Raw genomic sequence first — 144,179 nt, 5'->3', positions numbered from 1 at the left:
TTTAACGTAAACAAACATTTTTGGGTTGCTATCGACAATCTCCAGTTTCCTGACAAAGAATAGTATTTATAATATAAAACTGCATGTAGGACACTGGACAAACCACTAGGGACAAAGGGGATGTGTAATTATTTGACAAAGTACTGTAATCTGTAAGATTACAGTATACTGTATCTATACTGTGTTTTTTACTTTTTGAATTTGGTGCCGAACTCCGTCCCTGTGCGTCACATCACTCACAGGGAACGCAGCCCGGCACTGTGAAAGATCGAGCGAGACACGGCGGCTCGCAGATCACAGCGGGGAGACATCGCAGGATCCGGGGGACAAGGTAATTAACCACTACATGGATCCTGCGATGCAATCCCGAGTCTGGCTTGGGAATACCGCTTTTGGTACTGAAATCTCACTCGGGAATACCACCAGGGAGGTTAATAAAAAAATATGTTTAAATCACTGCATGTATGTAGATAGTAATTAATACACCATTACATGTATTTTCTTAATGCACCTGCAAATGTAGGCACCTGAATTTGACTTGGTAATAGCATTTTACATTCCACTATACAGCAGCACAGAAAAACAGGCAACCAATCAAGAACGCTACATGCAAATACTGTATGCTCTCAAGGAACAAGCCGATTGGACAAGAGAACAGAGTATGCAAAGGGGTGACATCATTGGTCTACTGCCTTTAGGCTCCATTTACACCTTATCATGGGCAGAATTGACATGATTCCGCCCATGATTTCAAATCACTGCAAAATGCGGGAAGTGTTTGTGATGCCATTACTTCTTATGGCACCCCAATTGTGCCACAATTTTGCAACAATTGTCTTGTTGTAAATCGCAACGTGCAGAGCTGTCACCCAAAAGAAGCATATGTTCTTTTGAGCGTCAAGCATAGCGCATTGCGAATGCAGCGCAATTTACCGTGCAACAATCGTGGCATGATTGGGGTGCCATTAAGAAGAATTGGCATTGCAAACGCATTTGGCAGTTTGGCAGCGATTTGTTTTTGCGATCAGGTATGAATGGAGCCTTATGCCCCGTACACACGATTGGACTTTCCGCCAAAAAAACTGTGGAATTTCGTTCAAAGGTTGTTGGCTCCAACTTGTCATCACATGGTCACACAAATGTTGGCCAACAATTATGAATGTGGAAACGTGGCGACATACAAGACGTACAATGAGCCGAGAAAAAGGAAGTTCAATAGCCAGTGCAGCTCCTTCTGCTTGATTCCGGGCATGCGTGGACTTTTGTCGGACTTGTGTACACACAATCGAAAATTCCAACAACAGAGTTTGGTTTGGCGGAAAATTTGAGAACCTGCTAGCCAACATTTGTTGGCGGAAAGTCCATCAACAAATGTTTAATGGAGCATACACACGGTCGAACTTTCAGCCAACAAGCTTGCATCCTACATTTACCGTCGGAAACTCTGATCGTGTGTACGGGGCATTATAGTTCACTCAACGAGCCGTGGGAAAGGTTGGTGTCAGCAGTGTAATCCTTAAAGGAGTTATAAAGTCAGAAGGTTTTTAATCTTAAAGGATATCTAAAGGTTTGTTTATTTTGTTTTGTTTTTTTAAAAGAAGCATGTCCTAATTACCTCCTCTGTGCAGTTGATTTTGCACAGACTGGCCCCAATCCTTCTCTTATGGGGTCCCTCAGTGGCGCTCCTGGCTCCTCCTCTTCTTGGGTGCCCCGTTGGAGAGCCGCTCCATCGGGGCACCCATACAGGCGCACTTCCGTGTCCTGCTGATGTGTCTATGGACACAGACAGCAAGACTTGGCCCCGTCCCCGGCTCCTGCATCGTTGGCTTTCGGCCCTCCCTCCTGATTGGCTCAGACATAGAAGCGGCGCCATTGGTTCCCATGACTGTCAATCAAAGTCAGTTAGCCAATCAGGAAAGAGAGGGGGCAGGGCTGAAAGGCAGTTCTGTGTCTAAATGGACACATGGAGCTGCAGCTCAGCTTGGGTGCCCCCATAGCAAGCTTCTCGACTAGAGGGGGGGCCAGGAGCAGTGAAGAGGGACCAGAGAAGTGGAGGATTTGGGCTGCCCCTCACAAATGGGGGCACTAGTTCTGGTGACACTCCAGGATTCCTTCACTTTGGAGGAATTTCCTCTCACTTCCTGTTTTGGCTATGGGACAGGAAGCGTTAAAGATCTGCCCTTTCTAAACTGCGCATGCACCATAGACATCGGCATGCAGCTTTATTGTAAATATCTCCTAAGCCACGTAAGTTTAGGAGATATTTCCAGCACCTACAGGTAAGCCTCAATATAGGCTTACCTGTAGGTAAAAGTGATTGTACAGGGTGTACAACCACTTTAAAGCAATATTAAAGTTTTGTTTTCTTTTTCTTAAATAACAAATATGTTATACTTACCTGCTCTGTGCAGTGGTTTTGCACAGAGCAGCTCTGATCCTCTTCTGTTCGGGTCCCCTGCCGGAGCTCCTGGCTTCTCCCCCTCGAGCAGTGCCCCCAGAGAAAGCTGCTTGCTCTGGGGCACCACTGCATGCCCGCTTCATAAGACACATGCCTTGCCACCCCACTCTCTCCTCATTGGCTCACTGGCTGTGATTGACAGCAGCGGGAGCCAATAGGCTCTCGCTGCTGTCTCAGCCAATGAGGAGAGAGAGTCCCTATACAGCTGAGGCTAAAGTGAACATCCCTAGTTTGGAGGGGGCACAGATAAGGATTCGGGTCCTCTGCACACAGAAGTTTTTTCTTACCTTCATGCATAAAGGTAAAAATACCTCAGCCTTTAGAACCACTTTAATAAATAAACTTACTGTTTATGCCCATGTCACATTCGGCTACCCATCACATTTTGCTACCCGCTGGAGTGCGCATGTGCGACACCGCCATATGCGTTTCAACACTGTTGTAAGACCACTTTGCCACGCTTCATTCTGCATAATTATAATCTAACTCTATGTCCACCTGGATGGTGGGGTTTGAATCTGGACTCAGGAGTGTGGCCACAAAATTCTGCGCAAGAGCAGATCGCCACAGTGTTGGAACGCATATGGCGACGTCGCGCATGTGCAGTCCAGCGCGTAGCCAAATCTGATGGCTTAACATACAAGTTTATCTCAAAGGAGGGGGCAAAGAAGAAGAGGAAATAGTTGTTTAGAAGAGACTCTGGACGGACAATAGCGGAACAAGTTTTCTAACCCCTGTCATCATTTTATCCCCAAAAATGAGTTGATGAGTGCCGTCTGCATGCACCTACTGACATGGGATTGAGCTCTAATCATTTCATATCTGTTGCTATCTCAACAAAATAACAATTTCAAACTGGCTGTTGAAGTGAACTCTTGAATTGTGAGCTCAACACACAAGATACCAAAGCAGACAATAGACAGGATACAGGATACTGCTTAATTTGGAGCAAATTACAAAAATTTTAATTGTCTTGAGGACACTTATGTCTAGTACCGCCATAATATTCTTTGTAATTGTTGCTCTCCACAACCTTGAGAAAGAGAGGCCTACTTCACAGTGTCCCCAATAAACACTCTTTGACCATGGATGATGTAGTTCTATGCTCGTGATGTGAACACAGATTGATCCTGTGATGATATATTTTTTATTAATGTCCTTTTAATGCAATGGATCCTGAGGAGTCTATTGAATTAGAAAGATAAAATTAAAAAGCAGCAGGACATAAGGATTGGTCTCATTGAGCAGTGCTTTTCCGTATATGTCCTGAAGCCAAAGCTATTGATGGAGACATTATTTTTCCATTTCCTCCACAAGTGGTCGAGGAGCACAACGTCAGCGAACATCCTAATGATATTTACGCTAATGACCTTATTAATTAATCAATGAGTATCAATAATAATTTCCATGACAATCAATACATCAACTTTGCTTTTTTATGTAATAATAATTTCTCTAAATGACTGTGTATTTAAACATAAAAATGCAGCTGCACAAAGTGGGGATTTTATTTCTTGTTAAACAATTAGAATGTTAGGTTGGGTAATTACATATATTGGCAAAAATCTAGAAGTTTTATTAAACCCCATATCAAAATGTATTTTATTGCAGCTTACCGATTCTTACATGTGGTGGCTGCATTTATTTATTTTTTGACTTTTTTTTTTCTTTACAACATTGTATTTTCACCTGCTGAGCTGGGCAGTAAGTCTTTTGTTTTTCAACTTCTTTTAACAGGCCAAGCTGCCTGGAAAAAGTTAGAGGGTTGAAACAAACCATTTAATACTGGGGTGCTTACAATGTTCAGCTTTTATTTTATTTTTTGTTTGAAACCTTTATTCCCAAAAATGCAAAAACTATTTATAAAGTGCTGTAGTTCAGCTTCAATTTGTTAGTTAAAGTGTCACTAAACCCACATCATAAAAAAAATATCAATGAATGGTGTATTACATGTTGTGCATACTCAGTCACTATGAGATTCGTTTTTTGTATTCTGCAAAAAAAACTGGTTGATCCTGCTGTTCTCTATCTCCACCTTCTGCTCATGACCCCAATTCAGCTAGCGGTTTTACAGCTGTGGTGAAAACTCTACACATGCTTAGTTTTCAGAACAGCCCATGTGTCTATAAAGTCACACATGTCACTTGACTTTGTCACAAATGCACATTTGTGAGGTCAGGCACTGGTGTGGACAAGAGGGTCTGGCTTGCAGTCTCCGCTGCAAGGTCCATAAAGACATGGATGAGAGATTTGGGGTGGAGGAACTTGACTGGCTTGCTCAGAGTCCTGATCTCAACCTGATAGAACACCTTTGGGATGAATTAGAACAGAGACTGGGAGCCAGGCCTCGTCCAACATCAGTGCCTGACCTCACAAATGTGCTTCTTGGAGAATGGTCAAACATTACCATAGACACACTCCTAGACCTTGGGGACAGCCTTCCCAGAAGAGTTTAAGCTGTTATAGCTGTAAAGAGTGGGCCAAAGCAATATTAAACCTTATGGACTAAGAGTGGGATACCATTAAAGTTCATGTGCGTATAAAGGCAAGCGTACCAATACTTTTGGTAATATAGTGTATCTCTAATATATACACCTCATGCACATGGACGTTTCCAAGCTGAAAAGTTCTATAACATAAGACTCCTGGCACATTACTACACCCAGGGAGCCATCAATACAAATGAATGGATGTACGTGACCATCCTCATGTAAACACATATGCAACATACAGTATACCCACCCACCCACGTTTGCTATATTTCCCCGCTTGCAAATGGTTCCCAAATAAGTGAGGAGTTATCAAAGACAGCCCTTGCTGTCAATTAGCAGCAAGCATGTAGATGTACTTACAGATTGAAATACACTAAGCCCTTTTACACACGGTCGGACATTCTGACAACCAAATCCGTTGGATTTTGTCCGACGGATTTTGTCCGAAACTGTTGCATACACATGGTCGGACAAAGTTGTTGGAAAATCCGATTGTACATAACGTGATGACGTTATTTCGTTACGACGGGACTACGTTCAGGCTAGTAGCCAATAGCTTTGTCTAGGAATTTGATCTGAGCATGCGTGGCCCTTTGTCCGTCGGAGTAGGCTACACATGATCGGAGTATGTCCAATTGGAGCATTTTGTCGGAAAATTTTATAGACAAGTTGGAAAACTTGGTCCGTCGGATATTCCGATGGAAACAGTCTGATGGAGACCACACACAGTCGGATTATCCGACAATACGGTCCGATCGGACACATTCCGTCGGAATCTCTGTGAAGGTGCGTGCTATTCGCCAATAAATATGGTATGTACATGCCCGAGCTCATCTCTTTACTCACACACAGCCACAAAGGCAAGAGAATTCTTGTTTGGCATTGTATTAGTGCTTGAACGAACACAATTAGACTGAATTTTAATGGTTCAAAGAATGTTAGGCAAAATGATCGGCCCTCACGCATGTTCGCTTCATCAAATCTGGCCCTCTTTGAAAAAAGTTTGGACACCCCTGCAATAGACTATCATACAGATTTTAGTTTCATTCTGCACTAATTATCATTTCAACCTTTGTGTAGCAAGAGATATAAGTCTGGGAAGCAGTATATTACCCAACAGCCCAGGAAGGATAGATAGAGAGAGAGAGAGAGATTTTTGCATGGCATTGCACAAGCTTGGGAGAGCAACATTTCCAAGTATATTCTGCTGAGCTGTGGATTGGGAAATAAGATTATTTTCAAGAGCACTGCTGAGCTAACCATGGGAATAAATCCAGACCCTACAATTTTAGATATTCAGAGACATATTTCAGCAAGAGAGGGGATAGGCTGTGGTGTGCTTAGAAAGAATATTTCCAGGGATATTGCATTGTTGAGTCTAGAATGGGGATGTGGAACATCTCCAGGATGCTGGTGCTGGGTTGGAGATGCGAGGGGCACTGATGAATTTGACATGTGGAACTAAACAGGAAAAATGCAATAGCTTACATTACTGTAAAACTAACAGCTACATGTTTTCTAGGTAAAGTTTTTAAGGTAAGTCAAGCTACATTTTCAACCTAACTTACTGTATATAAGTACAGAGATGTGTTCTTGGTACATGGGGAAATGAAAGGAAACATCTGTTTGGTTGCTCTGGGGAACATAATTAGATATTTTATTCACTTTGATAAATAAGACATATCTTACTCTCAGCATTCATTATTAAACATTGATTTTTTTTTGAAGTAGAAGGCAATAAAACTTAGGTTAAATTGGAACTTTAGTTTGAAAATGAAGTCCTGCTCAATCCCTTCAGGCTGGCCCCTTTGGCAGGTATAGCTATGTAAAACATTAAAAAGAAGTGCCAATACTGTTTAAAATCCAATAATACACCCTGCTCTGCACATGCTCAGTTGCTCTCTATTTTTAGGTATCGCCAAATTTGTAGAGGCCAATCTGCTGACAGCCTAAAATTTAACTGCTGTTCATGGTCTCTAGGCGTTAGCAAAATGGTAGCCTCCAGCAAAAAGAAATAGGAGCAATGCTGGAGCACACACACCGATCTTGGTAGCATAGTTATTAATGTGGAATGTATGTTTCTTGCCAAAGAACATTATTTTTATCAAGTTGGTATGGGTAAAGTTCTACATTATATAATCACATAAAAAGATTTCAACAAGTATTTTTGCTGCCGAGTTCAGCCACATTATACTGTATGTATTGTTCTATACGCACCCATATAGTGCCATTTGCCAGGGATAAAGAGTGTTATCCTAGTTATGCCTAGTTATGCCATAACTCCTTACTCATTTGTTTACATTTCAAGGGGTTGTAAAGGTAAAAAAATGTTTCACCTTAATGCATTCTATGCATTAAGGTGAAAAAACATCAGACAATGCCGTCACCCCCAGCCCCCCTATTTTACTTATCTGACCCCTCGAAAATCACGTGCTCACCCCTGACATCCTCGTCGCCGCTCAGCCTGGCCTTTGAGTGATTAAAGTGGATGGATTGAAAGCATTGCAGCCATTTGCTCACGCTGCTGTCAATCACATCCAATGGCGCGGCGCACCGGGGGCGGGGCCGAGTGATACAGCGAGTGGCTATGGCACCAGCTGTATCATGGGAGCGTGCCCGCAAGCACTCCTCACCATGGGAGGGAGCTTGCATGAACATGAGAAGTACTTGTGGGGGGAAGCCGCCGAGGGACCCCAGAAGACCAGGTTCGGGGCCACTCTGTGCAAAACGAGCTGCACAGTGGAGGTAAGTATAACATGTTTGTTATTTAAAAAAAATACCTTTATAACCCCTTTCAGCTTTCATTTGGCAATGTGCAGCAACAAGATCGGACATGTTGGTGTGTTTTTTGTTTCAGCAGGCATTGATGAGGCCCTGCATGACCAGGTGACATGACTGACAATGGATTTACACTGTGGAACAGTTTAAAAAGAGTGTATTTATATGCTTTTCGTGAAACAGTACCCTTTAAGCATTCATTTGTAAGGTGTGGGGGGAATTGCTGAGGGCTCCCTTATTTTAAAGGGGGTTTCCAGTTTTCTGTAAGCCCCCTTGCAGACCCCCATAACCACCAGATCAGGATTGTGGGAAAGGGGCCTTTATCCGCATCAACCCTGGGAAGTTACCCTCCCCATGTTGAGGGCATGTGACCTGATATGTCAAACAAAGGAAAATGACCAGCGCAACTTACCAGCCAGCCTGCGACAAACAGAATTGTCCTGTCTAACAGTTTGTGTGCAAAACGAAACCTCTGTTTTTAAACGTGAACTCTTGTTTTTAACGTGAACTGTTAGGCAGGACAATTGGGTTTGTTGCAGGCTGGCTGGAATTTTTCTTTGTTGTTATTTGATATGTGTCACCCTTCCATGCGCTCCTTGCTGTTTAGGCCAGTTATAGGTTGGGACAGTTGCCATTTGTTTAGTACATATGGCCTGGTATGGCTCAGGAGGGGGGGCTCTTATCTTTACTGGCTAGCCAGGCTGCATGCATGCATAACAGTTTGGTATAGATTGCAGGGGGCTCCACGTTTTTTGTTTTTTTTTAAATCCTAAGAGTTTCCTCTTAGGATTTTTCCAAGAGATATGCAATTTATCAGAAAGAAACTGGCAGGCAAGCTGGCAGGAAAATGTCATTTACCAGCAATTTTAATTTAATTGAATCAATTTATTTGTATACATTGTGATTGTATAAATCATACAGATGCACCACTTTACAGGTAGGTTCAGGACCCCCACCATGCAGGTTCAGGTTATCCCTTAACCCCCCTGGCGGTGTTCCCGAGTCTGGCTTGGGGTGGAAGTTTTGTACCAAAAGCGGTAACCCCGAGCCAGACTCAGGACCGCATCGCTGAATGCAGGAGGAGATTACTTACCTTCTCCCCTGGATCCAGCGATTTACCCCCGCTGTACGAGCAGCTCGTCCTCCACCGGATCTATCACGGAGCCGATCTCCGTTCCCTGCGAGCGTTGCGGCGCACGAGGATAGAGATCGGCGCCAAATTCAAAAAGTAAAACACACAGTATACATACAGTATAATGTAATCTTATAGATTACATTGCTGTATGTAATTATTTCACATCCCCTTTGTCCCTAGTGGTTTCTCCAGTGCCCTGCATGCAGTTTTATATTATAAAAACTGTTCTTTATGCCTGGAAACTGGAGATTGTCCATAGCAACCAAAACTGTCCCTTTACATCAAAAATGATTTTAGACCAGCTAGAAAACAGTGATAATAAATTAGAATCACTCGCACAATTGAGGGATAGCGATTTGTGGGGAGATCCGTCATCAAATACTGAAAAGTAATGACAGTGACAATTCTGCAACTGAGCAAATTTCAGTGTTTTTGATTTGATTACATTATTGAATAATTTTTATTATTGTTATATTATTATTTGGTATAATTATTTATAGTTATTTTTTATATTATAATTTATGATTTCATTTTTCAAACTTTATCATACCCGGGATGTCTGCTAGACTCTGGTTTGGACAGATTTAAGTGAGTTATTCCTAAGAATTGCAGGACTACAATATAAACGCCAAATTTTCATGCAAAATAATTGTACTGCTTTTAGCACCTAAAATCCGAAATAATCATACCGCCAGGGAGGTTAAACAGGTTTTTTTTAATACATTTTTCATTTATTGCTTTAAGCATTTTTTTTTTAAATCGCTGCTCCCTGCTAAATGGCCACTACTGATTGATTTCCATGGGGTTCAGATACAGCATCAGAACGTCAGAAAAGTTTTCAGAGCCGAACCTGGATTTATTCAGGTTATCATTACTTGGCACAAGGAAATAAGCCCTATCTGAAAGACATTCATAATGGAATAAGGACTCCTATAGATTATTATCATTATGCAGGATTTATATAACGCCAACAGTTTATGCAGCGCTGGTAGATAGACATTGTTTTCCTGCGTTTGACGTACACATCATACTCAGGTCAGCAGACTCCTTATTACATCAATGATGCAGTGTGAATGACAGTTATGTGGCTGTGTTTGACCTGCTTTTCTTTATGTTGCTTTTTTTTCCAGAAGCAGCAGATCCATTACATTACAAGCAAAGCAGGTCAAATACAGACTTTTGCTGCACTTTATGTTTGCAACAATACCTATTTACACAAACCTTAAAAATGTCCTGTCACCAACTTAAAAGAAAATAGGATAAAATCACAGAAAATCAAGCATCTTTAATGCAGGGTTTTTCTTACCATCATTTTTTTTTATAATTCACTTGCAATTTTATGAACCAGAAAATGTGTCTACTTCAGAAAGAGTCAATTCTGTGGCACAACACTCTCCCTCTTTGCATGTCAAAGCCCTCTCCTCTATTGGGAGTGTCTATTTAATGTCTGTGCTGGCCGAGCTCCTCTACCCCTACTTGCACCTCCCTACATACTGTAACATTTGATAAAACTGCCAGGAAAGGAGTGAAGAGAAATACTTTAGAGTGTCACAAATTATACACAAAAAAAAATCATGTCTTTATGGACCTTGTTTGTGCACTGGTCTAAATTATTTGGTGGAGGGGGGATTATGGTGTGGTGTTGTTTTTCAGGGGTTGGGCTTGGCCCCTTAATTCCAGTGAAGAGAACTCTTAAGGTGTCAGCATAACAAGACATTTTGGACAATCTCATGCTCTAAACTTTATGGGAACAGTTTGAGGGTGGCCCTTTCCTGTTCCAACATGACTGGGCACCGGTCCATAAAGACAGGGATAAGTGAGTTTGTGGTGGAGGAACTTGACTGGCCTGCACAAAGTCCTGACCTCAACGTAATAGAACACCTATGGGATGAATTAGTGTGGAGACTGCAATCCAGGCCTGACCTCACAAATGCTCTTCTGGAAGAATGGTCAAAGATTCCCATAGACACACTCCTAAACCTTGTGGACAGTCTTCCCAGAAGAGTTGAAGCTGTTATAGCTGCAAAGGGTGGGCCAACTCAATATTGAACCCTACAGACTAAGACTGGGATGCCAGTAAAGTTAATGTGCGTGTAAAGGCAGGTGTCCCAATACTTTTGATAATGTATTATTTATATCCACTGCATGTTTGACATTAACCTCCCTAGCGGTAACCCTGAGTCTGGCTCGGATTAAAATTTTACTATCATAAACAGACTCAGACTCAGGATCGCATCACTGGATACAGGGAGAAGTTACTTACCTTGTCCCCTGAATCCAGCGATGTCCTCTGCGCTGTGTGATCGAGCTGTCCTCCGCTCGATTCACACAGTGCCCGAATGCCGCCGATCTCCATTCCCTGCGATGTTACAGCGCATGGAAGCAGAGATCGGCGCAAAAAAAAAAATCAAAAAAGTAAAAACACAGAAAACACACACAGTACTGTAATCTTACAGATTACAGTACTGTATAAAAAAAAATACACACCCCCTTTGTCCCTAGTGGTCTGTGCAGTGCCCTGCATGTACTTTTATGTTATAAATACTGTTTTTCTGCCTGGAATTTGGAGTTTGTCCATAGCAACCAAAACGTGTCCCTTTATGTCAAAAGTAATTTTAGAGCAACTAGAAAACAGTGATAATAAATTAGAATCACTTGCAGAATTGAGCGATAGCGATTTGTGGGGAAATTCATCATCAAACACTAAATCTAATGACAGCGACAATTCTGCAAATGAGCAAATTTCAGTGTTTTTGCATTTGATTACATTATTGAATAATTTGTATTATTATTTATTATATTATAAACTTTATCATACCCGGGATGTCTGCTAGACTCTGGTTTGAACAGATTTAAGAGAGTTATTCCTAAGAATTAGAGGACTACAATATAAAACTCCAAATTTCCATGCAAAATAAGTGTACCGCTTTCAGCACCTAAAACCAGAACGAATCATACCGCCAGGGAGGTTAAAAAAAAATATCATGCATGACAGAAGATTTCCAGAGAACTATGGGATAGCTCATGACACTGAAGAGCAGCTTGCTTTGCAGCACCGTTTGTCTAAATGAAACCTCATGCTTGGATAAAAATGAGTCAATGCTCCGTTTACTCAATGAGTTCTGTAAGCAAAGTTATTATGCTAATGGTGTAAAATAAAGTCTAAAACTCTACCACTTGGCTGAATTGAATTAGTAATAGCATTAATATGCAATATTTAATATTTACTTAAAAAAAATCTTTATACAGTACATGATTTTTAAACTTAACCCTAATAAACAAAAAAAAAAAAAAACACTATATCATTTCAGTAAGCGCCATAATACTCCTCTGTCTTTGTTTGAAAGGCTTGAGAATGATTAAAATTAGCAAAATGGACACTTACATGTTGCAATGTTTCAGCTGGGACCTTACTTATGTCTCCGTAAACAAGCCATAACTATAAGCAATGAAGGAGATGATAAATCATTCCATTAGGGGAAAGGTTCCGTATTCACTATTCAAGTCAGTACAAATTACAGACTACCACTAATAGATCTTTAGGAATTATCCCCATGGCATTGTATAGAATCCACAGCCTGCAGTTTTGCTATATATAGACTTAATATATAATTTAATGAAGTGCAGGGTAATGTAAAGAGTCTGCAGTCATCACACACATAATTCGTGATTTGAAAAGACTAATTGGATATTCATTAGTTTGCTAGTATCAGTTGATACCTACAACTCTATCCACTATAAAGCATAAACTGACTTTCAGCAGCTAATCAAATTACATTGAGTTAAATGACTTCACTGCTAATGCAGATTATCTGAGTAATGTAAAGATTCATCTGGATATTTAAGATTACGGTTTAAATTTGGGTCTGGATCAGGTAAACCCAAACTCAGCCTGTTCGTGGTTAGGCAAACAGCCTAACAAACTGTCCATATTTGGCCAGTTCACCTACCCAAGTATTAGTCAACGTTGTTAGCCAAATACGATTCTGTCATTTGCAGTGAGACTGCAGTGAGGAAGCATTGTTGTAGAGGGAGAGGGTGCCAGCAAAGGCTTATATATCACTTATGTGCCTACCCATGAAGATGGAGGTGAAGGTTGTTGCACTGTCCCTGGTTAGCTGGTTTAAGGGGTCCTTTCAATGGTAAGTAGCAGAAAGAAACAAAGGGGGTTATTTACTAAAGGAAAATCCACTTTGCACCGAAAGTGCACTTGGAATTAAAGTCGCTGTAGATCCGAGAGGGACATGCAAGGAAAATAAAAAACATAATTTTAGCTTGCGCATGATTGGATGATAAAATCAGCAGAGCTTCCCCTCATTTCAGATCTACCTCTCAGATTTAGAGCGACTGCACTTCCAAGTGCATTTTCAGTACAAAGTGGAGGGGGGCCATGCCATATTATTTTTCTAATAAAAAAATGAACCATGGACCATGAACCAGATTTGAAAATTGCTGTTCACAGACGCTGTCCAGCCAATCTGACAGAGCTTGAACTATTTTGCAAAGAAGAATGGGCAAAAATGTTGCTGTCTAGATGTGCAAAAAGACTTTCAGCTATAGATGCCACTTTGTGTTGGTCTATCACATAAAATCCCAATAAAATACATTTATGTTTTTCTTGTAACATGACGAAATGTGAAAAATGTCAAGGGGTATAAATACCTTTTCAAAACACTGTATAGATCATAATACATTAGTGTGATGGCCAATGGGGGAATGATGCTTACATTTGGGGCCATGATTAAGGCCTGATGGCTGAAACACATTGGCTTTTTACATGACTATACTACATGAACTTTAATAAAGCGTATTTGATTATAGCTTTTGCACTGGAGCGCCAGCTTTCTCTATATACTAAATGGGAAGAATCCCCCCATTACAGATAACTAAAAGGGTCATTAGTGTCAGTGGTTACTTATCTGAGAGGGCAGAAATTGCTTATTACTCAAGGAACCACTAGAGATCTTTGGAGGAACCCTAGTTGAGAATTGCTGTTTTAGTTGGTCATGTTTGCTTTAATAAAAGTTTACAAACTATATATGTTTGTATTATAAACCCACAATCATAACATTTACCCATCACTAAAAAAACAAAAACCTGTTATTCTATGTGTGTGGTGTTTGCTATACTCCTTCTGGAAGCCTTATTTCCTGCCATAATTATCACCTTTCCTTTGTTGAACAGGATGCAGTAGGCTAAAAATGCTATACATGTCTGTGTGTATATATATATATATATATATATATATATATAGAGAGAGAGAGAGAGAGAGAGAGAGAGAGAGAGAGAGAGAGAGAGAGAGAGAGAGAAAGATATATAGATAGATAGATAGATAGATAGATAGATAGATTAGATAGACACACACATGGTCTTTAGGAAGTAGCACTTCCTTCCTTAACCTGTTATGCCGTACACACTGGACTTTCCGGCAGACTAAGTCTGACGATCTTCCCGACGGACTTTCGGCAGAGTTCCGACGAACTTTCCGAATGAACAGACTTGGCCACACACGAACGGTAAGTTCGTTCGAAAGTCCGTTCATTTTGAACGTGATGATGTAAGACGGGACTTAAACAGGAGGTTCAATATCCAGTAGCCAATAGTTTCCCTTGTGTCGTATTTGGACAGATTTGAAACGTTCTATTTCTAGGTCCGTCTGATTTTTTTTAATGAAAAAGGATCGGATTAGCCCACACATGATCAGATTGTCCGACAGACTGATTCCATCAGACCTAGTCTGACGGAAAGTCCGGTCGTATGTAAGGGTTATTATGTGATAATGCAAATGAAGAATAACACACAATTTTACCTCCAATGCATAGAAATACAGTCAAGCAGTTGTAGCTCACATCAATTCTTTATTCAATCCACATAGGATACAAAGTAACAGCAACAGTTTCAGTCATACCATGCTCATGTATTTCTCTTAAAAGATAATACAACAACACATTTATATAGATGCTTACCCATGTACATAATCCAGTAAATAAATTGAAATGGGGCAGAGATCACATAGGAAACACGGCAGTTTATGCTGCCACCAATATCCTTGATGAATCTAGAGAAAGTACACATCCCGTAATGAGTCGTCACCAACTTCTACATTGGTTATAGGTTATCTAAATTGATGGGATTCTTAGAGGAATTCCTATGACCATGCAATCATTTTGCAATTTGTAAAACGCTTTCTAAGCATTGTAATCACAAATGACTTGCGGAAAAGACCCGATAAAAGGTGTTACACATCTTTACCAACCATTCTGTAAATGTTTTGGAGTATTTACGAAAGAACAATTCAGGCAACAAGTGAAAGCAATCACTGCGCTCCTAATGTAGTTTCGCTAAAATAAGAAGGTTTTCTCAATTTAGGCTTATCTGATTTATTTTTGGTTTACTGCAGCCAGAATATAGAGAGTGGAGTATAACTTTTGAAACCAGCTCTGCATGTTTTTTGACTCTCACAGGGCGGGGGGAGAAGGGGTTTGGGGGGTATCTCCCTCTCTTGACCAGACTCTTCCTTCTACTTCTTTTCTTTCTACCCATTTTCTTTCCTTTTTTCTCTCAATCTTCACTTATTCCCTTTCCGCTTTCTTTCAATGGTCAAGCTATTAGTTCCAACCAAGGCTGTCAGTTGGGCTGTCAGCCTTCTAGACACATGTATTCATCAATGAGGTTATGTCCCCATTTGTGAACCACTCTTTCCTTAGCTTCTAGGCTTCTCCCTGCCATCTCCCTCTTGTTTTAAGATGTCAGTTCAACATGCTTTTTCTATGGTTATGTAGCAACACCCTCGTGAGGGCTGCTGAGGGTTGTAGTCCACCTGTCACCCTGCCCAGCCAGGCACACAATTTCCAGTCACTCTTTACACAGAAAACAGTCCATGCACTTTGTTTTTTTACTGAGGGGAATTAACTTGGATGGGATAAGGGATTATAGGATGCCCACTGAATTGCAGAATATTTACATGGGACCAACTATATACATCTCAGTCTTCACTCCAGCACAACACTTGCTTGCAGACTATTCCGACTCAACACCTGCAGCAAATCACTTACTTGTACTTTCAAGACCAACAAGCACAGATTTAGGCCAGACACTGGTTCAGCCAGGCCTTGAAAGATCCCTTTGCGGGTAGGGACTTAGGATCCCTATGGTGTAGAAAAAATATGACAGTCCTTGGTGCTAGTTGTCCTACACGAGGCTACTGCTCCCAGTACCACCTCTTCAGGCCCTGCCAACCTACACTTTTGCAGCTGCCTCTCTCTCTCCTAGCCATTCTTCCGCAGTACACTTTTCTGGTTCTGCACCCATCCCAGATTGCTCTCCCCCAGTCTTCTCAGGCGTGCCTTCCCAGTCCTTCTGACTGTGCATCACTCCCGTCTGAGACCTGTTGTTCCTTCCTGGAGACTTGTTTGGCAGTGCTCTCTCCTACTGTCCTCTCTTTGCTCCCATGCCTTCAGTCCAGGACACTTTGATGTGTTCTTGGAAGGTCCCATCCACACCCGACCCCAGGCCCAAGGTCACCCCCCCCAGACTGGGGAGCTCCCTCAAAAGTCACCGGCAGCCTAGCACTCCATCTCCAGCTTCCTCACTAACAAGTCCTCCCCAGCTGAGCTGACCTTAGGTATTTAAGGAGGCCTGCCCCCGAAAATTCAAGTTGGGGATTGGTCAGGGCTCCTTAGAATACCCCAAGCAGCTCCACCTCACCTCTCCATCTCTCCTTCCAAAAAATACCAGAGCATTCTGGAAAGAAGTGGGAGGTCCTGTTGATGCTTCTTGTGAATCACCCAGCTCTACCCTGAGTCGAGTCGCTCCCAGACCCAGATCAAAACAGACCCAGACTTGGCTGGCAGCCTAGCCTGGAAATTGACTTACTCAACCAAAACACAGTACTACACTTCTAGCACACTAGAGGGTGCTACAGTTTTTAACTAGTTTTGACTCTCTCAATGGCCTTAAAAATCCTGGCCACAGAGATAAAGCATCCATCCCTGTTGAGGTATTTGAAATCGATTGGACTTCACATGCTCTTATTATGGTGAGTCATTTTTTTGAAAATAGATGTTACTGATGATTGTAGTTACTGCACCTGTATATACTCTCAGGCCTTTGGGCTAAGTAAAAGTTTTTTTTTGTTCATTTATTTTTGTTTGTGAGAAAGAGGGAGGAGTATACAGTGGGTGTGTTTGGTATAACAGGGGTTTTCAGGTCATCAGATTACTAAGGGAGTATGGTGGGCTAGTTACTGCAAGCATGTCTAACAACCAAAGTGCTGAGTAGGTATTTAAAGCGGAGGTCCACCCTAAAGTGGACCTTCCGCTCATTGGAATCCTCCCCCCCTCCAGCGCCACAATTGGCACCTTTCAGGGGGGAGGAGGGTGCAGGTACCTGTACAGTACAGGTATCTGCACCCACTTCCGGCATAGCTATCTGCGGAAAGGGGTGTAGATTCTGCAGAATCTACGCCCCTTTCTGAAAGTCCCCCGCTGCCTGCTGGGAAACACACGGATCCCAGAGACAGCGGGACCATCCTTATTGCGCAGTGCGACTCGCGCATGCGCAGTAGGGAACCGGGAAATGAAGCCGAAAGGCTCCACTTCCTGATTCCCATACCCAAGATGGCGGCGTCAGCACCCGAGAGACGATCGAGAGATCAGCTTCGGGTACCCACATCGCGGGCGCGCTGGGCGGGTAAGTGTCCTTATTTTAAAAGTCAGCAGCTGCAGTATTTGTAGCTGCTGGCTTTTAAAAAAAAAAACGGCGGAACTCCCGGCGGACTCCCGCTTTAAGATCCGTATATGTTTTTATATTTTGTAACAAAGTAAAGTGTATGTATAGCCAAAACCTTTTTTTATACATTTTTGGTAATAGTAGGGTAGAGTTAAAACCCCTGTCATGTTTTTTATTTATTAATGTACAGTATTTATTTATTTGTTTGTTTATTTTTGCTGTCTGTGTATCATCAGGAAATTTTCCCTTCATTTCCCATCCCAGAGACACAAACAGGAAGTTAGAGGAAATATCCAAAAGAGAACAGATGACTTCTCCTTCTATAAACCTGGCCCTGAAACAGGTGCCCCCACAGAAGATTTTCCCTTATCTCTTTTTCAGGGGATGATTCTAAAATTTTAGATCCCCCCCCTTTTCAGTGACAGTTGTGACTGGTGTGGATCTCTCCAATGTGGACTCAAGCAACAATAAATATTTAAGAGAATATCTAAACCCTTTCCATTCTATGCAAAAAAAAAAAAAAAAAAGTTTTGCCTAGAGATCAACTTAATATGTTATTGATCACGAAACCCCCAATTCTCTAACAATTACTTTACCAAGAAAGAATAGGGCGGCGCAGTGGTGTAGTGGTTAGCACTCTCACCTAGAAGTAAAAAGGGTCACTGGTTCAAATCCCAACCATGACACTACCTGCCTGGAGTTTGCATGTTCTCCCTCTGCCTGTTTTGGTTTCCTCCCACACTCCAAAGACAGGCTGGTAGGTTAATTGGCTTCTGTCCAAAATTGGCCCTAGTATATGAATGGGGATCTTGGATTGTGGACTCCTTGAGGGTAGGGACCGATGTGAGTGTGCAATATACAGGGATAGGGACAATTGTAGACACTCACTCAAGTTGAACTGCATGGGCTGGTGTCTTTATTCAACCGTACTAACTATGTAAGATTTAAAAAATAGATGTTGCATGTGGTCTCTCTTCCTCAACAGGTCATAATGGCAATGGTTGGGGTGGGTCAAGTCCCCCATCTTTCTGAGCAAGCCAGGAATGGTGAAACGCATCAAGGAACACTAGTTTTGGGTTGAAAGCATTACTATATGCAGTCAATGCCAGCACCCAGGTTGTCCATGTGTAGGAGAGGCCAATCTTAAGTGGAGCTGTGGATCTGTGTGTGTTATCGTAGATGTAAACAATTGCGCTTTTATGAAAACAAAATCGTAATTCAGGTTTACTTGCCCCTTTAAACTTGAAAAACAGAATGGATCACATACCAACAAAATAGCTCTTATCTATTATCAGCGAGCATGCTCCAATAAAAAGGAAAAAGAATAGGAGATCAGATCAGCTATTTTCTATGCATTGGAGTTGTTGTATAAGCATACAGCTCTCCCAGGATTCTACTTCAGATAAGCAAGTCAGACGTAATTTATAATACAATGTTTATTAGAGAGGTTACAAGGGCAATATTGAGCCTTGCATCAAAAAAAGAGAATACAATGAAAAGATTGCCACTTGTTTTATAATAATGGCATATTCAAAGCAAAGATACAAAGAAATGTCATGTGCCAACAAAATAGTGATAGTTTTTTATTTATATACATATATAAATATAAAATCATATGAAAAATGTAAGGTTGTTGATTTTTTCAACATATTTGAAACATTAGATCCTTATTCGTATGCCACCATAGCAAGCCATGTAGAATAAAGACACATGTAGGGGCATGATCCCAATCCAGGCTGTGTGTGTCCAGAGACACACACAGAGCAGCTCAGCCTCACCTCCTATTTCCCTCTTCTAAAGCCCCATACAAACTATCAGATTTTAAGCTGAATATGAGGTCAAACCTTAGGAGTTTCAATTTGTATGCAATCAGGCATGCCCTTATACTACATGGTTTTGGTAAATCTGAAGACAAAAATCAGCAGAAAATCTGATAGGGTGTATGGAGCTTAAGGATTTGACTGACAGCAGCGGGAGCCATAGGCTGCTTTTGACACCCCTGAGAAGAGGGAGAGACAGCAGAGGCACTGCAGCTAGGGACAACGCTGGATCGAGAAGTGTTTAGAGAATAAAGGGAGAGGAACAAGTAGTGGGATATTGTTTATTTTAATGAAGGGAATGTATTAGGGTAAAAAATGTAGTTTTGACTTTAGAACCACTTTAACAGCGAATCACGTGGCTTAAATTCACAATATAAAGCATGCAGAAATAGTCTAAAGGTCCAGCTTTTATTTAAAGCAGACTTCAAGGCAACATTTTTTTATTTGGAACAATCCATCCTGCTAGTCAATGTAACTTACTTTTTAGTTAATTGTTTTGCAGTCACTGTTTTGTTTACTGCAAAAATCATGGATTGCTTAACCAGTTCCCACCCGGCCTATTTTCAAATGACTGCAGGATATTTACTGTTCTGGGTGGACATCATATTACTCCTCCTGGAACGTGCCTTGCACACGCCCCATGGGCCGTGCTGCAGCATGATCACCGGACACAGTGGATGGCTGATCAGTGTACCAGCTGCTGTCGGTACCATATGATGATCGCTATGAACATTTACAGTAGATCACAAGACAATTGTACACAATGAATGACTTTGATTTAATGCCATCCATTGTGCACTATCATGTTGATCTCTGATCACTGTGACTGTCACAGTGATTACATGGTACAGACAGGGCCAATCACAGCTCATCTGTACCATGTGATTAGCTGTGGCCAATCAAAGCTAACCACAATTGTAAACACTGTATGAGTCAATGTCATTCAGTAAAAATGGAATAAGCAATCATAATATGTAGAAAAATATTCTGATCACTTCATCAGAGTAGTACAGTGTTACTATGGTAACACTGTATTACTCTGGTCACAGTGTGTTAAAACAAAAAAAAAGATAAAAATTGTGTAGCGGCCATAACCCTTTTTAGGGCGGCCTTGACTTATTGGGCTTACCGGTTACCTCCGCTTGGCTTATTCACTCTCGTCTAGGGGTTCCCAGGGTTGATACCCAACAACTTGGATGCTGACACCAATAAAGTCCTTTTGAAAGGTTTTATTTTGCAGGGGTAACATCCAACAACACAGTCAGAGGGCAAGGGTGAAGAACTCAGGCACCTTGAACTGCAGACATAACAAAGTCTCTAATACCACCCAGAGAGTAGCCACTCGCAGCTGGGCACTTTAAGGCTGAACAGATCTCTAGCCAGAGGTCATGGCAGTCAGCATGTTGACTCAAAACTTGAACAATCAACTGAAGATGAACAGGAACCTGTTTCCAACCGTACCTGGAACGTTTCCCGCTTCCTTTGAGGTACTGGAAAAGTGTGGACTCGCCAATGTCCTTCCCAACTCAGTAACCAGGCACTTCTCAGAATGCCACTTGTCGGCCCTCTGAAGAGTCCTCCCCCCGTCACTTTCACGAGCTGTGGCGCCCCTCCAAGCCAAGAGCACACCCGGACACTTTTAATCCTCCCTCAGTTACTGCGCCTCGGACCAGCCGTTTTTTTTTCCTGTTCTTCCCCTTCCGGTGTCACGTCCTGTGTTCCCGACTTGATTGCTTGGAATACATGGACGTGCGCCGGACAATATGTTGTGCATAGTGGTCCTGTGCTAGGCACTGCCTTATTTGCGGTGCCTGTGGCTAGCGCCTTTTTTGTTGTTTTTGTTGTGTTATGTCCTTTGTTGTTTTCTTGGTCCCTGGTTGGGTATATTGTATAGCCCCCATGACGCCATGTCTGAATTTGACGTCGTGAAGGATTTGACTTACATCACTTCCGACTTCCGTTACCACTTCCAATATCAAGACCTGGTGTCATCTCTTGCCGGAAGTGACGTCACTCCCATATTTGCCGCTTGCAATCCACGCCTCATTGGCAGGTGGAACGTGGGCGGAAGCTGACGTTAACTTCCTCACAGCCGCTTGTGTTTCATGCCTTATTGGTAGGTGGAACGCAGGTTGGCGCCGATCGATTATACCATGCCCCCCGTGGTGGCCTTGGCACGTCCCCCTTGATATGCGTCCGGATTGGATGACGGGTCGCCCGCCTCTTACCTACGTTCTAAGTTTATTATTGGGCAGTGGCATGCACTGATTGCGTTAGGACTTTTTTTTATTGTTGGCTTGTGATCGCCCCTTCAGATAAGTTTGTGTCCGATGTACATGGCCTTTTTTGATTGGATGAAATCAGTATATAGTCTGTGTATGGCGGATGTCCTCGGATGGGATTGGATGGCTACTAGCCGCTAATCATTGGTGCTAATTTTCACGGGCTCCCGCGGTAGTTTGTTACACACTTCCTTATTGGATATTAGTGGCCATTGTTGGGGTGTGACGCAGCTGATTATGTGGTTGCCTTCTTCCTATTGGCCATTATGCTCACTGATGATTCCGGAAGTGATGTCATTGGTACATAGAGCTAAGGTATGTGTATTTATAGTTGAGCAATATGGGGGAGCTGTTTGATGCCCCGGTAGAAGTACATTTCGGATGAAACGCATAAGGCCTGGTTTTTCCGCTCCCCATATTGCTTTTAAAGTCTTGTGATCACTATTTTATATTTTTTATTATTTTTCATTGTTGAAATTTTGTTAATTGCTGGTATTTTATGCAAATAAAAAGCCAAATTTTATTTTTTGACCTACACCATTGGGAGCTCGTTTTTTATGTTTTTCATAACACCCGCTCCATGAATGCATTGACCATCTTGGGAGATATACCAACATTGGACCTCCTTTCTACCCTGGTTTTGGCCTTACAAGAGTCTCCAGATGACGTACATCGATCGATGTTGGAGGAAGATCCTCAGTGACCTGCTATCCTGTCTCCAAGTGGCCTCTTGTTTTATGCTTTCTTGATCTGGTGTCGCTGACACACAGGTCCATCAACTCTGGTAAGAATATTTAATTATATCTACCTTCGTGGATGCCATTACCCTCTGAAGTACAGTGTGCTGTCGGTTTCTTCTGCTTTGGCTGGCTTTAGATCCATGGCGGTCTTGTTATCCCTCTGGATGGACTTCTAGTGGACTTATATATATTTAATATACCACTCGTTTATTCGTATTTTTTATTATTTAGATATTAGCGCTACATTTCTTTTTCCCCCAACCTACATAATTAACCCTCAGAACCCCTACTGTTCTGAGGCAAAAACTAAATTAACAAATGAATGACACTTTATCCAAAATGTCATCCGCTACAATTATTTTATAAAAATAAAAAAGTTATTTTGTTACATACAGTCACTAGTCATTGCCACACCAGCTATATGATGACTCTGTACTGCCAACTCTGTATCTTGGCCTAGGCCGACAAGACCCAAGCCTAGGGCAGGACTTTGCAGGGGGGCAGCACTGAAAGAGCCCCCACCAAATTGCGCTGTTAGTGTAGCGCCAGTCTTATGAGGCAGACTGGACTGAAAGACAAATTAGTCTAGCTCCCTTATATATCTGGAAGGGGGGACACCGCTTCTGACTTTGACTGTCCTGTCATTCTGGACCACAAACCTTCCTCGCTATGCTATATGTTTTCTGCTGCATGGTTATATCTTCTTACTCCTCTCCATAAAATTATCAGAAATTTGTGCTTAAATTAGAACTATAGGCAACGCTTTTTTTTCATTTTGGAAAGAGTAAGGGAGGGTTATAGCCCCTGTCAGTTTATTTTTTACCATCCCTGTCCCATTGCAGAGATTTCCGTTCACTTATTGACCCATAGCAAACCAGGAAGTGAGAGGAAATCTATGCAAATTAAGGGAAACAGGACAGGAAGGGGTGAATCATATTTAAATTAGGGGGTGCATGATTTTAGTCAGGCCTAGGGCAGCACAAAACCTAAATACACTACTATGTACTGCACTGGTGACAGCATATAAAGAATAAAACAATGACAGAAACTATTTTTCTAAATGTCTTAATGTTTCAAAAAATTGTGACAAAAAAATGTCAACTTAAAAAAAAAAAGGAGTCATTTGGGGCATATTTGTACTGTCCGGATATTTTCCTGCCTCAAGTAATGAGATCAGGTCAGTACATCAGGATTGATCGATTTTCAGATATACTGTATATACCATAGTTTGTGGACTATATAACTTTCCTACAGACTAAATAATATACATTTATTTGGGTTATTTTCACCAAAGAAATGTAGCAGAATATAGTTTGGCCTACAATTATGAAGAAGGATTACTTATTTGCAAAATTTTATAGTAGGAAACATGAAAAATGCAGGATTTTTTCCCCAAAACTTTTGGTCTTTTTTAATTTATTCATATATTCATGTATATGTATATGTATATATAAGATCATATCTTGCATGACCGTGCAGTTGTCATTCAAAGTGCAACAGCACCAAAAGCTGAAAATTGGCCTGGGCAGGAAGGGGAATGTGCCCAGTATTGAAGTGGTTAAAAGGTGTAGCAATTGAATTACAACTGCGCGAAACAAATAGCTCCCTTTGGATTAAGCTACAAAAGTAGCCACAGGAAGTAGCGATTAATCTGGCATGATTGCTCAGCACTGCATATGTGCAAATTATTGCTAGAATACGCTTTAAATGGCTTCTGAGGGCTAAGGAAATATATCAAGGAGAGGAAGCCTAACCACAACACTTTTGCTATCACAGACCATAACTCTATCCCTTAAGCCGGCCATATATGGATCGAAATTCAGGATGTTCTGCAGGGACCGGACGAATTTTGATTAAACACTTAGCGACCGCTCCACATACATTTACTACCTAGTACAAGATCTGACACTTCTGGGTATAGGCCGTGCACACGCGTCCCCAGCGACCCTCTCCCACTGTGATTGGACGCAATGGGAGCCAATCAGCTGGTCCAGAGGACTCGATATCTGCCGGGACCCATCGATCGTTTGGGACACAAGCAGAACGGCAGTCTGCCTATGTAGGCAGGTTGCCATTCTTTCAGCGGGGAAGGCTTTGATCCTGTGTTTCTGCGAAGCAGAAACATAGATCTTTGCCTCCCCCTAGTCAAAGCACCACCCCCACAGTAAGTAAGCACAATCTGGGCATACATCTAACCCAGAGATCTCCAAACTATGGCCCTCCAGCTGTTGCGGAACTACACATCCCTTGAGGCATAGCAAAACTCTTGACATTCACAGACATCATGCCCACAGACTAGGCATGATGGGAATTGTAGTTCCTGAACAACTGGAGGGCCATAGTTTGGAGACCCCTGATTTGATCGCCCCCGATGTTAACCCCTTCCCTGCCAGTGTCATCAGTACAATGAGAGTGCAGATTTTTTAGCACTGATCACTGTATTAGTGTCACTGGTCCCCAAAAGGTGTCAAAAGTGACAGTTAGGTGTACGATTTGTCTGCTGCAATATCGCAGTCCCACTACAAGTCGTTGATCGCCACCATTACTAATAACAAAAAAAAATCTCATAGTTTGTAGATGCTATAATGTGTGCGCAAACCAATCAATATACGCTTATTGGGATATTTTTTTTACCAAAAATATGTAGCAGAATACATATTGACCTAAACTGATGAAGAAATGTGATTATTTTTTTACATTTTTGTATTGGATATGTTTTATAGAAGAAAGTTAAAAATATTTTTTTTTTCTAAAAATTGTCTTTTTTTGTTTCTAGCTCAAAAAATAAAAAAGCAGAGGTGATCAAATACCACCCAAAGAAAGCTCTATTCAAGGGGAAAAATTGTATTTGGGTTTAGCATCGCACAACCGCGCAATTGTCAGTTAAAGTAACGCAGTGCTGTATCACAAAAAATGTCCTGGTCATGAAGGGAGGTAAATCTTCCAGAGCTCAAGTGGTTAATGTATGGGCAGGCTGGTTACCCTGTCAGATTTTTGCTATACCCGGCAGCACTGACTAGCATTCTGATAGCAAAGAGGATTTTCCCATCCACCTCAAATCTGTGGTTGGGGGAATTGGGTCAGTTTTTCTCATTAAACTGGTTGAAAATTGATTAATGTATGGGCTGCTCAACACTAAGCTTTTTTTTTTTTTTAACAAAGCTATGTGATCACTATGTCAGCACTACTGTATATCAGCACTGGAATGGCAATCACATGTCTGTGTTTATTATGTGATTTTTTTTTTTTTTTTTCAAATACCTTTTAAGAATGCAGTCCACATGGCAACATTTAAGGCTAGATTTAAGAATAGTTTGGCAAAAGACAAATATGGTAATTTCACAGCTAAATCAATTTTGGCATAATGACTCCACTCATCCTGATAGCTCACTCAATAGTGAACAATTTGTTCCATTGGTTTACTGATCAATTGCTACTCCCAGTGAGTAATTGTTACCATTTTTAGAAGCAAGACTCAGCAATTAAAATTATCCCGTGTAGTTCTAGCACGTGGTTAAAGTTGCCTATACACTAGTAGATTTTCGAATAAACATTTGTATGAAAACTCTTTGTACATTCGATGACTAGACAAAGGTTATTCGAAAGTACTTCAAAATTTCCTTCCTTTTTAACGTTCGATTTTGGAATGAATGTATCTGACTGAACGAAAACCGCACACACTGTTATTATATTACTGTTATTACTGTTAAATTAGTTTGTTTGAGAAAAATGTTCCATCCTGCTCCTTCACATTTTGTTGTCATTGCGGGCAAAAATGTTTGACCCCACTAATTATTAGAAAATCTAAATTTTCTTAAAACAAAAGATTTCAAACTTAATTCTACTAGCTAATGTAAATCATACATATAGCTTAGCCCTAAGAGGTTAATTAAAAAAAAGAGGATACATGTATGTCTAGAAAGCCCATACATGCTACCTGCGTGTCTAGATCATAATACATCAGATTTTAATACCAGAACTACAGCAAACCCTCTAAGGATGCAGCTCAGGAAATAGATACTCATTCTGTTGGTAGCGAATTGCAGGAAGGAAGATCCCAAGAATTGTTTGATACATGTTGTTTATGAGCACACAACAATGACAGGATTACGCTGGTGGAGGCTTGGAATTCAGGTCCAAGTGTTGTGGAATGTTGTGGAATGTACATGGCACTCAGCTGTGTCATTGTGTCAGCTCTGTTTCTACATGCTCTTGATCATGAACTGCTTGGTAGTTTGCCATCCACCAGCATTTATAGTTATGACCTCACATTGTTGTGCATTGTTGGAGGTCGCGTTTTGTAGCCTTTTTGATGGATTAGTTCAATAGGCCTGAAATATGGGTTTATAGTCTATCATGAGACCAGTAGGCTCATAGGAAAGAATGGCACACTCATTGTCATTCTCTAAGCCCTGGGCACAAAATTCCTTGATTCCCTATTAAACTTTTTATAAATTGTTATAAGGTTATATAGGAAGCAGTGGCGGCCCGTCCATTAGGGGTGCCGCCCCCTCTATCAACGACACCCCCTATATGAATAGATAGAGCTCAGGCTATGAATGTATCTAGCCACAGCCACCCCGGTTCATGCATCCGGCTCCTTTCAGGATGCCGGGCGCCTGTATTAAAGTGGCAGGGGTGTTTTTTTGAAGCACTTGATTAGAGCCATAGGCTCTAATAGGCTTCAAAATAGGGTGGGCTCGTGGTGCAGAGCATTGCATCATGAGCCCACCTAGGTGTCACAACAGTGAATGAATATTTGTTATCGTTATTATGGAAATTACTGTGCTATTATACAGTGAAAAGATACAATGAAAATGCATACAGCAGCTACATACGAATGTGACAAAAATTCATGTGATAAAGGAAAGGGGAAAATGTAGCGCTAAAAAATGTGAAATAAATCAATAGTGAAATAAGAAAAAGAGTCCACTAGAAGTCCACCTAGATGGATAATGGGCCACTAAGACTCGGAGATCAATCCTGCACAAGGGAAGCCAACAGTCGACTGTACTTCGAGGGATAGTAAAATCCAAACAGATGAATATGATTAAACACTCTTACCAGAGTTGGTGGACCTGTATGTCAGCGACACCAGATCTTACAAGCATGGGACAAAAGCCACTTGGAAGGCAGGCTGTATATGGTCTTTCATCGGCAATCGATCGTCTGGGAAGTCCAGCAGGCCCAAAACACAGGTACCAAAAAGGTCCGACTATATAAGGGTCAATGCATGCGTGGAGCAAGTATCATGTAGAAACATAAAAAAGACAAGCTCCCAATGGTGTAGATCCAAGAATAAGTGTTGGCGTTTTTATTTGCAAAAAAGTACCAGCAAATAAATAAGATTATAACAACAAACCATAAAAAATAAAATAAATAAAAATAGTGATCACATCTTTTTCAAAAGCAATATGGAAGCGTAAAAAGCGGCCCTACGCGTTTTCGTCCAAGTTGGACTTCTACTGGGGCATCAAACAGCTCCCCTGGCAGGCCCCACTTTTGGTTTTTCATGTTAGTGTCCCATAGACTTTAACAGGGTTCCACGGCTTTCAAACTTGCCACGAACACCACATAATGTTTGTTCTTTGCCGAATGTCTGAACAAACAAAGTTTGGCCCAAAATTTTCCTGGGGCCGAACCGTTCGCCCATCCCTACTGGTGGCATTAGATAAGATAAGAGAATTGCAAGGACAGATTAGGAGTATATGAGGTATCTCAGCCAATGGGCAGGGATGTTCTTGCATCCCTTGGCCTGCTGGGAGAGCCTATTTATTTAGGTGGAGTCAGGGGATTTGGGTTCTGTGCCACCTGGACGGCTGTCTGGGTGGACGTGTGTTGTACTGCCCCGGGCTGCTAGGCAATAAACCTAAGGCCTATCCCGGGGACATCTGGCTGCTAGACTGTCTGTGGACCTATCCAAAAGCAAGATAGCAGCGTAGGGTTGGGACTGCGGCTTGCAGTCCAACCAGAAGTGACGGTTCTACTGGCCAGAGAACCTGTCGCGGTCGGAGGTAGAGGGGAAGCTGTTGCCACTAAGGGACCATCCACCTTATTATCAGGGACCATTGTGAGTAGCTGAAGCAAGAACCAGAGCAGTGTTCTCACAAACCTGGGATGGTGAAGAATTGGGAAACTTCAGCAGGTGCCAAGCCAGGGACCCAACCTGTGGAGGTCACGCTTGCAGAGCAGTATTGTGTGTCAAGCCAGGGACGGAGCAGGCCAGGGCGGTGACACTGGAGGAGTATCTGTGAGTGCCAAGCTAGGGACCCAGCATGGACGTGAGGGTGACGCTTGAGGAAGATACTGAGTGAAAAGATTGGAAGAGCTCAGGGGATCCAGTGGCAGTTGGTCAGCAAGTCTAGTGAGAAAGACTGGGAGCTCAGTTGAGTGAAGATCTATAAGAGGAGATTGTAGAGGAAGTTAAGGAGTTGTTAAAATCACATTGATCCTACTCGTGCAGATGTGGTGTCTTGCTGGATGCCTTTCCCTGCATGGCTGTCTACCTGTAGAAGTCTCGGAGTCTGACAATTAACATTGCGACTACTAAAGGGTGTCCTGGCCCTAACCCTCTCTCCCATAGTTCTATTTAAGAGACAATAAATTGCATTCAAGAAGTATCTGGTGCCCATTAATCTACCTTGCATTGCACCCACCATGCTTTGGTAACCCACTGTACACAGAATGATGTCAGCTGTCCCTGACTCTGGAGGTCACCATTAGGCCTGGAGAGGCCCAAGGCTTGGCTACAAAGATTGTACAGTACATATCACTTTAAGCTGATGCACATGCATAAAAACATAGAACAGGGCATCGTTTTAGCTTTGATTAAAAAAATAAATAAAAAATACATATGAGAAAACACATTTTAGAAAAATATATAAAAAGGCTCCATTTCACAATTCATTTTAAGAACGTTCTAGGGTTATTTCTAAATATTAGATGTTGCTCACATCTACATCAATTCTGTTCAGCGATTACAGTATTAGGAAGCCACTTAAAATTTCCTAGAGAATGCTGGTTCCCAGTTGGTCCCTTGTTATTCCGATGCCTAATTACACAAAGGAAAATGAAGGAAAATACTTTTAATCCGTAAATTTTTCATGAAGTTTGACATGAAATATTTACAGTGTAAGTCTTTCACTGAGCAAAGTTAACACGCGGTTTTCCCTTTGCGAGTTGGAGCCTTGCGTCAGCTAGTTAGGAATTGATGGTCGTTTGCTTGAGCCTTGCTGTCAGGTCACCTAACCAAATAAAAAGTTTTCAAAGCCATAATCCTGATTTGCAAACAGATTATTTTATATTAGAGATAAACATTTAACAATCTAGGGCTGGATTATACAGAAAGATAGAATGTCCGCAGTGCCCTTTGCTTCATTATACTATAAATTAAGGACTTTGTGGTGATACCCCCACTAGGGTGAGCCCATGAAAAACAAAACCAAAGACAATTCCAAGCTCAACTTACCTACCAGCCTGCAACCAACCACATTTTACTGTATAATGGTTTGCATTAAAAACAGCGGTTTAGTTTTCACACATTTGCAAATATATGTGTAAACTGCACCCCAGTATTATCTGTATTATCTGCAGTCCTAACCCAATAAATTTGTGAAAGCCTCTATAGAAGAAGCACATGCATAATAATGGATAGGTAGAGGGCAGGTGAGCCTGAAGGGAGCCCACCCCTCCTTAAAGGCACAGGGGTGCACTGGACACCCAGTATATAGCAACAATGCCAGCAAAAGGTATACAGTGCACCCTTCACCAGTATTCCAACAATACAAACAATTGGTCAATGCTTCCACCTACAGTATAACTGCCCTTTGCAGCAAGGAACACATGGAAGGGCAACGCATGTCAAACAAAACCAAAAAAAATTCCCAGCTCAACTTACTGACCAGTTTGCAACCAACAGAATTATCCTAAGCCCCCTTACACACCGTGTTGTCGGATAATCCGACCGCGTGTGGGCTCCATCTGACTTTTTCCGTTGGAATGTCCGACCAACAAAGTTTGAGCACTGGATATAACATTTTCTGACAACATGATCCGATCGGACTTTGTCCGATCATTTGTAGAGAATTCCGATCGGACAAAGTGCCACGCATGCACAGATCAAATTACGAGACGAAAGCTATTGGCTACTAGCCTTAACGTAGTTCTGGTGTAACTGAAAAACGCCATAACTTTATGAACGATCGAATTTAACGACAACTTTGTCCGACCGTGTGTATGCAACACCAGTTTCGGACAAAATCCGTCTGAAAAAATCTGACGGATTTTGTGGTCGGAATGTCCGACCGTGTGTACGGGGGCTTACAGTTTAAGTTAAAAACAGGGGTTTTGTTTGCACACATTTGCAAATGGTGAAGGGACACACTGGGCACCTGTGCCTTTAACCACTTAAGGACCAAGCCTCTTTCTGAGATTTGTTGTTTACAAGTTAAAATTGCTAGAAAATTACTTAGATTACCCAAACATTATAAAAAAAAATTCTAACACCCTAGAGAATAAAATGGTGGTCGTTGCAATACTTTCTGTCGCACTGTATTTGTGCAGCGGTCTTACAAGCGCACTTTTTTGGAAAAAATTCACTTTTTTGAATAAAAAAATAAGACAACAGTAAAGTTAGCCCATTTTTTTTATATTGTAAAGATAATGTTACGCCGAGTAAATTGATACCCAACATGTCACGCTTCAAAATTGCACCCGCTCGTTGAATGGTGACAAACTTTTACCCTTAAAAATCTCCATAGGCAACGTTTAAAAAATTCTACAGGTTGCATGTTTTAAGTTAGAGAGGAGGTCTAGGGCTAGAATTATTGCTCTCTCTCTACCAATTGCGGCGATACCTCACATATGTGGTTTGAACTCTGTTTTCATATGTGGGTGCTATTCACGTATGCGTTTGCTTCTGCACGCAAGCTCGTTGGGACGGTGCGCGTTTAAAAAACAAAAAATCTTATTTATTTTATCTTTTATTTTTTATTTTTACACAGTTTTTTTTTAAAAAGAAATGTCACTTTTATTCCTATTACAATTAATGGAAACATCCCTTATAATAGAAAAAAAAGCATGACAGGACCTCAAATCTCATATTTATATATCAAAAAGACCTCAGATCTCATATTTACACTAAAATGGAATAATAATAAAAAAATTGTCATTTTAAAAAATAATTAAAAAAAAATTTCCCTTTAAGAGCTGTGGGTGGAAGTGACCTTTTGACGTCGCTTCCACCCTGCAATTGTAAGGAGACGGGTGGGGGCCATCTTCCCCTCACTCGTCTCCATACCTAACTAGTGACCTTCCGGCAGAAAAAATCCAAAGGAATCATTTCATCGGATATTCCGATCATGTGTGGACTTCAGACTTTTTTTTTCTAAAATTCTGACGGACCTAGAAATAGAACATGTTTTAAATCTTTCCGACGGAATCAATCCCTATCGGGAAAACCGTTTGTCTGTATGGTATTCTGACAGACCATAAACGACTCAAGGGCAGCTATTGGCTACTGGCTATTGAACTTCCTTTTTCTAGTCCCGTCGTAGTTGTACGTCACTGCTTTCTAAACGATCGGACTTTGGTGTGAGCGTGTGTAGGCATGTCCGTTTTTAGCCGAACTCCGTCGGAAAAACTGTGAGAGTTTATTCTCACTGAAAAAATGGTTGTGTGTACACCGCGGCATAAGACAGGTAGGCTGGTTGTTAAATTGAGCTGTGAATTATTTTTAGGTTTTGTTTGACATGCGTCGCCCTTCCATGTGCTTCTTGCTGCGAAAGCCAGTTATTGTTGGGGACAATGACTATTTGTTTGTACTGAGTGCACCCATGACACCCTGCTTACACAGTATTTCCTTAGTCTATTAAGTTTAAAGATGCTGAGTGCCATTCGAAGACTAAGCCCTTGTACACGGAGATTCCAACGGAATGTGTCCTATCAGACCGTTTTGTCGGATATTCCGACTGTGTGTGGTCTGCATCGGACTGTTTCCGTCAGAATATCCGACGGACCAACTTTTCCAACTTGCCGGTAAAATTTTCTGCCAAAATGCTCCTATCGGACATACTCCGATCATGCATAGCATACTCCGAGGGACAAAGTGCCACGCATGCTCAGATCAAATTCTTAGACCAAAGCTATTGGCTACTAGCCTGAACGTAGTCCCGTCGTAACGAAATAACGTCATCACGTTATGTACAATCGGATTTTCCGACAACTTAGTTCGACCGTGTGTATGCAACATCACTTCCGGACCTCTTCCGGAATTAATCCGTCGGAGTAATTCTGACGGATTAATTCCGGAAGAGGTCCAGAAGTTGTTTTTCTTTGTGCAACCCTCAGAGTTTCACGAAAAAAAACAGTTTTGTGTACTCAGCTTAAGTAAGAGGGAGAGGGCTGCTGATAAGGCAGTACAGCCTTAAAACTTTTAGGTACCGTAGTCTATTTTATTATTAAAAGAAATAACAATGCCTGAAATTGGAGTTTAACCACTTCAATACTGGTCACTTAGACACCTACCTGCCCAAGCCAATTTTCATTTTTCTGAGCTGTCGCAATTTGAATGACAATTGCACGGTCATACAACACTGTACCCAACCCAAACAATTTTTTTATCATTTTTTTCCCACAAATAGAGCTTTCTTTTGGTGGTATTTGATCACCTCTTCAATTTTTATTTTTTGCGCAACAAATAAAAAAAGACTGCAAATTTTGAAAAAAAACAAGTCTCTTTGTTTCTGTTACTTTTTTTGTAAATAAGTACGTTTTCTTCTTCAATAATGGGCACTGATATGGCTGCACTGACCGGCACTGATAAGGCGGCACTGATGGGCACCGATGAGGTGGCACCAATGAGGTGGCACTTATGAGGTGGCACTAATGGGCACTGATAGGTGGCACTGGTATTCGTCACTGATGGGCATTTGTAAGCGTCACTGATGGGCACTCGTAAGGGTCACTGATGGGCACTCATAGGTGGCACTGATGGGCACTTATGGGTGGCACTGATGGGTACAATGGGTGGCACTTATAGGTGGCACAGATGTGCACTGATGGACACTGATGGGGGCACTGATGACACTGATGGATGGCATTGCTGGGCATCCCTGTTTTGTAATTGGCCACAGAGGTGCCAGTCAGTGCCCATTTGTGGCCGTCATTCTGCTATAGGCCGGGCGGGAAGTGGTTAACCACTTCAGCCCCAAAAGATTTGGCTACTGAATAACCTGGGCCATTTTTTGCGATTCGGCACTGCATCGATTTAACTGACAATTGCGCAGACGTGCAACGCTGTAGCCAAACAAAATTGACGTCCTTTTTTTTCCACAAATAGAGCTTTCTTTTGGTGGTATTTGATCACCTTTGTGGTTTTTATTTTTTGTGCTATAAACAAAAAAAGAGCGACAATTTTGAAAAAAAACACAATATTTTGTACTTTTTGCTATAATAAATATCCCCAGTTTTAATTTTTTTTTAACCACTTCCCGACCAGCGCACGACGATGTACGTCGACAGAATGGCACGGGCAGGCATATTGGCGTACATGTACGTCCAATATTCGTTGCTGCTGTGCCATCGGGAGCGCGCCGCCGGCGGCGCGCTCCCACGCTGGTCGGGACCCCCGTGAGTCCGGTCGCGGGACCCGCGGACTCGATCGCCGCGGGCATCCCCGCGATCGTCTCACGGAGCGGCCGAATGGAGGAAATGCTGTATAAACAACATTTTTCCATTCTGCCTAGCAACTAGTGACGCTGATCTCTGCTCCATGTGATTGGAGCAGAGATCAGTGTACACTAAATGAAAGCCCAACCCCCCCACAGTTAGTAACACACCCCTAGGAACACTTAACCCCTACACTGCCACCCACTGGTTAACCCTTTCACTGCCAGTGTCATTTACACAGGAATCACTGCATTTATATAGCAGTGATTACTGTATAAATGACAATGGTCCCAAAAATGTGTCAAAAATGTCCGATGGGTCCCCCACAATGTCGCAGTCACAATAAAAATCGCAGATCGCCGCCATTACTAGTAAAAAAAAAAATAATAAAAAATTATTAATAAAAATGCTATAAAACTATCCCTATTTTGTAAACGCTATAACTTTTGCGCAAACCAATCAATAATCGCTTATTGCGATTTTTTTTTACCAGAAATATGTAGAAGAATACGTATCGGCTTAAACTGAGGGAAAAAAATGTTTTTTTATATATTTTTGGGGGATATTTATTATTACAAAAAGTAAAAAATAATGCGTTTTTTTCAAAATTATCGCTCTATTTTTGTTTATAGCGCAAAAAATAAAAACCGCAGGGGTGATCAAATACCACCAAAAGAAAGCTCTATTTGTGGGAAAAAAAGGACGTTAATTTTGTTTGGGAGCCACGTCGCACGACCGCGCAATTGTCAGTTAAAGCGACGCAGTGCCGAATCGCAAAAAGTGGTCTGGTCTTTGACCAGCAAATTGGTCCGGTCTAAAAGTGGTTAAAAAAGCTATTTTTTTCTCAGTTTAGGTGAATATGTATTCTTACATATTTTTGCTAAAAAATTTGCAATAAACGTATATTGATTGGTTTGCGCAAAAGTTATAGCGTCTACAATATAGGGGATAGATTTATAGCATTTGTATTATTATTATTCATGACTGCGGCATTATGGCGGACACATTGGACAATTTGGACACATTTTTAGGACCATTGTCATTTATACAGCGATCAGTGCTATAAAAATGCATTGATTACTGTAAAAAGTTCACTGGCAATGAAGGGGTTAACACTAGGGGCCGATCAAGGGATTAACTGTGTTCCCTGCTATGTATTCTAACAGAAGGGGGGATGGGACTTGCTAGGGGAAGAGATAGATCGGTGTTCATACTTTATATGAACACACGCTCTGTCTCTTCTCCCCTCAGAGAACCGGGATCTCTGTGTTTATACACAGAGATCCCGGTTCTCGCCGCGTCATGAGCAATCGCGGGAGCCCGGCAGTCACGATGGCACTCGCATCAGCTCCGGGCATGCGTGTACCCCTAGTGGCCACAAAAAGAAGTGACGTAACATGACGGCGATTCGCGCAAGCTAAGCCATGTTGCCTCAGTACCACTGCAGCAACTGGTTGGCAAGAGATTAAAGGACAAGTTCACCTTTGGGAACATGTTACAGGTTCCACCCAATTTTAGGGTATAAGATGTAACATGTTCCCAATGCTGCAGCATCTGCCCACTGCCCCCCCCTCCCCCCACTCTGTGGCAGCAGTACAGGCCGAAGTTCCCTGTACTAGCTGTGACTGTTTGAAAAAAATGTGCCCGAGCGGGGCTCCCCCTACACAGCCGCATCATTCAGACACACAGCTCTGTGTGTCTTAATGAACTACAAACCCAGGCATCCTTATCGGTTGTCGGCTTGCAGTTCTCAATGAATAAAAAGGGGTGGTATACTGCTCTAAAAATATATATAAACGTGAAATGAAAACTGAGGACTGCAGCGATAAAACCAAGTGATATAAACCAGGTAACATACATAAACAAAATAAATCGCGCTAGTCTGTGAATGTAAACACTCCTTATAATGCTATGACACACTAAACAGGTGAAACATCATAAAGTGCAATGTGCAAAAAAACAGATAATGAAATCATTAATAATACATGAGTCCTTAGAGTAAAAAGAAAAAAAGTCCAAGAATAGATATATATTCCACCACCAAGTAACTGGATGCAGGATTTTCAGTGGCACACCACAAACACCATATTACTGCCCCAGGAATTCATTACTCCTTATGTGCGCATGCAAATTGTTTGTACTAACCATGCAAGGTTAGTCCAGTGGCTCCTGACCAGAGCTGGCAGTCTTTTTGTGCAACCCGTGGAATTTAAAGAAAAAAAAAGTTTTGTGTACTGTGTACTCGGCTTAATTTAGAGTGACAGAGCCGCTGATAAGGCAGTACAGCTCAGGCCCTATCAGTTCAGACGGGGGGCTGAGCATGAGAAACGCTGTTCTGCCTTATTAAAGCCTGAAGAAGGGAACATGCATGTCCCGAATGAGAGCTCCTCCCTGCTAACCTGGAAGTGACGCCGATCCCCGCCAGTGCTGGTGCCTAGTGTTTGCGCTCCACAACCACCAGAAACATCGTATCCATTGGTGTTTCCGGGCCTGGGACCATCCACATCATCTATCCCTCTGCTGGATTTACAGCTGATGGCCTCTCCTCTCTGACGGCGACTAGCAGATGCTGAAATTATTACAATGACCATCTATGGACCACTTTTGTGAGTGTATTGATTTTTAACATATTTTTAAAATTTACCGTTTTACAGCACTTAGAAGGTGCCGTTCCTCTTCCATTTGTCTTTTTCAGAGCACTTTTTAAATTTCTATTCGAAACTGGCAGGACAGTTTCTTTTTAATTATTTTAACTATTTTAATTATTTTACCTTATACTTCATGGACATTACTGACTGTAACAGCCTATTGTGGTCATTAATACTATTTATACTCTACTTATTTATATGTTCTACTATACTACTATACTACTATTTATATGTTCATTCCCATTCAACACTATATGAGTTTGTTTGCTTGTCATATTCAGAGTGCGCCGTATTATCTTTTGTTTTTTATGTCTGCCTTATTGCCAACTCTTGTGGCTCCCTCTGCAGCTCTGCTGGCTTCTCCTCCTTGTTCTTCCTCTGGCTGCACTGCAGAGAGATTGGCATCTGCGTCCCCAACCCGCTGCTGTTCGGGCCTTCCTGTGTGCCCCCCCTCCCCTGTAGCATTGTCAACTTCCCTCCTCTCCTCTCCCACTAGCAGCTGCTGAGGACACACAGGGGGATGTTTCAGGATGGAGGGGGAGGTTGTGCAGTAAATATGTCCTTTCCTGAATGAACACAGTGAGCAATTGGCACCAATAATTCACTGTGTCCATTCATCACTGAAGCATTGTTAATTGTGTTTACTATGCTTCTATTTGTGAATGAACAGGTAGCCTCAGAGTGCTTTCCATTCATTCACTGTCCAGTGTAACTGAGGCTGCAGAGAAGGGGACTTGGTAATCTGTCCTCAGTCCCTTTTTCTGTCTCAAATGTGAGACATCAGGGGTCTGTTTAGACCCCTGATACCTTAACAAAGGCCCCCCATCAAGGCTGTTAAAATAATGTAAACAAAAGGAGGGGTGTCCTGTCAGGTATGCTGTATAGGGCCCCCTTATTTCTAACAGCAGCCCTGGAGAGGGACACACAGAGCGTGACTCGGCCCAGCCCCTGCTCCTTCCTTACTGGCTGTGAGTGGGAGACCCGAGAGAGTTGACGCTAGCATGCACAGCACTGGATTGGACTCAGGTAAGTATTAGGGGGGGCTGTGGGGGGGGAGGGGCAGCACACTAAAGTTTTTTCATGTATAGAAAAAACCTTCAGCCTTCACAACCACTTTTAAATACAGGCTGAATACGTTTTGCCTAAATACAAGGCCCCTGTGTAGCCATGTTTGAATGCCATTCTTCACGTATATCTTCCAGATCTGTGCAGTAATCCAGCATAAAACAACTCCTGCTCTTTGCCTCTGTGATTTAGTTTCCTGCAATAAAGACCAGTAACTGCAGTTCACCTTCCTTGAGCAGGGTGAGTGGTCTGTTATCCGCCTCCCTGTAGTCTCCTGCAGACAGCCTTTAGTGGCTCAACCTACTGGATTCCTCCCACAGCTTGGCTCTCTGCTCTCGGCTATATGTGGCCCACTGATGATGTCACTACTACTTTTACAAAGTATTATCTGGGTGCCCAAATGCATTGGGTGTACACATCATATACAGTATATCATTTGTGGCTATTAAGAAATATACTGTAGGTAAGATTTTTGGGCCTGACGTTCAGCTTTAATATATTTACCTATCCCTTGCTTCCATCCATGGCACATAGGTTATGTTTTTAAGATTTGGGCTACTCAGCATTCCTTCGGATCTCTCCAGAAGGATAGTAACATCAACCTTGTCTAAGTGTCTTAGTAATGGGGCGCGACAAACACTAAATAAACATTTGTTGCCCTGAGTTCAAGGTCTGCTTTAAGAATTGGGTTGACTTTGAAGGCCATGTTTGGGGAAACTGTGACCAGACCAGAGTGCCCTAAGAATAGATAAGCATACAGATATTTCTTCTACAGGGTAGTTAGTATAGATGTTAGGAAGGCGGTGGGAGCAGATTTAATGTTAAATAGTTTTAGCCCAGAAATCTTTGTTAACACCATGCAAGCAGCAAAATACCAGTTGCCAAATGATGTAGTATAAAATTTTAGCAAGACTAAAGTAACAATCAACAAAAATAACTGGGAGGCATACACATGTACAGAGCAACGAGGGCTGTTGTATTGATATTTCTATGCTGGCGAGTTCTCATTTCCTTCCCCCCCAAGGCAAATGATTTCTGTGGTGCATTGATGTATTCAGTGGAGATAATGCAAAGGCTTCCTGGGAACTTTAGTGATTACATGAGTACATTGCAGCACAGAAATCACCATTTATGGCTCCTGTCACTGAAGGTATTGGATTGAAGAGGTATGTGGATCAAGACCCTTCCCTATTCTCAGTCACTGCCCACAGCAAAGGCTTTTTTTTTTCATATGGATGTCAAGCTTTTAAGGTTTAGAGATAACAAAAATGGCTGAACAGCATCTGAACTGTTTTTCTAGCGGTTTTCCAGCACTATATATAAAGGTTTTAGCAGCAGCTTTCACCGGCAGGTCGGTGGTGGAAACGTAGATCCTCTGACAGGGGTTCAATCCCTACCTTACCCACACCTGAAAGGTTTTTAAGTGGGCCTCTTAGGTTTTTACTTTTGGAAAAACAATGCTTCTCAATTTATTTTGTAAATTATGTATTGCATTCATTATTTAGCTACATTTAAAAGTATTATACCGGGTTTCATTTGGAAGGCAGGAGTACCTGATGAACCTGTCAGGAGTTCCCTTCGGGGTAAACGTAACATTTAATAAGGAACACTGAAGTAGAGCACAACACCATGACAGATACATGTAGTCAGGGGATCTTTTTGCTGTACAGAATTCTGCATAATAAAGTCACAGGACTGAATTAGTAAAGATATTTCTCTTTTCTAAAGTCATGGGCAGTCCAGACAAAACTGTACTAGACTAATGAAGACGTTTAGAAGAAAAAGAGGAGCCCAGGGCCACATCATTGACATCTTTAACTGCTATTGAACGCTGTATGCACGTAAAGAAGATTTCAGTAGTAACGGAATTAAACAACATTTAACGCGTGGTCTTCTATTTAGGTAAACTGCCATTGGGGAAGGATTAAGGGACCAATTTATAAAGGGAGCAATGGCCTGTTTTTCTTTTCATAGCCGATATTGTTCACCGACGATTGTGAAACGTCTTCTGGAAATATCATTGTCAGTTTTTAAACATTCTTAAATACTTTCTGCATTTTTGCAAATAATTTACACCAAGTCATCACAAATAAACAGCAGATCTATCGATAAAATGGACAGAATTTAAATCTGCAGTCTGTATGGGAAGTAGCATTCACTCAGTCAGTAGGGAAAATACCAATGGGCACAAAAGTTGTGCATTTTTTAAAATCCTGTTAAACTTTCATTTTAGATTAGCTAAATACAAGTGAATCAAAACAAAAAGGTGTATAAAATCCTACAGTTTGTTAGAAAAAAAACTGTGTCCTGTGTTCTGTATAGAAGCAGTGGTCTCTCTGTAGAGATCTGCCACTCCCCCTGCTGAGTCAGAGCTAGAACTGTCTCCAATCAGTCAGGAGCATGGGCTTTGCTGATTGCAGAGCTATAGATCCTACTTGTAAATGCGTTGGACCTCTGCAATTACACCACTGCTTTTTGAAGAGTAAGGGCCACTTAAGTGATTTGGTAACTGGTTGTGGGCCACAATGAAATTAAATGGTTCAGAATTTCCAATGTCTGGGGGAGGGGGGGAAGAGGAGTAGAAGCCAGCTTTCAGCGGCTGCATGAAGAAAATGGAGAGGATTGGTTCTTGTATATGCGGCCCCCTTTCTCCTGTCAAAGTGTAAAACAGAATGTGCCAGGGGGGCCATACAAGCTCCCTGGTGCATGAGGCGGAGTCGCCCCGCCATTGCGACCCCTGCGACACTACACCAGTGGTTCAGGGGTTGGTAAAAACACATTTCAACTATGGAGTTTTATTGCCCCCCAAAACACAAATGTAAAAGAGTCCTTACTGTCCTGAGGGCCCTATAAGGCTGCTTTACACTGATGAGCTACGGTTTACCCGCATTGCGGGTGCAGCGCAGTGCACCTGCAGGTTAGCTGCAAGTTGCAATAGACTTCTGTTATATTTTGCGGGTGTGGTTCACTTTCTGAAAGCGCACTAAAACTCCCGCATTCAGGAGTTTTCGTGTGCTTTCAGAAAATGCTCCATACCCGCAGGATATGATAGAAGTCTATGACTCCGTGCAGCTAACCTGCAGGAGCATTGTACCCATGTATCAGTGTGAAAGCAGCCTAATAGTTGTATCCCTTTAATAGGTGCTAATATATCCATTGCAAAAGCGCTGTGTATGTGTTGTTTAATACTCTGACCTTTTTTTTCCCTGTTACAGCTTCTGCCGGCATCACTTTCCATCTCCAGGCTTCTAGAAAGGTCCCACTTGAAGTGCATGTGGTATCACTCTGCCTGGGACAGGAGCCGGCACTAAAGAGGAAGCATTGGCTTATGTGGCTCCTGCTCTCTCCACGGCCACCTGCGTCCTCTGCTGCCGGTGCTGGCTCCATGCACACTTATGCTCTGGGATGGCAAGTCGGCAAGCCCAGATTGTGATCAATGGTTTACTCATCTGGGACATGCACTTTCCTGGTTTTAGGTCAAGGGCCACATCAGAGGACCCAGAGGGCCACATGTAGCCCGCGGGCAAAGGGTTACGCACACCTATGTTAAAACCTTGCAACCTAAAGTTTATGTAAACCTTAAAAACCTATTTTAACCACTAGAGATCCGCGCTATAGCCAAATGATGGCTACAGCACGGACCTCCTTTGCCGGGACTACGTCTATTGACGTCGTCCCGTGCACGAGCGGCCTGTGCTCCCCCTGAGGGGCGCTCGCGGCGCGCTCTGTGATCGGCGAGTCTATGAGACTCGCCTGATCACGGATCCGAGCAAGGGGTCGATCCCGACCCGTTACCACGTGATCAGCTGTCAGCCAATGACAGCTGATCATGTGATACAACGGAGCCGGTAATCGGCTATTATTCCTCCTCGCGCTGATAGCGCGAGGAGAAAAAAAAGAGCCGATCACCGGCGGTCCCGATCACGGTCAGCTTACCAGTGCCCACCTGCCCACCTCAGGAATAAATAAGTGCCCCCTGTAAGTGCCACCCAGCAGTGCCCATAGTGCCACCCAGCAGTGCCCACAGTGCCATCCAGCAGTGCCCACAGTGCCACCCATCAGTGCCCACAGTGCCACCCAAAATCTGCCTCAACAACGGTGCTGCACCCCAGTGCCACATATCCGTGCCCATCAGTGTCATCTACCAGTGCCCATCAGTGCCGCCCATCAGTGCCCAGCAGTGCCACCTATCAGTGCCCATCAGTCCCATCTATCAGTGGTACCTATCAGTGCCCCTTAGTGCCACCCATCCGTGCCATCTTATCTGTGCCCATCTTTGCCCATCAGTGCCACCTTATCTGTGCCTATTGGTGCCGCCTTAACTATGCCTATCAGTGCCCACCAGTGCAGCCTATCAGTGCCCACCAGTGCAGCCTATCAGTGCAGCCTATCTGATCGCCTCATCAGCGCACTTCAATGAAGGAGAAAAATTACCTGTTTGCAAAATTTTATAACAAACTATTAAACATGAGTTTTTTTTTTTGTTTTTTTTTGCATCTTTTTTTGTTTGTTTAGCAAAAAATAAAACTCCCAGCTGTAATTAAATACCACCAAAAGAAAGCTCTATTTGTGGGAAAAAAATGATAAAAAATTTCATTTGGGTACAGTGTTGTATGACCGCGCAATTGTCATTCAAAGTGCATCAGCGCTGAAAGCTGAAAATTGGTCTGGGCAGGAGGGGGGTTTAAGTGCCCAGTAAGCAAGTGGTTAAAGTTTCTTTCCTGGATATCCTACTACTGTAGGATCAGCACCTCCCATCCCATGTTGACAGTGACTGTCTTGCAATTAACAGCAGCAGGAAATTGCAATACTAATAGGCAACCCAACAGCCCAAATGCCAGCCCAAAAGGAACATACATGGCAGAATGACATCCCTGCTGACATCGTCAAATCTCACTTCATATGGCAGACTGACATCCCTGCTGATGTTGCAAAATCTCACTCCATGATACCTGATGCCAAACATACTGAAAAATCGATTTAACTCTTATATACACCTTAAGATATTGAAGGAATTGGTCCTAAATAATATGTGACACCTCCTTTACGTGAATACGAGGAACCCTGCCACAACTGTGTGTTCAAACTGATAATAGCTTCCTTCCTTGTCAGAAACACTTAGGCAGAGGCAGCCATGCAGTACATTCTTTCACACAGAACCCACTCAGGCATAGCTTAAAGTGGTTGTAAACTCACTTTGAAAAAAAATTAAAAATAACACCTGCAAGACAAAGGCATAATGATCTAGTATGCATAGCATACTAGCTCATTATGTAATACTCACCTGAGGTCGAAGCCCTGTACACAGCACCAGCTGGCGACATCCCTCCTGGGGGTTACTTCCGGGTATCGTGGCTCTGGGTATCATGGCTCCTGCACGGTTGCCGCTGGTAATGGTACAGTCACTGACGCCAACGGCATATATGTGCCATTGCTTTAATTTGCTTCCGTGCGCATGTGCCGATGACATCGGCACATGCAAATACAGGGGATTTCTCCTAAACCGTGCAGATTTAGGATATATCCTGGGTAGCTACAGGTAAGCCTTATTATAGGTGATATTGAACCAGTGGCTATAGGTCCATAGGGGTCAGGAATTAAGTATTTTAGAGAGTTAATCTGCCATGTTTTGATGCGCCAAGGTGGACTGGAGGACCCCAACTCATTGTTTTTAAATTTAGGATAACGTAAAAGAAAAGATAACCAAATTTAAAAAAATGAAGCTAAAAATCACTGAAAAATCAAGTATTTTTAAATACTTGCTTGTGGTGTATACTTGCCGTAATTTTCCTTTCCTGGTGTCAATTCATGTCAATTCATGTCAGAAAACATGTGGTAGTATGCTGCCATCTTGGCCCCAGGAAAACAGAAAATTGAATTGAAAAACTTACTGTAATTTTTGTTTCCTGGTGTCAATCTATGGCCGCATGCTACCACATGTATGCTGCCACGTTGTCTATTTTCCTTTCCTGGTGCCAATCAGTACCATAAGTATGTTGCATGTTGGCTCCTGGAAAACCTTTTATGAAGCAGCTGTACTACAGAGTGTTACATAAGTAAACGCTTTCAATCAGGAGTAGGCAACCTGGGGCCCTCCAGCTTTTATGGAACTACTTTTCCCATGAGGCATTGCAAGGCTGGCAGTTATAATTACTCCCAGAGGCATGATGGGACTTGTAGTTAGGCAACAGCTGGAGGGCCCCAGGTTACCTACCCCTGCTCTAAATCTATTGGGGTACTGACTTCACATTCAATATTATGGGAGCAGAAAAACTGAATTGAATACTTACTGTCATTTTCCTTTCCTGGTGCCAATCTATGGCAGAATGCTACCATATGTAAACTGCCATGTTGGCTCCAGGAAAACCTTTTATGAAGCAGGGGAGGGAGGAATGAATGAGTGCTATAGAGTGCCACATAAATAACAGCTCTGAGTCTACTGGGGTGCTGACTTCACATCCAATATGATAGAGTTACCTAGAAAAGGTCTCCAGTCTAGTGGATGTCTACTCAAAGGAGGCTCTTACAAAGTACATAACCTATATAAAATACATTAAATGCACAAAAAATATTATGAGAAACATTTTATTGAACGGGATGGTCCAGTGACAGGGTTCTCTTAAACAAAACAAACATGAGCCTTCCACTTTTGGGGTGATAGTCAAGTATAATTACATTCAAAATCAGACATTGACTGTCTTTGATGTATCTTGTAGATGCCAATGGGTCTATGACTGCATTTTGTAGATGTGTACAGTACACAAGTCTGCTTTGACTGGCAAAGGTTGTTGAGTAATCACGATATATTAAAATGGTTGGAGCATCAGGAACTAAAGACAAAACAAGTGTGTTATGTTTATATAGCACCAGACCCAATGGCCCTGTTCAGCAGCTGTCTAGACTGGTTAAACAGGAGAAGTTCCTTCAGAGACACTGGCAGTGAGCAGTGTACTTTAGCAGCACTCATAACGGAAACATAGTACTGTACGCCATGAACACCTAATCCCGGAGACACTTGTTCTGTCTACAGCAGAGACACAATTCAGTTATGTTTTTTTTTTATATACTACATAAGAAATACTTTTTTTCTGCTAGTATCTTTAATATAACATACAAGATAAACAGTCTAGGGCTAAATCCCTGACAAATGATTGGAATCTGAACACTACAACATTTTTATGACAGATGTGATATTTACACTGATTTACTGACAGTTTATTTGTCGCGGCAAAAGAAGACAAAATAACAGCAATAGTCTATTTGAAAACTCAGTCTTATTATATAGGACCTTGATCTTATATATGGTACATAAGACCAGTCCCAAAAGTACCATGACTTCTCTAAATATAAAATTCACCCTTTCACAAAAATGAAAAGGTAAACTTATACAGTAGTGGTCCTAAAGTTAAAACATATTTTACCTTAATGTAGCCATTGGCTGCTGCTGCTGTCAGTCAAATCCTGTGAGCAGAGAGCAGGGCAGGGCCCGGTCATGCTGTGTGTGTCTACGGACGCACACATCCTGACTTGGGAACATGTCCACACGTTCACTTGCTATGGTGGAAGATGCGGTAGAGGAAAGGGGCTGCTCTGTGCAATACCATTGGACACAGCAGGTAAGAATAACATGTTTATTATTTATTTTTATTTTTTTAACAGAAGCATATTTATTATTTAATTAAAAAAAATATATATATTATTTAATTTACAAAAAAAAAAATACAATTGCTGGAAGAATTCCAGGTATGGCAATTTTTAGATTTAGACCAATGTAAGTAGGTACTTGCCATATTTGTGAAATGTTATTTAGGAGAATATATAAAAAAACATAAAGATTAACTGTAAGATCCTGCTAGGACTGACTGTAAATGGAACAATGCTACAAAATAAGAGTACCAGGATATTATTTCCTTTAATTGTGTAATTTTCAACTCATTTTCAAATATATACATTATCTCACAAAAATAAATACACTCCTCGTATTTTTGTAAATATTTTATTTTATCTTTTCATGTGACAACACTGAAGAAATGACACTTTGCTACAATTTAAAGTAGTGAGTGTACAGCTTGTATAACAGTGTAATGCTGTCCCCTCAAAATAATTCAACATACAGCCATTAAGGTCTAAACCACTGGCAATATAAGTGAGTACACCCCTAAGTGAAAATGTCCAATTTGGGCCCAATTAGCCATTTCCCTCAATGGTGTCACATGACTCATTAGTGTTACAAGGTCTCAGGTGTGAATGCGGAGCAGGTGTGTTAAATTTGGTGTTTTCGCTCTCACTCTCTCATAATGGCTGCTGGAAGTTTAACATGGCACCTCGTGGCAAAGAACTCTACATAAAGATGGTCTATGCTATGGAAAGATTGCCAAGACCCTGAAACTGAGCTTCAGCACAGTGGCCAAGACCATACAATGGTTTAACAGGACAGGTTACACTCAGAACAGGCCTTGTCATGGTCAACCAAAGTCGAGTGCACATGCTCAGCATCATATCCAGAGGTTGTCTTTGGGAAATAGACATTGCTGCAGAGGTTGAAGGAGTGGGGGGGTCAGTCTGTCAGTGCTCAGACCATACACAGTACACTGCATCAAATTGGTCTGCATGGCTGTCATCCCAGGTGGAAGCCTTTTCTGAGGATGATACACACAAAAAAACGCAGTTTGCTGAAGACAAGCAGACTAAGTACATGGATTACTGGAACCATGTCCTGTGGTCTGATGAGACCAAGATAAACTTATTTGGTTCAGATGGTGTCAAACGTGTAGCAGCAACCAGGTGAGGAGTACAAAGACAAGCGTGTCTTGCCTACAGTCAAGTATGGTGGTGGGAGTGTCATGGTCTGGAGCTGTATGAGTGCTGCTGACACTGGGGAGCTACAGTTCATTGAGGGAATCATGAATGCCAACATGTACTGTGACATACTGAAGCAGAGCATGATCTCCTCCTTTTCGGAAATAGGGCCGCAGGGCAGTATTCCAACATGATAATGGCCCCAAACACACCTCCAAGCCAACTGCCTTGCTAAAGAAGCTGAGGGTAAAGGTGATGGACTAGTCAAGCATGTCGTCAGACCTAAACCCTATTGAGCATCTGTGGAGCATCCTCAAATGGAAGGTGGAGGAGCGCAAGGTCTCTAACATCCACCAGCTCCGTGTTGTCATAGGAGAGTGGAAGAGCACTTCAGTGGCAACTTGTGAAGCTCTGGTGAACTCCATGCCCAAGAGGGTTAAGGCAGTGCTGGAAAATAATGGTGGCCACACAAAATATTGACACTTTGGGCCCAATTTGGACATTCTCACTTAGGGGTGTACTCAATTTTGTTGCCAGCGGTTTAGACATTAATGGCTGTGTGTTGAGTTATTTTGAGGGGACAGCAAGTTTACACTGTTATACAAGCTTTACACTCACTACTTTACATTGTAGCAAAGTGTAATTTCTTCAGTCTTGTCACATGAAAAGATAAAATAAAATATTTACAAAAATGTTGCCTTGCTTGTGTATTTTGGGTCATTGTCATGCTGGAATATCCGTCCGCTACCCATTTTCAATGCCCTGGCTGAGGGAAGGAGGTTCTCACCCAAGATCTCACAGTACATGGCCCCGTCCATCATCCCTTTGATGTGGTGAAGTTGTCCTGTCCCCTTAGCAGAAAAACACATTATGTTTCCACCTCCATGTTTGACAATGTGAATGGTGTTATTGGGGTCATAGGCAACATCCCTCCTACTTCAAACATAGCTAATTGAGTTGATGCCAAAGAGCTTGATTTTGGTCTCATCTGAGCACAACACTTTCACCTAGTTCTCCTCTGAATCATTCAGATGTTCATTAGCAAACTTCAGACAGGCCTGTACATGTGCTTTCTTGAGCAGGATGATCTTGCGTGCGCTGCAGGATTTCAGTCTTTTATGGCATAGTGTGTTACCAATTGTTTTTTTTTTTTGGTGTCTATGGTCCCAGCTGTCTTGAGATCATTGACAAGATTCTTCCGTGTAGTACTGGGCTGATTCCTCACCGCTCTCATGATCATTGAAACTCCCGGAGGCGAGATCTTGCATGGAGCCCCAGACCAAGGGAGATTGACAATCATTTTGTATTTCTTCCATTTGCTAATAATCGCCAGCAACTGTTGTCACCCTCTCACCAAGCTGCCTGGCAATGGTCTTGTAGCCCATTCCAGCCTTGTGTAGATTTACAATCTTGTCCCTGACATTCTTGGACAGCTCTTTGGTCTTGGTCATGGTGGAGAGATTGGAATCTGATTGATTTGCTTCTGTAGACAGGTATCTTTTATACAGGTAACAAACTGAGATTAGGAGCACTCCCTTTAGCACTACCTAATCTCAGCTCGTTACCTGTATAGAAGACACCAGGAAGACAAAAATCTTGCCTATTTATAGGGGATCAAATTCTTATCTCGCTCATTAAAAGGCAAATAATTTTACAACTTCTTGAAAAGTGTTTTTCTGGATATTTTTGTTGTTCTTCTGTCTCTCACTGTTAAAATAAACCTACCATTAAAATTATAGACTGATCATTTTAGTGTCCGTGGGCAAATGTACAAAATCAACAGGGAATCGAATACTTTTTCCCTCACTGTATGCTTTGATCTTTCACCTAGGGCAGAGGTTCACCTTTTGAAGGTGAACTTCCTCCCTAGTCTTAAGTCTTTTGCAAACAGGTTTTCTTCTAAGATTGCCCTGTATTTGGCTCCATCCATCTTCCCATCAGCTCTGACCAGCTTCCCTGTCCCTGCTGAAGAAAACCATCCCCAAAAGCATGAGGCTGCCACCATGGATGGAGTGTTCAGAGTGATGTGCAGTGTTAGTTTTCTGTCAAACATAGAATTTTGCTTTTAGGCCAAAAAGTAAAATTTTGGACTCATCTGACCAGAGTACCTTTTTCCACATGTTTGCTGTGTCCCCCCTCATTACTTCTTGCAAACTGCAAACAAGACTTCTTTTGGCTTTCTTATAGCAATGGCATTCTTCTTGCCACTCTTCCATAAAAGGCAGATTTGTGGAGTGCACGACTAATGCCCCGTACACACGATCGGATTTTCAAATGTTGGATGTGAGCTTGTTGGTGGAAAGACCGACCATGTGTATGCTCCATCGGACATTTGTTGGCGGACTTTCCACCAACAAATGTTGACTAGCAGGTTCTCAAATTTTCCGCCAACAAATGTTTGTTGTCAGACTTTCCAATCGTATGTACACAAGTCCGTCGGACAAAAGTCCACGCATGCTAGGAATCAAGTACAGTGCCCGTCTTGTAAAACTATCATTCGTAATGGAGATATCACGTACGTCTTGTATGTCACTACGTTCGTAATTGTTGGCCAACATTTGTGTGACCGTGTGTATGCAAGACAAGTTGGAGCCAACATCCTTTGAACAAAAATCCACGGTTTTGTTGTCAGAAAGTCAGATCGTGTGTACGGGGCATAATAGCTGTCCTATAGACAGATTCTCTCACCTGAGCTGCGGATCTCTGCAGCTCCTCCAGAGTTACCATGGGCCTCTTGGCTGCTTCTCTGATTAATGTCTCCTTGCCCGGCCTGGCAGTTTAGGTGGATGGCCATGTCTTGGTAGAATGGCATCATCCATTTTTGAATGATGGATTGAACAGTGCTCTGTGAGATGTTGAAAGCTTGGGATTTTTTTTATAACCTAACCCCGCTTTAAACTTCTCCACCACAACTTTATCCCTGACCTGTTTGGTGTGTTCCTTGGCCTTCAAGATGCTGCTTGTTCCCCAAAGTTCTCTAACACAGTTGTCATCCACCCTATCCTCAGGGCCCACTAACAGGCCAGGTATGCAAGATAACTGAAATACATCACAGGTGATATAATTTGTTGTTCAGTGATTTCAGATTCTAGTCTGCATCTCCCCAAGGTAATACATACAACCTGGCCTGTTAGTGGGCCCTGAAGACAGGGTTGATGACCACTGCTCTAACAAACCTCTGAGGGTGTCACAGAACAGCTGTATATATACTAGGACTGGGAAATTACACACAGGGGTACTCTATTTACTAATTAGGTGACTTCTGAAGGCAATTGGTTCCACTAGGTTGTAGTTAGGGGTATCAGGGTAAAGGGAGCTGAATACAAATGCATGCCACAGTTTTCAGATATTTCTTTTTAAACAATGTTATAATGTTTAATGTTATAATGTTTAAAATTCAAAGGGTATAAATACTTTTTCAAGGTCAAGGCAGGCACTGTTTATGTATGTGTATGTATATATATATATATATATATATATATATATATATATATATATATATAGAGTATATATACACACAGTATATAATGGGTAGGAGGTACCAGAATTTAAAATCAGAAGGCGTCAAGTACCGGTACTTAGCTCATAGCCAGTATAACACTGGTTCCCTATGCAAGATTGTAACAATAAAAATAAAATATATTCTCTGTGAGCGAGGAGCAGTAACAAAGCAAAAGCAAGCACTGTTCTTGCCACAGACATATTTCATTTATCATAATTCCACATGTCACGCAGTGGTAACCCTGCAGAACAGCATGCTGGGTAATGAATTATTCCACTTCTTCACAGACAAGTGCCATATTTTGTGAAGAGCAGCTGGAAGCATCTACGCACATTAGTTTAGTACGGACTAATGCCATTTCAAAACTAAAGGTCCCATCTTCTTAGCCGCAGAACGCAATCCTGTTAAACAAAATACCAATGCTCCGCGGACACCATCTTTTCTAAAGGTTTATGCTCTATTAATCCTACACAGAACACAGCCAAATCATACCCACAGGGAACAGTGAGGCATGGGTATAGTCAATAAAATTAGATGAATAGTTATGCTAACGTCCATTACACTCACACTAAATGAGCTTTGCCAAATTTTATTGTGACATTTATTTAAAAAACAAAACAAAAAAAAACAACAAATCAATAGAAATACAAAACTTTATTTATAATAATGATTTTATAGTAACGCAATGTTATATACTGCAAAATTCCAATTTAAAGAGAAAGTGGACCTCTGTATTAGGTCCATTCTCATAGGAAAGAAGCTCATGGGCAATTTTTAGTAGGTCAATAATGCTTCTAAAATTGCTAGCGATTAATAACCTAGTGTAGTGATCAGTCCTTTTACAAATTGAACAAATGGTCCCCTGTGGTTTAAGCCACCCAAGTAGCATGTAATAATAATTAATTGAACATTTGGAGAACTGTACAATCAGAACTGCATAATACTTATGAAATAGTTTACATCATAGTAAGTCACTTGTGCTATCTGTAAAGCGATTAATTAGCAATTAATTGCTGGTGATATTAGTAATGTGATTGAGCTACTAAAATTTCCTGGATGCTGCTGTCCATAAGCAAATAAAGGGGCCCCTCACCACTAATAAAGAGGTTTGTATTCTCTCCTACAAAGAATGGCAGGTGGAATTCTTGCCTTCAGTACCTGACCCCAGAGGTCCTAACATAACATTTGTTTTCTTCTTGATGGTGCAAAATTTGACTGCATGACTCCAAAGCATACACATTAAAAATATTGTTACCTTCTAAATAGAACCCAGACATTATTTATAGGTAAAAGATATTCATCCAACATGTTTTGGTGGATTAGAACTGCCTCTGCTTCTGGGTTTTAAGTGATAATATAGGGCAGGGATGTCAAACTCCTATTTCATTGTGGGCCACATCATCATCATGGTTGCTCTCAAATGGGCAGTTGTTTCTGTAAGACTAAATGTCCAGAGCAGACCCCCCCCCCCCCCACATCATATGTCAAGAGCACCCCCCCTCCACTGTCAGAAGAGTTCCCCTCCCTCCCTTATATTACAGTGCCCTCCCTTACCTTGTGCGGCTGCCAGGAAGAACTGGGGGTGAAGTTAGGAACTAGCCTGGAAGAGGACCAGAGGATGGCTGAAGTCAGCTGCCAAGGTCTATTCAATGCCCAAACCAGGGGAGGCAGAAAGGAGTGGCTGCCCAGAGGCCCAGGATGTGTAGAAGGAGTTCTGTCTTCCTCTTTGCTTCTGATTGCTGAAAAAATGTGAGGTCTGAGATGGGGGGGGGGGGTGCCATGGCTGCAGATGAGGGCGGGCAGATTTGGCACATTTCAGAGTCTGTGAATTTTCACAGTGTCAGTACTGCTTCAGCACAAACTTCCAACCTGAGGAATCAGCATTCTCTTGGGTGCTTCTGGCAGTAGAGTAGCTCAGGACCCTCACAAGATCCTACTAATCATCCATACTGGAGCCCTAACTCTGGACAAAAGAGGGATCTTATATCTGATCTAGCACTACCACACACCCAAAGATGAGAAAAAGAGATACACTGCTCATCAGTTACAAAGATTTTCAAAGATGTCTTAAAATATTATTAACAATAGCATTAACAAGCATCAACAATTATAGGTTTTACTTCTTTGTTTTTGTACATTTCAGTTTTCTATAATGTTCTACAAGTTATTAACAGGTTTATTTATTATTTAATGTGTTACAGCCTTGCTGTCCTTGTCTGATGTGGTTGCTTAAATAGGGGACAGCGCTTTGTCCCAGGCGTCGTGGGCGTGTGCCGGTGGTCGTGGAGCGCATGACTCTCCCCTATCCCTGGATGGGGCAGTACTGTGCATTCCATAGCCTGTTGGTCCCACTGGCTGCCGTCTCTGTGTCTGAGCGCCGGTTTTATTGGCGGTGCGCGTGCACAGGTGTTGGTCGCCATATTTAGATCCCAGGCTCATTCGCATCAGCTATGCAGAGCCTGGGATCACATACTTCACTTCACACATACTACACTGCAGAGTACATGAGCATCATGGGAAATGTAGTTCCAAAACATCTGGGGTGCCAAGGTTCACCTTCACTGCCCTATACTCATAGGTATCTTTTATTCCCCGCAGTACTTTGAAGGGACCACTGTGGGGTAGATATGGGGCTCTTGTCCTTGGCGTGCCGGCTGTCTCTAGTCTGTCAGGGCATCTCTATATTACATCTTCTGCAGTAGTGGCACATAACTGTAACTCAGGCATGTCCAAAGTCCGGCCAGTGGGCCAATCGCAGACAGAATTCAGGTTTAATACGGCCACCCTGGTGATTTGGATATGTACATCTTTTGTGACCCTGTATTTATCGACTTCGCCTCGGAGGGGACAGGGAGGGGGGCAAGACGAGTGCCATCAGATTACATACAGGAGAATCTCCTGTTTACTCTGCGCCATCTGTAATAGGAAGTCCTGTCTCCTGGGCTACCATTGGATGACTGTTCTATCTATCATAGGAGGCAAGACTTTGTATTAAAGAGGCCGCCGAGTAAACAGGAGATTCTCCTGTATGTAATCTGTTGGTGTTCGTCTCGTCCCCTCCCTGTCCCCTCTGAGGCTGCAGATGGGCATCGATCAGGCTACACTCATGGCAATGGTGAGGCTGCATTGATTGCAATAGTAAGGCTGCATTCATGGCAATGGTGAGGCTGCATTGATTGCAATGGTAAGGCTGCATTGAATGCAATGGTGAGGCGGCACTGATTGCAATGGTAAGGCTAAATTCATGGCAATGGTAAGGCTACATTGATTGCAATGGTGAGGCTGCATTGATTACTATGGTATGGCTGCATTCATGGCAATGGTAAGGCTGCATTCATGGCAATGGTAATGCTGAATTGATTGCGATGATAAGGCTGCATTCATGGCAATGGTGAGGTTGCATTCATGGCAATGGTGAGACTGCAGATGGGCACTGACACTTATTTTGCGTACAGGTACGTCCATTTGAAATTGCCAACGTGCCGGTCGGGACCCCCCATGAGTCTGGTCGCGGGTCCCGCAGACTCGATCGCTGTGGGGATACCCGCAATTGTCTCACAGGGAGGCTGAACAGGGAGATGCTGAAGTAAACAGCATCTCCCCGTTCTGCCTAGCAACAAGTGACACTGATCTCTGCTCCCTGTGATTGGAGCAGAGATCAGTGTTCACTAACACACAGCCACACCCCCCACAGTTAGTAACACGCCTCTAGGACACACTTAATCCCTACACGGCCACCCCCTGGTTAACCCATTCACTGCCAGTGTCATTTACACAGGAATCAGTGCATTTGTATAGCACTGATTGCTGCATAAATGACAATTGTGTCAAAAATGTCCGATGTGTCCGCCATAATGTCGCAGTCACAATAAAAATTGCCGATCGCCGCCATTACTAGTAAAAAAATAAAAATTAATAAAAATGCCATAAAACTATCGCCTATTTTGTAGACGCTATACATTTTGCATAAACCAATCAATAATCGCTTATTGTGATTTTTTTTACCAAATATATGTAGAAGAATACATATCGGCCTAAACTGAGGACATTTTTTTATATATATTTGTGGGGGATATTTATTATATCAAAAAGTAAAAAATAATGCGTTTTTCTCAAAATTGTCTCTCTTTTTTTGTTTATAGCGCAAAAAATAAAAACCGCAGGGGGGATCAAATACCACCAAAAGAAAGCTCTATTTCTGGAAAAAGAAGGATGTCAATTTTGTTTTGGAGCCATCTACGCAATTGTCAGTTAAAGCGACGCAGTGCCAAATTGCAAAAAGCGGTCTGGTCTTAAGCCAGCAAAATGGTCCGGTCTGAAAGTGGTTAAAGTGAAGGTGCGTTTTATAAGCCGATAAATACGGTATATCCAAATAAGAGGCCCAAGCTCATCTCTTCACCACACACAGCCACAAAGGCAATAGAATTCTTGTTGGGCAGTGTATTATTGCTTGAATGAACACACTTAGACCGAATTTTAATGGTTCAAAGAACGTCAGGTGGTATGGTTGGCCCTCACGCATGCTCATATGGCCCTCTTTGAAAAAAGTTTGGACACCCCTGCGGCATCTAATCACACATCTAAGGTGGTAGGTAATATGGTCACCATGTTAATAATTTTACGATATATTTTTCCTTGTATAAATAAATTAATGTAAATATCTCCTTCACAAATACCGCTGAAGAAAGTTTACATACTTGAAACATGTAAAGTTGAATGAAGAAACCATAATTTAAAAATTTACCATACACCTTAATGTTTGTATTAATAGCTGTGCTTTCTCTTTTCATGTAATTATCAATATTGTCTTGCATCGTGTCTTCTTACATGATTTTAACATGTTTCAATAAATTGTTATATTTTTGATAGAATTTGGTGTGTTGCTAGCTATTAAAATCCCAGACTCCATGACAGAGGATTTCCTTTTTTGCTAAAATCGGGCAGGGACTACTGATGGGGGAAATAAATAAATAAACACAATTTTAAAAATGCTAATGTTTTAATAGTATAAAAAATTAACTATAAAACAGTAGCGAAGGGTTGGAAAATGACTGGATCTGAAACAGCGTTTGGCTCTCAGCTTTCTGTACTTTCTATCTTGTTTAATCCCCTAATATTGCCTCCTGGTGGCCCTTTAGGTAAGCTTTAGGGCCCTTTCACACTGGGGCGGCAGGGCGGTGGTGCTAAAGTGCTGCTATTTTTAGTGGTGCTTTACCGTCATTTTGGTGGTTCTTCAGCTTCAGCGGTGCTGTCCATTGATTTCAATGGGCAGGGGCGCTTTAGGAGTGGTGTATACACCACTCCTAAAGCATCCCAAAGATGCTGCTTGCAGGACTTTTTAATGTCCCACAAGCACACCGCTCCAGTGTTAAAGCACTCACACTGGAGTGACAGGAGAGGCGCTTTACAGGTGCTATTTTTAGCGCTAAAATGCCAGTAAAGCGCCTCAGTGTGAAAGTAGTTTAAATGTCCAGAAGGTGATGTGGCTTCTGTATAATGTAATCATTGTGAGTGTTTATTTTCCACTTTTTTTTAATAACGCCTAATCTGTGTCATAGATCAACAGTAACACCCCATTCACACTGAGGCACATCTCAGACGCTTTTGCGTCAAAATAGCGATTGAAAACTGCTCAAATTAATTTCAATGGATGTTTTCACATTGGGGTGGTGTGCTGGCAGGGCGTTGCAAAAAGCCCTTCAAGCAGCATCTTTGGGGCATGTTTGGAGTGCTTTAAAAAGCACCTCAAATATGCCCCTGGCCAATTAAGTGAATGGGAAGTGCTTCAAAAGCTCTGCAAAAGCTCAGTAAAATGGCTCCCTTTACTTTTCTAAGGTTATGTTGTCATGTGACCTTAAAAGCACACCGCTAATGCCGCACAATCACCGCAAAAAACTGCAAACGTTTTATGGGCCATTTCTGAGCGCCTCGTGTGAAAGGGGTTTTAAGCAGATCTGCTACTTGTTGGTATAGTGGTCTCTCCTTCCTATAATGGGGGACATTATACACAGAAAAAGATGTTGAGTTCCCTATAAAAATAAATATCAGACCTTTTTCCCTGATGAAGGTTTGGTAAGAATTTTAGGGTGAACATCACAAAAAAAAAATAGTGTGAGGTCCTGCCGAACAAGCAGAACGTCTAATGTTCAAACGCCTGAACTGCTAAAATTCAGTCCAAACTTTTGCTCGGTCCGAACCTTGAGCTCATCCCTAGTGAAGATTAGACACTTAATTTTAAGGGTAACACACTTTCCAAAGTGCAGATAACAGAGCTGTCATATGCACTTTAGCAGGTGTTAGAAATGCTGTATACGGTATATCTCTACAAAATAGACAGTACACAGTCCACATGCGCATTGCAGCCTTACTGCAGACAGGAAACTGGAACTTTATTATACAGAGAAAAGACATAGAGTTTACCATAGAGCATCTACAAACTTATAAACATTGCCATCTACTGGTTAATATAGCACAAAATACATGAACATAGGGTGGTTGGTTGGAATCCCAACCATGGCATTAGCTGCCTGGAGTTTGCATGTTCTCCCTGTGACTGTGTGGGTTTCCTCCAGGGTACTCCAGTTTCCTTCAACACTCCAAAGACATGCAATTTTGTTAATAAGCTCCTGTCTAAATTGGCCCTAGTATGTGTAGGTATGAATGTGAGTTAGGGACCTTAGATGGCACTATATATATTACCTGTAATAAATAAATAATTAAACATTGTATTTCAACAGCAGGCCTAACAAAAACAGCTGCTATGAGCCCATGAAGAGAAGCGGAAGAAATTAGCAGCACTCTTAAATAATGTGGCTGACATTAGTCTTACAGAGGAAGACTATGGGGTTGATTTACCAAAACTGGAGAGTGCAAAATCGAGTGCAGCTATGCATAGAAACCAATCAGTTTCCAGGTTTTATTGTCAAAGCTTAATTAAACAAGCTGAAGTTAGAAGCTGATTGGCTACCATGCACAGCTGCACCAGATTTTGCACTCTCCAGCTTTAGGAAATCTACCCCTATGTGCCTTTTACTGCCCACTTGTCTCATTGAGATTTTGCTCCTACTGAGATCTTTAGTGCTTAATCAGCTTAAATGGCTGATACACTGTGGGCAGGACTGCAGACCACATTAAAATGGCTCATACTGCAGCACTCTTTCTATTTGCCACCTATTCAATTGCTCGTGCATATGCTAATGCTTGCCTATGTCTACCAGACACATTCCTTAAGTCTATATTTAGAATTTTTGTGAGAATAATTGGGGATACGGGGGCAACGCTTTCTCTGATTAGATGAGCTGGAGAGCGTGACGCCACCGCCCACCTCTCCACCTCCAATCAGAGAATGCTTTGCATTCATTTAGAAAGAAAAGCATTGAATGGAACCTGTGCCAAGCAGACAACCTCCTGTGTTCAGAATGCAGCAGGGCAGCAATTGACGATCACTGTGGTATCATTGTCTACTTCAGCGATTTACAGCTTTCAGGGGCATTGGCCAGGTATGGTATATGCATAGTAACATTGGTCCAAGCTGGACCAATGTAACTATGTATAAAATAATTATAACTAGAATAATCTTTAAAGTAGAACTATTGGCAAAACTTTTATTTTTATTTTGGATAGAGTGGTGGGGGGGGGGGGGGTTATAAACCCTATCACATTTTTTTTTTGCCAACTGTGTGCCATTGAGGAGATTTACCTTCACTTCCTGTTCCGTAGCTAAACAGGAAGTGAGAGAAAATCCCTGCAAATTAAGAGAATTCCTTTGGGCACCTCAGGTCACCAGGACTAGTGTCCCGATTGGAAGAATTCACCTTTATTACTTTTCTGGGGACAACTCAAAATGTAGGATTTTCTTTTACTTTCAATGATAATGGTAACCTGGATAAATGGAGAGGGTTATTCTCCTTAATGGGGGCACAGACAGCAATACAAACTGACAGGGGTTCCAATCCATCTTCACTCTATCCACAACTAGAAAAAAGGTTTGCCTTTAGTTATACTTTAAGAACATTTTGGGTCACTAAACTGGAAAACACGTTACATAGTTAGTAAGGTTGAATAAAGACACCAGTCCATCCAGTTCAACCTGAGTGTCCATAATTGTCCCCATCCCTGCACATTGCATCTCATCAAGATGCTCCTCCATTATATATATATTTTTTTAATTTAAGGTACCCTTATATAGCTGTCAATTTACACAGTGCAGCACACACACATTGGTCCTCAGACCCAAGGAGCCCACAATCCAAGGTCCCCAACTCATATTAATTTACTAGGGCCAATTTTGGACAGAAGGCAATTAACCTACCAGCATGTCTTTGGAGAGTGCTAGGAAACCAGAGTACCTGGAGGAAACACACACAGGCATAGGGAGAACATGCAAACTCCAGGCAGGTAGTGTCGTGGTTGGGATTTGAACCAGCGACCCTTTTTACTGCAAGGTGAGAGTGCTAACCACTACATCTAAAATTCAGATCAGAAAAGTCGCAGTCTTTTGTCCTTATCTGCATTCTTGTTCTAGGTCAAGATATTGAAATAAGAGGGTCAGTATGACAGCCAGGCAACTAGAATTGCCAAAAGGATAGGTCAACAATGGCAACCTCTGTGTCATGAGCGTCCTAAACAAGGAACTTAACACGTCGGGACCAATTTTTGACGGATGCTTGGGAATATTTTGAGACTACTTGAAGTAAAGAAATTGCGTGCTTTTTTATATAAAGGGGCTTTTTACCATACAGAAAATGACTGCAATTTACTGGAATATAGAAGAAGAAGTATTATTTAAAATGTATGAAAGCTTGTCAAAGTGGAACTAAAATCACTACTTAAAGAGTCCAGCAAAAAATGGTCAAAGACTGCCTGGGATTGACAAGTGAACACGTTATAAGGCTTTTTTCAATTTGTTTCACAGGAAACAGTGACGGCTCATTCATTAGAGGAGTTTGAGATTGAATTGGATAAATTCCTGCAGAAACGGTACAGATGTAGGTGATAAAATATACAGTTTACTATAAAGAGGAATTCACTTGTGAATCTAGCCGCTTGCAGCAAGCTGCAGATCAGACTCTCCTGGGCTCTCGAAGCACCAAGGTTAGGAACATTACAGAGAAAGTATAAAGTATTACATATTTTTAAGATGTGATTATAGTGTTTACTGTATGATTATTTTGGTGTGACTTTCAATGTGAACAAGTTTGGTTATACATACTTGTTATGTACTCGCATGTTTCGCCCGCTTCATTGCCAGGCCATTTTTCAGTATTGCCAGTATTGCAATACTTTGATTGTCACTTCGTCCAACCCAAATACGTTTTAGATTTTTTTTGAGACAGATAGAGCTTTTCTTTGGTGGTATTTAATCACAACTGGGTTTTTTTCTGCAATATAAACAAGAAAATACTAAACATTTTGAAAAAATAAATCCTTTTATAGTTTTGCAAATAAAACTGTGTTTTTACTTTTTATTATATAAATGAAAAAAAAAAATACCAGACAATTTGAAAAAAATAAAAGAAAGTATTTAATTTCCTTTCTGTTTTAAAACATAGCAATTAAAAATGTTAGGACAGTATGACATTACCCCATTTTGGAAAATAGAAATCCCAAGGTGATCTGATTTTTTGCCACAATTTTATGGAAATGAGGAAACATGACAGTAATGATGGGGTTACAAAATGTTTTTGATAATGGTGCACTAGATATATTAAAGTGGTTGTAAAGGCAGACGTTTTTTTTGTTTTACCTTACTGCATTCTATGCAGTAAGACAAAAAAACCTTTGCATGCAGCTCCCCCCCACAGCCCCCTAAATACATACCTGAGCCCGCTCTTGATCCAGCAATGTGCACAAGAGTTAACATTTTCTCAGCTCTCTCCCTCCTCGTTGGTTCAGATACAGCAGCGGGAGCCTCTGGGGGTGGGATCAGGGATACAGCAGGGGGATGAGGGCAGGGCCAAGCCCGGCTCTGTATGTCTTAGTTTGTTACAGGGGCCTGTCAGAGCGGGGGGGGGGCTGGTGTGCCAAAGGGCTGTAGAAGAGGAGGATCGGCACTGTTCTGTGCAAAATCATTGCATCATTGCACAGAGCAGGTAAGTATAAAGTGTGTGTTATTTTAATAAAAAAAAAAAAAGATTTACAATACCTTTAAGGCCTCATTCACCTACCATACACCCTTGCAAAGGACCATCTTTGCCTGCATACAGTAGGTGTCCTGTGCATATGGGTGTAGGCAGTCCCATTTAGGTCTAATGGGACTTAGCCACTGGTCCCAATTTAACAGCTAATTGGTTGCGTATCCCTAGACACAGACAGTACAATAATACAAGGACACATGCTTTCATGGCTGCCAAATTGTAACAAAAAGCTGTGTTTGTGCAGCCACTGTGTCCCAATAGACATGAATAGAACTGTCTGCATGTGGATGCATGGAAAAAACCTGTGCCTCCCATGCGAGCAAAGACAGCCCTTCACATGGATGTACAGATAGGCCCCATTTCCACTGGTGCATCTAAATGTACAGGTCATACACAGAGGGACCAGGAGGAGAAGGGGTAATGTTCAGATCATAAGGGGAGAATGGAGATGAATGGGGTTAATGTCCAGATGTGCAGGATAAGGGAGGTGAGGGGTTAATATACAGGTAACATAAGAAAGGTAATGGGGCTTACACATTTTCTAGAAAGGTTAATGACAGTGGGGGTGGCAATAATAATGTATGCACTGTACTGAATTGAACTGGCGCTGGCTGGTGGCTTACTCTTTCACTCACCAATCAGTGTATGAGATCAAACTGTACTTGTAATGTCTTCCGGTTGATATCCCGAGTCACTGGAATATTAACAAAACCTGACCCAGCCCTAGCTCTACTCCACCTAGGTATAGAACATTTCCCCATATACTATCGCATTGTTGTAATTATTATGATATCCACCATGTCACTTGTCCCCAAACTTTGGAGGTCCAACCTCTCTGAGCTTATAGCTCTGGTAAATTTAATCTACAACTATGAAAAATACATAGCCCTTAGAACTTCATCTATACATAAATTCAATCAATTGTGGCATGCATGGATACAAATTACTTTTCAAACCACTTCCTGACATCTCATTTATTGTTATCACCAAATGCTGTTATCTTTTTATATCTATGTAGAATTGTGACGACTATGTTGTAAAATGCTGGTTTGTTGTAGACCTTGTCTTTGTGTCCCTCACATTATGCACTTTATTTTCCATTGTACTGTTCTGAAACTTGCAATAAAAAATTTACTGATGAAAGGGTAACTATCACATATTTTCAGAAAGTATTCCTTGTTTTGTGTGAACTGTAAAATTTACTAATTTTCACACTTTTCATTTTTAATGCATCATATTTATATCAGACATCTTTGTCATGTCCCGTCGCACAGAGGACTGCTTTGAGATAATGATTTACAGGAAAATCATCGCTATAAGCAGGTAAATATTTAATCAATAATGTATAAATAGCCATGATTAAAGGGGAGCAACCTTTAAATGGAATTTTTGGTTCAAAGTTTGATTGATTTCTTTTTTCTGCACAGAATGTGAAAGGGTTAGAGCCTCTGTCTGCTTCTGGTCTTTTGGTTGAGTGTCAGACAAAACTGAAAGTGAGAAGTGATATCTCCCCAGTGGAGACACAGACAACAAAAAAATATTTTTTTAGTGTTGAGTACAGTAGAAAAATTTGGGTTAGGGTTTTTTTTTTTTTTTTTTTCAAAATATTTTATTGTAGTTTTGAAATATAACAAACAGAGCATACATATGTAGAAAGATAAAACAGCAATGTAAAATCTCAGAGACATACAATTCAAATGCATAGTCAATGCAATACCGAAGCGTAAAGATTCGGTGATTGAGCATACCTTGAACATTTATTGTTCAGAAAAGGGAAAAGAAAAAATAACTGAGTAATATAAGCGGGGTAATGTATTACATGGGGTCCACTACTGTCTATCACGCTGCTTTGAAGACGGGGGCATAAGAGTAGTGGGCGTAAGAGTGATGGATATTAGTACCCCATTCATCAGTAGCTACTAAGACCCATTACAGGCCTGAGAGGAAAAAATGCAAACCTATAAACATGCACCAAGTCTCTGGTAATGGCATCCACCCCATATGGGAGCTAACTGTGGATGAGAGTAGCACACTCGGTGGAACAACCGAGGAGTTTGTGTGGAGACTTGATGGAAAACAGTGTAACTGAACAAACCATTTTTGTTTTGAAAGAAGGATTTAAAGGACAACAAAAGTTAGAGCCTAACCTAATATAGAACGTAGAGGGGGGGGGGGCTAGGAGGAATGAATGGGGAAGAAAAGTGGAGGATTTTTAACCAGAGCAAAAAATACCAAGATTATGTAAGTATCCCAACGTCTATTTAGGACGATGAAGAGGGTGGTAGGTGAGTATCGGTATAAGTAGGGGAGAGCTTGAAATGTATCCAACATGCCCAGGTGTGAGTGAAACGGGAGTGTGTGTCATGAGCTTGGTGTATAAGTCTTTCCATTTCTTCAGTATGGTTGATTTGTCTAAACCAGTCAGTCAAGGTAGGAATCTTGGTTGGGTTAGGGTTTAATTACTCCTTCATAGAGGATATTATTTATCATAATAATTACAAATAAATAAAATGCTTCATAGAGGCCTCATAGAAGAGATTTAAGCCCCATACACACTATCAGATTTTCTGCTGATTTTTTCCTTGAGATTTACCAAAACCATGTAGTGCAAGGGCCTGCCTGATTGCATGCACATTGAAACTCCTAAGGTTTGACCTCATATTATATGGTTTTGGTAAATCTGAAGGAAAAAATCAGCAGGAAATCTGATAGTGTGTATGGGGCTTTACCTTCACTTCATTATCTCTCAGACATCAATCGTCAGAACTAAGGACAAATTAAATGAGCAAACTTTTGGTGAAATGCATTGTGTCATAGGCAAAAGAAATTTAAAATGATTTTTGGTAGGTTTTGGTAGCCCCTTTTTACTATCTGGGACTAATTATTGTGTCAAAACAAGTCTTCTGTCAGTCTCATTAGTTCATGTTTTTTTCACAGAAAAAATAAATAAAAATAAATGTATTGACAGTATACAATAAATAAATACAATACACAAAAATGGAAAAAAAGAAAATATACCCTAATAAGAAACACACTCTAAATTAGCAAAAAAATATATTTTAAAGCAAATGATACCTAAGCAGCCAAATAAGCAAAGCTGATTGGGCAAACTGCACCCAAGGAAAAAAATGGCAATTGTGTTAATGTCACTCAGCTCATCTCTAACCAGAGCAGTAAATGAGGAGCAATGTCTCCAAGGGGAATTGAAACATTCTCCAACACACCCTTCAGCCAGTCAAGTCAATACAAAAAGCCTAATTTAATTAGAGACTATTGTGGGTTTTTCCATAGTTTTTATTTTATTGCCCTGTCCATGTGCGCCTTTCCTTTTTCCTTTTGCTAGTTATAAAAATTGATCTAAGTGGCTGCCATATTTGCTATATTCCCAAGAGGAAATCACAAAGCTTGGAGGACTTGACATAGGTTTTAACCTTTCCCTTGTATGCCAGAAAAAAAGGGTTTGGCTGGATTTAGATTGTATTGATTTTAACGTGGAGCTGTCATGATGGTTAGCAGCAGCTCAGGTTTATTGGCAACAGGAGCTGTAATTTTAAATTTGCCTGTAGTACCCAGTGTTGGATAAGTCCATTATTACAGAGCAATAGTGGTGCTCCCCAAAAAGAAAAAAAAAACTTTAATATTTTGCTCTCTAAACACAAAGCATAATATTGCCAAAAGTATTATATTAAATTCATTTTTATATATTCATTTCTAATGGAAGGGTGTTTATTTTTGTTTTACATGTACTGTTGGCATAATGACAGAAAATACAGGAACATAAAGACCTATATAAAATGACATTGAAGGTTCCCGTTATCCCCTGATTTTCTTGCTAATATTATCCAAATAAATCTGAGTGTATAAACACATAGTCAGCATTAGACAAAAGCTCCGCAAACTCCTTATCTGGCAGAAATGTCTGTGCTGGAGACTGGTATGAGCCTGTGATAACCATCTCACACTGGCAATTATGTAAAGTATGTGAGTGGTGGAACCATAGGTGGTGCCGTTCTAGTTTGACTAACACAGTTTACTTTTAAAATAAACTTTAAGAAATAATGCACTTTAGTTTAATTTAGGCAAGCCTTTATATAAACTCTGTCAAGCCAATATTACTTCCTTTTCCATATCGTCTATGAAGGGCCATGTTATTATAGCTTTATAGCTAATGAAAAATAGATCTAGAATTGCATTTGCTGGCAACCATTGAAATCACTATGTGACCTGCTAAAGCTTTCTTCGCACATGACCTGCTTGAGACCCTATCACCAGAGCTTTTATTTCAACAGCAACCTTCCCATAAGATTATATGTGCAATCCATGTATTTTAAGAGTGGTATTTACCTGTAAAAGCCTCCATTGTGTAGACATGATGATGCTGATAGCCATCATTTTGAATGACAGCAGCCCAAGCAGACAGCTGGCCTAGCTCCTCCACCCACTTTATTTATATCACAGGGTGGAAATGCTGGTTCCAAAAAGCCCAGGAACAGAGGAGAAGAATACTAACCTCTTCCCCAGCCTGGGCCAGCCAATCTAACATTATGTAGGTTTAATTAACATCAACATTGTTCTTTTCTTTATCTCATACAATTTTATATTCAAAGTCCATCTCCCCCATGGATGAATTTAGTATTAGGTATGGCTATTTTTCAGCAGGAACATGGGGGAACGCAGTTCTGGCTCCTCCAGCACTAAATGTATGTTATGTCAAGGGGTGCTGAAAGGTCTATTGATGTTGGGTGCTGGGAGCTCGACTGTCGCCCGGGTATCAATCTTTGCTTTTGAGGTCTATTGATGTTAGTGAGGGAGTTCTATTGTTTTTGGGGGGTCAATTGTTGGTGGGAGAGATCTACTGTTATGGGGGGGTCTATGGTTGCTGGTTACTGGAGAGTCTATTGATGCTGGATACTGGGGAAAATATTGTTGCTGGGGTAGATCTATTGTTGCTGGGGGTATTTTGCTGTGGGGAATCTATTGTTGCTAGGAAGGATCTATTGTTCGCAAGGAAATGTATTGTTGCTAAGTGGGATCTATTGTTGCAGGTGAATCTATTGCTGCTGGGGGGGGGGGGTCTATTGTTGCTGAGGGGTTCGGTTGTTGCTGTGGAAATGTATAGGTGCTGGGGTGCATCTGTTGTTGCTGGGGAGATCTATTGTTGTGCTGAGGGGGGTCTATTGTTGCTGGCTGCAGGGGACCTATTTTACTGCCTTTCATTAGCAAACTCCATAGAAACTACATAGCGCCAAACATGATACTTGGGTCTGTATTCTCTAGATAGGGGTGGAACCAGGGGATGTCTCGAAAAGGGGGAGGTACCTTCACCTATTGTCCGAGAAACAAAGCCCTTGGCATTAGGTACAGTAGGCATGTCCTTATAGGCAAATTTTCACTGTATATCTATTGGAAACACATTATTATCCCATAATCAGAAAAATATAGTCATTTCACGCAAGCTTAAATATACATTGGCGAAAAAAATCTAAACCAGGTTAGGACCAGTAAAATGAGAAAATTGTACTTGTAACTTTGGTGATTTTAGAGAAATGGATGACTCCAATGTTGTGTTTGTGCTCTGAAGTTGGCCATATATATATGTATGTGTGTGTGTGTGTGTATCTGATGAGCTCATTTACTGCTGACATTCATCCAATGACGATTGCCTTATTTACATAAAAAAAACACCTATTTGGAATCTGAATGATGAGCCAGCCTTAACATCAAGTGAAAATATATTATGTAACCAAATATATTGTACGATTGTGGTACCCGCGAGAGCATCTTTTTGTTTTCCATAGACATTATCAGGTGTCATGACTGACTTCCATACTGATTTAACAATTGTGTGAATCCTCCTTCTCAAAAGGTTTTCATATTTGGCAATGTAGCATTCAGTTATTCATTCCCTAACCTACGCTAGCCATTTCATACACATTTATGATCATATTTTCGGAACCAATTATTCTTTGCTTAAGTCGTTTCCTGAACATGATGATGTAGCTGTTGCTTCTTCAATTTTATTATATTCTCAGTTAAACAGTGTTTCACAATATTACAGATGACATCACTTACTGGAACTGGTTTGTGCTAAAAATCATTATGATCCATAGATTGCTGTGATGCTACTAACAGCTTCTTCAATGCAAGGTAATGCCTTCTTGATAAATGCTTCATAGAACAATTGTATCAAAAATTATAGATAACATATTTGTGTTACAATATAGACTGCACTTATAAAGCAAATCTTAATTAAATCTACAGAAAGTCATCCAGTAGTACTTATCTTGTAATTCCAAGCTCCAAACTTTTTAGAATATGGTGCCCAGAGAGCTCTATTATGTAGATACCAACTTCAACTAGGCCCAATTTAACCTGCCCTTTACCATCTCCCATGACTTACTATTAGCTGACAGCTATCATCAGTGTCTGCATTATCATTCTGTTACTATTTTACAAAGTTCACTATGTATTCATTACTTATTTTTTCCTAATATGATAGTTAAATCTGAAAATCTGGGATAAACAAATGCAAGATCCATCCATGTATAATCTTGCTTGTCCTTTCTGTATTTCTTCAGGATCTGTACAGTAATCTAGCATTAGACAACTGCTTTCCCTCTACCTCTGTGCAGGAATTTGCTGTATTGAATCACTGCTGTTCTCACTCATTATTGTGGGGTTACTGGTCTTGTGCCCGCCCCCTTCCTGTGGAGTTCCGTAGGCAACCTGTAGTCAGTGGAGCTGCCAGGTCCCACCTATAGTTCTGCTGTCTGTGCAGGCTATGTACAGCAAAAAAAATTGCAAAAAAATTGCAGATGTAGCACCCTTGTGTTTAGGCAGGGTTGCTAATAAATGTAGTATGTTAGGTATTAACCATCCTGGCTGATTTTTTGAAGATCCATTGATTCCTCTGTAACTCTGGATTGCTGTAGCTTTTCTCTTCTGCCACTAGGTGGCACTTGTTGCTGACATTAGATTGACAAGCATGTAGCAAGGTCAGACTATGGATGGATGGGGTGTCTCAGGCAATGGGCAGGGGTTTCTTTGGTTCCTTGGCCTGCTAAGAGAGACTATTTATTTGGGTGGAGTCAGGTGATCAGGGTTCTGTGCCACCTGGACGGCTGTCTGGGTGGACGTGTGTTATGTTGCAATGGGCTGCTAGGCCAGAGGAAGCTTGAGACCTATTCCAGGGACGCATGGCTGCTAGGCTGCCTGAGGCCTATCCAGGAGCAAGAGAAGAAGTGTAGGGTTGGAACTGCAGGATTAGAGTCCAACCGAGTTGTGAAGGTTCAGCCAGATGGGGAACCAGTTTTGGTCGGAGGTAAAGGGGAAGCTGTCACCACTAAGGGACCATCCTCCTTGTTACCAGAGACTACAGTGAGTAAGCTGGAGCCAGAACCAGAGCATTCTTTTCCCCAGCCGGGGACGGTGAAGAAGGGGGAAAGCTTTAGCAGATGTCAAGCCAGGGATCTAGCAGGACAGCAGGGGTGATGTTTGAGAAGTATACAGCGTGCTAGCCGTGGAGGAGCTCAGGAGATTCAGTAGCGATTGGATCTGGAGGTCTAATGAGAGACTGGGAGCTCAGTGAGTAAAAATCTATAATGAGAGACTGTAATGTAAGAGAAGAACTATTCTGTATTGCCAATAGTTAAATACAACTACCGTTAGTGACTGTTACAAGATTTGTTGCCATAGGAGAGAGCAGTCCTACCTATACAGAAGTGTTATCTGGTTGGAGGCCTTCCACTGTATAGCTGTCTATATAAAGAAGTCTCGGAGTCTGCCAATTATCATTGCATCTACTTAAGGGTGTCCTGGCCCTAACCCTCTCTCCCACAGTTCTGTTAACAGACAATAAATTTCCATTTTGCATCCAAAAAGTGTCTAGCGTCCATCACTCCATCTTGCATCACACCCACAATGCCTTGTAACCCACTCTTCAAAGACGGATGTCAGCTATCCTTGACTCTGGAGGTCACCATTAGGTCTTTGGAGGTCCAGGACCTGGCTACACAAAATAATAGCATAATGTGCTAGTATGCATTGCATACTAGCACAATCTGAAAGACTTACCTTAGAACTAAGCCCTCTGGAGGTGTACTGTCACCATTGACTTCCATCTTCACTAGGTCTTCCTTCCGGATTTGTGGACTTCAGCTGTTTGACTGGCCGAGCCACGATGATGTGCGCACATGCGCAAGGGAGTCACAACCATGAGATGGCTCTCTCAATGCATGCCATGCCATCCATTGAGAGTACAGTGCGAATGCACTAGTGACGTCACTGGCTGCTACTATAGTAAATATCTCCTAAACGGTACACGTTTAGGAGATATTTACTGTACCTGCAGTTAAGCCTTGTTCTAGGCTTACCTGTAGAAACAAGTAAACAAGACAGGCTTTACTACCACTTCCATTGTGACTTTTAGGGCTTTTGGATATGAGCAGTTTGGCCCATACAATGTAAAATCACAGAATTGTTGGGTGCAGGGAGGTTCAGGTTCAGCATACATTCCAATATAAGCAGCCATAAAGCCAAAATCCATGACAAGCAAAAATATGCGGTGATGGTAGGTGGCTGGATTGTGCACCAAGTGGTACTAGTGCTCAGGGTTGTATCCATTCAGGGACAAATGCACTTAACAGTGACAGAGTATTTCAGTCAGTTGATGTTTTCACTACCATACACTGCACTTATGCCTCCCTTGCACCAAAAACACCAGTTTCTTATGTTGTACGGGCCAAACGACCCATGCTCATGATCCCTTAAAGCTCAACTCTGAGAAACTTGAAAACTGTACCTTGCAGAAGGGCTGTATCTGCACTGTGAGGCCGCGTACACACGGGCGGACTGTCCGCCCAACTAGGTTCGTCAAACAGTTTGACAAACAGTCCGTTCAAAATTAGCATGAACGGACTTGACCACACACGACGAACGAACAGTCCGCTGAAAACTTGCACGATGACGTGAACGGCACGTACGATGGGACGAGAAATTCGACGTCCAATACACTGCAATGCAACCTTTGCCGTGTAAATTCTTTCTGAGCATGCGCGAGACTTAGTTTGTCGAACAAGCCTACACACGAGCGGACTGTCCGCTCAAACCAAGTTTCAGCGGACAGTCTTACGAAAATTCCGAAAAACTTTGTTCATCAGACTGTCCGCTGAAACTGTCCGCTGAAGCCCACACACGAGCGGACTGTCCGCTGAAACACTGTTCAGCGGACAAAGTTGGGCGAACAGTCCGCCCGTGTGTACGCGGCCTAAGGATTAATTGATTATTAGGTCTAAGGGAAATGAAAAAAGAAAAAAGAAAAAGCTACAAAGGACTATCAATCTATCAATCAACTTTAGTACAACTAACCTTCTGGGGTTTTTTTTGTATGGTCATTGTGGGCAGCTATAGCCACCAGCAGTGATCATTGTGTTCTGATGGCAGGGAAACCTCCTGCTACCAGAGCACAGTAGCACAGTGGGAGAGAAGGAAAGTAAGGCCAGCCTTAGTTCATCTTTACCAAAAAAAAAAACTGCCTATGCAGATAGAGGCATCTGTAGATTAAAACAAACTTTGACTAAAGTTGTATAATGCCTATAGGTGCAGGCCAATTATATACCTCATGAAGCCTGACTGGAATACTCCGAGGACATTGCTAAGGACATTGCTATGAGAGGCCCAGCTGTTATTGTTCACCTTCACCATCATAGGAGTGAGCTTCCAAACACTGAGCTCAATGATACTGGGGAGTAGGGATGAGCTTCGTGTTCGAGTCGAACATATGTTCGACTCGAACATCGGCTGTTCGCCCGTTCGGCGAATTCCGAACGTTATGGGCCGCTCGCGCCAAATTCGTGTGGCACTCACGGCCCACAATGCACTGCGATGGCGCAGTGCATTGCTGGCTCATGATTGGCCAAGCATGCACTGTGACCCCGCATGCTTGGCCAATCACAGCGCCGGCAGCGAGGAGAGCCATGATGGCAAATCATAGCTCAGGCTGTGCCAGCGCGGCGGCCTTGTGTAGTGTGTTGGCGTCTGAAGCAGTTAGTGGGTGTTCTGTGTACCTTCAACACAGTATACACCGATCGTTATCGGCCGATTTTTCGTTCTTGCTCTTCTGTAGTGGTTGTTGTCTGCATGCCCTGACCGCAGTATACACCACTATATTCACCTATATAGCTAGCAGTCAGTGTTAGGAGCTTGTGCGTGCTGTCTGCGTGCTCTGAACCCAGTATACACCGCTATATCCACCTATATAGCAAACTATCTTGCTCGTTTTAAATAGAGCTTGCAGTCAGCGGTAGGAGCTTGTGCGCGCTGTCTGCGTGCTCTGAACCCAGTATACACCGCTATATCCACCTATTTAGCAAACAATCTTGCTCATTTTAAATAGAGCTTGCAGTCAGCGGTAGGAGCTTGTGCGTGCTGTCTGCATGCTCTGAACCCAGTATACACCGCTATATCCACCTATATAGCAAACTATCTTGCTCGTTTTAAATAGAGCTTGAAGTCAGCGGTAGGAGCTTGTGCGTGCTGTCTGCATGCGCTGAACCCAGTATACACCGCTATATCCACCTATATAGCAAACTATCTTGCTCGTTTTAAATAGAGCTTGCAGTCAGCGGTAGGAGCTTGTGCGTGCTGTCTGCGTGCTCTGAACCCAGTATACACCGCTATATCCACCTATATAGCAAACTATCTTGCTCGTTTTAAATAGAGCTTGCAGTCAGCGGTAGGAGCTTGTGCGTGCTTTCTGCGTGCTCTGAACCCAGTATACACCACTATATCCACCTACATAGCTCTTCTCTATTTGAGCCATCTGCCATCTGCAGGAGTTGGTGGAAGTTGTGTGTGCCTCCAGCACAATATACACTACCCAATTGCTGTTTTTCCTAACTCCCTTCAGGTCATTACCATGTCTGGAAGGCCAGCAAGGAGAGACAGACAGACACGAGCCGATAAAAGAGGGCAAGCAGGCTCTGTGTCTAGAGACAACAGTGCCGGTCGTGGACGCGGTGCATCGTCATCATCAGCACGTGGCCATGGGACACGCTTGTCCTTCTTTTCGGCAGCTGGACATGTTGAGCCGCAACATGCCAACGACTTGGTAGAGTGGATGACCAAGCCCTCTTCATCCTCCTCATCCTCTCTCACCCAGTCTCAGGGTACTAGCAAAGCAGCTGCCAACGCATCGTCTTCCCTCCTCTCAATGTCATCATCAGTGACTCCTTCCCTAGACCCACCACGTCCTCCTGAGGAGTCTCCTGAACTCTTTGAGCACAGTGTTGGGTACATGCTCCAGGAGGATGCCCAGTGTTTTGTAGGCTCTGATGATGATACTCAGCTAGAGGAAGGCAGTAGTGTGAATGCAGAGAGAGGGGATGCTCAAGAAGGACAGCAATCTGGCAGTCATGTTCCACAAGCTGCAGCATACTGCCAGGTTTGCTCCAGCGATGAAGAGGGAGGGGATGATGAGGGCACTGACTCCACGTGGGTGCCTGGTAGGAGAGAGGAGGAGGAGGAGCAGGAGGCACATGTCCAATGAGGCAGGATGCCCTCCGGGGGCCAGCTTAGGGGCAGCACACCGACTGAATCACATCGCAGAGCACCGCCTGTGCAGGGCGCTGCCTCTGCGCGTTATTCTAAAAGTTCTTTGGTGTGGGCCTTTTTTGAGACGAGTGCATCAGATTGCACCGCTGCTATTTGCAACATATGTCTCAAGCGTATCTCGTGTGGCCAAAACATCAGCCGCTTGGACACCACATGCTTGACCAGACATATGTTGACCTGCCATGCAGCTCGTTGGCAAGCGTACCTCAAAGACCCACACCAAAGAACAAAGCGGACCTCTCCTTGCTCCTCATCAGCTGGGATCTCCAACCCCACTAGACCTTCAGTCCTCTCTGAAACCTGCTCTGAGAGGAATGAAGGTGTAGAATTAGGTGTGTCACAGCCAAGTGCTTCCGGGCACTCTGCTAGCAGTGCACCCACGTCCGATTATAGCAGGCAAATGTCCCTGCCCCAGCTGCTGGACCAGGGAAAGAAGTTCACTCCCAGCAATCCACATGCCCAGCGGTTGAATGCTAGCTTGGCTAAATTGCTAGCACTTCAACTGCTGCCTTTTCAGTTGGTAGACTCGGCCCCCTTCCGTGAGTTTGTACAATGTGCGGTTCGTCAGTGGCAGGTCCCCAAACGCCACTTTTTCTCACGGAAGGCGATTCCGGCTCTCTACCGACATGTGGAAGGCAATGTCCTTGCCTCGCTGGACAGGGCGGTCAGCGGTAAGGTGCATATTACCGCTGACTCATGGTCCAGCAGGCATGGACAGGGACGTTACCTGTCTTTCACGGCCCATTGGGTCACTCTTCTGGCAGCTGGGAAGGATGCAGGACAAGGTGCAGTAGTGTTGGAGGTTGTTCCGCCACCACGCCTCCAAAATGCTACTATTGGTTGTGACACACCTCTCTCCTCCTCCAGTGCTCTGTCCTCAGAACCAGCGGTGCTCCGTAGGCGTTCCAGGGGCTACGCAAGTACGCAGGAAAAACGATGCCATGCCGTGCTTGCACTGGTTTGTTTGGGGGACAGGAGCCACACTGGGGCGGATGTTTTGTCAGCTCTGCAGGGGCAGGCCGAGAGGTGGTTGACGCCACGCCAGCTTAAGCCAGGAATGGTGGTTTGCGACAATGGCACCAACCTCCTCTCCGCCCTCCGACAGGGACAACTGACCCATGTGCCCTGTGTAGCTCACGTCCTTAACCTGGTGGTGCAGCGGTTCTTGGGCAGGTACCCGGGCTTACAGGATGTCCTGAAGCAGGCCAGGAAATTCTGTGTGCATTTCCGCCAATCATTTAATGCCTGTGCTCGGCTGGCTGAGCTCCAAAAGGAGTTGAACCTGCCCAAGAACCGCCTTATATGTGACATGCCCACCAGGTGGAACTGAATATTGGCCATGCTGCAGCGGCTGCACACGCAGCAGAGGGCCATCAATGAGTACCTGTGCGACTACGGCACCAGGACAGGGTCAGGGGAGCTCGGTTTTTTCTCACCACGCCAGTGGGGCATGATCAAGGATGCATACACTGTCCTGTCACCGTTTGAGGAGGCCACAAGGATGGTGAGCAGTGACAGTGCATGCATCAGTGACACTGTACCTCTTGTCCACCTCTTGGAGCATACGCTGCGTGGAATAATGGACAGGGCACTTGAGGCAGAACAGAGGCAGGAAGAGGAGGACTTCCTTGCCTCTCAAGGCCCCCTTTATCCAGACAGTGTTCCTGCTGTGCCACCCATCACACAGTAAGAGGATGAGGAGGAGGAGGAGGATGATTGTGTCAGCATGGAGGTGGAGGCTGGCACTCAGCATCAGCAGCAGCAGCAGTCTTGTAGGGATGATTTACAGTCCCAAGAAACCCGTGGACGTGTACGTGGCTGGGAGGAGGTAGCTGCGGATCATGTTGTCCTTAGTGACCCAGAGGACTCCGGACCGAATGCCTCAGCTAACCTACGCTGCATGGCCTCCCTGATCCTGCAAAGCCTGCGGAAGGATCCTCGTATTCTTCGGATCAAGGAGAGGGACCATTACTGGCTGGCCACTCTCCTTGATCCACGGTACAAGGGTAAGGTTGCCGACCTTATCTTGCCATCGCAGAGGGAGCAGAGTATGAGACATCTCCGGGAGGCCTTGCAGAAAGATCTGTGCAACGCGTTCCCAGAGACTGGGAGGTTACAAACTCCTGGTCCTGGACAACGTGTTGCTGAGGCATCGGTCAGAAGGAGCGATGGAAAAGGTGGCCGTCTGACCGATGCTTTCAGACAATTTTTTAGTCCGCAGCCCCAAGGTATGATGGGTTCCAGCAACCATCGCCAGCGTCTGATTTACATGGTGCAGGAATACCTAGGGGCAAGGTCAGACTTGGACACCTTTCCCACCGAAAATCCTCTGGCTTACTGGGTCTTGAGGATGGATCACTGGCCAGAGCTTGCACAGTATGTAATTGAGCTACTGGCCTGTCCTGCATCCAGCGTTCTTTCGGAACGCACCTTCAGTGCTTTGTTACCAATCACAGGGTGCGCCTGTCCACCGAATCAGTTGATCGACTGATCTTCATCAAGATGAATCAGTCTTGGATCACCCACAGCTACCAAGCACCTGAAGCTGATGTAACCGAATAATTTTTTTAAAAATATCACATCCCTTCAAGACTGCCTATGCTGATGCTGAGTGACTGACCTGTTATGTTGATTGTCTATCCTCTTCCTCCTCCGCTGATATGTTGGAAGAACATTTCTGGTTCTGGGTGATGTCATCAGCCCAATTTTTCTGCCCCTGTTTAACAGGGGCGTTTAATTACAATTTTTGATGCAATGCTTTGCAGCAGGGCTAATTCCTGCACTACAACTAGAGTATATAAGAGAGGTTGCAATGCATTTTTTAGAGGTGCATGTATCTCTGCCGGCGCCCGCTTAAAGCGGGACTCGGCAGCCCTGAGGCAAGACACCCTCTTACAGCTCCGTAAGGCTGAAGATCTGCTCCTGGCTTCCCCTACGGTGACTCGTCTGCGCACGGTCACAACCCTCCGTGAGCGTTTGAAATCGCTAGACATGCAAAAATGTTCTAAGGCCCTAATTTGGGCAAAGCAGAAATTTTATGAGTTCGCTAACAAACCCCACAGGATGCTAGTAAATAAGCTTAAACCGCGTCCCTTTCAATCTTATCCTGACCTCCTCCTTCAGGCTGATGGCTCCCCGACCCATTGTCCTTTGACGATGTCCAAAGTTTTTGGCTCGTTTTACGACAAATTGTACAAATGTTTAGCTTCTGACCCTAACTACTCCTTCACTCAAGAGGCTTTTGATTCTTTTTGCTCCCCTTTAAAGATGCCTAAAATATCACCGTCACAGCTGGCCGCCCTTAATGCAGATATCTCGATAGAAGAGTTAGCAGCAGTAGTAAAAGAACTGCCCTTGCATAAGTCCCCTGGGCCTGACGGTCTTCCGTATCAATATTATAAAACTTTCCTTCCCATCCTCGGCCCTCACTTATTAAAGCTTTACTCCTCCTTACAAAAAGGGGTCACTCCTCACTCGCAATTCCTACACGCCTATATCACAGTCCTTCCGAAACCGGGCAAACCCCCATCCCTACCAGATAATTACAGGCCCATTGCCCTACTGAACTCAGATTATAAAATCTTTACAAAAATTTTAGCCAATAGACTTTCTTCCATAATCCCTGCCCTTGTTCACAATGACCAAGTGGGTTTTGTTTTAGGTAGACGAGCGGGCGATAACACCAGACGCACCATTGATCTAATTGACATGCTTGATAAAACCGCTCGCTCTGCTCTTATTCTCAGCCTAGACGCCCAAAAGGCTTTTGATAGGCTTGGATGGCCTTACATGTTTGCCACACTTGCACGTTACGGTTTTTCAGGCTCCTTTGTATCGGCTCTTCAAACCCTCTATTCACATCCCACCTCACAAGTTCAATTGGCGTCCTTCAAATCCCCAACGTTTTCACATAGCAATGGTACTAGACAGGGCTGCCCCCTTTCCCCCTTGTTATTTATACTATGCCTTGAACCTCTGGCAGCACGCATTCGGGAGGACTCAGACATCAGGGGAGTCTCTTTACGACGGAAAGAATACAAGCTGTCCTTGTTTGCTGACGACATATTGCTTACTTTAACTACACCTCACACCTCACTCCCCTGCCTCCATGCCCTCCTAGAAACGTTCGGTAATATATCGGGATATAAAGTTAATACAGCTAAAACTGAAGCGCTTCCCATACATATCCCTCCCCCACTTCTCGCTGCCTTACGCAACACCTTTCCCTACCAGTGGCGTTCTGACTCGCTCAAATATTTAGGCATTCATTTAACAGCATCCTATCGCACACTATACCAGGCTAACTTTCTCTCTTTGATTTCAGAAACACACGGTCTACTCCGTAAGTGGATGGAATGTCCCCTATCCCTTTTAGGTAGGATAAATGTCCTTAAAATGGCAATACTCCCTAAATTTCTGTATCTTTTCGAAACTCTACCTGTGGCCCTTCCCATGCCCCAACTCCGCAGTATCCAGAGGGCCTTTACTAAATTCATATGGGGTGACAAAGCACATAGAATTGCCCATACGGTTGTCTTTGCACCGCGCTCACACGGGGGTCTGGGAGCACCAGATATTATACGATATTACTACGCGACCCACTTATCTACGACGGTCTCCTGGTCCTCCTATTTTGCGACGAGTCGTTGGGCGGAGATAGAAATGAGTATCACTGTCCCGGTCCATCCCTGTTCTATGCTCTGGTCTGACCTATCCTCCTCTATATCACAACTTAGACGTATTTGCCTTGCGCCTATGCTATTTACTTTGGATATTTGGAACAAATGCCACAAGAAGTTCTCTCTTTCCTCTCCTTGCCCACCCCTTTTAAATGTTACTCACAACCCAGACATACCTGACAGTCTGTCCACAATGGCTATGTCCCCGTGGACTCAAGCAGGCATTTTCCAACTTCGCCACTTAGTTCAGCCAGTGTCCCGCAAACTTTTATCTTTTCCAGACTTACAAGACAAATTTGACATTCCACAGCGGTCCTTTTTCACTTACCTTCAATTTAAGCACTACTTTTGCTCTGTATCTCCTGCCATGAGCCTGGAAAAACCTAATGCCTTTGAACTGTTATGCACCCAGGGTTCGCATCAGAAGGGCCTCATCTCCGCTATTTACAGGATTCTTCATGACTCACTACCCCCCACTTTAGACTCACACCTTTATATGCGGAAGTGGGCCAAAATCTTACCCGCTACTATTTCTCTCTCTCAATGGCAGGAGATCTGGACTTCCATCTCCAAAGTTTCGAGATGTGTTGAACAGAAGGAAACTGCTTATAAAGTATTAATGTTTTGGTATAGGACCCCTGAAGTTTTACATAAGTATGATCCCTCACTGTCTCGTTTATGCTGGAGGTGCCTACAGGATATTGGCACACACCTTCATATCTTTTGGGATTGTCCACGTATCACATCTTTTTGGTCTGTGGTCCAATCCATTCTCCAATCAGTATTGAAAAGAGATATCCCACTGAATCCGCTACATTACCTGTTGGGCCTTCCGATCCTAGATCTCCCTAAATACGCTAAGAAACTAATGGCGTTCATACTCCTAGCTGCCAAGAGAGCGATACCGGCTCATTGGCTATCTCCCATACCTCCCACACAAGCCCATGTAGTCTCGTCCATTGCTCACATACGTAGGATGGAACATTTGACGGCAATGGCTCATGATTCCTTGCCCAAATTTTCCAAGACATGGGATCCATGGGATGCCTCCGTATTCAACCCAGAATCTTTTATTGCCCCCTCTGCCAATCCTTCCTTAAGTGACCATAGGGAGATTTGATATCCTGTTTACTGTATTATACCGTATCAGACCGAGAACGCCCTTACGTCTGATTTCCAATGTCTTAGTTTGCTCTATCCTTCTTTTTCAGTTATGCCATCACCATTGTCTACAGCTTCATGGTGTATCCTATCACTTACCTCGTTTGTAATCTACAATATGATGCCCCTATTATGTTTACCCAATGTTAATGATTGCTGTACCGTTTGTATGACATTTTTGTACTGTTTACAAAAAAATTTTCAATAAATATACATTTAAAAAATAAAATAAAAAGAGAGGTTGCAATGTGGTGGCACCAGCACCAGTGCCTAAGGCCCAATTTTTCTGCCCCTGTTTAACAGGGGCGTTTAATTACAATTTTTGATGCAATGCTTTGCAGCAGGGCTAATTCCTGCACTAAAACTAGAGTATATGGGAGAGGTTGCAGTGTCGTGGCACCAGCACCAGTGCCTATCAATTCTTGATATAATATTTCACAGGAGGGCCCGTTCCTGTGCCCACCCAGAGTAACTGTGAGGACTTATAGTGTTGTGCCACCAGCACCACAACCACCAAAGGTCAATTTTTCTACCACTGTTCAACAATGGCATGTAATTACAATTCTTGATATAATCATTCACAGCAGGGTGCTCCAGCGCCCACCAAGAGTCACTTTGAGGGCTTACAATGTTGTGGCAAAACCAACACCTTGTTCCGCCATTTCTGCAGAGCATATAGGGCAGGCCCCTACTTTCAAACATCCAACTTACAAACATCTCCTACTTGCAAACGGAAGCAGACAACAGCAAGTTAGATGAAAAAAGATGTACGACAAAACAAATTATACAGGGGTGATAGCCCTTCCCTATGTTTTCCAAAAAGCTTAAAAATAGTTTTTTTGACTGGAGCTACACTTTAAAAATGTACCAGTTGAAAATTACAAACAGATTCAACTTAACACAACAAACCTACACAGTCCCTGTCTTGTTTGCACCGCCTGTATACTGCTGTTCTGAGTATATAGGGCCTGGGGGCCACACACATTTCCTTTTTTTAATATGGGTACGGGGTTCCCCTTAATATGCGTACAAGACCCAAAGGGGCTGGTAATGGGCAGGGAGGGTTACCCATGCCATTTTTCTCAATGATTTTCAACCATATTGCAGGAACCAGATATAACAGTAAAACCGTAAGCAGTTTTAAATGATGTTATTTCCGTTAAATGTCATTTTGTGCAGGGACTGTTCTAAACACGGGAAACACGTGGCACTTCACAGGCATACTACAGACACCCCTCAGGCACGATATTTAAAGGAATATTTCACTTTTTTTTTCACTTTAATCGTCATCAAAATCAGTGCTCCCGCCAAAACGGACATTTTTAAAAACATTTTAGGCATTGACCCATGTCCCCGGGGGCAGGAGCCAGGTCCCCAAACCCTTTTTAGGACAGCATCTTGCATATTAGCCGTTAAAATTAGCACTTTTCATTTTGAACGTTCGAGTCCCATAGACTTCAATGGGGTTCTAAAGTTCGTATGAATTTGGGGTCCATTCGAAAGTTCTGGTGCGAACCAAACCGGGGGGTGTTCGGCTCATCCCTACTGGGGAGAGAAAGCGCATATGAGGTGGTTTGAATAATAGAAAGAGCTCACTCATGTGATGGTGAAGGCGAATAGTAACAGGTGGCCTGTCTTAGCCACGTCCTGGGAGTGTTCCATTCAGGCTTCTCAGCTTGTTTTTATACACAGACATCCCTTATCTGCATAGGCAGTTTTTGTTAAAGGTGAACTATGCCTTTAAGGTTTGGTTTAAGCCAAAGATATTGTATATAGTTATATATTAAAAACTGATTTGCCAGTAAAGCATTGGAACATGCTGGCAGTAGTTTTGGGGGATCCTCCATGGCCCTGTTTTGGGAACACTCTATACCTCTTGGCACTATATAGAAACTTTAATGACGTGTCTGTGAATAGCCCTCTTCTGCCTTGACAGGTTTGTTGTAATATGTTGGCTGATTTATGTAGGGTATTATATTATTATATATGTGTACACAAACAGTACAGTATCTAGGTATGTGAGGCATGGCCTGGTAATCTAATTACACATTTCAAAGGGGACTTATTGATCAAAGCCGATACTGACCAAACAATATTTACTCCACATATCAAAGGGGGCAGATACTGACTCTGTGCTATGTTGATGGTAATATGCAAGAATGCAAATTAGGGCAGTTTATGACTGCAGATGTCTATGGCTAGGGGTCATTATCTGTCAATCTGAAAGACATAAGCAGATCAAAGGCCTAAAGGAAACGGCCAATCGAATTGCTCAGCCCTTAGGTGTATAAGATGTAAGATGTATAAGGGGGCAATCAGTTTTTTCTTTCTCCATAAAGGTAGCAGAAGGAACTAGGTTCTCTAAAGGCTACTGTTCGTTGTCATATTTACTCTGTTGGATTTTGTCATCTGTTGCAAGTATCTTATGGACTTTGTTCTGCCTGAAGTTTCAATAAATGCATCTCTCTGGAAGAATCAGGTTGCTGCAGGAAATTACTCACATTATAATAATAACAAAATAATAATCATCTACCCAGTATACTACATGACTACATTGATGCCATTAAAGTGACCAGAAGAACATTTTCAGGACTTGGTACAGAAGGCGGTCCTGTGAGGTGGCAGAAGAGAGTGAGGACACAGGAAGTTTTGAGCCCCAGGACCAGGACCTGGAGAAGATTAGAAGCCTAAGAACCCTAGCAGTTGTAACAGAAGTCTGGTGGAAAGCCAAGAGCTGTGCTGTGACTCTAATGTCTGGTTGTGATAAGAGAGTCTGATCTACAAAATTAAACAAGTTTGGAATCCCAGAATTATTCTTTGGAGACTGTAAACTGAACAAAAAAATAGACTGTGTCGTGTACCAGAAAACCTGAACTGGAGGCTGAAGAAGTAACTTCAAGATGGAGCCTCAAATGCGGTATTTCCTTTTTTTTAATTACTAGTAATATAGTCAAAATGCTTACTGCTTAGTGTGAAGCTAGTGTCAGTTATGATAAAGTTAACAGATGGGTATTAAAATGTATTAAGCATCATGGAAGTCCTTATGAAAATTCCAGAAAAATGTAAGCAGAAGTGGACTATGATGATGGATTTTTTAGAGAAAAATTTGTTTAATAACAAAATTTCAGAAAGTAAAAGAAAAGGTTGTATTGTGCAGGGCTTGTTATCTTGCTGTTTATCAATGAACAGTTCTTTGAGAGGTAAGGTTGAGGAAATTGCCCAGTTACAGAAAGCAGCTGGTAATAGCAACAAGGTTTGTGAGAGGTTACAAAACCAGAAACTGAGACTGTAAATTTAAAATTGCATGTGCAGACCATTGGAGAAGCTTTGCTTTAGAAACCAAAACGTTGCAATAAATTATCAGAGAAAAATTAGAGATTGAAATGAATAATTATGGAATTAGAGAAGAGGAATGCCGATATGCATCAAATCTTGGATTCAGCAATCTGCAGCAAAATAAAAACTCAATCTGTCTATAAAATGAAAAATAACCTTATATTAAATCTGATAATCCATTTCCAGCCACACCCACTGTGACCACCACAGTTTACAACAATAATAATAATAATACACCACTACACCAAAGCGTTATGAAGTTTATTCTGTGAGTTGGGGTAGCAATCCAAGGCATAGAGGCCACTGTAAACAAACCCGTTTCCCTTTTAGGACCCAAATGCTGAGACTTCAAACCGAAAATAGTAAATTAAGACAGGAAAGGCATCACTATGTAGAACAGTTGCATAAACTCAAAATAGAGGTAACTGCATTTTCATTCAAATATAGCACTGAGGGAACAAAGTAAGCAGCCCTTAGTGAGCTGCATGGATGGTAAGAATTTTCTGGTTAATTATTATTTTTGTTTTCTCTTATTTTTATTTTTAATTTTTTTTTTCTTACATTTTTTTGCATTTTTATTTTTATTTTTTGTTATTTGTTTATTCATTCATGTTATTTTTGATTTGTTCAGGTGGGAAAATTCCAAATTGTTAGGTTTAATCCACCTGAAAGGGGGGTCATTGGGTATGTCCTCAATTAGAACCTGAATACATTTTGTTTAAGGGCCGGTTCACACAGCGAGGCGCGGCGAGGCGTCTCCGACTTGCCTCGCCGCGACCTGCGGGGATCTCAGCGGCGACTTGCAGAGGACTTCTGTATAGAAGTCAATGCAAGTCGCCCCCGAAGTCGCCCAGAAGTAGTACAGGAACCTTTTTTCTGAGTCGGAGCGACTCGAGTCGCTCCTCTCAGAACGGTTCCATAGTACTGAATGGGGGCGACTTGCGGGAGCGAGGCGAGGCGAGCCGCGTCGCCTCGCTTCGCATCGCTGTGTGAACCGGCCCTAAGAGAAGTGTTGATAGAAAGCCATTATAGCTGCTGGAATTATTGTAGGTTTTTTTTTCTTTGTTTTCATTCAGGTGGAAAAAGTTCCAAAAGGTTTAGGCTTTGTCCACCTGAAGAGGGAGTTAGTGCATAGGTCTTAAAGAGGAAGTAAACCCTTCCAAACAACTTGGACCTATAGGTAAGCCTAGATTAAGGCTTACCTGTAGGTCCAAGCAATATCTCCTAAACCTATATGGTTTAGGAGATATTTGCCCGAAAATGGGCACCGCTGTCTACGGCGCATGCGCCGTAGACAGCGGCGCGCATGCGCACTAAATGCGGCAAATCCAAGAATGGATTTGCCAAATTTGTCGACTCCCGTGCGCATGCGCGGGAGTGACGTCATCGCGGCTTCGCCGTATGACAGCGGCGGAGCTGCGAGGCGCGACTCCCGTGCGCATGCGCGGGAGTGACGTCATCGCGGTTGCGCCGCTGTGATTCGTCGGAGCTGCGAGACGCCACAAGCAACATGGATGCGGCGGACTACAGGGGACAGCGGCGACTTCGCTGGCTCCTGTGTCAGGTAAGTGACACATAATGAGCTACTATGCGATGCATAGTAGTCCATTATGCTTTACCTTTGCAGGGAAAAAAAGAGGAAGTAAACCCATCAGGGTTTACTTCCTCTTTAAGGAACACATAAATGCATCAGGGTTTTTTAGCGTTTAAAATTAGTATTTTCGAGAAGCAATATCCACGTTCCTTTTTTTAAATTTTTGCTCATACCGTGGGGATCCATTTTAGAGTGGGTTCATCCTAAAGAATTCATGGTTGTTTTGATAATTTGTTCAGAGTTGCAGAAGCCAGGAATACTAAGTTCTGGGGTTTCAAGGAGGGAACTATAAGTAAACATAGCAAGCAAGTAGATATTGTGGATAAGAATTTGATTCTGCTCTTGTTTTTCACTTCCAGAGTCCAGGTGGAGCGAGATTGGAGAGGTTTCTGGAACAGAAATGAAAGATGTTCATCTGGTTGGCAGTTTGTCTGTGCTATACCACACAGCAAATTTGTTCTGATAAACATTCAGGAGAGAAGGGACAAACGAAAAGGTTCAGATTAATACTTGCAATATAAGGTTTCTTTTTATTATGGACAATTTTGTGCTAATGCTGAATCTGAAAGACTGTGTCCATCAACAAGACTTATGAAACATTTTGCCAGAGTCTCTCTTGTCCTTAAATATATTATGGTAATCGGTTGATTTATGTTATAGTATAGTGGGTAGATGATTATTATTTAGTTGGTATTATAATGTGAGTCATTTACCACAGCAACTCAATTCTTCCAGAGAGATGCATTTATTGAAACTTCAGACAGGACAAAGTCCATAAGAAACAGTACTTTCAACAGATGACAAAATCCAACAGAGTAAATATGACAACGAACAGTAGCCTTCAGAGAACCCAGTTCCTTCTGTTACCTTCATGGAGAATGAAAAAACTGATTGCCAGCTTATACACCGAAGGGCTGAGCAATTCGATTGGCCTTTTCCATTAGGCCTTTGATCTGCTTCTGTCTTTCAGATTGACAGATAATGACCCCTAGCCATAGACAGCTGCAGTCATAAACTGCCCTAATTTGCATTCTTGCATATAACCATCAACATAGCACAGAGTCACTATCTGTCCCCTTTGATATGTGGAGTAAATATTGTTTAGTCAGTATTGGCTTTGATCAATAAGTCCCCTTTGAAATTAGTAATTAGATTAACAGGCCATGCCTCACATACCTAGGTACTGTACTGTTTGTGTACACATATATAATAATATAATATCCTACATAAATCAGCCAACATATTACAACAAACCTGTCAGGGCAGGAGAGGGCTATTCACAGACATATCATTAAAGTTTCTATATAGTGCCAAGAGGTATAGAGTGTTCCCAAAACAGGGCCATGGCGGATCCCCTAAAACTACTGCCAGCATGTTCCAATGCTTTACTGGCAAATCAGTTTTTAATATATTAATATACTGTATTGTACTGTATGTGTACACATACAGTATATAATAATATAATATGCTACATAAATCGGCCAACATATTACAACAAGGTAAATTAGTGCAGCATCATGGTAACCCTCTGAATATGGAAGCCAATCGTTTTATCTTTTTTCCTACCAGAAGACTATCTGTTCTGCACATTAAAATGTATGTATAGCCAGAACAGCTAGTGTTTCCTATGGATACATTGTGGAAAGCTTAAAACGTGTGTTTGTCATTTGTGTACTATTGGAGGAACTTTGCCTTTAATTTCCTGTCTCAGAAACACATCAGGAAGTCACAGTAAATTTCTATTATGTGAAAGGATTTCCCTCTTTTAGACAGTTGTCACCAGAACAGCTGTGCCCATTGGAAGATTTTTCCTCATCTTTTGTTCTGGTGACAATTCCATTAAAAATTTGAATTTCCTCTTTATTTCTGTTCAAGTGACAATAGTCACTTGAACACGCAGGAGGGTAAATCTAACACAGAACTTCCCCACTCTATCCAAAATGTAAAAAAAAAAAAAAATGGTCACATACACTCAACATTTCAGACATTAACTATGCATGTGTTTATTAGTAAAAAAAAATCACACACATTGTAGCAGATGTACCTAATTACAATGAAGCTGATACATTAAAAGTATCCCCATAGTGGTATGTAAATTTATTGAACATAAAAAGATTCTGTGCTCTAAACCACTAAATGAGAATTAATTGAAACTGTTGCATCTATATCATAAATCAATGCTAAAGAAGTGAAAGGCATAAATAGGCTTAAAACATTTATCCCAATAAATATCAAATACAAATCAATATCATAAATATGCAACTCAGTTGAATTAATGTCATGTGTAATGATAATATTCTAATTAATAAGTGCAGTGCATTAACATCCATCTGCACTATTTGAAAAGTGTCTTCTTCAAACAATTAAAGTATAACTACAGGCAAAACCTTTTGTTTACAGTGGAGAGGGATTGGAACGCTTGTCAATTTTTTATTGCTGTCTTAGCCCCCGTTAAGGAGATCCTCCCTCTCTAGTTATCCTGTTTATACCACTATTATTGAAAGTAAAAAGTAAAAGAAAATCCAAAATTTTGGGTTGTCCCCAGAAAATTAATAGAGGAAAATCTTACAATGAGGATACTAGTTCTGGTGACCTGGGGGTCCCCTAGGAATTCCCTTAATTTGCAAGGATTTCCCTTGACTTCCTGTTATGGCTATGGGACAGGAAGTGAAGCGAAATCTCTGCAATGGGACACAGATGGTGAAAAAAAAATGAAAACAGAAAGGTGTTATAATTCTCCCTTGCTCTATTGAAAAAAATAGAAGATATAGATATAGATATCTATATATCTATAGATATATATTTAAAAAATGCCTATAGTTGAAGAACTATAGGCATTTTTTAAATATATATCTATATATATATATATATATATATATATATATATATATATATATATATAGATAGATAGATAGATAGATAGATAGATAGATAGATAGATAGATAGATAGATAGATATAGATATCTATATATATCTTCTTTTTAAGTGGTAATGTCCACATTGTCATTTTTAACTGTAGGCAAAATTAATATCTCCTAAATGTGCACAGTTTAGGAGATATTTACCCTGGTTGCAGCCGGTGACGTCACCGGTGCAAGGTTCGGCATACCGTGCTGGAACTAAGGGGCTCCTGCGCATGCATGGGATTGACATCATTGCGGCTCCGGCCATTCACAACGCCGTAGCCTGAAATCCCAAAAAAAAGACTGAGGGAAGATGTCAGCCATATCAGCGGTGACCGCACACCGCTGGATGGGCTTCGCTCTAAGGTAAGTATTTCATAATGTGCTAGTATGGGATGAATACTAGCACATTATGAGCCACCTTACAGGTGTTTTTTTTGTTGATTTTTTTTTTTTTTTTACTCTGCTTCGATTTACTATCACTTTAAATGCAATTTCCAAATGGTGCTGTAAAAGTACCTATAAAGTTACTTTCAATAGTACTTAAAGTGCTGGACCCATCACTCCTACGATAACCTAAGAGACCACATCCCCTCAGCAGATATAGATGACTCTTAGCAAAAAACAAAAAAGCCTAAATGTGCTTGAACACGAAAACCCAGTAATGGAATAAACCCTTCCTTAGTTGTTTCTAGATGGATACTACAATAGAAAGATGCAGAAAATAGGAAAGGCTTATTAAATGTTAGAAACAAGCAAAAAAAAAAAACTCACTCAGAAATAAAATGCTTTATCCAGCACTCAGAATACCATAGCATGCGGATTCTTTAGGATTCCGCACCACACATTCATCTGGCTTCAGACCGTCTTCCAGTGTTCCAGGAGCAGTTAAAACACTCTGGCAGCAATTAGGCTTCCATTAACTCTTTGTGATCTTTAGAAAATGTATTATTCACTGACCCCACTAGTGTCCAGCATGCTATTTTCAGTAGAGGTTGGTCCAACTTAACTTTTTGGAAACTAATACATTGATCATGTAATTATTGTGTGCGAGGGAATCCTAGCACCTTAACAATCATCAATATGGTATGATATTTTGGGGTACATGGGACTTTATTAATATCAATGTCTTGGATATGGCTACTTTTTCTATCAAATGGTAAGGCTGGATTCACACCTATGCAGTTTTAGTGCTTTTTGCATTTTGCAGATTTACACTGCAGTCCATTTAACATGGTTTCCTATGGAACACGTCCTGTAGAGCAAATCTGCAAAATGCAAAAAGCACAAAAAATACATAGGTGTGAGTCCAGCCTAAAATTTGTATGAAGAACTTTTTTAACCTCCCTGGCGGTATGATTATTTCAGATTATTGTTGCTTAAAGCGGTACAATTATTTTGCATAGAAATTGGATGTTTTATAATGTAGGTCTGTAATTCTTAGGAATAACTTAAATTTGTCCAAACCAGAGTCTAGTAGACATCCCAGGTATGACAAGATTTGAAAAACAAAATCATAAATTAAAATATAATAAAACTATAAATAATGATACCAAATAATAATATAATAATAATAAAAATGATTCAATAATGTAATCAAATCAAAAACACTGAAATTTGCTCAGTTGCAGAATTGTCACTGTCATTACTTTTCAGTATTTGATGACGAATTTCCCCACAAATCGCTATCGCTCAATTCTGCGAGTGATTCCAATTTATTATCACTGTTTTCTAGTTGGTCTAAAACGACTTTTGATGTAAAGGGACAGTTTTGGTTGCTATGGACAATCTCCAGTTTCCAGGCAGAAAGAACAGTATTTATAATATCAAAGTGCATGCAGGGCACTGGACAGACCACTAGAGACAAAGGGGGTGTGTATTTTTTTTTTTTATACAGTACTGTAATCTGTAAGATTACAGTTCTGTATGTGTATTGTGTGTTTACTTTTTTGAATTTGGCGCCGATCTCCGCTCCCGTGCGTCGTAACGTCGCAGGGAACGGAGCTCGGCGGCACTCGGGCACTGTGAATCAAGCGGAGGACAGCTCGCTCACACAGTGTGGAGGACATCGCTGGATCCAGAGGACAAGGTAAGTTACTTCTCCCTGTACCCTCCCTGTATCCAGCAATGCGATCCCGAGTCTGGCTCGGGGTTACCGCTCATGGTACTGAAATCCCAGCCCTAGCCAGACTCAGGATCACCGCTAGGGAGGTTAATGAGGATTAGACTGAAGTTATTCATTTATTAGTGTAGTACTGTTACACATGATGTTTAGGCCCGGGTTCACATATGTGCGGCTGCGGTTCCCAGCATGGGGTCTGATGCGTTTCTGTTACAGGTTCAGGTGAGAATCGGGTCCAAAATGTTTCCTGAATTTGCACCTGAACCAGACCCAAACACGCACAGGATCCTTTTAACTGCTTGCCGACCAGCCGCAGCAGCAGGTCAGCACGATCCCACGAGCCATCGTAGCTATACATCGGCTCGCGGGATCGGGATAGCAGGCCGGAAAACACAGAGGAACACAGTTAAGCCCTTGATAACCCCCTAGTGTTAACCCCTTCCATGCCAGTGGCATTTTTATAGTAATCAGTGCATTTTTATAGCACTGATTGTTGTATAAATGCCAATGGTCCCAAAAATGTGTCAGAAGTGTCCAATGTGCCCGCCATAATGTCGCAGTCCCAATCAAAAAATTGCAGATCACCGCCATTACTAGTAAAAAAAATAAGAAGAAGAAAATGCTATAAATCTATCCTCTATTTTGTAGACACTATAACTTTTGCGCAAACCAATCAATATACGCTTATTGCAATTTTTTTTACCAAAAATATGTAGAAGAATACATATCGGCCTAAACTGAGAAAAAAATTGTGTTTTTTTCAAAATTGTCACTCTTTTTTTGTTTATAGAGCAAAAAAAAAAACCTGCAGAGGCGATCAAATACCACCAAAAGAAAGCTCTATTTGTGGGGAAAAAAAGGAGGTAAATTTCGTTTGGGTACAGCATAGCACAACCGCCCAATTGTCAGTTAAAGAGATGCAGTGCCATATCGCAAAAAATGGCCCGGTCATTCAGCAGCCAAATATTCTGGGGCTAAAGTGGTTAAAATGCGCCTCAGACCTTTGTGAACCGGTGTAGTGTCATATTTTGCTCCCCATCGTAGAATGATCCGGAAGTGACGTTGCGGGCAGAAATTTCACACTGCACATGCGTGATGCGTTCCAAACACTTGCGCCATGCGTTCCAAATGATTTACAACAATGCAGACCAGTGAAACTGTCAGATAATGTCACGGAAGTGAGGGGAGGAAATCCCCTCCCCGAGCCACGGTTACCCGCTCTCTCTCCAGACTCCGACGCTCTCCGCTCTAAAGTTAATGTTACTCTCTCTAAAGTTAATGTCACGATTACCTCCCCTCACTTCCGTGACATTATCTGACGGTTTCAGTGAACTGTATTGTCGGAAATCCTCTGGAACGCATGGTGCAAGTGTTTGGACCGCATAGCGCATGCGCAGTGCGAAATTTCTGGCCACAACATCACTTCAGGAGCATTCTACGATGGGGAGCAAAATATGACACTACCCCGGCTTCATTGAGAGCCGGTCACACTCGCAGTCATACAAATTGGATGCATCAAATTCGCACATATGTGAAACTGGCCTTAGTTAAGGGAGTGTTATATTTTTTTAATATTGATTGGTATTTGATTTATTTGGATGCATATTTTCTATACTCACTTACGCATTTCACTTTCTTTAGCACTGCATACGGTTTATTTCATATATAAATGCGTGGTTTTAAGTTTGGAATACAACTTCTAGAGCATTTTTTATGAAGCCTAATAACACAATATATGTCTGTCTATACATCATCCTAACCTAATAAGAGACAACGCTACAATATTAGAGTTTTAAAATAATTTCAAAAATCGATATGTTGAATGACTCACTGGAATTCAGTTACTTTTACTGAAGAAGGATAAGGCCTTGAGGCGGTGGCATTCAGCTTAAAGTGGAACTACATCCATCGACTGAACTGTTTTTCATAACAATTAAGCTGGCCATACATGGTTCAGCTTTTCTCGTACAGCCAGCGGGCTGAAATGAATGTTTCTCTCCCATTCAAGGTAAGCTAACAGCGGGGGTATTCCTCCACTGTCAGAATACACATATCAGCGCTGCAGACTTTTGTCTGCAGTGCTGATTGAGTGGCTTTTACCCCACAGGACAGTTGAACAGAAGTTGGTAGATCGATTTCTGTTCAGCTGCATTGGCCACACATGCATTGCAATTCAGCCAGTCCCTACTGAACTGGCCACATTTCGATCAACCTATGGCCAACTTTATATTTAAGCCATGCTGTGAATGAAAACTAATGCCCCGTACACACGAGAGGACTTATGTCCGACAGACTTCCAAAGGAGTTCCGCCGGAGTTCCGCCGGAGTTCCGACGGAGTTCTGACAGACTTTTCGGCCGAACGGACTTGGCCACACACGATCACACTAAACTCCGACGGATTCGAACGTGATGACGTACGACCCGACTCGAATAAGGAAGTTCATAGCCAGTAGCCAATAGCTGCCCTAGCGTCGGTTTTAGTCCGTCGGAGTAGCATACACACGAGCGGAGTTTTCGAAGGGGACCGGGTCTGGCGGAGTTCCTTTGGGAAAATTTGAAGCATGCTTCATTTCTAAAGTCCGTCAGACTTTGGCGAATCAAAAGTCCGTTGCAGCCCACACACGATCGGATAGTCTGACGGACTCGGTCCTTCGGACTTTGGATGTTGAAAAGTCCGCTCGTGTGTACGGGGCATAACATTTGCTTGTTCTTGCAACCGAACTGTCAATCCACCAAATGGCTGGTGTCATACTGTGTATGAGCTCATGTGCAGCAATTCCAGATCAAACAGAGGCTAAGATGGCCACTTCTTTGGCTGTAAAGGATATAAGGGGTCTAGTTACACCTTAAAGCGGTAGTAAAGTAAAGTCCACTTTGTGGTTTCTACCTACAGATAAGCCTATAAGAAGGCTTACCTGTAGGTAAAATAAATATCTACCTGGTGATGCAGCCAGTGACATCACTGACGCATGCACTCTAAATGACCTACACAGCACCGTGCTGGAATCAAGGGCTCCTGCGCACTTGTGCGAGAGTGACATCATCGGAGCTCTGGCCACTCACACAGCCAGGGTCCGCAAACTCAGAAGGAAGACCGGGGGAAGATGGAAGCCCTGTCAGCGTGACGCTGGAGGGGTTCGTTCTAAGGTAAGTATTTCATAATGTGCTAGTATGGGCTAAATACTAGCACATTATTCCATTATCTTACAGGGGAATGTGTTTTTGGTTTCTTTACTGCATCGGTTTGCAAACGATTTAAGCTACAAACAGCCCAGCATAGTTCAAAGAAATTTTGTGTAGCACCCTCTTAATTTTTGTCTGGGTGGTAGTTATCCCAGTTTTTCATTTGCATTAGGTTTCTCCCTAAACCGGAGGGTTGTGAGCTCTCACTGCTGTCAGTAGGTGTTACTGATGCCACTGATAGTATAATATGAGGTTTCCCTGCCAGGTTGAGTTATAATATTCATATTTCTCCCATCCAGTAGGAAGTACTGGCTGCTTGGGCATGATCCCAGAAAGCAAGCATTTGAGCTGCAAGTTTGATCGCTAAGCTATTGATAGACTTGCCAGGCTTCACAAGTCCACATTGCATGACTAGAGATCAACTTTCTTTGCAAACATTTTGCAAGTCTTCTGCAAGTTCTGGTTCAGTTATGTTGTGCAATAGTCATCCCACCACAGGGGTCACTGTAGCTTGCAGAGCTCATGCTGTAGACTCACTATTGAAACTTTGCTCCTGCTAGAGACTTGCCATGCAAATTTGCTACAAATTGGAAAAGTATCAACTAGAACTTGTGCTTCAAGTGCTCTGCAAGTGTACAACTTGCCAGTTAAAATGTGCACATTAACAAGATTTACAATTCAACTCTGCCACAAATTTGTGGCAAGTTATCCTTGTTATCTGGGATGGATGCATAATTATTTGGGGAAGACCATATGCTAACTCTCTTTCCTCAGGCTGATATTCGCTAATGCGCTAATGTCTTCCTGTTGCTCCTCCTGGCCAGTCAGCAGGTCCTGAGATCCAATTGGCCGGGAATCCTAAGACCCGATTGGCCACAGGTCCTAAGTCCTGATTGACCGGGAGGATAAGAGACGCCGGGACTTGGAAGAAGACGCAGGAGGGTAAGCCGTGACTTGGATGGGGCAAGTGCACCCTGGCGGGCGACGGATGAGTGGTACGGCGATCAAGCGATGGGGGGAAGCGATGATTGATTGAGTGAGCGCCGGGGGGGAGGTTGTTTGGTTGGCTCTCGGGGGGGGGGGGGGGGCTGGCTGGCTGGGGAGGCCGTGGGCCGTCCCCCCACCTCAAGAAAATTGAGCACCATCTGCTACTGCTCTTTATCATCAGTATACACTTCTGTCAGCATCTCCTAATCCTGTATATTCTCTCCTAAATATCTGCAATATCAATATGTTATATTTCATTGCAGCACTATATAAAACACTGAGAAGGTATCAGGTTTTTCACGTAGGAAGATAAGTAACCCCCAGAGTTCAACAGCATATTCGGAAGCCAAACATTATCTTCCACTGACATTTCCAACAAAAGGTATGTAATTTGCATACCAAGAAAAAATGCTATATATTTCTCAAAATTCTATAGCTTATGTCTTTTATGAGTTCCATCAGAAAGAGCTCTGCTCTGCTTTGATTTTCTCAGGTCTCCACTCCTGGTATGGAAATTACAAACCCGTAGTAACATTCACTTTTTTTTGTGTGTGAGAAAGCTTTAACTATAAACTTCTATTTTCTCACTTTTGGTCTGTTAAATATATAATTGAAAGCATTTTGTTACATTTGCTTAAATAAAATACCTGTTTTTATTCTGCAAGAAATGTAATGCTATATTGTGTCCTGTGCACTCTGCAATGTTATCCACTTGCAGATAGCTTAACTGGAAAAATAAGTCATTTGTTTTATGTTATGGAAAATACGTCATTAGTTTTACGTCATGGCTGCAGCTAGATGCCATAACCCCCGTATTCTTTTTCCCTCAGGTGCCAGACTTTGAGATAAAAGTGATCCCCGGGGCTGATTTGCCACAGGATTACTTTAAGCCCTTGTACACACGGTGGGACATTCCGACGGAAAATGTCTGATCGGACCGTGTTGTCAGATAATCCGACTGTGTGTGGGCTCCATCGGACTGTTTCCGTCGGAATATCCGACTGACAAAGTTTTAGAGCTGGGCTATAAAACTTTCCGACAACATGATCTGTTCGGACTTTGGCCGATCGTTTGTAGAGAATTCCGATCAGACAAAGTGCCATGCATGCTCAGATCAAATTCCTAGACCAAAGCGATTGGCTACTAGCCTGAATGTAGTCCCGTCGTAACGAAATAACGTCATCACGTTCTGAACGATTGGATTTTCCGACAACTTTGTCCGACCGTGTGTATGCAACACCAGTTTTGGACAAAATCCGACAGATTTTGTTGTCGGAATGTCCAACAGTGTGTACAAGGGCTTAGAAGTAACCACTTACTGATCGGCAAGCCCGGGAACCCATCCGGCACCAGTGGTGGTTTAACATAGAGATGAGTGATGGCAAGATGGCCGCTGCTCATCTCTTTTTTTTTAAAGTGGCCCCCTCCCCATGTGGTGAACACATACGTAGGTAATTCCCACATATGTAAACGGTGTTCAAACCACCCATGTGAGATATTTTCACAAACATCAGAGCGAGAGAAATAATTCTAGCACTAGATCTCTTCTGTAACGCTAACCTAGTAACCTGTAGAAATGTTTAAAACCTTGCCTATTGAGAGTTTTAAGTATCATTGTTTGGCGACATTCCACGAGTGTGCACAATTTTAAAGCATGACATATTTGGTATCTACTTACTCAGCATAACATCATCTTTCATATTTTCCAAAAATGTGGTGTATATATTGTGTTTTGTTTTTATTCATCACATTGCACTTTGTCCAAAAAGAAAAATGCATTTTAAAAAGCTCTGCGCAACAAAATGTGTGACATAGAAAATTGCAATGACCGCCATTTTACTCTCTAGGGCCTCTACTTAAAAAAAATATATAAATATAAAATGTTTGGGGGTTCTAAGTAATTTTTTAGAAAAAAATAAAGATTTTTACTTGGAAACAAACATTGTCAGAAAAAGGCCTGGTTCTTTAAGTGGTTATCTTAACCACTTGCTGAGCGCCTCACGCCGATATATGTCGGCAGAAGGGCTCGTACAGGCAAACTAACGTACCTGTACATGGCCCTTTAAGAGGCAGCCTGCGGGTGTGTGCGTGCCCATGGCAAACTCTGTGAGTTGGGTCGAGGGTCCCCCGGACTTGATCGCCGTGGGGATACCCACGATTATCTCATGGGGAGGAAGACCGGGTAATGCTAATGTAAACAAGCATCTCCCCGTTCTGCCTAGCGACAGTGTCACTGATCTCTGCTCCCTGTGATTGGGAGCAGATATCAGTGACGTGCCATGCCCCCCCACAGGTAGAAACACTCCCTAGGACACACTTAACCCCTACACTGCCCTCTAGTTGTTAACCCCTTCACTGCCAGTGTCATTTATGCAGGAATCAGTGCATTTGTATAGCACTGATTGTTGTATAAATGACAATAGTCCCAAAAATGTGTCAAAAATGTCCAATGTGTCCGCCATAATTTCGCAGTCACGATAAAAATCGCTGATCACCGCCATTACTAGTAACAAAAAAATGTATAAATTAATATTAGTAAAAATGCTATAAAACTAACCCCTATTTTGTAAACGCTATAATTTTTGTGCAAACCAATTGCTTATTGCGATTTTTTTTACCAAAAAATATGTAGAAGAATACGTATTGGCCTAAACTGAGGAAAAAAATGTGTTCTTTATATATTTTTGGGGGATATTTAATATTGCAAAATGTAAAAAATTATGTTTTTTGTTTTTTTTTGCAAAATTGTCACTCCTTCTTTTGTTTATAGCGCAAAAAATAAAAACCCGCAGGGGTGATCAGATACCACCAAAAGAAAACTCTATTTGTGGAAAACAGATGTCAATATTGTTTAGGAGCCATGGCGCATGACCAAAAAATTGTCAGTTAAAGTGACGTAGTGCCGAATCGCAAAAAGTGCTCTGGTAAAGAAGGGGGTAAATCCTTCCAGGACTGAAGTGGTTAAAGTGGTTGTTAAGCCACTTATATAAAAAGCTACCATCCCCTCTGTAATCTAACAATAAGTTCCTCTGTGTCTGTGTTATATAATACATTTGCCTATCTGTACCGTTAACACGTTGGCTCCCTGCGATCAAGTGCCTCCTCTCCTCTCTCCTGTCCTCTGCCAGTTCCAGTGGGCGGGGCCGAGCACTGCCCCTGATGTCAGCCAGGGGAAGTAAGAAGAAAGAAGAGAGAGCCAAGGAGTCACATGATTGCAGGGAGTCGCTGTGTTATTGGTACAGATACGCATATTTATTATATAACACAGACACAGGGGAACGTATTGTTATAAAACAGAGGGAATGGGAGCATTTTACATTAAACTTGAGGGCAGCAGGAGCAGAGGGGGCAGGTGCTGATACAAGCAGGCAGGCGGGGGGGGGGGGGGGGGGGGGGAGAGGATGGAGGAGAGCACACAGACAGAGAGCAGAGCTGCGAATAATGGAGGCAGGTAAACTTTATTTGGAATTGGCGACCCTTCCAAATACGAACAAGAAGGCTCTTTCCCCCCAACGGCGAGATGTTATGCTGCGATGAGCAAATTCATATAGAAAAAAAGAGATGCTCGCATAGCGTTAAAAACCTTTATATTTTATTTAAATAATGAATAGATGTAAACTCACATATTCCTGATAGGAAAAAGGCATAAAAACAACCGAGCCGGCCGGCTCTCGACTACCGCCCGTTAGTTCCGGGACCGCGTAGAACGCAGTGACGTCAGAAATGGAAAGTTGAGACGCTCCTTTTTTAGTTGTTTGAAATACTTCCTTTGTTTGGAAGTATTAACCACGTCATCTTCCAAGTTCAAAGCCTCTCTGATAGCCTTCACCAAGGGGCAGAGTAAGGTGAAGTCAAACCCTACACAGGGATTATCTTCCTCAGATTCACTGTCTGACGCAGCAGCTGAAGGATGGCTTGGTAGAGAAGACTCCCAGTTCTCTTGAATTTGCGTCTCCCTTACTGGTGACTGTGGCGACTTTGACTGAGGAACAGGAGTTTGGCTGGCCCTGACTCCTTTAAGGGACTCTTTAACAACTTTTTCAACCAGGATCTTAGCTGCTGGTCCGTACCCCCTCTTTCACTAGAGGCTTTGGAAAAGCAGAGATCACATAGGGATTTCCCAGTAGGTACTTGCAGCCTGCACCCCCAGCAGGTACTGATAGCTGAACGGCTGGAATGAGCCTTGGAGGAGCGAGACCGATCCTCGCTACGGCGCCAAGATCTTGAGGGTGAGTCGTGATGTTTGGATTTAGAAGAGAAATGCCGGTGGTATGATTTTAAAGAATCGCTTCCTCTGTGAGAGCTGCGTCGCTGTTCTGACCTGGATGGGCTGGTGTAAGAAAGAAATACAGGGGACATACAGATAAAAAAAGATAACAGACTGACCAAGACAGGATCCCCCTCCCCCACTTCCCCCACAAGACAGTACCTATTGTGAGAGGGCTGGCCACATACAGGCGGAGGAGAGTCCATGTCTCTATAGGCTTCCATTGGTGCTGCAAAGACATATAAATGAGGACAGGAGCAGCAGGAAACCCCCGTCCCAGAGAGCCACCTACCTCCACAGAAACAATTCTGGACAAGGGGAAGGCAGAAGTTAACCCACACGTTGCTGCCATGGAGTCTGTCAGGAAAAAGGAAGTTCAATAGCCAGTAGGCAATAGCTTCCATCTCGTACTTGCTTCAGAGCATGCATCATTTTTGGTCCGTCTGAACAGGATACAGACGAACAGTTTTCCCGATAGGAATTGGTTCTGTCGGAAATATTTAGAACATGGTCCCTCAGAATTTAAAAAAATAAAAGTCAGATGAGGCATACACACGATCAGAATATACGATGAAAAGCTTCCGTCTGACTGCTTATGTCGGACATTCCGCTCGTGTGTATGCAGCAATAGTTTTACAAAAATCCTTTGTAACCTCTAATATCCGTACATTTAACAGTTCGCTACATTAACGTTTTTATACCCAAGCATAAAAATTTCTTACTTGGGATACCTGGCGCACTTAAGAGCTATTCTCTACCTATATGCCATTTTATAATAGAGCAGTGAAAGGTAAGGAAATCCGAATCCGCTTAATCTTTGTTTTGCTACCTCAAATGTCTGCACTTTCATTTAAGACTTAAATAGTGGTCTCTGATGTCCCATTTCAGACAAGTCAATGCTTACCTAAATAGTTGCCTTTACATTTTTCTCTCTGTTGCTCCCTCTCCTCAACTTTATGATTGTTCATTTATGTAAGCACTGAGCATTCTCAACTAGCATTATCAGATCTAGCATGAACGCCCAGTGCAGATGCATTGCCCGTCTTGCAACAACGGCAGGCACTTCATGTGCCAACACATTGAAACTAGCTGATATTCACCAAACATATTATATATGGGGATATATTTCAATTTGTATAAATAGAGTATAATAAATTTCAAGTTGTGTGCAAATGAACATAAACATTAAAGCAGTATTATTCCAAACACAAACATTTAAAATTGCAGTTTACCAATCCTTAAATGTGGTGGCTGCATTTGTTTTCTTTTTAGGGTTTATTTTAACCTTTTGATTTGGCCAGTAACACACATCCTGTCTTAGGCTGTCTGCATTCAGGTGGAGGGGCAATGGAGATAACCTTGTACAGCAACCTCTGGTGAGGGTAGTGTAGCACTACCCTCTCAGGTGCCACTGGATTTTTGGGTCCCTCTCACATCCACAGCCAGGCAACAGAAATCTTCCAGCATTTGCTCAGTAGTCAAAAACCAGTCCAAGGTGCGTTGTTTTTTTTGTTTTTGGTTTATTAGAGCATGTACTTGGATATGGAAGGGAAGATATGGGATGACCAGAACTGTAATGTGATTCTGAACTGAGGGTTTGCTAACCTTCTGGTTGCTAAAAGTCACTATGTTGTCCTCCAAACCAACCTGCTGAACTGCAGAGACACCTGGCTGCTCCTTAGATTCCCCAAGCAAGAGGTGTAGGGTAGCTGTATTGGTTTCAAGTGGCTCTAAGCTGTCCCTTGTTAGTAAGCACGCTGGCTATTGCAACTGACTACTTCTCCTCTAACAGGTTCTGGGGTGTAGTGGTTGAAGCTACTTACTTAGGTGGATCCTGAAGCACATGTGACTGCTGAACAGGTCGATGGCTCCAGCTAAGCCTAGCTGAGGCTGAAAAGGTATGGGTCTTCAGCTGTCTCTCTCTCTCTCTCTCTCTCTTTTTCTCTGACTCCTTCCTTCTACCCTCCAGGCAACTGGACCCTAGAAACTGCTCCCACATGGCCATGCTTCAAAATATTTATTTATTATTTCCCCACCTTCTGGGATTGAAGGAGACTCCACAAATATTCAGGCATAATCTCTGCTCCTCCACCCTCTAAATTCTAGAAGCCTCCAGCAGTTCTAGAACACGGGGGAGGCAACAGAGACTCAGGCCTTGGAGCTCTGCCAGCTAATAAGGATGAGCTCAGACGTGTTCACATACGGCACGTGCAGAGCCCGCCAGGAAGTCGGCAGTGCACAGTGCTAATCACAGGCAGTGAGACATTTCCCGATATCTGCAGCCGCTCATCGGGACAATGTCTCACTGTTAATGATTAGCGCTCCGTAGTGCTGACTTACTGGCGGGCTCTGCATGTGCCGTATGCAAACACGCCTGAGCTCATCCTTACCAGCTAACTCTAAAAAAATTAACCCCCGACTCCTCTGTCTACACAGGAGCCCATCTAGATTTCCCTACACTGTAACACAGTGTACACTACAGTAGTGTTAGATTCACAAGCAGATTAAGGCCCATTTCACAATTGTATGACTTGTCCTTTGATTTGGTACTGCAAAGTCACATGACAAGTCATTCCCCATGATTTCCAATGACTACCATTCATATTAGTACAACTTCAAGTCGTGCCGACTTCAAAGTGCTCCCTACACTACTTTGGTCCGACTTTGATCCTACTTCAGCCCATTGAATATCACTGATAGGGATGAGCCGAACACCCCCCTGTTCGGTTCGCACCAGAACATGCGAACAGACCTAAACTTCATGTGAACTTTAGAACCTTATTAGAGTCTATGGGACTCAAAGGTTCACAATCTAAAGTGCTCATTTTAAAGGGTAATATGCAGGTTACTGTCCTAAAAAGTGTTTGGGGACCCGGGTCCTGCCCCAGGGGACATGGATCAATGCAAAAAAAAGTTTTAAAAACGGCCATTTTTCAGGAGCAGTGATTTTAATAATGATTAAAGTGAATTTCGTAGCTGGGGGGTATCTATATTATGCCTGTGAAGGGGCGCATGTTTCTGGTGCTTAGAACTGTCCCTGCACAAAGTGTCATTTGTGCAGGAAAAAACGTCTTTTAAAATCACTCGCGGCTATATTGTCGGGTCCCGTAATACAGAGAACGCTCAATGAGTGTTCTCTGTATTAGCCGACAATTCATTCATTGATAAAAAAAAAAAAAAAAAAAGTGTGGGGGTTCCCCTAAATTCAATTACCAGGCCCTTCAGGTCTGACATGGATATTAAGGGGAACCCCGTGTCAAATTTAAAAAAAAATTGACGTGGGGGTCCCCCTAAATATCCATACCAGACCCTTCAGGTCTGATATGGATATTAAAGGGAACCCCGCATCGAATTAAAAAAAAAAAATTGACGTGGGGGTCCCCCTAAAAATCCATATCAGACTCTTTATCCGAGCACACAACCTGGCAGGCCGCAGGAAAAGAGGGGGGGACGAGAGAGCGGCCCCCCTCCCTCCTGAACTGTACCAGGCCACATACCCTCAACATTGGGAGGATGCTTTGGGGGTCTGTGACCCCTCAAAGCACCTTGTCCCCATGTTGATGAGGACAAGGGCCTCATCCTCACAACCCTGGCCGGCAGTTGTGAGGGTCTGCGGGCGGGGGGCTTATCAGAATCTGGAAGCCCCCCAGATCCCGGCCCCCCCTGTTTGAAATGGTAAGGGGGTACAATAGTACCCCTACCATTTCACAAAGAAAGTGTAAAAATGGTTAAATAAGACAAACACACTTTTGAAAAATTCCTTTATTAAAAATAAAAAAAAGATTCCAGCGGTGGTAATCCACTCTTGCTATCCAGCGACGAATCTCCGGGGTCCAGCGATGGATGATCATATCCAGCGCTGTCCATACATGCGTCTTCTGTCTCCACTGCGGAGACACTGCGGAGATCCCAGCGCTGACGTTTCTTATATTAGGACATGGATCAATGCAAAAAAAGCCGGCGAAGGGAGCCAGGGGTTCCCCAGTGACGTATGGGTGACCCCACCCCCTCTGATGTAACGGAAACCTGCGTTACATCAGAGGGGGCGGGGTCACCCACACGTCACTGGGGAACCCATGGCTTCCCTCTCCAGCGTCAGAGGGGCGGGGTCAGGAGACGGGTGGCCCCGCCCTCCTAATATAAGAAACATCAGCGCTGGGATCTCCGCAGCGTCTCCGGAGTGGAGACAGAAGACGGATGTATGGACAGCGCTGGACTGAGAGATCCCCCTCGCTGGATATGATCATCCATCGCTGGACCCCGGAGATTCGTTGCTGGATAGCAAGAGTGGATTAGCACCGCTGGAATCTTTTTTTTATTTTTAATAAAGGAATTTTTCAAAAGTGTGTTTGTCTTATTTAACCATTTTCAAACTTTCTTTGTGAAATGGTAGGGGTACTTTTGTACCCCCTTACCATTTCAAACAGGGGGGGCGGGATCTGGGGGTCCCCCCGCCCGCAGACCCTCACAACCACCGGCCAGGGTTGTGAGGATGAGGCCCTTGTCCTCATCAACATGGGGACAAGGTGCTTTGAGGGGTCACAGACCCCCAAAGCATCCTCCCAATGTTGAGGGTATGTGGCCTGGTACGGTTCAGGAGGGAGGGGGGCCACTCTCTCGTCCCCCCTCTTTTCCTGCGGCCTGCCAGGTTGCGTGCTCGGATAAAGGGTCTGATATGGATTTTTAGGGGGACCCCCACGTCAATTTTTTTTTTTAATTTGATGCGGGTTCCCCTTAATATCCATATCAGACCTGAAGGGTCTGGTATGGATATTTAGGGGGACCCCCACGTCAATTTTTTTAAAATTTGACACGGGGTTCCCCTTAATATCCATGTCAGACCTGAAGGGCCTGGTAATTGAATTTAGGGGAACCCCCACGCTTTTTTTTTTTTTTTTTTTTTTTTATCAATGAATGAATGAATTGTCGGCTAATACAGAGAACACTCATTGAGTGTTCTCTGTATTACGGGACCCGACAATATAGCCGCAAGTGATTTTAAAATACTTTTTTTCCTGCACAAATGACACTTTGTGCAGGGACAGTTCTAAGCACCAGAAACATGCGCCCCTTCACAGGCATACTATGGATACCCCCCAGCTACGAAATTTAAAGGAATATTACACTTTTATTGTTTCACTTTAATCATTATTAAAATCACTGCTCCTGAAAAAACTTCCGTTTTTAACACTTTGTTGGCATTGATCCATGTCCCCTGGGGCAGGACCCGGGTCCCCAAACACTTTTTAGGACAGTAACCTGCATATTACCCTTTAAAATTAGCACTTTAGATTTCTCCCATAGAATTGTATAGGGTGTTCCGACTTTTTGAATTTGCTGCGAACAGCCCAAATTGGTCACTGTTCGCTGAACAGGCGAACAGGCAATGTTCGAGTCGAACATGAGTTCGACTCGAACTCGAAGTTCATCCCTAATCACTGAAGTCGGATCAAAGTTGGATTGCCACATTAACTGATCCGACTTTGGCATGCCACTTGTGCTCTGATGATCTTGAAGGGGAACTCCACGCCTCAAAGCACCCAACCCCCCCATGTTGTAAGCATGCGGCTTGGTACGGTTCAGGAGGGGGGCTGCTCGCTCGTCCCCACCCCCTTTCCTGACCTGCTGGGCTGTGTACATGGATAAGGGTATGGTGTGGATTTCGGGGGGGACCCTCACACAGTTTTTTTTTGGCATGGGGGTTCCCATTAAAATCCATACCAGGCCGAAGGGCCTGGTATGCTCTTGGAGGGGGAACCCATGCCGTTTTTTTTTTAACATTGTGCATGGAGTTCCCCCTAAAGATTCATACACGACAGTGCCTGGTATTGTCGGAATCAAAGTCGGATCCCGGTTTAGTGAAGTCGGACGCATGTTGGACTTCAAGTCGCAGGGCAAAATCTGGTCCACAGTTGTATCACTGTCACGTCGTACAAGTGTGAAAGGGGCCTTAAGCCCCATACACACTATCAGATTTTCTGCTGATTTTTGTCTTCAGATTTAGCAAAAACCATGTAGTGCAAGGACCTGCCTGATTGCATACAAATTGAAACTCCTAAGGTTTGACCTCATAGTATATGGTTTTGGTAAATCTGAAGGAAAAAAATCAGCAGAAAATCTGACCCAGTGTGTATGGGGCTTTAGGCTGGATTCACACCAGCGCACTGTGGTTTGGGTGCAGAGCCATTGTATCTGAGTTTTACACATGGTTTTATGTGAAAATGAAAGTCAATGGGAGTGCACCTAAAATCACATGTAAAGCGTGTATAAATTGTGCTGCACCCAAACCGCAGCACACTATAGTGAACCTAACCGTAAATGGACTTAACTAACAGATTAAAGGGTTAGTTTACCTTTACACTTTTGTATATGGCCTACACCTATAGCAAAGACATATTCAACTTTAAGCCTCGTAAACATGATCAGATTTTCAGACGGGAAATGTGTGATGACAGGCTGGCGGAAAATCCAAAGGTTTGTACGCTCCATCAGACAATTGTTGGCCAACTTTCCGTGGACAAATGTTGGGTGGCAGGTTTATAAATTTTCAACGGACATATGTCTGTTGTCAGATTTTCTGATCGTGTGTACACAAGTCCGTCCGACAAAAGCACAAGCACGCATGCTCGGAAACAAGGACGAGTAGGAAGCAGCCGGTCTTGTAAACTAGCATTCATAAAGGAGAATTAACATTTGTGACGTGGCAAATTATGAAATTTAGAAATGCAGTGCACCTTCTCTTCTTCTTTAATGGGATAATAATGAAGCTGCTTTGCTGGTGATACTGATGGAGTTCTGCCAAACGTATTTTGAAAGCCTTTTTTTTTTTCATGTGATATCAACAATAATATTATTATGCTTGTTATTTTATTTTATTTTTTTTGGCCAAGTTACCACAACACCATTATCCATTAGTTTTTAAGATCAAAGATACAACTATGTTGGTGTGCCTTGTTAATTTTAAATTGCATTTTTTTTTAATGTAACTGTCTACTCCCAAACTGTCATTTGAAGAAAAACACATAGCCAAGTATTATTCTACACATTTTTTTTTTATTGTGCATTAAAAAAGAAAACAAATAAAATTAGACAGGTTATCTGCCAATAGAATTTAACCAAAAAGTGCATTCTATAAAAATATATAAAATATACCAAATCAAATCATTATTCAATTAAAAAATAAAATAAAAGACTCATGCATGTGTCCTGCTTCTTAATATAGGGAGCCAACAATGCCAAGAGTTGGTGAAAGCAGGGGTCCATCATCCAAAGATAATTCCAAAAATCATCCGAATTATTCTCCTGGAGCTCCCGCAGCAAATGCATATAGCATAATTGGTCATGATTGTCTGCGGAAAATCCGATCGTGTGTACAAGGCTTAAGAAAGAGTTGCCCAGATTGCGTTTGTCTACAGAGGCCCCTTATCTGCATAGGGAGCTTTTTGGTTAAGGTGAACTTACCTTTTAAAGCTGAACTCCAGCTAACACATTTTAAACAGTTACAGCAACAGTGTTTTCCTTTTGAGATCAAGGTTTTACACAAATAAATAAAAGCTGATAATTGTAAGCACCTCTGTTAGTGGTACATTAGCTGTCTCACTCCTCTAACTGACACGTTTTCTGGACAGCTCAGCCTGTAAAGGAAGTTGAAAAATAACAAACTTACTTTTCACATCACCAGGTGAAAATAAAGGCAAAAAAGAATAAAAATGAAAGCAAATAAATCCATCACATCTAATCCCCCATTCACACTTGGGTTTTTCTGCTCATTTCCCTATGACTGACTATGCTTTACATGCAGAATCCCATTATTTATAACTAACCCTGTTCACACATCTAGTTGACCTATGCTCTACGCCAGGGTCGGCAATCCACGGACTGCGGGCTGTACCCGGCCCACTAGTGCTAAATGTCCGGCCCGTCATATTATATGGAATTCTTCTTTATAAATGTAGAGATAAACAAAATCACTAAAATCTCATATACTGTAAGATTTAACATGTTAATATAATCTTCATGCCCCATACACACGATCAGAAATTCCAACAGAAAAAACTTGGATGGTTTTTCCGACGGAATTCCACTCAAGCTGTCTTGCATACACACGGTCAGACAAAAGTTCTCTGAACTTTTGACCCTCAAGAACACGGTGACATACAACACTATGATGAGCCGAGAAAATGAAGTTCAATGCTTCCTAGCATGCATCAAATTGTTTCCAAGCATGCATGATTTTTTGCGCGTCCGAATTGTATACAGACGAACGCATTTTCAGACACAAACTTTTTCCGACCGAAAAATAGAGAACCTGCCCTCAATCTTTTGCTGGCTGGAATTCTGCCAGCAAAAGTCAGATGGAGCATACACACGGTCGGAATTTCTGACCAAAAGCTCACATCTGACTTTTGTTTCTGCTCGTGTGTATGGGGCATAAGAGTCATTTTAAACGTTTTTAAATGTGTAGCTAACTGGGATGCTCCCGTGAAGGCCTTTGTTTAAGCACTTCTTGCTATAGGGTGATAATACTCTGTCCCTGTCTCCTAATTGCTCTCCTGTGTTGTCACTCTGTCGCATGCACTTCTATAGGAGACCATAAGGCAGGCATGTTCCATTGTCACTATCAAAAAGACCTGACCTGAGAAATGACATGCTGCTCCCCCAAGTACATGCACGTAGACAGGAAGTTGCTATAAAAAAAGGCTGAAATAGGTCAACAGCATCAAAATGCAACAAAGGAGGAACAAAGATAAAAAAAAATGTTATTTTCTTTAAAACATATGGCATTTCGATACACAGTGCTTTAGCAAACAAAGTCAGTCACATAAAGAACTCAGAGCTAGTAAGGGGAGAGAATGGTCTGGAATGTAATCAATAGTTACACACATTCATGTCTCACAGGCGGATCAGACAATATACAGGATGTGCCTTGAAAATAACTATATCTTTATATACTGTATATATACAGTATATATAATAAAATAATAAAGTTATTTCACAATACGTCGCCTGCATTTAGTGTATTGTCAGTAGGGTTGACACTTTTTCTTCTAGCCAAACCCAAACATTTTAGCAGGCCACAGCAATAATTTTTTTCATTTATTTTTTGTATACACTATAGGATAACAGACCTGGAATACCTTTAGGTGCTCCAAAGAGAATAGTATTGTGGCAGACATAGTGCCCTCTCACTCTTCTGTCAGGCTCACATTCCTGTCTTAATAATGTGTCTGAGTTTCAGGTGGTCTGAAACCCAGACACATGATTTAAAGCCTGGACTGTCCGAGTGTCAGGGCTGGGCTCAGCCCTTCCTTCTCAGAGCTGGCCACTCAGCTGTTGGCTAATTGCCAGCTCCTATCTCTCCACAGTTACTCAGCTGTTGATGATATCCTGCTCGTCAGTCCTGCCTACTTAAGCCATCCAGACCAGAGGATCTCTGCCTTCACCTTGGTCACATCACAGAAACTATCTTCTGAGATCCTGTTCAAGACTTGCTTTGCTGACATCCCTTCTGGCAACAGATCCTGCTTGCTGTTCCACTACATTGATCCCTGGCTTGGCTGACTATCTGTTCTGGTTACTGAACTTTGACTATGTTTTGACTACATTTGTTCTTTTTACTTTCTTTATTAAAAAAGTGTGATTCAACTGTACTTCTGTCTCAGCCTGATTTCATGATTTCTGACACTGGGGGAATGCTGCAAAGGTGGCAACTAGGGATGAGCTCGGTGTTCGACTTGAATGCATGTTCGACTCGAAAATCGACCGTTCATCTCTTTGGCGAATTCAGAACTTTGTGGACCGTTCGCACAATGCACTATGCCATCGCAGTGCATTGCTGGCTCATGATTGGCCAAGCATGCGCTGTAACCCCACATGCTTGGCCAATCACAGCGCCGGCAGCGAGGAGAGCCATAATTGGCCACAGGCAGGATGCCTGTGGCCAATTATAGCTCAGGGGGTTTAGTACACGCCCCACACTATATAAGGCCGCCAGCGTGGCGGCCTTGTGTAGTGTGTTGGCGTGCAGGGAAAGAGCTAAATAGGCAGGGACAGTGTGTTCTTTTCTCAGCCATCTGCAGGAGTTTGTGGGTGTTGTGTGCCTCCAGCGCAATATACACCTGTATCTACCCTTTATTGCTGGTGTTCTCTAACACAGGCATCTGCAGGAGTTAGTGGGTGTTGTGTGCCTCCAGCACAGCACAGTATACACCTGTATCTACCCTTTATTGCTAGTGTTCTCTAATACAGGCATCTGCAGGAGTAGGGATGAGCCGAACACCCCCTGGTTCGGTTTGCACCAGAACTTTCGAACGGACCCCAAATTCGTACGAACTTTAGAACCCCATTGAAGTCTATGGGACTCGAACGTTTGAAATGAAAAGTGCTAATTTTAACGGCTAATATGCAAGATGCTGTCCTAAAAAGGGTTTGGGGACCTGGCTCCTGTCCCAGGGGACATGGGTCAATGCCTAAAATGTTTTTAAAAATGGCCGTTTTGGCGGGAGCACTGATTTTAATGACGATTAAAGTGAAAAAAAAGTGAAATATTCCTTTAAATATCATGCCTGGGGGGTGTCTGTAGTATGCCTGTGAAGTGCCATGTGTTTTCCATGTTTAGAACAGTCCCTGCACAAAATGACATTAAACGGAAATAACATCATTTAAAACTGCTTGTGGTTTTAATGTTCTATCTGGTTCCTGCAATATGGTTGAAAATCATTGAGAAAAATGGCATGGGTAGCCCTTCCTGCCCATTACCAGCCCCTTTGGGTCTTGTACGCATATTAAGGGGAAATCCGTACCCATATTAAAAAAAGGAAATGTGTGTGGCCCCCAGGATCAGTTGAATCTGTTTAAAAATGTATCAGTTGAAAATTACAAAGTGTAGCTCCAGTCAAAAAAAATATTTTTAAGCTTTTTGGAAAACATAGGGAAGGGTTATCACCCCTGTATAATTTGTTTTGTCGTCCATCTTTTTTCATCTCACTTGCTGTTGTCTCCTTCCATTGCAAGTAGAAGATGTTTGTAAGTTGGATGTTTGAAAGTAGGGGCCTGCCCTATATGCTCTGCAGAAATGGCGGAACAAGGTGTTGGTTTTGCCACAACATTGTAAGCCCTGAAAGTGACTCTTGGTGGGCGCTGGAGCGCCCTGCTGTGAACGATTATATCAAGAATTGTAATTACATGCCATTGTTGAACAGTGGTAGAAAAATTGACCTTTGGTGGTTGTGGTGCTGGTGCCACAACACTATAAGTCCTCACAGTTACTCTGGGTGGGCACAGGAACGGGCCCTCCTGTGAAATATGATATCAAGAATTGTAATTACATGTCCCTGTTAAACAGGGGCAGAAAAATTGGGCCTTAGGCACTGATGCTGGTGCCACCACACTGCAACCTCTCCCATATACTCTAGTTTTATTGCAGGAATTAGCCCTGCTGCAAAGCATTGCATCAAAAATTGTAATTAAACGCCCCTGTTAAACAGGGGCAGAAAAATCGGGCCTTAGGCACTGGTGCTGGTGCCACCAAACTGCAACCTCTCCCATATACTCTAGTTTTATTGCAGGAATTAGCCCTGCTGCAAAGCATTGCATCAAAAATTGTAATTAAATGCCCCTGTTAAACAGGGGCAGAAAAATTGAGCTGATGGCATCACCCAGAACCAGAAATGTTCTTCCAACATATCAGTGGAGGAGGAAGAGGATAGACAATCAACATAACAGGACAGTCACTCAGCATCAGCATAGGCAGTCTTGAAGGGATGTGATATTTCAAAAAAAAAATTTCGGTTACATCAGCTTCAGGTGCTTGGTAGCTGTGAGTGATCCAAGACTGATTCATCTTGATGAAGGTCAGTCGATCAACTGATTCGGTGGATAGGCGCACCCTGTGATCGGTAACAAAGCCACCAGCAGCACTGAAGGTGCGTTCCGAAAGAACGCTGGATGCAGGACAGGCCAGTAGCTCAGTTGCATACTGTGCAAGCTCTGGCCAGTGATCCATCATCAAGACCCAGTAAGCCAGAGGATTTTTGGTGGGAATGGTGTCCAAGTCTGACCTTGCCCCTAGGTATTCCTGTACCATGTAAATCAGACACTGGCGATGGTTGCTGGAACCGATCATACCTTGGGGCTGCGGACTAAAAAATTGCCTCAGCAACATGTTGTCCAGGACCAGGAGTTTGTAACCTCCCAGTCTCTGGGAACGCGTTGCACAGACCTTTCTGCGAGGCCTCCCGGAGATGTCTCATCCTCTGCTCCCTCTGCGATGGCAAGATAAGGTCGGCAACCTTACCCTTGTACCGTGGATCCGAAGAATACGAGGATCCTTCCGCAGGTTTTGCAGGATCAGGGAGGCCATGCAGCGTAGGTTAGCTGAGGCATTCGGTCCGGAGTCCTCTGGGTCACTAAGGACAACATGATCCGCAGCTACCTCCTCCCAGCCACGTACAAGTCCACGGGTTTCTTGGGACTGTAAATCATCCCTACAAGACTGCTGCTGATGCTGAGTGCCAGCCTCCACCTCCATGCTGACACAATCATCCTCCTCCTCCTCTTCCTCCTCCACATCCTCTTCCTGTGTGATGGGTGGCACAGCAGGAACACTGTCTGGATAAAGGGGGCCTTGAGAGGCAAGGAAGTCCTCCTCTTCCTGCCTCTGTTCTGCCTCAAGTGCCCTGTCCATTATTCCACGCAGCGTATATGCTCCAAGAGGTGGACAAGAGGTACAGTGTCACTGATGCATGCACGGTCACTGCTCACCATCCTTGTGGCCTCCTCAAACGGTGACAGGACAGTGCATGCATCCCTGATCATGCCCCACTGGCGTGGTGAGAAAAAACCGAGCTCCCCTGACCCTGTCCTGGTGCCGTAGTCACACAGGTACTCATTGATGGCCCTCTGCTGCGTGTGCAGCTGCTGCAGCATGGCCAACGTTGAGTTCCACCTGGTGGGCATGTCACATATAAGGCGGTTCTTGGGCAGGTTCAACTCCTTTTGGAGCTCAGCCAGCCGAGCACAGGCATTAAATGATCGGCGGAAATGCACACAGACTTTCCTGGCCTGCTTCATGACATCCTGTAAGCCCGAATACCTGCCCAAGAACCGCTGCACCACCAGGTTAAGGACGTGAGCTACACAGGGCACATGGGTCAGTTGTCCCTGTCGGAGGGCGGAGAGGAGGTTGGTGCCATTGTTGCAAACCACCATTCCTGGCTTAAGCTGGCGTGGCGTCAACCACCTCTCGGCCTGCCCCTGCAGAGCTGACAAAACATCCGCCCCAGTGTGGCTCCTGTCCCCCAAACAAACCAGCGCAAGGCATGGCATCGTTTTGCCTGTGTACTTGCGTAGCCCCTGGAACGCCTACGGAGCACCGCTGGTTCTGAGGACAGAGCACTGGAAGAGGCCATGGAGGAAGAAGAAGAGGAGGGGGTGGAGGAGAGAGGTGTGTCACAACCAATAGTAGCATTTTGGAGGCAGGGTGGCGGAACAACCTCCAACACTACTGCATCTTGTCCTGCATCCTTCCCAGCTGCCAGAAGAGTGACCCAATGGGCCGTGAAAGACAGGTAACGTCCCTGTCCATGCCTGCTGGACCCTGAGTCAGCGGTAATATGCACCTTACCGCTGACCGCCCTGTCCAGCGAGGCAAGGACATTGCCTTCCACATGCCGGTAGAGAGCCGGAATCGCCTTCCGTGAGAAAAAGTGGCGTTTGGGGACCTGCCATTGAGGAACCGCACATTGTACAAACTCACGGAAGGAGGCGAGTCTAAAAAAACCGAAAAGGCAGCAGTTGAAGTGCTAGCAATTTAGCCAAGCTAGCATTCAACCGCTGGGCATGTGGATGGCTGGGAGTGAACTTCTTTTGCCGGTCCAGCAGCTGGGGCAGGGACATTTGCCTGCTATAATCTGACGTGGGTGTACTGCTAGCAGAGTGCCCGGAATCACTTGGCTGTGACACACCTAATTCTACACCTTCATTCCTCTCAGAGCAGGTTTCAGAGAGGACTGAAGGTCTAGTGGGGTTGGAGATGCCAGCTGATGAGGAGCAAGGAGAGGTCCGCTTTGTTCTTTGGTGTGGGTCTTTGAGGTACGCTTGCCAATGAGCTGCATGGCAGGTCAACATATGTCTGGTCAAACATGTGGTGCCCAAGCGGCTGATGTTTTGGCCACGCGAGATACGCTTGAGACATATGTTGCAAATAGCAGCGGTGCGATCTGATGCCCTCGTCTCAAAAAAGGCCCACACCAAAGAACTTTTAGAATAACGCGCAGAGGCAGCGCCCTGCACAGGCGGAGCTCTGCGGTGTGATTCAGTCGGTGTGCTGCCCCTAAGCTGGCCCCCGGAGGGCATCCTGCCTCGTTGGACATGTGCCTCCTCCTCCTCCTCTATCCTACCAGGCACCTACGTGGAGTCAGTGCCCTCATCATCCCCTCCCTCTTCATCGCTGTAGGAAACCTGGCAGTATGCTGCAGCTTGTGGAACATGACTGCCAGATTGCTGTCCTTCTTGAGCATCCCCTCTCTCTGCATTCACGCTACTGCCTTCCTCTAGCTGAGTATCATCATCAGAGCCTACAAAACACTGGGCATCCTCCTTGAGCATGTACCCAACACTGTGCTCAAAGAGTTCAGGAGACTCCTCAGGAGGACGTGGTGGGTCTAGAGAAGGAGTCACCGATGATGGCATTGAGAAGAGGGAAGATGATGCGTTGGCAGCTGCTTTGCTAGTACCCTGAGACTGGGTGAGAGAGGATGGAGGAGGAGGAAGAGGGCTTGGTCATCCACTCTACCAAGTCGTTGGCATGTTGCGGCTCAACGTGTCCAGCTGCCGAAAAGAAGGACAAGCGTGTCCCATGGCCACGTGCTGATGATGACGATGCACCGCGTCCACGACCAGCACTGTTGTCTCTAGACACAGAGCCTGCTTGCCCTCTTTTATCGGCTCGCGCCTGTCTGTCTCTCCTTGCTGGCCTTCCAGACATGGTAATGGCCTGAAGGGAGTTGGGAAAAACAGCAATTGGGTAGTGTATATTGTGCTGGAGGCACACAACACCCACTAACTCCTGCAGATGCCTTTATTATAGAACACCAGCAATAAAGGGTAAATACAGATGTATACTTGTATACTGTGCTGTGCTGGAGGCACACACAACTTCCAATAACTCCTGCAGATGGCAGATGGCTCAAATAGAGAAGAGCTATGTAGGTGGATATAGCGGTGTATACTGGGTACAGAGCACGCAGACAGCACGCACAAGCTCCTAACACTGACTGCAAGCTCTATTATAAAAGATAGATATATCGCTAGCTATATAGGTGAATATAGCGGTGTATACTGCGGTCAGGGCACGCAGACAACAACCACTACAGAAGAGCAAGATCGAAAAATCGGCCGATAACGATCGGTGTATAATGGTGTTGAAGGTACACAGAACACCCACTAACTGCTTCAGACGCCAACACACTACACAAGGCCGCCGCGCTGGCGGCCTTATATAGTATGGGGCGTGTACTACACAGCCTGAGCTATGATTGGCCACAGGCAATCATGGCTCACCTCGCTGCCGGCGCTTTGATTGGCCAAGCATGCGGGATCACAGTGCATGCTTGGCCAATCATGAGCCAGCAATGCACTGCGCCATCGCAGTGCATTGGGGGCCGTGAGCGCCACACGAATTTGGCACGAACGGCCCATAACGTTTGGAATTCGCCGAACGGGCGAACAGCCGATGTTCGAGTCGAACGTATGTTCGACTTGAACACGAAGCTCATCCCTATGCAGGAGTTAAAGTGGGTGTTGTGTGCCTCCAGCACAGTATACACCTGAAGAAACCCCTTATTGTTTGCATAACTTGCATATTAGCCTTTAAAATTAGCACTTTTGATTTTGAACGTTCGAGTCCCATAGACTTTAATAGGGTTCTAAAGTTCGTATGAATTTTCAGTCTGTTCGAATGTTCTGGTGCGAACCGAACTGGGGGGTGTTCGGCTCATCCCTAGTGGCAACCCTAAATGTCGAGCCAGCTACTGAGACCTTATGCAAACTGGACATTTTTCTATCTCCCCTAGACACCCTAGGTGCCTTTTCTCCCGGCAGCAGCGTTTTGGCAGAAAAAATAAAACGCTTGATGCTTGTAAACGTATGTAAGCCCTTGTACACACGGTCGGACATTCCGATGGAAAATGTCCGATCGGACCACGTTGTCGGATAATCCGACTGTGTGTGGGCTCCATCGGACTGTTTCCTTCGGAATATCCGACGGACAACGTTTTAGAGCTGGGCTATAAAACTTTCCGACAACATGACTCGATCGGACTTTGTCCGATTGTGTGTAGAGAATTCCGATCGGACAAAGTGCCATGCATGTTCAGATCAAATTCCTAGACCAAAGCTATTGGCTATTAGCCTGAACATAGTCCCGTCCTAATGAAATAACGTCATCACGTTACGTACGATCGGATTTTCCGACAAATTTGTCCGACCATGTGTATGCAACACAAGTTCCAGACCAAATCCGTCAGACAAAATCCAACGGATTTTGTTGTCGGTATGTCCGACTGTGTGTACAAGGGCTAACACGTTTACAGGTATATAGGGTTGTCAAGCGTTTGCACGCTGATTCATTTCATTGGCCAGAATATTAATTTATTGCTGGCATCATCACGTACAATACAAGATCCTCAGTCCACTGCAGGGGGAGCTGTTAAAATGTAAGCTCACCTTTTATAAAAAAAATAAAAGATGAACACCGTGCCATAACTTCCAACTATATGAATTTTCAGCCTTCTGGCTAACAGTCTGTCCATCATATACAAACACTTTTTTTTCTCATTCAAATCATCTACTGGTGTTACGAAGAAGGATGCAATGCTTGTCCCTCCCATTCCATCCAGGATATTTCAGGCACAGGCTCTCGAACAAAGCAAACAAAAAAAAACTGCAATAATAGAGCTGCTACAGCAACATCACAGGGACTGCCAGATCACTTTTACATTTAAACACCATCCATTTTAAAGTGGAACCCCAGGCAAATGTAAAAAAAACACTGTTTTATGCAGAAATGTCTTAGTTTAAAAATATTACTAGTGTAAGTACCTGAAATCATTTTTATATTAGCCTCATAATCAGTTGCAAATGAGAATGGAAAATAAAGCTGGTCACACATTAAAATCTAATTGAGAAATGTAAATTTATATTTGCCAACTATGCAGTGTGAAGTCCTGTTTAATTGGGTATAATTTGATGGACTGTATTTGTATGCTCTAACACTACATAGTTGTTGGTAAATCTACCAGAGATTGTATGGTGATGTTGCACTGTGACCATCTTGATAGAAGGAAAATCTGCACTGTGAAGCACAGTGCTGTTAATATAACGCTAGAAATGTACAGAACGGTAGATATGTGCACTGAAGAAAAATGTGTTCGATTTAATTTCATTCGTGTTTTTTTTTTTTTTTTTTAATTGTTGGGTCATTCGTTATGATCGCAATTCGGATATTCGTAAATTTAAAAATTTGTAAGTCCGAAAATAAGAAAGAAAATACAAAAATTTGAAAAGAATGACTAACTAAAAATAACTAACTATTACATTATAGGTATTGGAATTTCCTTTCAAATTTGTCTGTTAGCGAATGTAACGAATACAAATTTATCTTAAGTTACGAACTATCCAAAATAACGAATGCCGCGTCTAAACGGAACAAATTAATAATAATAAAAAACAATTTATTATTATTATTAATTCATTACATTCCATGGAGCATTCGTTATTTCAGATAATTCGCAACTTTGGATAAATTTGTATTTGTTATGTACACTAACAGACAAATTTGAATGCAAATTTGTTAAATGGGTTTTCGTTAATTTGGATATTTCTGAATTAACAAATTTGTCGAAATTCGTTAAGTAACTAAACAAATTGCACATTTCTACTGGCTGGAAAGGATCAATTAAAGATGACTTCATCAGTGTGTTACTGCTCTTTCATAGTCAAATCAGTAAGAGTAGGTAACCAAGGATGCCATTATTTTTTTTTAACCACTTGCCTACTGGGCACTTAACCCCCGCCCAGACCAATTTTCAGCTTTCAGTGCTCTCACACTTTGAAGGACAATTACTCAGTCAGGCAATTACTCAGAAAACCCCATGGGGAATTCTTTCTTTTCCTTTTTGAATACAGTTACGGGGTGCGCGGCTAGCTCAAATTTATGTATGTGCCTTCTCTTGCTAGTCATGTAATATTATACTCAAATTATTTTTTTGTCCTTTTTTTCAAACAAATTGAGCTTTATTTTGGTGGTATTTGATCACCTCTGGTTTTTTTATTTTTTGCGTTATAAAATGAAAAAAAATAATAATAATAATATTTATACTGCTACATATCTTTGGTAAAAATAACCCAAATTAGTTGATATTATTTGGTCTGGGTGAAAGTTAGAGAGTCTACAAGCTGTGGTGCAAATCATAAAAAATTGATCACAACTGATGTACTGGTGGCCTATCTCATTTCTTGCGACCCTAACAAGCCAGGAAAGTACAAATACCCCCCAAATGACCCCTTTTTTGAAAGTAGACATTCCAAGGTATTTAGTAAGATGCATGGTGAGATTTTTGATGTTATCATTTTTTCCCACAATTCTTTTCAAAATTAAGATTTTTTTTTTTCCACAAAATTGTCATTGTAATAGGTTATTTCTCTCACATGGCATGTGTATACCACAAATGATGCCCCAAAATACATTCTGCTACTCCTCTTAAGTATGGCGATACCACATGTGTGTGAATTGTTGACAACCTAGCCACATAGGGAGGCCCAACATGCAGGGAGCGCCATCAGGTGTTCAAGGAGCATAAATGACACATTTAACTTGTAGACTACCTATTACACTTTTGAAGGCCCTAGAGCACCAGGGCAATGAAAATGCCCACAAAATGACCCCATTATGGAAAGCAAACATCCCAATGTATAATCTGACTTTGAACGGTTCATTTTTTCCAGAAGTTTTTGGAAAATGTGGAAAAAAAATGAAAATGCATTTTTTTTTTTACACAAAGTTGTCCATTTATAAGATATTTCCAGCACATAGCATGTACAAAGCAAAAATTACATCAGGTGGCACTGATTGGTGACGCTGATGGGCACTGATGTGTGGCATTGATGGGCAGCACTGAAGGGCACTGACAGGTGGGACACAAGGGCACTGATAGGAGGCACTAATAGATGGCACTGATAGGTGGCACCGATGGGCACTGATAGGCAGCACTGATAGGCGGCACTGATGATGAGGCACAGATGGGCACTGGTGGGCATTGATAGGTGGGCACTGATAGGCAGCACTTATAAGCACTGGTAGGTGGCACCGGTGGACACTGCATGGCTCTCCCTGTTCAGGACTGATGTCCCTCTGACAGAAGTCGGTAGTCGGCCGATTACGATCTTCTGTTTACATCATGTGATCAGCTATCATTGGCTAATGATGTAACGGGCCGGGATCACCGCCTTACTCTGAGGCCGCGTACACACGCGCGGACTGTTGGCCCAACCTTGTCCGCTGAACAGTGTTTGGGCGGACAGTCCGCTCGTGTGTGGGCTTTCAGCGGACAGTTTCAGCGGACAGTTGGACGGACAAGGTTTTACGGAAATTCCGAAAAACTGTCCGCTGAAACCTTGTTTCAACGAACAGTCCGCCCGTGTGTAGGCTTGTTCGTCAAACTAAGTTCCGCGCATGCTCAGAAAGGATTTTCAAGCCGAAAGTTATAATGCAGTGTATAGGACGTCGTATTTTGCGTCCCGTCGTACGTGCCGTTCACGTCATCGCGCACGGTTTCAGCAAACTGTTCGTTCGTCGTGTGTGGCCATGTCCGTCCATGCTAAGTTTGAGCGGACTGTTCGCTCAAACTGTTGGACGGACAAAGTTGGGCCAACAGTCCGCGCGTGTGTACGCGGCCTGATCCATGATCAGCCGAATCACATTGACTCACTGATCACAGAGCATGCCGCACGTGCCCCCACAGGCAGTGTGATCTCGGGAGAACGTACATGGGCGCCCTCCCGGAAATTAAGTCCAATGCTGTAGCCATCTTTCGGCTATAGCGTGGGCGAGAGGCGGTTAAGCCTCCTGTGGATAAAGTAAATGAGAGAAAGGCACACTGGGATGGCTGGGCTAGAAATGGCATTGAAAAATGCTTCTATTTATTATGAAAAGTGAATTCTGCCCAAAAAGGTAAATATATCCTATATCCTAGGACTGGAAGGATTTGCCCCCTTAATGACCTGGCCATTTGTGATACGCCACTGTGTTGCTTTACCTGACAATTGCACGGTCATGCGTCGTTATACCCAAACAAATTTTTTTATAATAGAGCTTTCTCTTGGTGGAATTTGATCACCTCTGTGTTTTGTATTTGTTGTGCTATAAACCAAAAAAGAGCGACAATTTTAAAAAAAAAAACATTTTTTACTTTTTGCTATAATAAATATCCAAAATATGCACGCTTAGTACATAAAATAGCCAGCAGCTGAGCACTATAAACCGGATATCAGGCACAAAAATGTTTAAATAAAAAGAAAAAAAAATAAAAATTCATGATGTGAATCACACAACACATGTGATGTGCATACATCCAAAAATGGTATAATAAAGTGCAATTGTGCAATAATTGATACAGTTTGAAATTAAATAAATCATAGCATATGTGAAATGTAATATCACAAGTGCAAACAAATTTGATGGTCAAATGCTTGGTTTGCTGGTAAAATGAAGGCTTACCAGAAAGCCAGTGACCCCCCCCCCCCCCCCCCCCCAATTCAGGGAGGTCACAAAGCGCTTTGCTGGATCTATTAAAAGAGAATCTACAGAAAAGATGTCCTGACGTCTCTCCCCAGTAGCGCATATGCGGGGAGGGGACAGACATGTACACACGCTACTTCGCATATGCGATCGCTATCTGGATTTTAAGGAAGTTTTAACAAATTGTTTGGATTGAGACATGCTCTTAGCTTGAATTTTTTGTTATCCTGTGTATATGCACTGCTACTAATAAACTGCAAAGAAGAGACAATGGGGGTTCAGATGGCCTGCTGGGAGGATGGCAAATCCACTTTGCAATATAAGTGCAAAGTACACTTGAAATTGCACTAAAAGTGCACTTGGAAGTGCAGTTGCTGTAAATCTGAGGGGTAGATCTGAAATGAGTGGAGGCTCTGCTGATTTTATCATCCAATCATGTGCAAGCTAAAATGTATTTTTTTTTTTTCCTTGCATGTCCTCCTCGGATCTACAGAGAATTTACTTCCAGGTGCACTTTTAGTGCAATTTCAAGTGCACTTTACACTTGTAGTTTGCACTTGTAGTGCAAAGTGGATTTGCCTTTAAAAAAAAACCTACATTTTACTATGTGAAGTCTTTTGTCTCTCTGCATACTCCGGCTCTGATGCTTTTCTAAAATACCCTGATCATGCCCCGACCAGCTGTGAAGTTCCTGATGTGTATCTTCTGATGGTACTGTGAAGAGACATCAGGATATCTTTTCTGTGGATCACAGATCCAACACAGTGCTTCGTTACCTCCCTGAATAGGGGTGGGGGGGGGGGGGGTCGCTGGCTTTCTGGTAAGCCTGTATTTTATTTGTAGTGATGGGTATCACGCCCCTTCTTCATGGGACTCCTGCTGCATATGAATTTTTCTTTTTCTTTGTGTTTGCACTTATGATATTACATTTCACATATGCTATGATTTATTTCATTTCAAACTGTATTAATTATTGCACAATTGCACTTTATTATTCAATTTTTGGATGTATGCACATCACTTGTTTTATGTGATTCGCATGAATTGCACTTTTTGCCCTAACACTGCACTTTTATTTAAAACACTGACCATACACTGGCCCACCTGACTGTTAATTCCTGCACCTACTCATACCTCACACACAGCTTAATGATAGATCAGGGAGGATCCATCCTTCTCCTTACCTCTTTATGACTTAATTAACCATCACATCAGGACTCTCCTCAGCAGCGGGCAGGCAGTATTGATCAGGAGTCCCCGCCAGTGCCATCCAGCCGCTCTGTGGTGTTCACTGATGGCCGGGAGGTCAGCTAACAGCCGCCGCACCTCTCTCTATTCTCCCATGATCTCCACTGAGCCTTGCCCCCTCCTCTGCACTCCCACAAACCCACAGGCTGCACCAGAGGGACAGGTTGGAGTAAAGGAGTCCCGGAGCGGCTTTGTCAGATATTCCTGTGTGAGGAGATGTGACAGCAGGGTACTCAGCGGGACACATCGGGGGATTGGTGGCATGCAGTGGATTTGTTCCTGGGACAGCCGGCCCGGCACTGAATGGGGCAGGCAATCAGAAGAGGAGAGCCAAGCTCACACACACCTGGAGCTTCACGGGGACAGAGGCTATGGCCCTAGGTGGCTGCCTACTTCGCCTAGTGCTAGCGCCAGCCCTGACCGCAGCTGATGTTTCCATCAGCTGTTGGGTGCTGCCGCCGCCATTGCGAGTAAGGGAACCCAGCAGTGTAGCATTACAGCTTCACGTTGTGTCCCTACTGCTCATGCGCAAGGCACCGCTGCTCTCTCCTACTGCCCCAAAGGTGGGGGAAGGAGGAGGAGGAAGCCGAGCTGCTGATGTAATGTGGAAGTGGGGACAGAATACATTTCAAAGAGGTATCCACCCCCCCCTGAAAATGGAGGGGGGGGGACAAATGAGCGGAAGTTCCATTTTTGAGTGGAACTCCGCTTTAAGGCCATAAACCCTGGGAGTTTAGCCCCTGGGTTCCCAATCCCTGATAACTGCAGTCTGTCATAGTCTATGACAGACTGAAATACACTGCACCAAGTAGTACTAGCATTTAGGGGCCTATGTGTTCATGGACATATGCCCAAAGCTCAGAATACCTGTGTTCTGGGCATATGTCCCTGAATGCATATGACCCTAAACACAAGTACCATTCAGTACAGCATCCAGTTGCAGCATACAGTGGGGTAAATAATTATTTGATCCCCTGCTGATTTTGTAAGTTTTCCGACTTACAAAGAAATGAAGGGTTATAATTTTTTTTATCATAGGTGTATTTTAAATGATAGAGACAGAATATAAACCAAAAATCCAGAAAAAACACATGATACAAATGTTATAAATTGAGCTGCAGTTCAGTGAGTAAAATAAGTATTTGATCCCCAAGCAAAATATAACTTAGTACTTGGTGGAGACAGAGGTAAGATGTTTCTTGTGGTTGGTTACTAGGTTACTAGGTTTGCACACGTCTCAATCCCTCAAAGGTTTGTACCTTTAACAGAAAAACGACCCCAAAGCATTATGTTTCCACTTGACTGTAGGGATGGTGTTCTTAGGGTCATAGTCAGCATTTTTCTTCCTCTAAACATGGCAAGTCTTAAGGAGGGGTCCTTAAGAAGGCTCATGTACAGTCATGCCAATGAACATCTAAATGATTCAGAGAAGGATTGGGAGAAAGTGCTGTGGGCAAATGAGACCAAAATTAAGCTCTTTGGTTTAACTCCACGTGCTGTGTTTGGAGGAAGAAAAATGCTGACCATGACCACAAGAACCATATTCCTACAGTCAAGCACATTGGTGGAAACATTATGCTTTGGGGCTGTTTCTCTGCTAAAGGTACAGACCGACTTTGCCCCATTGAGGGGCCAATGGACAGGGCCATGTATTGTAAAATCTTGGATGAGAACCTTCTTCCGTCAGTTAGAACACTGAAGATGGGTCATGGATGGGTCTTTCAGCATGACAATGACCCAAAATATACCGCCAAGGCAACAAAAGAATGGCGCAAGAAGAAGCACATTAAGGTCACGAAAGGAGCTGAAACTTCAAGTTGCCAAGCAACAGCCAAAAAACCTTAAGGATTTAGAGAAGTTGTATAAAGAAGCATGGGCCAAAATCCCTCCTGAGATGTATGCAAACCTGGTCACCAACTACAAGAAAAGTTTTACCTTACCTTATGCTTGCCAACAAGGGTTTCTCCACCAAGTACTAAGTCATGTTTTGCTTGGGGATCAAATATTTAACTCACTGAACTACAACTCAATTTATAACATTAGTATTATTGGTTTTACTGGATTCTTGGTTGATATTCTGTCTCTATCATTTAAAATACAACTATGATTAAAAAAAAGAAAATAATGATAGACCCTTCATTTCTTTGTAAGTGGGCAAACGTACAAAATCTGTAGGGGATAAAATAATTATTTTCCCCACTGTATTTGAGCCTTTCAGCCAGATTTGACAGACTGGAGGCAGAGGGGCTGCATACTGTTCCCGTGCCTCCTGGGTACACAACATCATTCTAATTGAATCCACAGGGGCTAAACCCCCAGTATGTATGTGGCCTTTAGCAATTGTATCTTCCTGGTAAGCTGCAATATATAACATTCATGTTTTTGAGTTTAGCTATGCTTTAATGTCTCTGTTACTGTATATAGTACAACCTGTGTTTTATGATTTCTGGTTTACTATGTCGAATCTGTCTTTCCTGAGAATGACATAACCATCTTAGAAAACAAAGTCAATTGCATTATGAACTTCACACTCACACTTCTATGGCTTCCCAACTGCTACATCCTCAATTCCAATAATCCTTTGCTGCACTAAAGGTCAACTCTGATTCCTAAAACCTATAGTACTTTGAAAAAATTGCATACCGCATGCCCTTATGCTCGTTTGCATTAAATCCTCTAGATTCTATTACACGAGAAAACTGTTATCAGAAATGAAATTTCATTGTAATCGCCATAAAACCTTGAAGATAAATGCTTGTCTTGTAATAGAATCATTTTTACGGTGTCCCCATTTGTATTCATTCCCATTGTATCTCTTGGCTCTCTTGGATACGTTATTTTGAATACAAATGTAGCCAGTTCCTTGTCCAGTATGTGCTTTATACAACAAGATAATAGATGCATTGATAAACCGTGTGATTAAAATAACACTATTGTTATTATTACTAAAGCTGTGTAGTTACACGCGCTCCAGTATTTCTCGATGACGGCAATATTAAGACTGATAACACAGAATGGAACCTGGCAGGAAATGTAAAACAGGAAATAAGTTTCTCTAAAAATGTCAAAATAATGTATGGATCCTACAAGCTGAATCAAAAGGAAACAAACGAACAAAGATAGCAAAAGTGGGGTGTAGTCTGCCAACTGCCACCATTCTCATTTTAGTGGAAAACTTCAGATTTTCTCGATATGAGCAAAATAGTTGTTCATTTTCTATATAGAGGGGAATAAAACACATTACACACATACACACATCATCTTATGGATCATTTGTTTTCAACTTATAGATCAACCACTGCTCTGAACAAAGTTTCATTAAAGGTTCATTTAAAAAAATAATAATAACATACTTGCCTGCTCTGTGCAGTGGTTTTGCACAGAGCAGCCCCAACCCTCCTCTTCTTGGGTCCTCCGCCGACGTTCCTGGCTCCTCCTCCTCAGCCTTGCCCCCAATAGCAAGCCGCTTGCTCTGGGGGCACTGGTATGGGCTCCATAAGACACAGAGCTGCAGCTCGACTCCATCCCCTGCTCTCTCCTCATTGGCTTACTGGCTGTGATTGACAGTAACCAGAGCCAATGACTCCTGCTGCTGTCTCATGAAGAATGAGAGAGCTGGGATTGAGAGGGGGGCTCAGGTTAGTGTGAAAGGAGGATGCACACAAAAGGTTTGTTACTTTCATGCATAGACTGCATGAAGGCAAAAAACCTTGAGCCTCTTAAACCACTTTTAAAGTGTATATATAAACCTTAAAGCGGTATTAAACCCAAAACCAAAAATTTAATATTTTACAGCTCACCAATCATTAGATGTGGTGGCTGCATTCATTTTCTTTTCTTTGGCTTTTTTCCCTCTTTTCATCTGGTGATCTGGCCAGTAACACACCTCCTGTAATAGTGAGACACAACTCTGGAGGAATGAGCACAAGACACACAGCAGACAGCAGCTGTGCTCATTCCTCCAGAGTTGTGTCTCACTAATACAGGAGATGCGTCAGTCTAGGAGGGTGGGGGGGGGGATTGGAGGAGTAGGTCGTTTTATATGTATTTGAGGATTTACATACACAAATTGAGATCACTGCAGCTCACACTTTATAATCAGCTACAGGAAAGAGTGTTTTTCCCTTTTGGGTCAAAGGTTTTGCATGAAAAAATAAAAGCTGGTTTTACTCACCCCTGCCAGTGTTAGTGGTTTGTCTCATCTGTGTAAATTGATACTTTCTGCTGCAGAGCTTGTACTTTTGAAAAACAGTTTTGCTGGCTGGATCACCTGATAAAAATTGAATAAAGCCCAAAAAAGGAAGCTAATACAGTCGTCATATCTGAGAATTGGTAAGCAGCGATATAATAAATGTTTGCTTTTGGGTTTAATACTGCTTTACCAATTAACTTATGTTATCTACTCCCTTTTAGTCTGTTAACCACTTCAATACCAGGCACTTTCCCCCCTTCCTGCTCAGGACAATTTTCAGCTTCCAGCATTGTCGCACTTTGAATGACAATTGCGCGGCCATGCAACACTGTACCCAAACAAAATTTTTTGAATTTTCTTCCCACAAATAGAGCTTTCTTTTGGTGGTATTTGATCAACTCTGGGGTTTTTATTTTTTCTAAACAAACTAAAAAAGACCAACATTTTTGGAAAACAAAAAAGTTTATCTTTGTTTCTGTTTAAAAAAAAAGGTTTTTCCCATTCACTGACGGGCACTGATGAGGCAGAAACGATGGGCACTGATGAGTGGGCACTGAGGAGGCACTGATATGTAGAATTGATGGGCACTGATAGGCGGCACTGATGGGAAACGATAGGTGGCACTGACAGGCGGCGCTGATGGGCAATGACATGTGTAACTGAAACGCACTGACTGGCACCACTGATGGGCACTGATAGGCAGCACTGGCACTGACAGGTGATGTTGATGGACACTATTAGATAGGATAGAATAGGCACTGATGGGCAGCACTGCTTGGGCAGGTACTGACATGTGTTAATGCTGGGCACTGATTGGCACTGTGATGGACACTCATTGGCACTATGGTTGCCACTAATGTGCACTGTGGTGGGCACTGATTGGCACTTTATTGGGCACTGACAGGAGTTAATGATGGGGCACTGACTGGCAGCTGATACATTCGATGGGGGCTGTGCTGATAATCAATGTGCTGATTATTGGCCCGAACCACCCCCCCCCCCCCCCCCTGACAGGGAGAGATGCTGATCAGCTCTCCCTGGCAGCGTGAACCTAGGAATTTCGTTTACCGGCACTTCCTGGTTCACGCGATGATCACCTGTGGTTGGTCACAGCTGATCACGTGGTAAGGAGCCTCCGTCAGAAGCTAATTACCATGATCGGAGACACTCGCAATCGCGTGCCGGCATTTTATCTTGCTGGACATAATATGACGCCCAGACAGGATAACAAAACCACCGCCCGGCCATCATTCTGCTATAGGCCAGGCAAGAAGTTGTTAAATATAACATTGGAAGTGTTTTGTTATATTTGTTCGAAAAGCACAAAAAATACTTGCCAGAATTTCTTGTTATCGCAAAGGTAAATGGTTTATCTCAGCCCTCTATCTGCTAATTCTGCAGGACAGCATGTTCTGTTGAAAAAACAACAGACTTACTGGCTAGGTCACCAGGTGAAATTAAAAGAGAGAAAGCTTAAAAAAAAAACAAAAAAAAAAAAAACATGCAGTCATCACATCTTCGAATTGGAATTGGCAAGCTGCAATATAATACATAATAAATATTAGCTTTTGGATTTAATACTGCTTTAAGGTTTAGAAGCGGGTTAAGAGTTAATGCCTCATTATTGGGATTGGTTTAAGGCTGAACTGTAGTAATCTAGTGAAATGCGGCTGTTTTTTTTGTTTTTTTTACGAGAGCCTGTTACAAGATTCTCCCCTTGCCTTGTAGCAGAGTTGTCCATACTTTTCATAAAATATGACATTAGCTGGTTTCTATTTCTATAACTGAAATCTCTGATATTATGTATTTGCTGATATTATTATTTGACAAGTAAAACAAGCTGCTTTTTTTTTTATCAGCAATCCTATAGCGAGCGGACGAGAAATGTGTACTCACACATGGGAGGTCCCTTCACCTCCTAGACACCTGGAAGAGGGCTTCAACTGCTGCCCTCTCGCCCCATCTTACATGAATAATAGGCAGCTTGAGAGCCAAACTCATCATTTCCATTGCAGATCCAGCTGAGCTAGGAGTTGATAAAAGCTTTTCCAGCAGAGATGTGAGCATGTGGCCCACCCTGATTTATCACTGGCTTAATGTTCTATCCCTCTCCATTTATGTGCTGTTTATTTTTTTTTCAACAAAGACAAGATGGTAAAAAAATATATACACATATTGTGGAGGACAGCATTGAATCTTGAGCTGACAGGGCAGGAATCCTCCTAGATATGAGAAGACACCATTGGTCATATAAAAACCAGATGCAGACTTTTATTTTGGTGCATTAAAAAAAAAAAACTATACACAAAATAAATCTAGCTAATTTTGAGCTCTAAAGCTAGCCATGTACGTGCAATCTTCTGCCATTTTCAACCATTTTGAAAAAGTTTTTTAATTGCAAAATTAATTGAGTAGATTAAAGTAATCTGTCACCATCTTTGACATATATATATATATATATATATATATATATATATATATATATATATATATATGCCATAAAATGTACAAAATCCATAGTTCGGTAATCTGGTTGAAAAAAGGCACAAGTCTATCCAGTTCAACTAACATAAAAAAAAAAATAGAAAATCTCCATATACACTATCCAATAACCACAGTTAATCCAGAGGAATGCAAAAAAAAAAAAAAAACAATAAAGCCTGATCCAAATCTCTCCAGCAGGGGAAAAAAAATCCTTCCTGATCCCCCCAAAAAGGCTATCAGGTTCAACGAATCAATGTTACCTATAAATATTAATATCCAGTTATATTATTTGCATTTAGGAAAGAATCTAGGTCTTTCTTAACCCCCCTGACGGTATTCCCGAGTCTGACTCGGGGTGGATTTTTTATACCAAAAGCGGTATCCCCGAGTCAGACTCGGGACAGCGTCGCTGGATCCAGGAGGAGGTTTCCTTACCTTCTCCTTCGAATCCAGCGATGTCTCCCCGCTGTACGAGCGAGCCGTGCCTCGCTCGATCTATCACATCGGCGATCTCCGTGCCCTGCGAGCGTTGCGACGCACGGGCACGGAGATCGGCGCCAAATTCAAAAAGTGAAATAAACAGTAAACATACAGTATAATGTAATCTTACAGATTACATTGCTGTATGTAAATATTTCACATCCCCTTTGTCCCTAGTGGTCTGCCCAGTGTCCTGCATGCAGTTTTATATTGTAAAAACTGTTCTTTATGCCTGGAAACTGGAGATTGTCCATAGCAACCAAAACTGTCACTGTACATCAAAAATGATTTTAGACCAGCTAGAAAACAGCGATAATAAATTAGAATGACTCGCAGAATTGAGCGATAGCGATTTGTGGGGAGATCCGTCATCAAATAGTGAAAAGTAATGACAGTGACAATTCTGCAACTGAGCAAATTTCAGTGTTTTTGATTTGATAAAATTATTGAATAATTTTTATTATTGTTATATTATTATTTGGTACAATTATTTATAATTATTTATTATATTATAATTTATGATTTAATTTTTCAAACTTTATCATACCCGGGATGTCTGCTAGACTCTGGTTTGGACAGATTTAAGAGAGTTATTCCTAAGAATTGCAGGACTACAATATAAAACGCCAAATTTTCATGCAAAATAATTGTACCGCTTTTAGCACCTAAAATCCGAAATAATGGTACCGCCAGGGAGGTTAAAACAATTTACTGAGCTGGCCAGTACCAGCTCTTAAGGGAGTCTATTCCACGTGTTCACAGCTCTTACTGTTTAGAAGCCTTTCCGTATTTGGAAATGAAATATCTCCAGACATAAAGCGTGCCTCCAGACGAATGAAGGGGTCCCATTTGCAATCAAAAGCGGGTTGAAAGTATCAGAAAGTTGCTGTGTTTATGGCTAGCATCCCCAGCAGCACATACTCACCTTTCCTACTTTACTCCCTTGTGAGTCCATTCAGTTTCAGAGAGAGAAGACAATAACTGCTAGAGCTGAGCTTGGGCGTCCTCCAAACTCATCTCTAAGCCCTTGTACACAGGGTTGGACATTCCGACAACCAAATCTGACGGATTTTGTCTAAAACTGTTGCATACACATAGTCGGACAAAGTTGTCAGAAAATTCGATCGTACTTAACGTGATGATGTTATTTCGTTAAGACGGGACTATGTTCAGGCTAGTAGCCAATAGCTTTGGTCTAGGAATTTGATCTGAGCATGCGTGGCACTTTGTCCGATCGGAATTCTCTACACATGTTCGGACAAAGTCCGATCGGATCATGTTGTAAGAAAATTTTATAGCCCAGCTGGAAAACTTGGTCCGTCGGATACTCAGACGGAAACAGTCCAATGGAGCCCACACACTGTCGGATTATCCGACAACGCGGTCCTATCGGACATTGTCCATCGGAATGTCCGACCGTGTGTACAAGGGCTAACTCGAACTTCAAACTAATTTTTTGTACTCAGGCTGGGTCATTCTTGGCCCTGCAGGTTCAATGAGCTGCAGGACCGTCAATGACCCAACCCACAGCAGTTGGAGTGCAAAAAAAAAAAGCGTCAGTTTGGAGTTCAGATTAGAGATGGATTTGGAGGACACCTGAGCTCATACAGTGCTTTGAAAAAGTATTCACACCCCTTGACATTTTTCGCATATTGTCATGTTACAAACAAAAACATAAATGTATTTTATTGGAATTTTATATGATAAACCAACACAAAGTGACACATAAATGTGAAGTGGAAGGAAAACAATAAATGTTTTTCAATTTTTTACAAATAAATATGTGAAAAGTGTGACGTGCATTTGTATTCAGACCCCCCACCCCCCAGTCAATACTTTGTAGAACCATCTTTTACTGCAATTACAGCAGCAATTGTTTTTGGGGATGTCTCTACTGGCTTTGCACATCTAGAGAGTGAAATATTTGCCCATTCTTCTTTGCAATGTAGCTCAAGTTCTGTCAGATTGGATGGAGAGCGTCTGTGAACAGTGATTTTCAGGTCTTGCCACAGATTCTCAATTGGATTTAGGTCTGGACTTTGACTGGGCCATTTTAACACATGAATATGCTTTAATCTAAGAAATTCTATTGTAGCTCTGGCTGTATGTTTAGAGGAAGTAAACCCTGATGGGTTCACTTCCTCTTTGTTTCCCTGCATTGTATAGTAGCCCATTATGTGTCACTTACCCGACACAGGAGCCAGCGATGTCCCCGATTTCCTCGCCGGCTGGAAGCATCCATCTTCCTTCCGGGGTCACGGACTCCGGCTCTATAACTGGCCGAAGTCGCGTGACATCACTCCTGCGCATGCGCGTGGGAGCTGCCAGTCACGGCATGTCATTTAATGAAAATGGCATGCCATGACCCTTCTAAAGTGCGCATGCACCGAGTACATTGGAGCATGCACAGAAACAATCCTTGTACGGGGAATTGTAAATATCTCCTAAACCATGTAGGTTTAGGAGATATTTACAGCACCTACAGGTAAGCCTTAATCTAGGTGTGTGTAAGGTGTAAAGTGTAAGGGTTTACAACCACTCTAAGAGCCGTTGTCCTGCTGGAAGGTGAACCTCCGCCCCAGTCTCAAGTCTTTACAAACAGGTTTTCTTCTAAGATTACCCTGTATTTGGCTCCATCCATCTTCCCATCAACTCTGAGCAGCTTCTTCCCTGCCCCTGCTGAAGAAAAGTATCCCCACAAGTATCCCCACAACATGATGCTGATACCACCATGTTTCACGGCAGGGAGGGTGTATTCAGGGTGATGTTTCCCTCCACACATAGCATTTTGCTTTAAGGCCAAAAAGTTCAAGTTCATCTGACAAGAGCACCTTCTTCCAAATCTTTGCTGTGTCCCCACATGGCTTCTCGCAAACTGCAAATGGAACTTTTTATTGTTTTCTTTCATCAAGGGCTTTCTTCTTGCCACTCTTCCATAAAGGCCAGATTTGTGGAGTGGACGACTAATAGTTGTTCCAAGGACAGATTCTCCCACCTGAGCTGTGGATCTCTGCAGCTCCTCCAGAGTTACTGTAACGAAACGTCCCACACTCCACTTGAGTGCTTTCGTCATATACCACTTCCTCCCAGTCTGAATATAGACATCACTTATTCAACAAACAAAACAAAACAATATTCGCTTGGTTGCTGAACATGGACTGATTTATTTGAGATGACACACAAATATATACAGCAGGATGACAATACAAACTGTAACCAGAAACCTAATTAACATGAGCTAGTTTACTAATCATTTACCCAGACTTGGTGGCTCAGAGATATGACCATTCTGGGTAGACTCGCCATCTCCTCACTCACAACTTACAATACACATATGTATAAACACATCCCCCAATAGTTTGCTAGGAGAGAAAGGTATGTTAATGAGCACAATAAACTACTGGGTGAAAGACTTTGGCTTTCCAGATCTCATTAATCAGCATTCCTTTCACATACATCTGTCCACTGAGTCCCAAGCTGGCAGAGACCATCATGGCCTCCTTAACCACTTCCCTCCCGGCCAATGCACATATACGGCCAGGTGGGAGCCGTCTACTTCTGATAGGACGTTCAGGAACGTCCTTCAGAAGGAGCGGGATCGTGCCCGCGCAGCGGCGCGATCCTGATGTGCTCGTGTCACCCGGACACGGCGCATCTCAGATCGGCAGGAGGGCTCTGTGATTGGCCCTCCTGATCACATGACAGCAGTGTCCAATCACGGCCGTCATGTGATGTAAACAAACAGCCGGTTGCTAGGCAATCGGCTCCTCCTCTCCTCACACAGAAGTCATCGCTGAGGAGAGGAGAGCAGATCGCTGCAGCCGGCTGATGATCAGTGAGTATGAGCTGTTTTTTACAGCTTTTTACTCACTGATCACCAGCATAGTGTAAACACACAACACACCACACAGTATAAACACAATGTCCCCACATATGTCCCCAAAACACACATGTCCCCAAAACATACATGTCCCCAAATAATAAAAACAAGTCCCCCACATATGTCCCACTAAAATCACATGTCCCAATGATTATCTGCACACATATGTACGTGATCACCTGCACACATATGTACATGATCATTTGCGTACATCTGTCCGTGATCACACAAACCAATTAGTATACACTTAACAGAATTTTTTTTACCAAAAAACATGTAGCAGAATACATTTTGGTTTAAATTTATGACAAAATTAGATTTTATTGGATTTCTTTTAAAATAGAAAAAATAAAATATTGTTTTTTTACAAATTTCTTAGATCGCAAAAAATAAAAAACGGAGTCGTGAATAAATACCACCAAAATAAAGCTCTATTTGTGCGAACAAAATGATAAAAATTTCATTTGGGTACAGTGTAGCATGACCGCGCAATTGTCACTGAAAGCGCTTGAGCGATGAAAGCTGAAAATTGGGCTGGGAAGGAAGGGGGCGAAAGTGCCCTGTATTGAAGTGGTTAATAATGTCCTTTTGCATTACACAACAGAATATCTTCCTAAATGCTTGTAGTTGCCAGGGCCCATAGTCGGTAGGCATTCAGCCCCCTGTCCCGGGTGAGTCTATCACAGTTAACATGTGCCTCTTGGCTGCTTCTCTGATTAATGCTCTTTTTGCCTGGCCTGTCACTTTAGGTGGAATGTCTTGGTATGTTTGCAGTTGTGCCATACTCTTTCCATTTTCGAATGATGGATTAAACAGTGCGCCGTGAGATGTTCAAAGCTTGGGATATTTTTTTAAACCTAACCCTCCTTTAAACTTCTCCACAACTTTTTATCCCTAACCTGTCTGGTGTGTTCCTTGGCCTTCATGATGTGGTTTGTACACTAAAGGTTTTCTAACAAACCTCTGAGGGCTTCATAGAACAGCTGCATTTATACTGAGATTAAATTACACACAGGTGGACTCTATTTACTAAGTAGGGGACTTCTGAAGGCAATTGCTTCCACTAAATTTTAGTTAGGGGTATCAGAGTAAATGGGGCTGAATTCACATGCACGCCGCATTTTTTTCTGGTTCTTACAGCCAGCCCCTGATCATGTGCATGCCAGGAAGGGACAGGCAGCCCCATACAGGAATGCATACGCATTTTCAATTGGTAGCCCAAAGCCTCCTGGGATTATTCATGACATCAATATTCCTGGAGGTTATGGGAACTTGGTGGCTATGTAAATCTCACCTAGACGAGAAATCCAGAAGTAGAGGTTCACATGCAGAAAATGGGTATTTAAGATTTTTTTTTTTTTTTTTTTTTTTTTTAGGATTTCGCATAAGGATGGGGAAGGATTAATATTTGGGGAAGTAGGTGGGGGAGTGAATGTTCATTTTATAATAAAAACTGAAATCAATGCTGCTTTCACCATTTAACTGAATGGCTTACTTAGCGCCAGGATGGGTGCTGAAACATTTAGCATAGGTTCTGGATGTACTGTACGCTGACTGCATGGACGTGAAGAGAGGGGAGGCAGCTATGGCAGAGCCATGAACGTAAAAAAAAGTGACAGACATTTGAGGGTTGTATCTTGGCAAGCAGGGATCACAGCTGAAGTCCTACCCCACCACTGGTCCAAATTTGGGACTCCTGCCACCTTTAGTTCCAGAGATACAGGGCTTTTTCTGTCAGAAGCTACAATACATACAGATCAGTCAGTTTAAATACAAGCTGGCACACTCTGTTTGCAGCAGACTGAGAGGATGAGCTTATAGGAACAAAAAGGTCCTGGACTGCCACACTCTGAAGAAAGGCATCTTTCTTATAAAGCGTAAAAATCCAACATAAAGTCACTTCAAATGAGGACAAACCAGGGAACAATAACTAATGCGTTTCACATCATTAAATGCTTACTCATAGCTAAAATAGACAAGAACAAAATGTGTATATAAGCAGGAGAATAGGGTGGAAAACCCACCAATCAAAACATGACAATTAGACAACACCCCTTGCACACAATTTGAACTTGAAATCCCAAAGATAGAGAACACTTGTGGGTTAGGAATGCCAAAACAAACCACACTAATAACAAACTGACATTCAAGATCATGTAGTGTCAATGAATAATGGTCAAACGTAAAAAACATTACCATATACCGTCACGGTGTTCATATATGAATGGGATGAACAACAGAAAGAAAAAAGTACAGTACATGTAATAATAATGAAATACATACAGCAATATAACACCCATGTGAATAAAAATAGATAAATGAGAGGATGAGCCTTAGACCAATGGTAAAGCACCATTCAAACAAGCTGTCCAATAAAAATGCTGCAGTGGAGGCTGTCCTCTCACTGCAGTGTCATAGAAGGGGGCATGTGTCTAAAACACAAGCCCAGCCCTCTTAACTAGAAGGAAAAAGCATGGGTTTATGGGTATAAGTATTGCCCACAATCCCATGTTTTTCTTACATAGTTAGGAGGGAGAATGAGAATCTGCTGCCTGCTGAAAAGGTACCGTTTTAATCAAGCTAAATTATATATTTTTATGCTATATGTCAGTGATGGCGAAACTTGGCACCCCAAATGTTTGGAACTACATTTCCCACGATGCTCAACTACACTGCAGAGTGCATGAGCATCATGGGAAATGCAGTTCCAAAACATCTTAGGTTCGCCATCACTCTGTTATAACATAATAATTTATTAATTGTCTATTTACCGTGAAATTACTGGTTTGAAGTTATAACTTCAAACTTCAGTCATTTTTCTATTAAGCCATCTGCTTGAGTACAGTTTTTGAAAATATAGTAAATTACCTAAAAAACAATATATAATAATTATTTGTATACTTACTTATTAACCACTTGTCACCCAGGCCAATTCTGACACTTCTCTCCTACATGTAAAAATCATATTTTTTTCTGCTAGAAAATTACTCAGAACCCCCAAATATTATATATACATAGATTTTTTAGCAGACACCCTAGGGAATTAAATGGTGGTCGTTGCAACGTTTTAAGCTACACAATATTTTCGTAGCAATTTTTCAAACGTGATTTTTTCTTTTTTTTTAAACTTTCATGAATGTTAAAAAAAAAAAAACACTAAAGCTAGCCTGATTTTTTGTATAATATGAAAGATGATGTTACATCAAGTAAATATATACTCGTGGAATGTCGCCAAACTTCGGTACTTAAAAATCTCCATAGGTGACGCTTTAATTTTTTTTACAGGTTACAGAGGAGGTCTAGTGCTAGAATTATTGCTCTCACTCTAATGTTTGCGGCATATGTAACCTGTGTGTATCTGCCACTGATACTAGCCAGTGCCTCACCAGCCACTGACCTCACCACACGTCCCTGGCTGGCTGTACTTGTAGGCACATAGCCTTGCTAAACAGAAAATAATCACTTGTATACCAGTGCCATAATACAGTACAGCCAAATGCAACAATGTATGGCAACATAGTTCAACAGCAAGGCCCAGCTTCCATAATATCGTTCTGTATGTTGGGGGGACTGCACAGCCTTGCTAATGTATGTTTTATTGCCCCCTAGTAATGGGATTGTTAGTCCCGAAATGATCATGGGCTTAAGACTATTGATCCTATTTTATTTTTACATAATCCAGACTCCAGGCATGCATAATGTGAATTCCTGTAGAGCACATTCTTCACTTATCCTTTAGTTCACTAATCCTCCGAAAGATTTCCCTTCCTTCCTGACCAGACCATTTTTTGCGATATGGCACTGCATTACTTTAACTGACAATTGCACGGTCATGCAGTGATGTACCCAAATAAAATGTGTATAATTTTTTCCCCCACAAATCGATCTTTCTTTTGGAGTTATTTGATCACCACTGCGTTTTTAATTTTTTGCGCTAAAAATAAAAAAAGAGTGACAACTTTAAAAACAAAACCAATATTTTTTACTTTCTGCTATAAAAAATATACAATAAAAAATTTAAAAAATCTAATTTCTTCTTAAATTTAAGTCGATATGTATTGTGCTGCATATTTTTGGTAAAAAATCCCAATAGGTATATTAATTGGTTTGCGCAAAAGTTAGAGCATTTACAAACTATGGTATATATACTGGATTTTTTTTTTCTTATACTAGTAATGGCAGCGACCAGCAACTGATAGGGGGGCTGCGATATTGTGGTGGACAATCAGACCTAACTGACACTTTTGACACTTTGTGGGAACCAGTGACACTAATACAGTCACCAGTGCTAAAAATATGCCCTGTCACTGTACTAATGACACTGGCTGGGAAGGAGTTAAAAATCGAGGGCGGTTAAAGGATTAACTGTGTGCCTAGCCAGCGTTTTACTGTACTGTATGTGCTTCTCTTACTCAGGGAAGTGATGGATTTTATTCCCTGCTTTGCTGAGACACAAAATTCATCCGTTCCTCCTTGTCGGATCAGAGATCTGTCTTGTTTACATAGGCAGATCTCCATTCTGTGTCTCTGCCTGACTATCGGCGGTTGCCAGGGGACATCCAGTGCAGGACACCTGCAGATTGGCTTCTGCTGTAAGTAATCACAGCAGACGCAGGCTGCTGGCAGCACGCATGCCCCCTAGGTGGAAGTGCAGAATCACATACATATGTATACTTCTGCACAGGAGGCCGCCCTGTAGCATTAAATGTGCTATAGGGTGGTCTTTAAGCAGGTTAATAGCTGAAAGACAAAAAATATCTTTCTGACCACAACCTTCCTTTTTCTGAGGTTAGATAGTCCAACGCTATATACTATGTGAATTTGAGGGTCACCCACTGATCAAATATCAATTGGTTCATCAGTAGTGTTGGGCGAACAGTTTGGCCCGAACATCACCTGTTTGTTCATTCAGTGAACACTCGAATAGGTGTAAAATTGCGTGCTTCACAATGCATTCTAGGGCCCTAATTGGACTGCTGGTCGGGTGCAAGGCTTTGCCAATTAGCACTGTTAGAGCCCTGATTGGATAAAGTGATGATGACTTTCTCTAATCACGGCTCAGTGCTCATAGTCCCACTCCACACTATTGAAGGTAACTTCCCACAGAAAGCTTTTGGAGCATGTGGAAATAGAGCAGGGTTCAGGTTGCTACTAGCGAGTTAATGTGTTCACTTATTCTGACTCTGGGTGTAGAGTGTCAGTGTAGTGTGTTAGTTTAGTGTAGTGTTTAACACAGCTTTACATAACATTTAACTCTGAGAGTATAGTGTTCGTATAGTGTTAGGATACTGTGTCAGTGTAGTTCAGTGTTTAACGCAGCATTACATAACATATAGTGCTGTATAGGGTACCCTTTTTTTTTTCTTTTCTTTTTTTTTTTGCTGCATTTTGTTTTTACCCCCTTTTTTTTAAATTGTCAGCCGGAGTTTTTCTGACTGCAACGCAGTGTTCCCCTTTTTTATTTGTTTTTATAATTTTTACATTTCTATCAGCGTCAGTCCTCAATTTTAAGTGCACCAAACACCACTTTTCATTCAAAAACGTGCGTTCACTCACACATTTCCCAGTTTCTATTAAATTTAACTAATAAGACCCCCATCATGTCTGGGAGGCAAATGTCACTATGCCACTAGGAAGGGGCCAGCAGCATCTGTGTCCACAGGCAAAGGTGGACATAATCCATCCTCAGGCAGGGCACATGTATCTCTGTTTAGTGATGTTGCCTGTGCTATCCAGCCACAGCATGTAGAGGAGGTGGTGGACTGGCTTACTAAATCATCCTCATCCTCCTCATCTTCTATGAGCCAAGCTGACAATAGTGTGCAGTTCACTGCAGCTCCCAGAGCGGCTTTTTCTGCCTATTTGTCCACAGCTACTCCTACCATAGCCCCAGCATTACACATGGATGAGTCAGCTGAATTATTTCAACACAGCATCAGCCACTTGCTTCTTGAGGATGCACAGACATTACTTGATTCTGATGTTGGTTCTGAGGTTGAGGAAAGGAGTAACATGAGAGTAACGGAGAGTGCAGAACACAGTGATAAACAACAAATTGACAGTCATGTTCTCCTAGACGCAGCGTATTGCCAAATTGGTGATGTTGAGGATGGAGGGGATGATGATGATGAGGTCACTGATGCGACTTGGGTTCTGGATAGAGCAGAGAAGGGAAGTGAGAGGGAGAAATAACCCCAACAAGGCAGGTTGTCCTTAAGAGGCAGCCATTACAGAAGAGTAGAGAGCAGCCACCCTATTCCATCAGATTGTGGAGCTGTTATCTTCCAGCACACTCCCCACAGCTCAGCTGCGTGGACCTTTTTTAGCTCATGTGCAGTCGATTGCTGTGTTGCAATTTGCAATCTTTGCCACAAGCAGATCAAGCGTGGCAAAAACACCAACCATTGTGGGTATCACATGCTCAACAAGGCATTTAATCTCCCACTATTCAGCCCATTGGCAAGAGCACCTGAAAGCCACACGAAAGGAACACAATTCTTCTCCTCCTCACGTCTACCCCCTGCTATATATTATGAGTTCATGACCTCTCAACAGCCTCCCCTAACAGGGACAATGGTGTAGCAAAGGGTGTCACAGGTCTTTGCAACATATCTGCCTTTCCGTTTGGTACATTCTGCTTCATCTGTGAATTTGCAGAATGTGCTGTACCATAATGGCAAGTTCCCAGTCGCTATTCCTTTTCATGTAAGGCCATTCCAGCTCTTGTCCATCTTATGTAAAGCAATGTTTTGGCATCATTGGGCAAGGCAGTCAGCCGCAAGGTCCATATTACTGCTGACACGTAGTCCAGCAAGCATGGTTAGGGATGCTATATTTCATTCACACCACACTGGGTAACACTGCTTGCAACTAGGAAGAATGCAGGGCAGGGCTCAGCGCTGGAGCTTGCTTTGCCACCACATCTTCATACAGCTGGTAGTAATGCAGGACCTGTCAGCTCCACCCACTCCTCCTCCATGCCCTCCTCTTCTGGATTGTCCTATGCACCACCAGTACCCCTTAGTGTTCAAGGGGTCATTAAACAAATCAGGCTAAAAGATGTCATGCAGTGCTTAAGCTGGTCTCTCTAGGGGACAGGAGCAACAACCGGAGCAGAGATTCTTTCAGCTTTGCAGGGGCAGGTCCAGAGGTAGTTCATGCCACAGAAGCTTGAGCCAGGAATGGCGGTGTGTGATAATGGCACTGCCCTTTGACAGAAAAAGTTGTCTTCAATTTGGCAGTGCAGCGTTTCTTAAACAGGTACCCAGGTTTCCAAGATCTTCCAAAGCAGACCAGGAGAGTTTGTAGCCATTTCAGGTGGTCATACGCAGCCAGTGTTTAGTTGGCTGAAATTTAGCGGGAATTCCACCTGCCCGTAAACCGCCTGATTTGCAATGTGCCCACTAGGTGGAACTCAACTTTGGCAATGCTGCAGCAGCTGCAGAGGGCCATCATCGAGTACCTGTGTGAGTATGGAACAAGGACAGGCTTGGGGCAACTCTGCTTTTTTTTCCCCAGGCCAATGGTTGCTGATAAAGGATGCATGCATGATGCACTGTACAGTCACCAATGGAGGAGGCGACACAGATGGTAAGCTATGACAATGCATGCATTAGTGAAATAATCCCATTTGTGTTCCTGCTGGAGCATACTCTGTGTGGCATTATGAACAGGGCACTCAAGGCAGAGCAGAAATAACCCCAACAAGGCAGGAGGACTTCCTTTTCTCTCAAGGTACGCTTTATACAGGCATACCCCACTTTTAAGTACGCAATAGGGTTTATTTACTAAAGATGAAAAGTGCAAAATTGGGCTCACTTATGCATAGAAACCAATGAGCTTCCAGGTTTTATTACCAAAGCTTAATTGAAAAAGCTTGGGTTAGAAGCTCATTGGTTTCTATGCAGACGTGAGCCTGATTTTCCACTTTCCAGCTTTAGTAAATAAACCCCATTGTGTACTTAAAAATGGGGTATGCCTATACAGAAACCATTCTTGCAACACCACAGAACACACAAGAGGAGGGGGAGGAGGAGGATTCTGGCAGTTTTGGAGGCATAGAAGCAGAGAAAGGTATACATCAAATCTTAAGAGTAGTACATAGCTGGGAGGAAGCAGTTCCTCAGTGACCTCAAAGACTCTGCTTCTCATGCCTCCACAAACGTGCATGCATGGGCGCCCTTATTCTTCAAACCCTGCGAAAAGACCAGAGCATTTTTAGCATCAAGGAGAAGGATCATTGTTGGTTGGCAACCTTCCTAACTCATCTTTCCCTCACAGAGGGAGCACAGGATGAAATATCTTGAGGGCACTTTAAATAGGATTCTAAGTAATGCCTTTCCAGACTCTGTTGGATACTGTCTCATGGAAAAGCTAGTTTTGAAGCTTCTGTTGGTCAATGAAGAAGCGGTGGAGAAGGGTGATGCATTTCAAATTTTTTTTAGTCCTCGGCGTTCAGGGCTGTCAGCTTCAAGATCCCATCAACAGCGTCTACATCATATGGTGGAAGATTATCTATGGGGCAAAAACAGACACAGAAAGCAATCCAGTAGATGATCCACTGGGTTTCTGGGTCATGAGAATAGACCACTGGGCAGGACTTGTCCAGTATGAAATTGAGCTGCTGGGCTGCCCAGTATCCAGCTTGCTTTCTGAAAAAGCATTCAGTGCCGCTAAAGGTTTTGTGACAGATAATAGTGCGCCTGTCTTCAGACTCCCTTGACCGGCTGACATTTGTCAAAATTAATCAGTAGCAGCTATCAAGCCCCTGACGCCGATGTTGCTAATTAAGTGTTATTGTGATCTCAAATTTCTGCAAGAATGTCTAGGCTGCCTAGCTTTGTGGGTGTTGATTTTATCTTGAAGTAATTTTTTGGTATAGGTTTCATGGGCACAATTAACACCAAAGGACCAATTATTCTGCACCTGTTTGGCAGGTCCATCAAATTTCAGTTTTTTACAGCAAGGCCAGTTCTTGCTTTCATCAAGAGTACCTCTAGAAGGTTACGGGATGAAGGCACCACCAACACCCAAATACCAATTTTTCTGCAACTGTGTGACAGGGAAATCAAATTTCAATTCATCAGGAACCGTCTGAAATTTGATCAGTGGGTGATCCTGTCAGTCCTTCCTGCCTAACACCCTTCAACTGAAGAATCAGGAAAGCAGGGAAATTGTTGGCTGGACAGAAGCTGCAACTCAGCTCCAGAGGCTGTTCAGGTATTTTGACAACCAGTGGGGCAAGCTGTTAAAATACAATAGCCGCAGCAGGAGATTTGTCCAACCATACTGTATAGAGGGGATGGAGAAACATGTTAAGATTCCAGGCTGAACGAAAAAAAAAAAGTATATGTGTATTGCCAGCCTGTGTTGATAGGCTTTTATTTGCAGCAGATTGGTTGTGCATGCACAGGTCAAATACAAATGCTAATTAATTCTGAAAGACCCTAGAAGCATGTCAAACTGATGCTATCAACACAAGTATAGATAGATAGATAGATAGATAGATAGATAGATAGATAGATAGATAGATAGATAGATAGATAGATAAGTCAGCTTTTTCTTGCTGTGTATGTCCCCACTGTAGGGATCTCTCGCAGCTTTTTATTTTAGTAGAGTAGTGGGAATGGATTCCAGCCTCTGAGGCTTTTATATCTATCTGTGCCTTCCTGTTTTAATGACAAGGATGTCCCCTCATTTCTTGTCCTGGTGTAACAGATAATATGAAGTGAGATGAAATCTCCCCAGTGGGGGAGACTCAAACAGGAATTAGCAAGGAGAAATTGGCCTGAAGTTTCATTTTAATGTGATACCCTTCTACATGTATGCACTGTTCCATTTTTTAGGAGAGGCAAATTATTAAAAAAAGCCATCATGGAGTAATGTATTAACTCTGAAACTGTAACTTTGAGTACAAGGCGTCTTTAGAGACATGCCCCCATCCCACGCAGAGATCAACTCACCTGGAAAAATGCTTGCCTTCATCCTCAACCCAGTGATCTTCACTATGAGACTACCTGGAGCTGTATAGTTCTGCTTCAGAGAGTATCCCTTTCCATCCTGTGCATTCACTGCAGCCCCATTCATTCCTATGGGAATCCTTTTTTATGGAGGCCCTCAGCAATCTTGTAGAGGCTCTCCCCATAGGGATGACCATGGGGCACTTACGCTGGATGACGAATACCTGGTAGGGATGCTTTCTGAAGCAAGGCTGTGTGGTTCTGGGCAGGGAGTTGAAGACCAAAATAAGTATGCACTTAGAAAAGACTTCCCTTAAGGCTGGGTTCACACTAGTGCAAATTGGATGTGGGTTTTCTGCATCCAATTCGCAATAGCAGGAGATTGTGTCCGGCTCTCTGTGGAGCCGGTTCACATACCTGTGTTGCGGCTCTGGTGCAAAAATGCACTGGGTCCTGTGCGTCTTTTAGTCCATTTCAGGTCCAAATTCAGACAAAAATTTGGGCTGAAATCGGCCCTGAAACGGTGAACGGGGACATGTCAGACCCATGCTGTGAGCCGTATGCGGTTTAGATGTGAACCCAGCCTAAAGGACAACCCATACCAAGCCTGTGCTTTAACAAATCTTTGGTACTGAATGACGAATTTCAATGCAGAAATGTATTTCTTTATGCATTTATCAGGTTGGAAGTAAAAACATAAAAAAAAAAAAAAACATAAAATTTGGCATGTACAAGCATTATTATTTTATTCACATTTGTGTATGAATTTCCAAAATAACCTGAAAGGAGATATTGAAATGCATTTCCAGCAACCTTGTGTTATTTGTAGCATTGCAATTCAGTAGGCTGGTACTGTCTATACTTTGTCACTTTCCAGAAAAATGAATGTTTATTTTAGAAGGGAGGCAAAGCAAGTGAGTTATGTCTGCAGCACCTCCTGTGCATGAAATAAGTGAATGGGAATAAGGAACAGAACTTACAGTACATAAAGTTAGCTAAAGCATTGCTCAGAGATCCAAAGGAAAAATAAACACTAGGATGAACATGAAGGCCATAAATGAGCATGATAATTATTATAGTAATAACCATAACAATTGTAATTAAGAATGCCATGCCACTGGACTTTATTAAAAAAGGAAAATGTGCTCTATTAGATTACCACTCCCTTTTACTTATTTGTATTATTACAGGTTATTTAAATAGCATGGGCAATTTCCACAGCACTTTACATATACAGTAACTCACAAAAATGAGTACACTCCTCAAATTTTTGTAAACATTTTATTATATCTTTTCATGTGACAACACTGAATAAATTATACTTTGCTACAATATAAAGTAGTGCGTGTACAGCTTGTATAACAGTGTAAATTTGCTGCCCCCTCAAAATAACTCAACACACAGCCATTAATGTCTAAACCGCTGGCAACAAAAGTGAGTACACTCCTAAGTGAAAATGTCCAAATTGGGCCCAAAGTGCCCAATAATGACCTCAAACACACCTCCAAGGTGACCACTTCTTTGCTAAAAAAATGAGGGTAAAGGTGATGGACAAGCATGTCTTCAGACCTAAACCCTTTTGAGCATCTGTGGGGCATCCTCAAATGGAAGGTGGAGGAGCACAAGGTCTCTAACATCCACCAGCTCCATGATGTCGTCAGTAAGGAGGGGAAGAGGACTCCATTGGCAACCTGTGAAGCTCTGGTGAACTCCATGCCCAAGGGGGTTAGGGCAGTGCTGGAAAATAACGGTAGCTGCACAAAATATTGACACTTTGGGCCCAGTGTGTCTGTGTAGTGTGAGTACTCAAATGAAAGTGCATCAAACACTACTTTACATTGATTAAAGTGCATCTACATACAGATTTCCACTTCTTCTTTACATTTTCTTATAAGCACCGCCCCCTCCCAATAATGTCTGGAGGGACAACAAGGAGAGGCAGATGTTCCCTTGGCAATGTAAGGGGGCCAGCAACAAATGTGTCCACAGACAAAGGTGGATGTGGTGGTCAGTCCTCAGGCAGGGCATAATTTCCTCTATTTAGTGAGTTTGCCTGTGCTATCCAGCCACAGCATGCAGAGGAGGTGGTGAACTGGCTTACTAAACCATCCTCATCCTTATGCAAGCAAAGACAAGTGTGCAGTCCCCTGCAGTTGCCAGAGTGGATAAACCTGCCCCCTTGTCCACATCTATCCCTACCATAGCCCCAGCATCATCTATTGAGGAGTCCACTGAGTTATTTGACCACAGCGTCAGCCAATTTCCTTGACGATGCCCAGCCATTACTGGATTCAGATGTTGGTTCTGAGGTTGAGGATGACAGGAACATGAGCCTAGAGAGAGGGAGCAACACTGGTAGACAAATTGGCATTCATGTTCCCCAAGCCACAGCATATTGCCAAGTTGTCTCAAGTGGTAAGGATGAAGATGGAGGAGATGGAGATGATGATGATGATGATGATGATGATGAGGTCACTGATGTGACTTGGGTGCCAGATACAGCAGTGGAGGAAACTGAAGGTGAGGCAGCACAACCCCAAGGAGGCCAACATCAAGAAAGAGTAGAGAGTAGCCACCCTATTCCATCACATTCTGCAGCTGTTGTCTCCTGGCCCACTCCCCAAAGATCAGCTGTCTGGGCCTTTTTCAGAACATCCACACAGACCGTTGGCAAGAGCACCTAAAAGCTACACAAAAAGGGCACAAATCTGTCCCCCCTCCTTCTCCTTACCCACTTCAGTCTGCCCCTGCTATAGCGAGTCATTACCTCTCAGCAGCCTCAATTGACAGGGATGATGGCATAGCACAGGGTATCCCAGTTCCTAGCAGCACATCTGCCACCAGCACACCACCAGCTGTAGACTGTAGCTGGCAAATTTCTCTGCCCCATCTGCTGCAGTGAAAAATAAATAAATACAGTCCCTGCCACCCACATGCCCAGCGTCTAAATGCAAGCTTGTCAAAGCTGTTGGCTCCCCAACTTCTGCCTTTCAGCCTGGTGGATTCTGCCCCCTTCCATGAATTTGCACAATGTGCGGTACCACAATGGCAGGTTCCCAGTTGCTACTACTTTTCATGTAAGGCCGTTCCATCTCTCTACCATCACATGGAAGGGAATGTTCTGGCATGGGCAAGGCAGTCAGCCATAAAATCCACCTTATTGCTGACACATGGTCCAGCAAGCATGGGCAGGGACAATATTTTGTTCACAGCACACTGGGTAATGCTGCTTGCAATGCAAAAGGATGCAGGACAGGGCTTGGTGCTGCAGCTTGTTGTGACCACATGTCTCCATATTCCATATACATCTCCATACAGCTGGTGGTGATGATGCCAGACCTGTGAGCTCTAGCCCCTCCTTCTCCACCACCTCCATGCCCTCCTCTACAGAATTGTCCTATGAACATCAGGTACCCTTAAGCATTGAAAGGGCTTTTCCATGAGTCAGTCTAAAAAGGTGCCATGCTGTGCTTCAGCTGGTGTGTTTATGGGACAGGAACCACACCGGAGCAGAGATTCTTGCAGCTCTGCAGGGACAGGTCCAGAGGTGATTAACACCACGCCAGCTGGAGCCAGGAATGGTGGTGTGTGATAATGGCTCAAACCTCCTGTCTGCCCTTAGACAGGGAAAGTTGACACATGTGCCATGCCATGCACATGTCCTCAATTTGGTGGTGCAGGCTTAGGCCACCTAAGCTTTGTTCCTCACGCCAACGGCTGATCATTAACCGATTCAGCCCCAGAAGATTTTATGCCCTTCCTGACCAGAGCACTTTTTACAATTTGGCACTGCGTCGCTTTAACTGACAATTGTGTGGTCATTCAGCGCTGTACCCATACAATTTTTTTTTTATGTTGGGCGCTATAAAGAAAAGAAGAGCAAAAATTTGGAAAAAAAACAAAACAATATTTTTTACTTTTTGCTATAATAACTATCCCCCAAAAATATATAAAAAAAGAATTACTTTCTCAGTTTAGGCCAATATGTATTCTTCTACATAGTTCTGGTAAAAAAAAAAAAATCACAATAAACGTATATTGATTGGTTTGCGAAAAAGTTATAGCATCTACAAAATAGATAGATTTGTGGCATTTTTATTATTTATTTTTATTAGTAATGGCGGCGATCTGCGATTTTTATCGTGACTACTACATTACGGCGAACAGATCGGACACTTTTGACACTATTTTGGGACCATTGCTATTTATACAACGATCAGTGCTATAAAAATGCACTGATTACTGTGTAAATGACACTGACAGGGAAGGGGTTAAACACTAGGGGGCGATCAAGGAGTTAAGTGTGTCCTAAGGAGTGATTCTAACTGTAGGGGGGATGTCTCACTAGAACATGACATAGATGCATGTTTCCCACCAAGTTACAGCAGCATGTGTCCCAACAAGTTGCAGCAGCATGTGTCCCACTAAGTTACAGCAGCATGTGTCCCACCAACTTACAGCAGCATGTGTCCCACCAAGTTGCAGCAACCCCCCTTCCCCCCATTAGTTACCTTGCTGTGTGTTGTCCTCTCCAGTGGTGTTTCCCGTGGAGAAGTCCGTCCTCTCATACTTAGTTTCCTCTCTCCTGGGCGCAATTGGAGAGAGAAAACAGGAAGTAACATCAACTCAGATGTCAATCAAACCGCCCGGCCGTACTAATATATAATACGAACATGCGGAAGCTGCTCGGCGCTTCAGAAAGTGCTGCAAGGCGGACTAAACGCCCGCAAATGAAGCGCCATGTCTGCAATCTCGCTTCCCATAGGTGTCCTGCAGTGGACTGTGTCTGGCATCCGAACACAGTGAACTTAAGGACCTTTTTTTCTTTTCCTTTTTTTTAAGGGCCAGCTTTAAGAAAAATTTTATTTTTTTTTACATTTTTTTTTACTGCCTGGAGGGGCGGCTGTTTACACATCTGGACACAGGAGCACTAGTGTGGGACACCAGAGCAAACTTTTTAAGGTGTCCCACACAGGTACTCCAGTGGATACTAGGGGTGTCCCTAAAAAGGTAAGTATTCAGCTTTAATAAAGGGAAAAAATA

The sequence above is a fragment of the Lithobates pipiens genome, unplaced genomic scaffold (genome assembly GCF_037356315.1).
Source record: "Lithobates pipiens isolate NorthernLeopardFrog02 unplaced genomic scaffold, aLitPip1_a1.2 Scaffold_8, whole genome shotgun sequence".
In the NCBI taxonomy this organism is placed as follows: domain Eukaryota; kingdom Metazoa; phylum Chordata; class Amphibia; order Anura; family Ranidae; genus Lithobates; species Lithobates pipiens.
This window is presented reverse-complemented; position numbering follows the sequence as displayed.